We start from the raw sequence: 144,179 nt of genomic DNA, 5'->3' as shown, positions 1-144,179 counted from the left end.
AGCCAAACTTTATTTCAAAGTTCGATTTGTTGACCCCGAACAACGAACCTCATAGAAGTGAATGGAGACCAAACTTTGGAGCACATAAATGGCTGTCAAAAAGTCATAGAAAGGACTAAAGGACTGCAAAAGGCTCCAACGTGTGCATACAAGCTGTACAAGTGCCCTGCAAACAGGGAAATTACTTAAAATAACATAAAATACATTTAAAAAAAAATAATAGCAATCTTGAACCAAGAGGCGGAGGTCCAAGTGGAGTAGGAAGTTGAGGAGGTTGTGGACGTGGCAGTGTAGGTGGAAGAGGCGGAGGAAGAAGCCAACACTTTTTCAGTTTATTTTTATTTTTTGGTCAATTCTGTGTGTGACCTTTAACCATTTTTGATATTGTGGCGGGTATATTTCTCTACTCTGCCAATATAAGACAATAATCTTGAGTCAGAAGGTGGAGGTCCGAGTGGAGGAGGAGGCGGATGTGGAGGTGTAGGTGGAAGAGGCGGGGGAGGAAGTTTATTTATTTTTTCCATGTGTCCGTCAATTCTGTGTAAGGTTGCTAAGGTCCTCTGCGTGAGAGTTTGGTGCTTGTATGTCCTGGGTTAAAACTGGGTAAAAAAATGTAGTCTCAGTTATAGATCTCATACGTCCCCTATCTGGAGACTATACATTAAAAGAATCTTTCTCCTACTACAGTAAGACAGGTGCCAAAGGGGTGTCCTAAATTAAAAAAAAATTGTCACAGACACACTCCACATAAGAATTTCTTTCCTACAACAGTTAGATGGATGAAGTGAGTGTTCGTAACTTTTAAAACAAATTGACAAGCTTCACAGACACGCTACACAGAATAATTTCCTCTCCCACATTAGTTGGATTGGTTAAAAATGGGTCGTCTTATTACAAATGTTAAGTTTTTTTTTGGAGGGGGTGTTTGGTAACTGTCGACAACCAAACATTAGGAGATGGCGCTGCATTATAACAATGGTTGGGTGCGGCCAGTATACTTCTCTACGCAATTTAAGACATAATAATCTTGAGCCTGGAGGCAGAGTTCCCAGTGTAGGAGGAGGTGGACGTGGCTGTCACGGCCTTTGGTTTACGCAGTGACACTATTGCCACACTTGCTGTTACCCGCAGCAACGTGTTGCTGTGAGAGCATGAGGTGGCAGTGTCTCGGCCTTCTGTGTGATTGCCGTGACATGGTTGCCACGCATGCTGTTGCCGGTGGTAATTTAGAGGTAGGGACCCCAAAGTGGGAAATTGTATCTAGATAGTGGTGGACAAAGTGAAATTGCAGAGTCGAGAGACTCGAGGGGTGGTCTGATATTCTGCCCTGATAAGTTCATTCCGAATACACATCAGAACATATAATATATATTAAATAGGAGACAGATCCCGAACCCTGATCTCCCTGAGGAATTTTAAGCTAGTTCCCAAGAAATATATGTTTTTTAAAGAGTGAACAATAGAGATTATTTTTTATAACTACTAGTCAGAGAGGCTGCAAAAGTCACGCTAAGGTCCGAGTGACCATTAAACCTCATAGCTAGAGTTGAGCGGACACCTGGATGTTCGGGTTCGAGAAGTTCGGCCGAACTTCCCGGAAATGTCCGAACCCGATCCGAACTTAGTCCCGAACCCGAACCCTATTGAAGTCAATGGGGACCCGAACTTTATGGCACTGAAACGCTGTAAAACAGCCCAGGAAAAGGCTAGAGGGCTGCAAAAGGCAGCAACATTTAGGTAAATCCCCTGCAAACAAATGTGGATAGGGAAATGAATAAAAATAAAAATAAAATAAATAAAAATTAACCAATATCAATTGGAAAGAGGTCCCATAGCAGAGAATCTGGCTTCACGTCACCCACCACTGGAACAGTCCATTCTCAGATATTTAGGCCCCGGCACCCAGGCAGAGGAGAGAGGTCCCGTAACAGAGAATCTGTCTTCATGTCAGCAGAGAATCAGTCTGCATGTCATAGCAGAGAATCAGGCTTCACGTCAGCCACCTCTGCAAAAGTCCATTGTCATATATTTAGGCCCTGCACCCAGGCAGAGGAGAGAGGTCCCGTAACAGAGAATCTGTCTTCATGTCAGCAGAGAATCAGTCTGCATGTCATAGCAGAGAATCAGGCTTCACGTCAGCCACCACTGCAACAGTCCATCGTCATATATTTAGGCCCAGCACCCAGGCAGAGGAGAGAGGTCCCATAACAGAGAATCTGTCTTCATGTCAGCAGAGAATCAGTCTGCATGTCATAGCAGAGAATCAGGCTTCACGTCAGCCACCACTGCAACAGTCCATTGTCATATATTTAGGCCCAGCACCCAGGCAGAGGAGAGAGGTCCCGTAACAGAGAATCTGTCTTCATGTCAGCAGAGAATCAGTCTGCATGTCATAGCAGAGAATCAGGCTTCACGTCAGCCACCACTGCAACGGTCCATTGTCATATATTTAGGCCCAGCACCCAGGCAGAGTTGAGAGGTCCCGTAACAGAGAATCTGTCTTCATGTCAGCAGAGAATCAGTCTGCATGTCATAGCAGAGAATCAGGCTTCACGTCAGCCACCACTGCAACAGTCCATTGTCATATATTTAGGCCCAGCACCCAGGCAGAGGAGAGAGGTCCCGTAACAGGGAATCTGGCTTCATGTCAGCAGAGAATCAGTCTGCATGTCATAGCAGAGAATCAGGCTTCACGTCACCCAACATTGGAACAGTCCATTGGCATATATTTAGGCCCAGGCACCCAGGCAGAGGAGAGAGGTCCCATAACAGAGAATCTGTCTTCATTTCAGCAGAGAATCAGTCTGCATGTCATAGCAGAGAATCAGGCTTCACGTCAGCCACCACTGCAACAGTCCATTGTCATATATTTAGGCCCAGCACCCAGGCAGAGGAGAGAGGTCCCGTAACAGAGAATCTGTCTTCATGTCAGCAGAGAATCAGTCTGCATGTCATAGCAGAGAATCAGGCTTCACGTCAGCCACCACTGCAACAGTCCATTGTCATATATTTAGGCCCAGCACCCAGGCAGAGGAGAGAGATCCCGTAACAGAGAATCTGTCTTCATGTCAGCAGAGAATCAGTCTGCATGTCATAGCAGAGAATCAGGCTTCACGTCACCCAACATTGGAAAAGTCCATTGTCATATATTTAGGCCAAGCACCCAGGCAGAGGAGAGAGGTCCCGTAACAAGGAATCTGTCTTCATGTCAGCAGAGAATCAGTCTGCATGTCATAGCAGAGAATCAGGCTTCACGTCAGCCACCACTGCAACAGTCCATTGTCATATATTTAGGCCCAGCACCCAGGCAGAGGAGAGAGGTCCCGTAACAGAGAATCTGGCTTCATTTCAGCAGAGAATCAGTCTGCATGTCATAGCAGAGAATCAGGCTTCACGTCACCCAACATTGGAACAGTCCATTGGCATATATTTAGGCCCAGGCACCCAAGCAGAGGAGAGAGGTCCCGTAACAGAGAATCTGTCTTCATTTCAGCAGAGAATCAGTCTGCATGTCATAGCAGAGAATCAGGCTTCACGTCAGCCACCACTGCAACAGTCCATTGTCATATATTTAGGCCCAGCACCCAGGCAGAGGAGAGAGGTCCCGTAACAGAGAATCTGTCTTCATGTCAGCAGAGAATCAGTCTGCATGTCATAGCAGAGAATCAGGCTTCACGTCAGCCACCACTGCAACAGTCCATTGTCATATATTTAGGCCCAGCACCCAGGCAGAGGAGAGAGATCCCGTAACAGAGAATCTGTCTTCATGTCAGCAGAGAATCAGTCTGCATGTCATAGCAGAGAATCAGGCTTTACGTCACCCAACATTGGAAAAGTCCATTGTCATATATTTAGGCCAAGCACACAGGCAGAGGAGAGAGGTCCCGTAACAAGGAATCTGTCTTCATTTCAGCAGAGAATCAGTCTGCATGTCATAGCAGAGAATCAGGCTTCACGTCAGCCACCACTGCAACAGTCCATTGTCATATATTTAGGCCCAGCACCCAGGCAGAGGAGAGAGGTCCCGTAACAGAGAATCTGTCTTCATGTCAGCAGAGAATCAGTCTGCATGTCATAGCAGAGAATCAGGCTTCACGTCAGCCACCACTGCAACAGTCCATTGTCATATATTTAGGCCCAGCACCCAGGCAGAGGAGAGAGGTCCCGTAACAGAGAATCTGGATTCATGTCAGCAGAGAATCAGTCTGCATGTCATAGCAGAGAATCAGGCTTCACGTCAGCCACCACTGCAACAGTCCATTGTCATATATTTAGGCCCAGCACCCAGGCAGAGGAGAGAGGTCCCGTAACAGAGAATCTGGCTTCATGTCAGCAGAGAATCAGTCTGCATGTCATAGCAGAGAATCAGGCTTCACGTCAGCCACCACTGCAACAGTCCATCGTCATATATTTAGGCCCAGCACCCAGGCAGAGGAGAGAGATCCCGTAACAGAGAATCTGTCTTCATGTCAGCAGAGAATCAGTCTGCATGTCATAGCAGAGAATCAGGCTTCACGTCACCCAACATTGGAAAAGTCCATTGTCATATATTTAGGCCAAGCACCCAGGCAGAGGAGAGAGGTCCCGTAACAGAGAATCTGTCTTCATGTCAGCAGAGAATCAGTCTGCATGTCATAGCAGAGAATCAGGCTTCACGTCAGCCACCACTGCAACAGTCCATTGTCATATATTTAGGCCCAGCACCCAGGCAGAGGAGAGAGGTCCCGTAACAGAGAATCTGTCTTCATGTCAGCAGAGAATCAGTCTGCATGTCATAGCAGAGAATCAGGCTTCACGTCAGCCACCACTGCAACAGTCCATTGTCATATATTTAGGCCCAGCACCCAGGCAGAGGAGAGAGGTCCCGTAACAGAGAATCTGTCTTCATGTCAGCAGAGAATCAGTCTGCATGTCATAGCAGAGAATCAGGCTTCACGTCAGCCACCACTGCAACAGTCCATTGTCATATATTTAGGCCCAGCACCCAGGCAGAGTTGAGAGGTCCCGTAACAGAGAATCTGTCTTCATGTCAGCAGAGAATCAGTCTGCATGTCATAGCAGAGAATCAGGCTTCACGTCAGCCACCACTGCAACAGTCCATTGTCATATATTTTGGCCCAGCACCCAGGCAGAGGAGAGAGGTCCTGTAACAGAGAATCTGTCTTCATGTCAGCAGAGAATCAGTCTGCATGTCATAGCAGAGAATCAGGCTTCACGTCACCCAACATTGGAAAAGTCCATTGTCATATATTTAGGCCCAGCACCCAGGCAGAGGAGAGAGGTCCCGTAACAGAGAATCTGTCTTCATATCAGCAGAGAATCAGTCTGCATGTCATAGCAGAGAATCAGGCTTCACGTCAGCCACAACTGCAAAAGTCCATTGTCATATTTTTAGGCCCAGCACGCAGGCAGAGGAGAGAGATCCCGTAACAGAGAATCTGTCTTCATGTCAGCAGAGAATCAGTCTGCATGTCATAGCAGAGAATCAGGCTTCACGTCACCCAACATTGGAAAAGTCCATTGTCATATATTTAGGCCAAGCACCCAGGCAGAGGAGAGAGGTCCCGTAACAGAGAATCTGTCTTCATGTCAGCAGAGAATCAGTCTGCATGTCATAGCAGAGAATCAGGCTTCACGTCAGCCACCACTGCAACAGTCCATTGTCATATATTTAGGCCCAGCACCCAGGCAGAGGAGAGAGGTCCCGTAACAGAGAATCTGTCTTCATGTCAGCAGAGAATCAGTCTGCATGTCATAGCAGAGAATCAGGCTTCACGTCAGCCACCACTGCAACAGTCCATTGTCATATATTTAGGCCCAGCACCCAGGCAGAGGAGAGAGGTCCCGTAACAGAGAATCTGTCTTCATGTCAGCAGAGAATCAGTCTGCATGTCATAGCAGAGAATCAGGCTTCACGTCAGCCACCACTGCAACAGTCCATTGTCATATATTTAGGCCCAGCACCCAGGCAGAGGAGAGAGGTCCCTGTAACAGAGAATCTGTCTTCATGTCAGCAGAGAATCAGTCTGCATGTCATAGCAGAGAATCAGGCTTCACGTCAGCCAACATTGGAAAAGTCCATTGTCATATATTTAGGCCCAGCACCCAGGCAGAGGAGAGAGGTCCCGTAACAGAGAATCTGTCTTCATGTCAGCAGAGAATCAGTCTGCATGTCATAGCAGAGAATCAGGCTTCACGTCAGCCACAACTGCAAAAGTCCATTGTCATATATTTAGGCCCAGCACGCAGGCAGAGGAGAGAGGTCCCGTAACAGAGAATCTGGCTTCATGTCAGCAGAGAATCAGTCTGCATGTCATAGCAGAGAATCAGGCTTCACGTCAGCCTCCACTGCAACAGTCCATTGTCATATATTTAGGCCCAGCACCCAGGCAGAGGAGAGAGGTCCCGTAACAGAGAATCTGTCTTCATGTCAGCAGAGAATCAGTCTGCATGTCATAGCAGAGAATCAGGCTTCACGTCAGCCAACATTGGAACAGTCCATTGGCATATATTTAGGCCCAGGCACCCAGCAGAGGAGAGAGGTCCCGTAACAGAGAATCTGTCTTCATGTCAGCAGAGAATCAGTCTGCATGTCATAGCAGAGAATCAGGCTTCACGTCAGCCACCACTGCAACAGTCCATTGTCATATATTTAGGCCCAGCACCCAGGCAGAGGAGAGAGGTCCCGTAACAGAGAATCTGGATTCATGTCAGCAGAGAATCAGTCTGCATGTCATAGCAGAGAATCAGGCTTCACGTCAGCCACCACTGCAACAGTCCATTGTCATATATTTAGGCCCAGCACCCAGGCAGAGGAGAGAGGTCCCGTAACAGAGAATCTGGCTTCATGTCAGCAGAGAATCAGTCTGCATGTCATAGCAGAGAATCAGGCTTCACGTCAGCCTCCACTGCAACAGTCCATTGTCATATATTTAGGCCCAGCACCCAGGCAGAGGAGAGAGGTCCCGTAACAGAGAATCTGTCTTCATGTCAGCAGAGAATCAGTCTGCATGTCATAGCAGAGAATCAGGCTTCACGTCAGCCACCACTGCAACAGTCCATTGTCATATATTTAGGCCCAGCACCCAGGCAGAGGAGAGAGGTCCCGTAACAGAGAATCTGTCTTCATGTCAGCAGAGAATCAGTCTGCATGTCATAGCAGAGAATCAGGCTTCACGTCAGCCACCACTGCAACAGTCCATTGTCATATATTTAGGCCCAGCACCCAGGCAGAGGAGAGAGGTCCCGTAACAGAGAATCTGGCTTCATGTCAGCAGAGAATCAGTCTGCATGTCATAGCAGAGAATCAGGCTTCACGTCAGCCACCACTGCAACAGTCCATTGTCATATATTTAGGCCCAGCACCCAGGCAGAGGAGAGAGGTCCCGTAACAGAGAATCTGGCTTCATGTCAGCAGAGAATCAGTCTGCATGTCATAGCAGAGAATCAGGCTTCACGTCACCCAACATTGGAACAGTCCATTGGCATATATTTAGGCCCCGGCACCCAGACAGAGGAGATGTTCATTCAACTTTGGGTTGCCTCGCAATATAATGGTAAAATGAAAATAAAAAGAGGATTGAATGAGGAAGTGCCCTGGAGTACAATAATATATGGTTAAGGGGAGGTAGTTAATGTCTAATCTGCACAAGGGATGGACAGGTCCTGTGGGATCCATGCCTGGTTCATTTTTATGAACGTCAGCTTGTCCACATTGGCTGTAGACAGGCGGCTGCGTTTGTCTGTAATGACGCCCCCTGCCGTGCTGAATACACGTTCAGACAAAACGCTGGCCGCCGGGCAGGCCAGCACCTCCAAGGCATAAAAGGCTAGCTCTGGCCACGTGGACAATTTAGAGACCCAGAAGTTGAATGGGGCCGAACCATCAGTCAGTACGTGGAGGGGTGTGCACACGTACTGTTCCACCATGTTAGTGAAATGTTGCCTCCTGCTAACACGTTGCGTATCAGGTGGTGGTGCAGTTAGCTGTGGCGTGTTGACAAAACTTTTCCACATCTCTGCCATGCTAACCCTGCCCTCAGAGGAGCTGGCAGTGACACAGCTGCCTTGGCGACCTCTTGCTCCTCCTCTGCCTTGGCCTTGGGCTTCCACTTGTTCCCCTGTGACATTTGGGAATGCTCTCAGTAGCGCGTCTACCAACGTGCGCTTGTACTCGCGCATCTTCCTATCACGCTCCAGTGCAGGAAGTAAGGTGGGCACATTGTCTTTGTACCGTGGATCCAGCAGGGTGGCAACCCAGTAGTCCGCACACGTTAAAATGTGGGCAACTCTGCTGTCCTTGCGCAGGCACTGCAGCATGTAGTCGCTCATGTGTGCCAGGCTGCCCAGGGGTAAGGACAAGCTGTCCTCTGTGGGAGGCGTATCGTCATCAGTCCTGCCTTTCCCCCCAGCCACGCACCAGTGATGGGCACGCACCAGTGATGGGTGCCACCCCGCTGTGTTGGGTGCCACCATGCTTCATCCTCATCCTCCTCCACCTCCTCCTCATCCTCGTCCTCCTCGTCCTCCAGTAGTGGGCCCTGGCTGGCCACATTTGTACCTGGCCTCTGCTGTTGCAAAAAACCTCCCTCTGAGTCACTTCGAAGAGACTGGCCTGAAAGTGCTAAAAATGACTTCCTCCTCCTCCTCCTCCTCCTGGGCCACCTCCTCTTCCATCATCGCCCTAAGTGTTTTCTCAAGGAGACATAGAAGTGGTATTGTAACGCGTATAACGGCGTCATCGCCACTGGCCATGTTGGTGGAGTACTCGAAACAGCGCAACAGGGCACACAGGTCTCGCATGGAGGCCCAGTCATTGGTGGTGAAGTGGTGCTGTTCCGCAGTGCGACTGACCCGTGCGTGCTGCAGCTGAAACTCCACTATGGCCTGCTGCTGCTCGCACAGTCTGTCCAGCATGTGCAAGGTGGAGTTCCACCTGGTGGGCACGTCGCATATGAGGCGGTGAGCGGGAAGGCCGAAGTTACGCTGTAGCGCAGACAGGCGAGCAGCGGCAGGATGTGAACGCCGAAGCGCGAACAGACGGCCCGCACTTTATGCAGCAGCTCTGACATGTCGGGGTAGTTGTGAATGAACTTCTGCACCACCAAATTCAGCACATGCGCCAGGCAAGGGATGTGCGTCAAACCGGCTAGTCCCAGAGCTGCAACGAGATTTCGCCCCTTATCGCACACCACCAGGCCAGGCTTGAGGCTCACCTGCAGCAACCACTCGTCGGTCTGTTGTTCTATACCCCGCCACAACTTCTGTGCGGTGTGGGGCCTGTCCCCCAAACATATGAGTTTCAGAATGGCCTGCTGACGTTTACCCCGGGCTGTGCTGAAGTTGGTGGTGAAGGTGTGTGGCTGACTGGATGAGCAGGTGGAAGAAGAGGAGGAGGAAGCTGAGTAGGAGGAGGTGGCAACAGGAGGCAAAGAATGTTGCACTGCGATCCTTGGCGGCGGAAGGACGTGCGCCAAACAGCTCTCCGCCTGGGGCCCAGCTGCCACTACATTTACCCAGTGTGCAGTTAGGGAGATATAGCGTCCCTGGGAGTGCTTACTTGTCCACGTATCTGTGGTTAGGTGGACCTTGCTACAGATGGCGTTGCGCAGTGCACACTTGATTTTATCGGATACTTGGTTGTGCAGGGAAGGCACGGCTCTCTTGGAGAAGTAGTGCCGGCTGTGAACAACATACTGTGGGACAGCAAGCGACATGAGCTGTTTGAAGCTGTCTGTGTCCACCAGCCTAAATGACAGCATTTCATAGGCCAGTAGTTTAGAAATGCTGGCATTCAGGGCCAGGGATCGAGGGTGGCTAGGTGGGAATTTACGCTTTCTCTCAAATGTTTGTGAGATGGAGAGCTGAACGCTGCCGTGTGACATGGTTGAGATGCTTGGTGACGGAGGTGGTGGTGTTGGTGGTACATCCCCTGTTTGCTGGGCGGCAGGTGCCAACGTTCCTCCAGAGGCGGAGGAAGAGGCCGAGGCGGCAGCAGCAGAAGAGGCCGAGGCGGCAGCAGCAGAAGAGGTAGCAGGGGGAGCCTGAGTGACTTCCTTGTTTTTAAGGTGTTTACTCCACTGCAGTTCATGCTTTGCATGCAGGTGCCTGGTCATGCAGGTTGTGCTAAGGTTCAGAACGTTAATGCCTCGCTTCAGGCTCTGATGGCACAGCGTGCAAACCACTCGGGTCTTGTCGTCAGCACATTGTTTGAAGAAGTGCCATGCCAGGGAACTCCTTGAAGCTGCCTTTGGGGTGCTCGGTCCCAGATGACGGCGGTCAGTAGCAGGCGGAGTCTCTTGGCGGCGGGTGTTCTACTTTTGCCCACTGCTCCCTCTTTAGCTACGCTGTTGGCTCGGTCTCACCACTGCCTCTTCCTCCGAACTGTGAAAGTCAGTGGCACGACCTTCATTCCATGTGGGGTCTACGACCTCATCGTCCCCTGCATCGTCTTCCACCCAGTCTTGATCCCTGACCTCCTGTTCAGTCTGCACACTGCAGAAAGACGCAGCAGTTGGCACCTGTGTTTCGTCATCATCAGAGACGTGCTGAGGTGGTATTCCCATGTCCTCATCATCAGGAAACATAAGTGGTTGTGCGTCAGTGCATTCTATGTCTTCCACCGCTGGGGAAGGGCTAGGTGGATGCCCTTGGGAAACCCTGCCAGCAGAGTCTTCAAACAGCATAAGAGACTGCTGCATAACTTGAGGCTCAGACAGTTTCCCTGGTATGCATGGGGGTGATGTGACAGACTGATGGGCTTGGTTTTCAGGCGCCATCTGTGCGCTTTCTGCAGAAGACTGGGTGGGAGATAATGTGAACATGCTGGATCCACTGTCGGCCACCCAATTGACTAATGTCTGTACCTGTTCAGGCCTTACCATCCTTATATCGCTGTAAATTCTGGCGGCTACTGGGACCTGAGGTACTTGGTACACTAGGATGTGTGGATGTGTCAGAACGGCCACGTCCTCTCCCAGCACCAGAGGGTCCACTAACACCACCACGACAATGTCCACGTCCGCGTCCCTTACTAGATGTTTTCCTCATTGTTATCGTTCACCACAACAACAAAAATATTATTTGGCCCAATATATTGAATTCAAATTCAGGCCTTTTTTTACAGACACCTAACACTATCTGGCTATCTATTTAGGTACCGTATTACACTAATACATGCACAGCAGTAACCACAGATTTAGCTGAATATAAATTTGAGGCCTAGTATTTAGGCGCTGGGTGACAGGTATAGGTTTACTGACAGAATTAGACTTGGAAATGCACAGTAGTGTGTGTGTGAAGTTATTCAGAATGACCCTATGTGCACCTTGAATCTTATATACCCTTTTAGGGATAGATTTAAAATAGCTCTGATACAGCAGAAACCACTAAATTAGGAAATTGCTAAATTGGGAATTGTATTTCAACCCAGAGCAAGAACTGTGCTTTGACGGACACAAAATAACTTGCCCAGCCACAGAAATAACCACAGATTTAGCTGACTATAAATTTGAGGCCTAGTATTTAGGCGCTGGGTGACAGGTATAGGTTTACTGACAGAATTCGACTTGGAAATGCACAGTAGCGTGTGTGTGTGTGAAGTTATTCAGAATGACCCTATGTGCACCTTGAATCTTATATACCCTTTCAGGGATAGATTTAAAATAGCTCTGATACAGCAGAAACCACTAAATTAGGAAATTGCTAAATTGGGAATTGTATTTCAACCCAGAACAAAAACTGTGCTTTGACGGACACTAAATAACTTGACCAGCTACAACAGTACAGCAGTAACGACAGATTTAGCTGGATATAAATTTGAGGCCTAGTATTTAGGCGCTGGGTGACAGGTATAGGTTTACTGACAGAATTAGACTTGGAAATGCACAGTAGCGTGTGTGTGAAGTTATTCAGAATGACCCTATGTGCACCTTGAATATTATATACCCTTTTAGGGATAGATTTAAAATAGCTCTGATACAGCAGAAACCACTAAATTAGGAAATTGCTAAATTGGGAATTGTATTTCAACCCAGAACAAAAAATGTGCTTTGACGGACACTAAATAACTTGACCAGCCACAACAGTACAGCAGTAACGACAGATTTAGCTGGATATAAATTTGAGGCCTAGTATTTCGGCGCTGGGTGACAGGTATAGGTTTACTGACAGAATTAGACTGGGATATGGCCAAAAAATAACCACACTATTGATGGTTAAATGCACTTGGTGTGACAGCTTGACCAACCACACTATTGAGGGTTAAATTCACTTGGTGACAGGATCAGCTTGCCCCTGATGTAGTATATGGCCAAAAAATAACCAGACTATTGCTGGTTAAATGCACTTGGTGTGACAGCTTGACCCTGATGTAGGATTTAGCCAAAAAACAACCACACCATTGAGGGTTAAATGCACTTGGTGACAGGCTCAGCTTGCCCTTGATGTAGTATATGGCCAAAAAATAAACAGACTATTGCTGGTTAAATGCACTTGGTGTGACAGCTTCACCCTGATGTAGGATTTAGCCAAAAAACAACCACACCATTGAGGGTTAAATGCACTTGGTGACAGGCTCAGCTTGCCCCTGATGTAGTATATGGTCAGAAAATAACCAGACTATTGCTGGTTAAATGCACTTGGTGTGACAGCTTCACCCTGATGTAGGATTTAGCCAAAAAACAACCACACCATTGAGGGTTAAATGCACTTGGTGGCAGCTTGTGCTGGCACACCACAAGACACAAAATGGCCGCCGATCACCCCAAAAAAAAGTGACTGAAAAACGCTCTGGGCAGCCTAAAAACAGTGAGCAATTCAATAGCAGCAGTTCAATCATCCACAGCTGCAGATCGATCTCTGAATGAAGTCCTTTGGAGGAGTTAATCACTGCCTAATCTCGCCCTAACGTGGCAGCTGCAACCTCTCCCTATGCTGATTAGAGCAGAGTGACGGGCGGCGCTATGTGACTCCAGCTTAAATAGAGGCTGGGTCACATGGTGCTCTGGCCAATCACAGCCATGCCAATAGTAGGCATGGCTGTGACGGCCTCTTGGGGCAAGTAGTATGACGCTTGTTGATTGGCTGCTTTGCAGCCTTTCAAAAAGCGCCAAGAAAGCGACGAACACTGAACCTGAACCCATACTTTTACGAAAATGTCCGGGTTCGGGTCCGTGTCACAGACACCCCAAAATTCGGTACGAACCCGAACTATACAGTTCGGGTTCGCTCATCCCTACTCATAGCATATTAACTATAGTGTTGCAACCTCCTGAGGGATCCTTTGTTTGTTGACTGAATGAGGGAGAGGATTTGGGACGCTGTAGGAGGTGACCTGCTCCCTTTTTACTCCTTTTGTCCAGGCTGATCCCCTTTTACCCTTTGACACCGCATGGTGGGGGGTTTCCCCACACTCCCCACCGTGACAGTGGCGGTGCAGACAGAGAGGGGGACGTGGCAGTGCAGGCGGATGTGGTGGTGCAGGCAGAAGAGGTCAACACTAGTGTTTTAAGTTCGGCGTCTAAAGTTCGGGTTTAGGTTATCGAAGTATCCCGTTATGGATTCTGCTACCACGGACCATAACGGTATTTAGAATCCATAACGGGATACTTCAATAACCTAAACCCGAACTTTAGACGCCGAACTTAAAACACAAGTTCGCTCAACACTAGTCAACACCTTTTTTTTCATTTTGTCTTGTTTTTATATATTGTGGGGACTCGTTCTGGTAGACAGGATTAGCACTTTAGGCAAGTGACAAAACAAACAGTCATATTCAAACAAAAAGTCACCATGTGGCAATTCTGCCTCAAAGAGTCCTTGCTGATAGCAGCACCAACCTGTTTTCACGCCAAACAGGTAACAAGCCTTCAACCAGGAACAAGGCTCCCAGATCCCAACACAGAGACCTGCCTCTGACCCCAGTTACCTATTTAAGGACAATCAGGTGCTGCCAAAACCCGGACCGGCATTTAAAATTTGGTCCAGTATTTGACCTCATCTAGCTGTAAATCAGCCCAGCAGCACATGCTGGGAGGACAATATCTATTTTCACGTACCAAGCCTCTCACTGTGTCACATACTTCCCCTGTGTTCAACCCTGAGGGGGTGAACACACGTCAGACAGTGTATCCGGGACAGGGCATTTGCGTTTCCCTGTAGCCGGCCTGCCCTGTGTTCCACCTAAAATGTATAGTTTTGCAACGTTTTGGTGTCCGCCTGGCGGTGCGGAGCCAAACAAATCCGTCCTGACTTGCAATAGAAGTCAATGGGGATGGATCCGTTTACATTGACACAATATTGGAGCAATTGTAAATGGATCCGTCCCCCATTGACTTTCAATGTAAAGTCAGGATGGATCCGTTTGACTATGTGTATGCAGACGGATCCGTACTGAACGGATACCATCGTTTGCATTTATAGGTGCGGATCCGTCTGTGCAGATACCAGACGGATCCTGCACCTAACGCAGGTGTGAAAGTAGCCTAAGCTATATATGAAGTCAGAGAAGGGACTCCTAAGCCGCGGACTCACACTGAGTGATTCCCTCACTGTACAGCGATCTTCTGCATAAAAATAGAGGCTAAATTAGATTTAAATACAATGACTCGAGCATCTCACTCGAGCACAAGGTGTGTTCGTCCAAACTCCTCAAAGTGCCGAGCATAGCAATGCTCGAGCCGAACTGGTGTTTGGCTGAGCATGTTCGGTCAGCACTAGATGGTGGGTGAAAGAAGGAGTACTTGGAATCAGGCGGGTGGCAGAATCAGAATAGTGGCTGAGGCAGGTAGTCAGAAGAAACCGGTCTCTTTTGTCAAAGTGTTGGTGTGGGACCATGGATTATCTAGACTGATGCAGCCATCAGACATTGGTGGGTGGAAATCATGGCTGATCCACGCCTGATTCATCTAGACAAAGGTCAGTCTCTCCACATTTTGGGTGGACAGGCGAGTTCTTCTTGGAGTAACTATGGACCCCGCCGCACTAAACACCCGCTCTGATGCCACACTACTGGCCGGACAGGACAGCTTTTCCAGGACAAACTCTGCGAGTTGCAGCCACAAATCCAGTTTGGCTGCCCAGTAGTCCAGGGGATCTTTAATGTGGGGTGAAAGGGTGCTACCCAAGTATGCCACAACTTTCTGGTTCAGGTCCTGCTCCAGGTCTAGCTGCTGGTGAGTAGTTTCTTCACTAGGTGGTTGAAGAATGCTGATCATCAGCGACTATAGACTCAAGTTGCTGCTGATGGAGCTGGAACTGCTCCTACACCCGGCCCTGCCACAGCAGCCATGGCAGAGGAACGTGAGCGCAGAGGGCCCCCTGGTTAGACCTGCGAGAAGATGGGTGATGGTGCAGATAGGCAGCGGCCAACTCACAACATAGGATGTCTCTATAGTAGTTAAGTTGGTCCTCACTCTCAGCGGGTGTAAAAAAAAATCTCCCATTTTGGACCGGTAGCAAGGGTCCAACAAGGTCTAGAGCCAGAAGTCATCCTTCTGCCGAATGGTGACAATTTGGCTGTCACTGCATAAGCAAGTGAGCATGCATCGGGGCATGCCGAATGGTGACAATTTGGCTGTCACTGCATAAGCAAGTGAGCATGCATCGGGGCATTTGTGCAAGTGACTCGGAGGGACTCCCTGCCTCCATCTCCACTGCATACTGCCACTATGTGTCTGGGTCCTTGTCTTCCTCATTGCCCTGTAGCTCTTCTGGCTGCTCCTGCTCCTCCTCCTCTCCTGTCATGTGTGTAGAAAAACCACCCATTTCGCTACACATTGCTTGTGCTCCAATGTCCTCCTCCTCCTCCAGTTCAGCCCCCACAGGGGTTATGTGGCAGTGAGATCTAGGCGCCACATCTCCAGTCCCCTGACCAGACAGATTTACCAGCATCTGTTCTAGGAAATGAAGCAGTGGAATGAGGTTGTTCCTCCCATAGTCCTGGCGACTAACAAATAAAGTGGCCTGAGCAAACGGCAGGTGTCACGCATAAGCTGCATCGAAGTTATACAGGGGAGTACTCATACCAGCTCGGATCATCAAAAAATCGTTAATGGCCTTTCTCTGTTCGTTTAGTCGGTCCAACATATGGAGGGTGAAATTCCAACCGGTGGAAATGTTGCATATAAGCCTAGGTTGGGGGATGCCATTCTGCCTCTCAAGGAGGGTGTGCTTTGCAGTCTACGTAGCATACCAAACCACAGTGGAAAACACTTGAGGCTCACGGTGGGCCGATGGGTGCAATAGTTCATGTACTCACGGTTAGCAGATGCCTCCCAGGGCTGGCCTACAGTGGATGGGAAGACAGCATGAAAATCCTCCGGGCCACTCTCGGTTGCAGGGAACACCAGCCAGATGTTGGTTGAGGTGCCCTTGATGGTAATTGGTGTTAGGTGCTTTTGTGGCTGGGCCCCTGGTTTGTGACACCAGCACCGTAAGGTGCAAATGTTGAGAGAAGCAGTAGTAAAAAAGAGGAGTCGGTTGTTGTAAACCAGTTGAACATTTACTGCAAATCAATAGTCTCTGGACAGTTGGTACAGTTCATCAATGAAATGCTTTTTGTATAGCATAAGTAATAATAAGTTCCATTGTATTTCTATTATCAGGTAGTGGCAGTTGTCAATGGAGGGATTCTTCTAATGCTGATACTCTACATGCAAACTGAAGATTTACTTTAAGTTCCAACTCTAGCACTCTGGTACTGGATATGATATTTGCTTACTTAATATTTTGAGTTATCCAATAAGTGTCACAGTAGGTGAGGAAAGGGAAGCAAACCAAATACAACAAAAGCAACAAAACACCAGTCTAGGCCCCAAAGCTAGGGAACAGGGAAAGGTCACCCCCTGACTAAACCTGAGTCTTTCCCTGACTGCTGACAACATGAGCAAATCCTAAAGGTGGTAGTGCTCATGCACAGGAACCTAAGCCTAGCTGAAACTGTAACAAACCCTCATCTAGGGAGCTGGAGTTAAGACAACTGGTTTCTAGTGCTTGGTGCAGGAACCAGCATCTTCCTGAGGCCTAGCCAGAACACACAACATAAGGGAAGGAATAGGACTTAGCTTAAGACGGACGGGGGAGCAGGAGAACCACCAAACACCAGCTGAGAACTCCAGAAGCAAATATAAACCACAAGGGCTATAGTGAGAGGCGGGTATAAATAACATCACTAAGTAGCAAATGAGCAGAACCTGTGGGGACGTGGGATCCTGTCCAAAACCACAACAAAGAGAAACAGAACAATCTGTCAGATAGACTAACGTGAAGCAAGTCTGTCAGATCTCAGGCGTCTCACAGGGCAGGGCATGACAGTACCCCCCTCCTCTGCGGGTGACCTCTGGGCACCCAGGCCTAACCTTATCTGGGTCTGCCCTGTGAAAGGCCTTCACAAGGTGACTATAATTGACATTGGTAGCTGGAACCCACAGTCTTTCCTCAGGGCCATATCCCCTCCAATGCACAAGGTACTGAAGGGAGCCACGAAAGAACACGTGAGTTAAGTATTTTGGAGATCTGAAACTCCAGATTACCATCTATCAAGACAGGAAGAGGTGGCAAAGGAGATGGTTCAGCAGGTTCAACATACTTCTTCAACAAAGACTGTGAAACTGTCTTCCAGGCCTGCGGAAGTTCTAGACGAAACACAACCGGATTAACATGGGCCGAGATTTTGTAATGACTAAAAAAACTTGGGCCCAACTTCCAAGAAGGTACTTTCAACTTAATATTCTTAGTGGACAACCTCACCAAATCACCCACACATAGCTCAGGATCAGTCATCTTTTTCAAATTAGTTTCAATCTTCCGCCAGATAGAAGATAACGAAAAAGAGAATCTCTCCTATTCAGGTATACCAGAAGATTCAGTCCCAGAAAAAGTACCAAACTGAGGGTGAAAACCATATGCACCAAAAGATTTTAACTTATCAGTGGACTCCTGTTTACGGTTATTCAAGGAAAACTCAGCCAAGGACAAAAACGAAGACCACTCTTCCTGATTCTCGGTGAAAAAACACCTCGAATAAGTCTCCAGGTTCTGGTTAGTGCGCTCAGTTTGTCCATTCGACTGAAGATGGCATGCCAAAGAGAAAGACAACTGAATTCCCTAGACGAGAACAAAACGCCTTCCAAAACCTGGAAACAAATTGCGTCCCCCTATAAGACACCATATCAGAGAGAATGCTGTGTAATTTCCCAATGTTATCAACAAACACCTGAGTGAGAGTTTTAGCATTGGGCAGACCTGACAATGGTACAAAATGAGCCATTTTACTGAAACGGTCCACCAACACCAAAATCACAGTTTTCCCAAAGGAACTCCGTAAATCAGTGATGAAGTTAATGGACAAATGAGTCCTCGGATGAGACGGGATGGACAAAGGAAGAAGAGATCCTGAAGGACGAGTGTGAGCAACCTTAGCATGTGCACAGGTCTCACAAGCTGCTACATAGCCCTCCACACTTTTACATAGCCCTGGCCACCAGAATCTCCGGGAAATAAGATCCACAGTGGATCTACTCCCAGGGTATCCAGCAAGGACAGTATCATGATGTTCCTTAACCCCTTCCAGACCGCAATCTGTATATATACGTGATAGCTGCACATACCCCGTGCAGCTACCACGTATATAAACGTTCTGGATGCTCTTTAATCCAAGCGCTGCAAAGCGCTTGGATTAAAGTTTCTGCCCCTGCCCTGCTGCTGTCACGGACAGCATACAGTGCAGTAATGCCGGCAAGGGACCAATCAGAGTGGCCCCTTGCCGACAATCGATCCGATTGGTTAGTCTGTGCAGACTAACCAATCAGATCGCGGCAGTGAAAAAATGCCAGTTTCAGGCTCTGATCTGTGCTCTGCAGATCAGAGCCTGAAATCACAGTGTCCTCGTGCCCCCCCATCTGTGCCCCCTCCATCTGTGCCCCATCTTGTGTCCACAGACAGTGCCCCTCCTTGAGTCCGCCCACTCCATTCCTCCTGCTGGCCATGACACCCTCCCTTCCCCCCTTCCAGCGCTGCCCCCCCTCAGTCTGCCCCTCTGCTGTGTTTGATGGCGGCGGCTCCATTCCTGAGCCGCCGCCATCATCAGAGTGTCAGCTCTATACTGACACTCTGCTGTAAGTTCTGTAACCCCATAGATGCTGCGGTAGCGGCATCCATGGGGTTAATAGAGGGAGGGGGCTCCCTCTCTCCACCATCGGGGCTGCTGCGCTGCGATGGCAGCCCCGATGGTTGCCATGGCAACCGGACGCTTTGCAAAAGTGTCCGTTGTTGCCACCTACAGGGCATCTGATTGTATTGTACTTTGCAATGCAAGAGCATTGCAAAGTATAGTACAGCCATCAGCCCCACTGGATCTTCAAGATCCAAGAGGGACTTGATAAAAAAAAAAGTTAAAAAAAATGAAAGTAAAAATAAATAAATAAAAATGTAAAATTTAAAAAATAAATTGCCTTTTCCTATAAAAAAAATAAAAATAAAAAAACTACACATATTAGGTATCACCGCGTCCGTAACGACCGTCTCTATAAAGATATCACATGATAGACCCCGTCCGATAAACATCATAAAAAAATTTAAATTAAAACTGTGTAAAAAAAAGCAATTTTTGTCACCTTACATCACAAAAAGTGCAACAGCAAGCGATCAAAAAGGCGTATGACCCCCAAAATAGTACCAATCAAACCGTCACCTCGTCCCGCAAAAAATGATACCCTATTTAAGACAATTTCCCAAAAAATACAAAAGCTATGGCTCTCAGACTATAGAGACACTAAAACATCATTTTTTTGGTTTCAGAAATGCTATTATTGTGTAAAACTTGAATAAATAAGAAAAAGTATACATATTAGGTATTGCCACGTCCATAACGATCTTCTCTATAAAACTATCACATGACCTAACTCCTCAGATGAACGCTGTAAAAATAAATAAATGAAAACTGTTCCAAAACATAAAGTGTAATAATGAATGATCAAAAAATCTTATGTACCAAAAAGTAGTACCAATAAAAACCTCAACACTTTCTGCAAAAAACAAGCCCTGCACAAGACGATCGGCAAAAAAATAAAAAACATATGGCGTTCAGAAAACCAATCCAGCACAATCTGCCTTCCCAAAACATCTTCTGCGCCCTGCCGTGTGCCCGTACAGCAGTTTACGACCACATGTGGGGTGTTTATGTAAACAGCGGAATCAGGGTAATAAATATTGAGTTTTGTTTGGCTGTTAACCTTCAATGTGTTAAAGAAAAAAAATTATAAAATGGAAAATCTGCTCAAAAAGTGACATTTAGAAATTTAATCTCCATTTTCCTTTAATTCTTGTGAAACGCCTAAAAGGTTAACACAGTTAGTAAAATCAGTTTTGAGTAACTTGAGGGGTGTAGTTTTTACTATGGGGGTCATTTATGAGGGTTTCCACTATGTAAGCCCCACAAAGTGACTTCAGACCTGAACTGGTCCTTAAAAAGTGGGTTTTGGAAATTTTCTTAAAAATTGTAAGAATTGCTTCTAAACTTCTAAGCCTTCTATCGTCCTAAAAAAATAAAATGACATTTCCAAAATGATGCCAACATAAAGTAGACATATGGGAATGTTAAGTAATAAATATTTTATTAGGTATGACTTTCTGTTTTAGAAGCAGAGAAATTGAAATTTGGAAAATTGAGAATTTTTCGAAATTTTTGGTAAATTTGGGATTTTTTCATAAATAAAGGTGAAATATATTGACTCAAATATATGACTGTCATGATGTACAATGTGTCACGAGAAAACAATCTCAGAATGGCTTGGATAAGTAAAAGTGTTCCAAAGCTATTACCACATAAAGTGACACATGTCAGATTTGTAAATTTTTACCTGGACACTGGGGCATCAATGACCCTTGGTCATGAAAGGGTTAAACACCTTGTGTTGAAGTTCAGAAGGAATAAACAACTTCTCTGAAGGACAGGAATCAGGTGCCTCATCTTGAGCCCCCAACACTTCCGCCTCCAGTTCGCCATAAAGAGCGCATACCACCACCCCATCAGCCAAAATTGGAGTGGGATCCTCCGAATCCCCCCCCCCCAGGAAAGCTACGTGACAAACCACCCGCTTTGATGTTTTTGACACCAGGGCGATAAGTGACCACAAAATTAAATCTGGTAAAAAAAACAATGACCATCTGGCCAGCCTAAGGGTCGGACTCTTTGCTGATTGCAAGTAAGCCAGATTCTTATGGTCAGTAATTACCGTAATCGGATAAATCGCTCCTTCTATGGCCAGTAACTCTCTATTCCCAACATCATAATTTCTTTCGGCAGCAGAGTTTCTTTGAAAAAAAAAGCTAATTGGTTATTTCACTATCTATACATAGACACTTTATCAACAGTTTAAAACTTTATTTGCCACAACTGTTGATCAGCTGCTATTTATTGCCACTATTATTTCTAACTTATTATTACTGTTGGATATAGTTCCTTTGTCACCAATATGCCCATGCAGTCGCTACTAATGAAGAGCTACCTCACCACCATTGTCTAAAAAACTAATACTCATGCACTCTCCATCCCAACATGTTTCGCTGGGTGACCAGCGTCTTCAGGGGATAATAAAGGTATGAGTGTTGGGGGCAGAGACCACTTCTTACTAGTTTGAATTTGCGTCACGTGTTCACAACTACCAGTGAAATGCTGAAACGTCATATCTCTTTTATTTAGTGCCACGCCTCATCCTTTCTCATAGGTCCATATTTATCGATGCTGATTCAATCATCATCTCGCGACGAGACACTTGACCTCGCACATGCGCTCAGACTATTGGAAGCTGACTGATGCCACTCGGTTCAATTCCCGCGATATCTTAGGTATGTTCGCGCATGCACGCGGACTTAGAGATCTGTTAGGTTGTTCCATACCATCGCGATACATCATGTATGCGCACGCATGCGTGAGGACTTAGATGCTTCAGATCTCTAAGTCCGTGCACATGCGCAAACATACCTAAGATATCGCGGGAATTGAACCGAGTGTTCGTTTTTTGGACAGTGGTAGTGAGGGAGCTCTTAATTAGTAGCGACTGCATGGGCATATAGGTGACAAGGAACTATAGCCAACAGTAATAATAAGTTAGAAATAATAGTGGCAATAAATAGCAGCTGGTCAACAGTTGTGACAAATATATACAATGTGTTATGTATAGCCATGCAGTCGTGAATAGAACCATTGGTATAGACAAACACAGGCCATAAATAATGGTGGCAAAAAAACTGTAGTAGGTTATTATAGGTGATAAATGTGAATAATTAGACATAGCAGCCCGCACCACTGATAGTTTTAAACTGTAGATATAGTGTCTATGTATATATAATAAATGAAATGAAATAACTAATACAATTTTTTTATAAATAAAAGTAAAGTTTTAGCTAATAAAAACAGTACATGATCCAAAGACGTTGGACCATCAATTAGCTTGCTAGTAAAAGTAAACGTTGACATGTACTGTCAGGTCATTTGATATTTAGTTGGCCTTTGAAAAAAAGCACACGGGCACCATTTGCTAGGAGAGGGACCCTGTGACAAAACTGCTCCGACTTTCACTTCTGATGCGTCAACCTCCACAATGAAGGGTTGAGACACCTCAGTTGCATCAGAATGGGAGCGGAAGCAAAACATTACTTTATTGCAGAAAAAGCTTGTAATGCTTCTTCCGACCAGACTGAGAAGTCCACACCCTTCCTAGTCATATCAGTCAAAGGCTTGACAATAGTAGAATAATTCAGTATACATTTTCTGTAGTAATTATTAAAACCCAAAAAACGCATCAGAGCTTTCTGATTCTCTGGACGATCCGATTCCAGTACCGCACTGAACTTTTCAGGATCAATGCAAAAACCTGAGGCAGAAAGTAAGTAACCCAGAAACTGCAGCTCCTGAACAGTAAACACACATTTCTCCAATAATTGTCTTAAATGATCCCGATGAGTCTCCATATCGGGTGAGTAAATTAGTATGTCATTAAAGTAAATAACAACAAACCTCCCTACCAAATGATGAAAAATGTAATTAATAAAGACTGCCGGGGCATTATTCAAACTAAAGGGCAAGACCAGGTTCTCGAAGTGACCCTCCGGGTTATTGAAGGCAGTCTTCTATTCATCCCCTTCCCTGATTCTTATCAGATTATAAGCCCCTCTTGAATCCAACTTAGAAAACACTTTGGCTCCAACAATCTGATCAAATAAATCCAAGATCAAGGGAAGAAGATAAGGATCACGTACAGTAATGAGATTCAGTTCCCGGAAATCTAGACATGGTCTAAGGGTCCAGTCTTCTTTTTTATCAAAAAAGAAGCCAGCTGCCATAGGTGACTTAGATGGTCTAATATGACCTTTTGTCAAACTCTCAGCAATATACTCCTGCATAGCTACTCTTTCAGGTTGGGAAAGATTATATAGCCGAGATTTGGGTAATTTAGCCCCGGGAATAAGATTGATCAAACAATCATAATCTCAGTGAGGAGGCAACTCCTGATCTCCACACTCAGAGAAAACATCAGCAAAATCAGAAAGAAACAAAAGGTAACACCTTAGTGGATACCACAGAAATAGATGTGCCGAGACAGTTGTCCATACAAAAATCACTCCAATTACTGATTTGTCTAGTTTACCAATCAATGGTAGGATTGTGTTTGATCAACCATGGTAAACCCAGTACCAAAGGAGCAGGCAAACCTTTCAGTACAAAACAAGAAATGGACTCAACATGAGAATCACCCACCCTCAAATGAATATCCTGCAAAATATGAGTTAGATACTTTTGCGAGAGAGGAGCGGAATCAATAACAAATGCTGATATCCCTTTGCTTAATGCGCTTGTTATAAAACCATGACTCTAAACAAATTGTTAATAAACAAGGTTAACCCTTGCACCTCTGTCCACAAATACTTCAAACTTTATATTTTCAGAGTATATCACCACGATGGCAGTCAGGAGAAATCGGGTACTGCAGGTAGAATACAAATATACCTTTTCTGACTCCCCATTCACGCTACCAAGGGTAATTGAACTTGCCCTTTTTTTTTTCCACTTTGAAGCTTCCTTAAAGGATACACATTAATGAAATGTCCTTCTTTACCACAGAAGAAACAGAATCTTCTTTGACCATTACCAGGGAAAGAAGAGACCTGACCTAACTGCATTGGTTCATCCCCAGGCACTGGTTCAAGTGTCACTTTGCCCCGAGGGACAGGAGGAACAATTTCACCACATGATAGTGCATCCTGGTTGAGGGGAACCTTGCACCTCTCCCTCAAGCGTCTATCAACCAGTACGACTAGAGACATGGCCTCCTCCAAAGAATCGCGGTTTTCATTAAATGCAAGGGCGTCTTTTAGTCTCTCAGACAGCCCCTAACAGAACTGACTAAGAAGAGCTGGGTCATTCCACTCCGAGTCAGTCGCCCATCTTCTAAATTCAGCACAATATGACTCAGACGAACATTCTCCCTGACTCAAGCTAAGCAACTTAGATTCAGCCAGCGAGACCAGGTCAGGATCATCATAAATCAGGCCCAGGGCTCTGAAAAATTCATCCACCGATCGGAGGGGCTGAGAACTGATTGGCAGAGTAAAGGCCTAAGACTGAGCATCATCTTTTAGCAGAGAAATGACAACCCCCACTCTTTGATTTTCGTCCCCAGATTAGATCGGACGTAGACGAAAATACAATCTACAAGATTCCCTGAACCGAACAAAGTTATCACTTCCCCCAGAAAACCTATCTGGTTCAAGACTGACCTGATTCCCACCAGCGGCGCCAGACACCAGGGATCTCTGACACAGTGCAACCGAATTGGAGAGGTCAGCAACCTCAAAAGACAATCAGGGATCCACCAGTACATCAACAGCTTCCATTTTGCACAGAGCAAGAAAAAAATGACGGTATGGGCGGTTCATAATGTCATGGTATGTGAGGGAAGGGAAGCAAACCAAATACAACAAAAGCAACAAAACAGCAGGCTAGGCCCCAAAGCTAGGAAACAGGGAAAGGTCACCACTTGACAAATCCTGAGTCTTTCCCTGATTGCTGACAACATGAGCAAATCCTAAAGGTGGTAGTGCTCATGCGCAGGAAACTAAGCCTAGCAGAAACTGTAACAAACCCTCAGCTAGGGAGCTGGCGATACGACAACTGGTTCCTAGCGCTTGGTGCAGGAACCAGCGTCTTCCTGAGACCTAGCCAGAACACACAACAAAAGGGAAGGAATAGGACTTAGTTTAAGACAGACGGGGAGCAGGAGAACCACCAAACACCATCTGAGAACCCCAGAAGCAAATATAAACCACAAGGGCTATAGTAAGAGGCAGGTATAAATAACATCACTAAGTAGCAAATTAGCAGAACTTGTGGGGACGTGGGATCCTGTCCAAAACCACAACAAAGAGAAAGAACAATCTGTCAGATAGACTCACGTGAAGCAAGTCTGTCAGATCTTCTCAGGCCTCTTAATATATATATATTAAGATGTTTGAAGTGTCCCATTTACACACACATATGGGGGATGCTGCATTACCCCCTGCTAAAAGGTAAGTCGACCTCGAAGTTTGCAGAGAATGAAGCTGTGGATCTTTACGCCGTCATCTAAAATACACCAAGTACACGCCCCAAAAATACAAATATAGATACAAACATTGAAATGTACTATCATGACACTTCGATAACCTCCTGTAATAAAGGGTTATGCACAACAACACATTCTCGGGAATTTATCACATACATTTTACATATTTCACATTAAGATATTGCATATTATTGCACAAGATAGCAAAATGGAATAATGGGCGTTCTTTACTTGACAGGGGCTAAATGGGCGGTGATCTAACATTGGGGGCAATACAGTACATGACATAGTCCTGAGACAAAGTCCATCCCTGATTTGAGGTATAAATAATTTATAATCCAAAGGGTTAATTAAAGTGCAAAGTTTTTTCTAATTTAAGAAGTTGTGCGTTGCATAGGATTGCAGTGAGCCATACCGACAGATGAATTATATGTTAGGTCACAGTATGAGCATTAGGTGGGCCGAGGTAAATACAGTTCTGGTTACTCACGGTTATGTCATCCCTGGGCAGGCCTGCATAAGTAATGAGGAGAACGGCATAGGAATTCTCTGGGGCACACTCTGGTGTAAGGGACACAGGCCAGATGGTGGTTTGAGGTGCCCTTGATGGTATTTATTAATGTGCCTATAGCAAGGTCCCTTGTAGTCGTGACGCCAGTTTATTTTATGGTAGTACAACCATTTACTGTAGTGTTAACTGAGGAATTGTAGACTGAGACAAGGATGGTGCAATCAAGCTTATAACTTTTACTGAACGTTGCTCCTGGCAACGGTTACCTCGGAGTATAAAACAGTCTCTAGTACATCCAGATATGAAATACAGTCTCTTTAAGAGGGACAGTGGTAAAGCTGCAAGAGTTCCACTTCTTCCAGGTGTGATGTCTGTCTCTCTGGCTATTAATGATATAAGTTTTATGCTTACTGGTAGAGGACTTCTACGCTGGTCCCTGTTATCCCAGTGCAGGTTAGTGAGGCTGCTTAAGGCTGGTAAATCCTTCACTTTTAAATTCAAAGGTCCTTAGCTTTTCTGAAGCTAAACTTCTAGCTGATGTCCACTAACTCTTAGCAGAGTTCTGAGCATGATGTGTACCATTTCAGCCCAGGGCTGAAGAATGAAGACTGAAGACTGAAGACACACACACTGCCTAACTAGGCCTGATCTGGTGTATATATGAGATGTGTTGGCTCCCCTAGTGGTAAGCTCAGTGTAATGGAATCTAACACCCCTGTAGGCAGGGATTATGCATAAAGATGCACTGCAGCATAAAACAGGTTATATAAAGCATACAAAGCATAACACTACTACTTTGCAGTACCTACGTGGGTAGTGGGACACTGCATACTCCCCTTGTTCAACTCATGTCGACCTCGACACGAAGATGAAGGTCTCCTGAAAGATACAAAAGTAGAACAATCCTGCAGACATGAAGAACAGTACCATAACCCATAACAATACTTTTTCTTGAGACTGAAAAGCAATTGGTTAGGCACAAATGTAAATATCAGGCAAACATCAAGAATGGTAGTAAACAAATGAAAAGGGGCGTTGTTTCTTCCCTCTGGAAACTGATTAACAGGGGCGCTGACCTGACTCAGCGGAATAGTAATAAACCTGGATAGTCCCTTAATTGGGAAATAATAAACATGGATGCAAGTCAGGAGGCTCACAGGGCATGAGTCCGTTCCCTGAGCATAGGGGATGTAAAGATGATGGACAACACAGAGGCTCAGGTACGTTTGAGTCTTTCTCCGGGCACAGGCTTGAACGTTGCAACAACAAAACAAAGAAGACTGTAGAGAGTCCTTGGAGTAAAGCAAATTATCAGAGTCAAGAAGTTTCTTACCCAGCTAAATTGAAATCCACATTAAACTAGGATAGCTGGAAGCATTCTTCTCTGATTTTGAAGTAAGCACTCATTATAACAGGCAGGTGGTTGTCCCTTTGTAATCCAACTGGATCTGCAAAGTGGCTGTCCTTCTTCTGGCCTTGGCGCAAGGGGACTTGCTACATCTGGAGTTTCTTTCACTACTGAAACTTCTTCCTGAGGTGGTTCCTCTGGCTGACGTGACACTGTACTGACTGGAGCAGGCACAGCAATGTTTAACTATGGTGTAAGGAACCAATTTAGAGGATCCATTGCTGTCATAAGTTTTTCAATAGTCTGCATAGGCTCTACAGTCTTAAATGGTAATTCAGGCACTTGAATTGGAGGATGATGTTCCTCTGCAACAGTCTTGTCTGGAAGGATTCCTCCTGGAGTATATTTCTTGTTACACAGTTTCAAGCGATTACCATGTACTATTTGAGGTGATTTGTTTTTTCTGGTGATCTCATAGGTGTCAGTTGCTGAATTGGGGATAGCTGAAACAATGTAGGGGTCTCTTTCCCACTTACTGTCCAACTTGCTGGCGCAATGATTGTTCTTTAGCCACACATAATCACCAATTTCAAGAGGCTCTGCTTTGGAAGATTGGTCATAATCTTTTTGCTGCCTTTTGTGAGCATGTTCCATGCGGTGGTGAACAATTTCTTGTGCATCAGCTAGATTTCTTTGGTGCTCGCTCACCCAATCAGTTTTTGGCAATGGATTGATGGCATCAGGCACTTGTACGTCCAAAGTATGGTCAGCAGGTAGTTTACCTTGTCAGCCAAACATGAGGTAGTAAGGTGTATACCCAGTGGAACAGTTAATGGTATTATTATAGGTATACATAAATTAAAGCAGAAGAGTAGGCCAATCATTCCTGGTAGCAGGTGGCACAGCTCTAAGCATTTCTATTAAGGTCTGGTTCATCTTTTCACAAAGTCCATTACCTTGGGGATGGTAAGATGATTTTAAGATTTTCTGGCAATTGTGAAGTGAGCAAAGTTCTTTGAAAGTTGTGACTCAAAGGCAGATCCCTGATCTGTAAGAATTTTTCCTGGATATCCGTATGGTAACAGGCAGTTGTTTTAGCGGTCAAGTCCTTAACAGGTACAGCTACAAAGAATTTGGTGTAGTGGTCAATGATGATCATAGCGTATGTGTAGCCTGAGCGACTTTGTTTCAGCTTCACGTGGTCAATTGCAACGATCTCCAATGGTGTCTGGCTTACAATAGGATGTAAGGGTGCTCTTTGGTCATGCCTTTCACCTAGTCCAACTGCACTGGCGGAACACTGTCAACACCACTTCTTAATGTCTCCTCGCATTCCAATACAATAGAATCATCTACGAACGGTAGCTTCTGTCTTCTGCATGCTAAAGTGTCCTGATTTGTCATGGTACATCTCGAGAATGATGCTTGCATCCTGATGGGGTATTAGGATTTGGTATACCCTGTCATAGGTAACTGGATCCAGGCTTCTTCTCAATAGTAGGCCCTTCTGCAGAAAGAGTTGTTTCCGGTCCCTACAGCTTCAACAGTTCTGGGTCTGCATTTCTTCCACAGATTCTCTCAGGTGTTCTTCCACTGGTAAGGAAGTCATGTAGTTCTCAGATTACTCTACTTTATGACTGAAGTTTGATCCATCTCTCCTTTTCAATTTGAGATTCTGGATTGTTCTGTAGATGGGGATTTTAGACTCTTTAGTTTTTTTCTCGGAGTGGATGCCTTGTTGGGCGAAGTTTTTGTAGAAATCAGGCATCTCCATTTCTTCCCAGACATCTATGTGTGCAGTAGGATCTTCCTTGGTAGGCAGGCATCCGCAGTCTTGTTACACTTTTTCAACTTTTTTTTTGTGCCACTAATACACACCAAAAAGGGCTTTAGAACACATTACTGCACCTCTGAAGTGCAAATAATATATATATATTTTTTAGCCACTAATACACACCAAAAAGGCCTTTAGAGCATATAACTGCACAGCTGAAAGGCAAATAATATATATATTTTGACACTAATATATGCCAAAAAGGGCTTCCGAACATATATGTAACTGCACTGCTGATTGACTAATAGTTCCTTATTTTTTTCCACAAAAGGCTTTAGAACATAAAACTGCACCGCTGAACTGCAAATAATATATTTTTTTTTAACCACTAATACACGTCAAAAAGGTCTTAAGAACATATAACTGCACCATTGAACGGCAAAAATATATAAAGACTGCAATTTTCCCACCACCACGGCATATACTTTTTTTGGTGCCACTAATACACGCCAATAAGGGCTTTAGAACATATTACTGCACCGCTGAACTGCAAATATTAATTTTTCAGCCACTAATACACGCCAAAAATGCTTTAGAACATATAACTGCACCAGTGAGCCGCAAACATATATTTTTTGCCACTAATAAACGCCAAGAAGGGCTGTAATTTTCTCACTTCACTACAGAATAGCAAATACTTTTTTTTGTGCCCCTAATACACGCCAAAAAGGGCTTAAGAACATATAACTGTACCACTGAACGGCAAATAATGTATATTTTTTTGCCACTAATAAGCGGCAAAAAGGGCTTTAGAACATATAACTGCACCGCTGAAAGGCAAATAATATATATTTTTTGCCACTAATACAAGCCAAAAAGGGCTCTAGAACATATATGTAACTGCACTGCTGAATTACAAATAGGCCCTTTTTTCCATTTATACACACCACAAAAGGCTTTAGAACATTTAACTGCACCGCTGAACGGCAAATAATATGTATTTTTTTGCCACTAATACACGCCAAAAAGGACTTTAGAACATATAACTGCACCACTGAACGGCAAATAATATATTTTTTTTGCCACTTATACACTCCAAAAAGGTATTTAGAACATATAACTGCACCGCTGAACGGCAAATATATATTTTTTGCCACTAATAATTGGCAAAAAGGGCGGTAATTTTCTCACTTCACCACACTACCTCAAATACTTTTTTCTGTGCCACTAATACATGCCAAAAAGAGCTTTAGAACATATAACTGCACTGCTGAACGGCAAATAATTTATATTTTTTTGCCAGTAATACACGCCAAAAAGGGCTTAAGAAAATATAAGTGCACCGCTAAATGACAAATAGGTCCTTATTTTTTTCAACTTATGCATGCCACAAAAGGCTTTAGAACATATAACTATACCAAAAAATGGCAAATAATAAATATTTTTTTCCCACTAATACACATCAAAAACTGCTTCAGAACATATCACTGCACTGCTGAGTGGAAAATAGGCCCTTATTTTTTTCCACTTCTACATGCCACAAAAGGCTTTAGAACATACTGTATAACTGCACCTCTGAAAGGCAAATAATATATATTTTTTCGACACTAATACACGTCAAAAAGGCCTTTAGAACATATAAATGCACCGCTGAACGGAAAAAATATATTTTTGTGCCACTAATAAACGCCAAAAAGGGCTGTAATTTTTTTACTTTACCAAACAACGGCTAATTAGCCCCTTTTTCCCAGTAATGCAAGCCAAAAAATGCTTTAGAACATATAACTGCACCGCACAAGGGCAAATAGGACATACCTTAGAAATGTTTCCTTGTAATAAACCCTGTTAATGGTTTTATCAAACAGCACTTGGACTGGGGTGCCTAGGGCCCACCAGTGGAAATCATTCTAGGGGCCCACCCTAGAGCTTCCATAAACAGAAATATTACATTTTTTGGCCTTACAAACATGAATCTTTGCAGTTTAGTACACAATACAGTGTTCAAAACAGAATGGTATTATGCACTGCGCTATATCAAAGTGTTTATCATTAAGAAACTCATTGTAGTTGATAAATTTATCTGTTATTTACAGTTGGAAGTTTGGATAACACTCACACATGGAAATTCCTTATCCTTGATGAACCAGCCTTTCCCTCAGCCATCCTAAACAATATCCAAAGTTTGCCAGCATTTTCAAATGGAGAAGTGTACTGGAGTGAAAAGGCCACCATGCAACCATCCCTATAGGGTATTTCTCAAGTGTCTTGACCACTTGAGTAAGACCCTATAGAAGTCAATACGTGGTGGCAAATGGCGTACTCACTCCAGTAAATTTTCTCATTTGAAGATGCCGACAAACATTTGCTTTACTTTAGGCTGACAGTTATTTGTTTCTGTCTTTGCTATCATGGTGGTATCTAGGGATGAGCGAATTTCATATTTTGACATTTTTTGCGGTTTGTTTTGTGGTATTTAGTGAATTGCGTTATTAATTCTGTTACCACGGACCATAAAGCAATTCCTTTAGAGACATTCCGTTATTTAATCGGTCATAATAGAAGTCTATGGCCTGCATAATGGATCTGTCCCGTTTCTGTTAAACAGGAGAGGACTCCAGCATAACGGAAACAGTACAGATCCGTTATGCAGGCCATAGACTTCTATTGTGATGGATAAAAACTGAATACTTCTAAAGGTTTCCATTTTTCATTCCGTCTCGGCATTCCGTTATAAACGGAGCCTATAACAGAAAGCCAGAACGCAAATGCGAACCCACCCTTATTTGCTTGTACACCGTAGTTTCTGGTTTGGTATAGGTAATTGATGGTGCGGGCAGCGGGTGAGAATGCCAGACCTGTACCCGCATCATAATTTCAACATAAAATTAGAGCAAGTTGCAGAAAGGAAAACTACAACTCCCAGCAGGTCCTGAAGGTTTGCATCTGACAAGGCATGCTGGGAGTTGTACTTTCTAAGGGATAAGGCAATATAATGTGCAAAATAAGCAAATAAAGCCATATCAGCATGGCTTCATGAGGGATAGGTCATGTCAAACTAATTTAATCAGTTTCTATGAGGAGGTAAGTTCTAGACTTGACAGCGGCGAATCAATGGATGTCGTATATCTGGACTTTTCCAAAGCATTTGACACTGTACCACATAAAAGGTTAGTATATAAAATTAGAATGCTCAGACTGGGAGAAAATATCTGTATGTGGGTAAGTAACTGGCTCAGTGATAGAAAACAGAGGGTGGTTATTAATGGTACATACTCAGATTGGGTCACTGTCACTAGTGGGGTACCTAAGGGGTCAGTGCTGGATCATATCCTCTTCAATATATTTATTAATGATCTTGTAGAAGGCTTGCACAGTCAAATAATTTTTTGCAGATGACACTAAACTGTGTAAAGTAATTGACACGGAAGAGGACAATATACTGCTTCAGATGGATCTGGATAAATTGGAGGCTTGGGCGGAGTAGTGGCAGATGAGGATTAACACTGACAAATGTAAGGTTATGCACATGGGAAGGAATAATGTAAGTCATCTGTGCATACTAAATGGTAAACCACTGGGTAACACTGACATGGAAAAGGACCTAGGAATTTTAGTGAACAGCAAACTAAGCTGTAAAAACCAGTGTCAGGCAGGTGCTGCCAAGGCCAATAAGATAATGGTTTGCATCAAATGGTTTGCTGTGGTAGATTCCTGTGATGAGAACATAGTCCTACCACTTTACAAATCACTGGTCCGACCACACATGTAGTACTGTGTACAGTTCTCGTCTCCTGTGAACAAGGCAGACATAGCAGAGCTGGAGAGGGTCCAGAGAAGTGCAACTAAAGTAATAACTGGAATGAGGGAACTATAGTACCCTGAAAGATTATCAAAATTAGGGTTATTCACTTTAGAAAAAAGCCGACTGAGGCATCACAGGGTTGGCTCACTTTTTGTATGGTTGGCTGGATCGAATTCCAGTTTGCCAACTTCGACTCATCTTTAAATGTAACATGTGCCACATATACTGTAAGTCAGAAAAACAAGTAAAGTAGATCTATGGGGGATTTTGACATTTTGCTGTGTGAGTTTTCTGGCATAGAAAAGTTGAAAATTTTGGTACAGGTCTATTTTTGTGCCAAAAACTGTTCCTCCCTATCCGACACCCTTGTCAAATAAGTGGATGAGGCAGAGTGGGTTATGGGTCGCATATTTAACAATTTGCATGTAAATCTATACCAGCTCCTTCCTGGCATAGACTTTATTTTCTAGGGGACCACATCACATTATATGCCAGCACGATTTTCTCGCACCATTTTGATCTAGAACTAATTACGTTGCCAATTTTATATTTGGGGATCCTCTAGTACATGAAGTTCAGAAAAATAATACTGATGGCCCTGACAAATGAGTTGGATTAAAAACTAAGGGGTACATTTATTTATTTAATAAAGGCCTTAGATAAAGGTGCAGGCCTCGCCATAACTTCGGCGCATCCAGCTCTGGTATAAATGCAAGCCAGCTTCGAAGCAAGCATCACCTTCCCCCCACGACAATTTTAGACCCGGTGTGAGCGGGGAGAAGTCATATTGTGCCACAATCTGCGCCTGAAATTGGCCTAATTTAGGCATATTTTATCTTAGTAAATGACCCCCTAAATTTAGTTGTTTTATTGATCCAGAAAATGGCAAAATCACCTGTTTCTAATGCTTGAACCCCCAGGAGACCATCACAGAACATCCAGTGTAAAGAAGTTCTTAAAAATCCAATGACTTCCCAGAGTAATGCGGTATCAAGTGATGTTTAAGTCTAACCAACAACTGTATTGATCTGTTTTCAGTGTCCTAAAATAGATTCAGATAAGATGTATTATAAGAAGCTGGTGCCCTGATGTCTCCATATAAGAGAGGGGTATAGCAGAAGGTCCTGTTCGTCATCCCACCGGCAAAAGGTGAAGTTCGATACTGAAGACTCTGCTTTCAAACAAATTGCACTGAAAAGGAAGAAGGCTATTAAATCAAACATTGATTGCAGGTACATTTACTAAAGCTTTTAATGTCTTACCTTACTTAAATGCGTTATCTGCTAAGGCCTTAGGTTTAAAAACACTTAAATAAAATGCAAGCAATATAATACATGTTAAGAATTGCTTATTTCTATATTTTCCCATTAATGGACTCTAATTCCTGTCTGCACAGGCTAAATTGGTTATTCTGAAATTCACTGAAAAATTCAAAAAAGAAAATACATTTTCATCAATATTCAATATATACAGCATAGTAAAAATATGGGGGATTCAGCCCGCACAACCCCTAGCAGGTGCAGATTGCTATGGCGAAATACAGATACAAACGCAAAAACACAAAATGCAATTGCACTCTGCAACCAGCACTCTGCCCTGCCATTATGCTGGATGTTGAATAAGGCATTGGTGTACATAAGCCACTCACCTGGACTTTGTATGGCTGTCATGGCCCATAAAAGGTAGGAACTAGTGTTAGGGACCACTCATTAAGGCGACCTTGACATGGTGAGTGGCTTATTACGCTTTGGCCAAAATGTACACCAATGCCTTATTCAACATCCAGCATAAAGGCAGGGCAGAGTGCTGGTTGCAGAGTGTGATTGCATTTTGTGTTTTTGCATTTGTATCTGTATTTCGCCATAGCAATCTGCACCTGCTAGGGGTTGTGCGGGCTGAATCCCCCATATTTTTTCTTTGTAGTATATATTGGAGGCGTGGCGATCTCCAAGCAGTCATGCACACCTGACCAGTTAGTATGCCCTGGAGGCTGGTTTTAAAGTCAGTATAAAATTGAGTCTGCTTATATAGCACCTACCAGTAGCCATTAGGCTCCAGGAGAAGTATATAGTGGGCTCAGCATGCATGTTGGCACTTGCATCCCTGGATCCGATCAAAGCTGTAATGGCACCGGACGGGGTTAAAAGCAGAGTGTGCTTGGCGTGCATGCTGTACCTGCGCTCCCTGGACTTTGTGTGGCTGTCATGGCCCATAAAAGGTAGGAACTAGTGTTAGGGACCACTCATTAAGGCGACCTTGACGTGGTGAGTGGCTTATTACGCTTTGGCCAAAATGTACACCAATGCCTTATTCAACATCCAGCATAAAGGCAGGGCAGAGTGCTGGTTGCAGAGTGCCATTGCATTTTGTGTTTTCGCGTTTATATACAGAATAGTGTAATACAAAAATTCTATAAATATAGACCATAAATACACTTTAAAATATTGCCCCAAAATTTTCAGTCTTCTGCGCAAGCGCGGCCCAGCTGGGAGAAGACGCCAATCATGCCCAGCCGAATCCAGGAAGTGAACGTCGCGCTTGCTGTATGAAAACTGCTGATTGGAATACCCCTTTAATTTGATCCCATGAATACAGAAGTCAAGACCTCCACACAAAAAAACTTGTATAAAATAGTGGATAAGATGGAAATGTGGAGTGATCCAATATACAGTCATGTGAAAAAATTAGGACACCCTTTGAAAGCATGTGGTTTTTTTGTAACATTTTTAATAAAAGGTTATTTCATCTCCGTTTCAACAATACAGAGAGATTAAAGTAATCCAACTAAACAAAGAAAACTGAAGAAAAGTCTTTTCAAGATCTTCTGTAAATGTCATTCTACAAAAATGCCTATTCTAACTGAGGAAAAAGATAGGACACCCTCACATGTATTCCCTCTTAAATTGGCTCAGATCTCACACAGGTATATCACACCAGGTGCACATAATTAGTAGATCGTTACTCTGCATGTTGAATGAGGCTTGCCCTATTTAAACCTCAGACATTTAGTTTGGTGTGCTCCTGACTGTTGAAGTGAGAGTGAGCACCATGGTGAGAGCAAAAGAGCTGTCAGAGGACTTCAGAAAAAAGATTGTAGCAGCCTATGAGTCTGGGAAGGGATTTAAAAAGATCTCAAAAGATTTTGAAATCAGCCATTCCACTGTCCGGAAGATAGTCTACAAGTGGAGGGCTTTCAAAACAACTGCCAACATGCCCAGGACTGGTCGCCCCAGAAAGTTCACCCCAAGAGCAGACCGCAAGATGCTAAAAGAGGTCTCCTAAAACCCTTAAGTGTCATCTCGAGAACTACAGCAGGCTCTGGCTACTGTTGATGTAGAAGTACATGCCTCTACAATCAGAAAGAGACTGTACAAGTTTAACTTGCATGGGAGGTGTGCAAGGAGGAAACCTTTGCTTTCCAAGAGAAACATCGAGGCCAGACTGACATTTCCCATTGATAAAGTTGACAAAGACCAGGACTTCTGGAATAATGTTCTTTGGACAGATGAGTCCAAAATTGAATTATTTGGACACAACAGCAGAGGACATGTTTGGCGTAAACCTAACACAGCATTCCAAGAAAAGAACCTCATACCAACTGTGAAGCATGGAGGTGGAAGTGTCATGGTTTGGGGCTGCTTTGCTGCAGCAGGACCTGGTCAGCTCACCATCATAGAATCCACGATGAATTCTACTGTGTATCAGAAGGTGCTTGAAGAACATGTGAGACCATCAGTTAGAAAATTAAAGCTGAAGCGGAACTGGACCATGCAACATGACAATGACCCAAAACATACTAGTAAATCAACCAAAGATTGGCTGAAAAAGAAGAAATGGAGAGTCCTGGAATGGCCAAGTCAAAGTCCAGATTTGAATCCCATTGAGATGCTGTGGGGTGACTTGAAAAGGGCTGTACGTGCAAGAAACCCCTCAAACATCTCACAGCTGAAAAAGTTCTGCATTGAGGAGTGGGGTAAAATTTCCTCAGACCGATGTCGAAGACTGGTAGATGGCTACAAGAACCGTCTCACTGCAGTTATTTCAGCCAAAGGAGGTAACACTCGCTATTAGGGGCAAGGGTGTCCTATCTTTTTCCTCAGTTAGAATAGGCATTTTTGTAGAATGACATTTACAGAAGATCTTGAAAAGACTTTTCTTCAGTTTTCTTTGTTTAGTCGGATTACTTTAATCTCTCTGTATTGTTGAAACGGAGATGAAATAACCTTTTATTAAAAATGTTACAAAAAACCACATGCTTTCAAAGGGTGTCCTAATTTTTTCACATGACTGTATAATCAGAAGCTGAAGATGGTCTCAATGGGGAGAGGTGAATAATACACTGCCAGAAACTGCTGATAGCAACTTATTGCCCATGAAAACAGATGAATGGCTTGTTGAAATCCAATATGACAAATTCTTCTTCTGCCTCACATCCCCAGTTGGAGGAAACTCTGGACAATCCCCAAACCAAAGACATTAGACTGTTGGTCTGTCCTTCAAAATTGCCAGGTTCTGCCGATGATCCTTTAATGTGTATGGTCAGCGTTAAAGACACTCCAATATACTAATATGAAGAAGAAAAGTGGGATGAAAACTGAACAATTACTGAATAAAGTGGCCTAAATGGGAGGAAATGCTCAACCCCAAACACTGTAGCGTGTTTATAATCGGGGGAGCAATTCCTCCGCAAGTGATCCGTTGCTAACGGAAATCCCCAGCAAAAATGCATACAATTGAGGATGCCGGCAGTGCAATGAGCAGGACCGTTGTACGATGGCCTATGATGCAGTGGGTCAGGATATGTGTATATAAGTTTATAGTTTGCTTGTGATGCCAGTTGCAGCTTGCGCAGGTACTGTAGCAGGGCCCTTTAAGATGTTATAACTCACGTACCAGGTGAGGAATGGCAGAGGGGGATAATGTCTCTGTGTAGTGTCAACGGTGTCTCCTACCTTGGTATGGCTGGACTCCTGGATCCTGGCTCACTTGCAATAAAATGAATGTTGCTAATAGGAGTAACTGAGGAACTTTGGTAGCAGTAAATGAGATCCAGACTGCTAATATAATCCAACTTGTCTTTACTTAATAGCAGCAGAAATCCGTACAAGTTACAGCAATAGTCTTGGGTCCCAGCAGGTTTAGGCAATGTATGGCAGGGATCAATATCTCTTCTGCTTCTATACTATGTGCCTGGAGAATCTGGCAGGTATCTATCTTCTGCTCTGTCTGTCTTCTGCTTGTAATGGGCCTGACTAACTGAGGAGGAATTTGGCTTCTCCTGGACTCTGGATATGTACTCACAGCTTGGCTCACAGGGGAAGCTTCTTCCTGGAGGCTGGAGATTGCTGCTTTTCTTGTCCGCAGTCGAGGCTGCAGGGCTCGGACTAGGAAGCGTGATCTTTGGCCTCAGCTGAGGCAAGATCCTGTCTGGGGATCCCTGTTTCTGGGAGCTCCTACTAACACAGCCTACCCCAAGCGGGGGTAGCTGGTACACTAACTTAACTTCCTTCTCCTCTCCATGAGACAAGACATGGGACCAACCCACTTCTGCTCACAGAGGAGGGGGAGCTAAGACTGGAATGAACTATTCCAGTCTAGCAATACTAAACTGGCTATGGACTGGATCACACATTGCTGCCACCTGCTGGTGTACAGGAAAATTACAGCATAATATAAAACAGGCCTAGAAATACATTAAATGACATTAATGACAATATACTTATATAGACGGACAATAAAATTACACTTAACATGTTGTAGCAGGGAAAGAGAGTTTAGTAACATACTTCGGGATGTTACATTAGCGGACCACATGCACCACAAAAACATCCTACAAAAGATGAAATAATGTGTGGATGAAAATATAAGAATACATAAATCACTGAAAAAAGGTGCACCACAATAATATGCGACTGACCATACTGGCTAGACCCTCACGCTGATGTTAAAAGCTGAGAGTTTAGCCAATATATTCCAGTCAGGAACATATCGTAGCCCTGGGCACCCTGTCAAGGTATCTCAGTGTGGCGTGGGTCCTACCGCTAAACTACCTATCGTGTGTGAACACAGTCTGATAGGTGCTAAGGACCAACTCACAGCCAAGCTCCCACATACCTCCATAGTAATATCACTTATACAATGGGAGGGAGGAGAAGGCTGAGAGGCCCACCTATAACAAGCCATGTGACACAGGCTATTAGGACTCCAATGTGTTCCTGACTGGAATATATTGGGTAAAGTCTCAGCTTTTAACATCAGCGTGAGGGTCTAGCCAGTATGGTCAGTCACATATTATTGTGGTGCACTTTTTTTTATTGATTTATGAAAACTGAACAGACTTAAAGGAAACATTTTGTTGGTTACTTTCAATTTTCCATGTCACTATCTATATTTAAACAAAAAACATAAAATCCTGAGGTTTTTGCACTGACTAATAATAGGTGCCACTCCTTGGTCTGTAAAGATCACTTTACTGCAGTTATCTGCTTATCTATATACAGAGCATATATAATTATAGGCAGGATTAGAATGACAGACAAGACAGGGTTCACCATTGACAATACAGGTAGGCGATTGTCAAAGCTTATCTATTCTTACCCTGATCTCTGCACAGGTCACAGAGTATGCCTAGAAAATTCTCCCATAGAAGTCAGTGAGTTCCCCCTAGACCAGAGTCTAAGGATCATGGGGGTGCCGTAAAGAGATTTTCTTAATGCTTTCTAAATGCTGTTAAGAACAGCTCAGACAAGATGGCCTCCCCATAATCATGTTAAGGAAATAGAATTTTAAAAATCTTCAATCAGAACATAAAAAGAGATTAAAAAAAGGATATGGGTCGCTATCAGGATAGGTCATCAATATCAGTAAATACAGTGGAGAAAAAATATTTAATAGCTTTGTTTTCTTCTCATCATTCTCTGCTACTCCCCTCTCATCACTCTTTAAAAGACCGACACCTTTAGATTTATAATTTTACCATTTATATACTGTAATTAAAGAACATTTTAGGATTAGTTTTACTATCTTTGTCAATGAATCTCTCTGTCTTAAATTTGGGTGCTTTTATTTGTCTTTTACATATTCTATTTTTTTTTCCTTATAGTTTTTCAATGCTTCCTCACTACCCTCCTATTTTAATGATTTATTCTTGTCATTTATTGCTTCCTTTACATTTCTATTTATTCACATTGTTTCTTTTTCTTGTTTCACACTTTTATTCCCATACGGTATGTACATCTCACAATTAGGGTTTAGGATGGTTTTAAAAATATCCAATTGTGTGACTGCATTTGTATTTTTTAGGACAATGTTCCAGTTAGTGAGGCCAATGGCCTCTCTTAGCTTAGATACATTCATAACTGTGGTGAAGGCCATTTAAGGAAACAATATAAGTAATCTGGTTAAAAAAAAAAAAAAAAGAAAGGCAGTTTATGGGTTGATGGTTGAGGATGACTCAGGAGCCATGAGAAAATCCTTATTCCGTATTCTTATTTTGGAAAATTACTATCTTCTTCAGTTGTTCTGAGACCACCCAGAAAATACAGAACTGAACATCCAAATCAAAATCCCCTGCTCACATCTGGACTTACCATTCGCCAGGTTTACACAAATCAGATAGTTGGTACTTGACTACATTTCTGTCACCAGAGAGAGTGGTCTTAAAAAAAAAAAACGTTAAGGAGGGAATGTTTTTTGCATAAATGTTCTTTATGATGTGGCCAAGAGTTACAAAGAAGTATTCAATAAATTGTGTTGAGCTTCTTTTTCAGTAAGATTTTCTCTGTTGTATTTTATCTATAGCCAGGAGGCTATGTTCTACACGATGTGGAAGATAAATGTCTATTCTCTTATTCATGAAGTGTAAATATTTATAGTTATTGTCACAACTGATTCAGAATGTGTTAATCTAATGATGCACTGCTATATGTGCTAGGCTGAACTTCTTATTTAACTTTTGTATATATATATATATATATATATATATATATATATATATACAGTACAGACCAAAAGTTTGGACACATCTTCTCATTCAAAGAGTTTTCTTTATTTTCATGACTATGAAAATTGTAGATTTACACTGAAGGCATCAAAACTATGAATTAACACATGTGGAATTATATACATAACAAAAAAGTGTGAAACAACTGAAAATATGTCATATTCTAGGTTCTTCAAAGTAGCCACCTTTTGCTTTGATTACTGCTTTGAACACTCTTGGCATTCTCTTGATCAGCTTCAAGAGGTAGTTACCTGAAATGGTCTTCCAACAGTCTTGAAGAAGTTCCCAGAGATGCTTAGCACTTGTTGGCCCTTTTGCCTTCACTCTGCGGTCCAGCTCACCCCAAACCATCTCGATTGGGTTCAGGTCCATTGACTGTGGAGGCCAGGTCATCTGGCGCAGCACCCCATCACTCTCCTTCATGGTCAAATAGCCCTTACACAGCCTGGAGGTGTGTTTGGGGTCATTGTCCTGTTGAAAAATAAATGATGGTCCAACTAAACGCCAACCGGATGGAATAGCATGCCGCTGCAAGATGCTGTGGTAGCCATGCTGGTTCAGTATGCCTTCAATTTTGAATAAATCCCCAACAGTGTCACCAGCAAAGCACCCCCACACCATCACACCTCCTCTTCCATGCGTCACGGTGGGAACCAGGCATGTAGAGTCCATCCGTTCACATTTTCTGCGTTGCACAAAGACACAGTGGTTGGAACCAAAGATTTCAAATTTGGACTCATCAGACCAAAGCACAGATTTCCACTGGTCTAATGTCCATTCCTTGTGTTCTTTAGCCCAAACAAGTCTATTCTGCTTGTTGCCTGTCCTTAGCAGTGGTTTCCTAGCAGATATTCTACCATGAAGGCCTGATTCACACAGTCTCCTCTTAACAGTTGTTCTAGAGAAGTGTCTGCTGCTAGAACTCTGCGTGGCATTGACCTGGTCTCTAATCTGATCTGCTGTTAACCTGCGATTTCTGAGGCTGGTGACTCGGATGAACTTATCCTCCGCAGCAGAGGTGACTCTTGGTCTTCCTTTCCTGGGGCGGTCCGCATGTGAGACAGTTTCTTTGTAGCGCTTGAGGGTTTTTGTGACTACACTTGGGGACACTTTCAAAGTTTTCCCAATTTTTCGGACTGACTGACCTTCATTTCTTAAAGTAATGATGGCCACTCGTTTTTCTTTACTTAGCTGCTTTTTTCTTGCCATAATACAAATTCTAACAGTCTATTCAGTAGGACTATCAGCTGTGTATCCACCTGACTTCTCCACAACGCAACTGATGGTCCCAACCCCATTTATAAGGAAAGAAATACCACTTATTAAACCTGACAGGACACACCTGTGAAGTGGAAACCATTTCAGGTGACTACCTCTTTAAGCTCATCAAGAGAATGCCAAGATTGTGCAAAGCAGTAATCAAAGCAATAAGTGGCTACTTTGAAGAACCTAGAATATGACATATTTTCAGTTGTTTCACACTTTTTTGTTATGTATATAATTCCACATGTGTTAATTCATAGTTTTGATGCCTTCAGTGTGAATCTACAATTTTCATAGTCATAAAAATAAAGAAAACTCTTTGAATGAGAAGGTGTGTCCAAACTTTTGGTCTGTACGGTATATATATATAAAACCATATTTTTCAGACTATAAGACCCCCCCCAAAAAAAGTGACAGTGCGTCTTATAGTCCGAAAGCTAATGACCACTCCCATTATGGAAGCAGTCATCAGCATGTAGGGGGTGCTGGGAGCAGTGCAGGAGGCACTGCGCCTGCTCTACTCACCCTCACTGATCTTCTTCGGGGCACAGCTCTGCACTATGCCATGTCAGCATACAGCATCATGACGTTGTGCACATAGGAGCGCACTAATAATAATAATATTTTTTTTATATATCAACATATTCCACAGCGCTTTACAATTCAGGAGTTCATTTGCAAAAAGTCATAAATAACAGACAATTCAATAATTACAAAGAGAGGAATGAGGACCCTACTCGCAAGAGTTTGCAATCTATGACAAGATAGGGATGACACAAAAGGTAAAAGTGCTTGTTTTGTACAATGATCCAGCCATCTCAGTACAATAGGGGAGTAGATATAAAGTGACATGGGTGCGGTGGAGAGTTTGGTCAGGTTCAGGAAATGATGATAAATGGTCTATATATAAAGAGGGGTTAGATCAAGGCATGTGATAGGCCACTCTAAAAAGATGTGTATATTGTGATTTAACCTAATTTTTTGACATCAGGTTACAGTGCAGTGAGGGCCGGAAGAAGACCATGGAGCGGTGAGTGATGGCGTAATGGGGTCTGATTTGAGCAAGGCTCATTCATCGGGTAAACAGGATCCTTTAACATGTTAAAAAATCGTAGTTTGCTGGCGGCTGATCGCGGCATGTAATAGACGCTCCTCTGCCAGCAAACAATGAGGCAGTATAGGGACAAGTGATGCATTAGCGATCGCTTGTCTTTATACTGAGTAGGAGATCGCTGCATGTAATAGCAGCATGACAGGGGCATTATCCTGCTGAAAGCACTGCCTTTAGGGGTGTACTTAATCTGTACAGCGCTTAGGTAGGTGATGTGTCACAGTAAAATACAACTGAATACCGGGCTATCAGACCGGGCCACCATCTTCCATTGCTCGATGATCCAGTTCTGATTCTTAATTACTCATTGTAGATATTTTCAGCTGCAGACTGGGTCAGTGTGGGCACTCCGAGCAGCCTGTTTAGTATGTGACTACACAACGCCATGGATAGCAGGCTGCATTGCCCTGTGTGTGCTGTCACCTTCCTATAATAGCCAGCATTAAGATTTTCAGCAGTTTGTATGACAGTAGTGCAGTGTCCCACTCGGTATCAATAGTTTGGCCCTGTATGTTTATGGGTATTTGCAAAATGTCATTTTATGGTGTATATGTTGTGAGAAGGTACCTGGAATCATCGTGGATGGAAGGATGTATCACTTAGGTTCCTGGCTTCCGTTAAGTAAGAGCCTGTATTTTATGTGTCAGCAGCAGTTATTGCTAATTGACACCTTGATATTTAGCATGGCTGTCATAGGTGATCCGGCACGGATGGGAGTAGTCAAAGTGCTGGGTGTGTGACTACTCCCCATGTTCCAGGCCAGGTTTTGCCAGGCAAAAAAAACAGCCAGCACTGCCAGGTGTGGTGGATTTACCTCCCTCTGACAGTGGAGCTCAGGAGTCTGTGTGCTGTGAACAGAGGGCTGTGCTGGGATTTGAGGTTTGAGCCGGGCTGGAGGACTCAGGCCCCTCTAAAAGTGAACAGGTCGCCTATGGACTTGATGAGGCTGAACTGCTAACAGGGTGTGAATTAATACCCAGGAGAAAAGGTGACTTTTATTGTTTATGGACATTCCTTGTGTGTGAACAAACACAAAGGCACCTGCATTTTGTGATACAACTTATCTGCATTTTGTTATATACCAATGTGTGAATAAAAACCGCTGTTTGATCCAAGAACTGTGTACTTTTCCTCTATACTGCGTCCACTAGTCCTAACTACCAGAGCGAATCCCCACAATGTATAATGCTGTAATCCCTTCTAACAGCTTGCATGTAGTTACATCTAATCACTTCTAGGTGATGCTGGCACTATGGGCACTATAAATATTTTGTAAGAAGGTACAAGGAATCATCGTGGATGATAGGTACGTGTCACCGAGGTTGCTGGCCTTGGAGTAAGAGACTTTTTTTGTGTCAGCAGTAGTTGCTGTTTGACACCTTGGTACTAAGCATGGCTGTAATAGCTAATCTGGTACAGTTCTTACTTGGAGTAGTCAAAGGTCTGGGTGGGTGACTACTCCGCACATTCCAGCTGGGCTTTGCCAGGCATAAAACCAGCCAGCACTGCCAGGTGGAGAGGATTACCTCCGTCTGACAGTGGAGCTCAGGAGGTCCATGCGCTGGGATCTGGGGCCTTTGCTGGGCTGGAGAGCGGAGACCCATGTGTCAGGGAAACAGGCCGCCTAAAGCCTGTATTTGAACTTTCTGAGGCAGAACTGCCACCAAGGTATTTTTTGTTTCTTTAACTTGCCATTGGTTGTGAAGTAACACAAACACTGCAAAAGTGATGTTTTGTTTTTGGCATCATTTGTGAATAAACACAGAAGTTTTAATTACGAACTTGTATTTTGCCTCTGTACTACGCCCACTTATCCTAACTACCAGAGCGAATCCCCACAATTGGTGGAGGATGCGTGCATGAGCAGTGAGGCTGGCGTGAACGCCAAAATATTTTTTGGTTTTCATTTTTTGAGCACGGTGGTATATCATACATCAAACCAGCGGTATTACAACCCGTGTCCCATGACAAAATTGAGGCTGTTGCGAAGGCCCTCATGGAGGCTAATCTGCAGCAGCGAGAGACTAACCTGCAACAATGAGAGGCTAACAAGCAGCAGCGAGAGACCAACCAGTTGCTGCTACAACATGTGATGGCTTTACAGACAGCAGGAGCAACCACAAGTGTCCACGATGCCTGTAAGGCAGTCCGTGCGGCGATTCCTAAGATGACACCAGCAGACGACATTGAAACCTACCTGGCGATGTACGAGAAAGTGGCCACAAGGGAGAAGCTACCCCGAGACCGGTGGGCTGAGGTCGTCGCTCCGTTCCTGGCATCCAATTGCCAGCGGGTGTATTTCGACTTGCCTAACGATGAAGCGGCTGACTACCAAAAAGTGAAGGGTGAGATTTTGGCAAGACTGGGGGTGAATGTGTTGGCCTGGGCCCAGCGGGTACATCAGTGGGGGTTTAAGCTGGCTGAGCCCTCGAAACCCCAGTATTATCTCTTACTCCAACCTTTGCAAAAGTAGCTACAGCCTGAAGTGCTGAGTCCCATGGCTATGCTGGATAGACTATTGGATGATATGTTCTGGAGGGTTTTCCCACCCCCTCTCCAGCAATGGATCGGCCAGGTCTCTCCAGGTAATGCCCTTGAGATGGTCGACCTGGTGGAATCCTATGAAGCTACCCAGAATTTACAGGGGGGTTCTTTTGGGAGGGGGGCAGTCAAATCCCGTAAATGTCCACCCCAGACCCAGCAAATTGTGTCAACCAAACCCGCCGAAATGTACCTAGTCTGCTAGTGGTATCAGGAGCCTGGCCATGTACGAGCTGACTGTCCACATCAGGTGGAACCCATGGACACGAACTATGGCTTCTGTCAGTCATTATATGCCAGGAAGCTGTGTGCAGCGGGTACCCAAGAAACTCTAAATCACTTGTGCCAGGTGGAAGTGGGAGACACTCCAGCGGAGGCCCTGCTGGACTTAGGGAGTCTGGTGTCCCCAGTAAGGGCTCCTCTGGTAAGGTATCCGCTGAGTATACTGGCTGGAAAGTCATGTTCACGTGCATTCATGGTGACTTAAAAGACTATCCCTCTGCCCTGATGTCTCTAACCACTGGGGCTGGCAGGTGGACTCATGAAATGGCAGTTGCCACAAAATTACACTATGAACTTATAATAGGGAGAGACTTCCCTGGTTTCCAGGCACTCTGGCCTGCTACGAAAGTGACTGATACCCTTGAGACAGGGGTAACCCCAACAGAGTGGCCTTGCTCTGGGGAGTTGGCCAGAACCCTGGGAACCTGAGGCTGAATGGCCAGCGGTAGGGGCGACCACCACTTCGGTGGAAGAGGAGGAGACAACCCCACTGAGTGTAATGGTGGGAGACGTGGAGGACTTGCCGCCGGAGCCTTAGCTGGCAGACCTCAATATCTCCGGGGATAATTTTGGTACTGCACAACACTGGGACCCAACCCTATCCCGAGCCTGGGAAAATGTATTAATAGTAGATGGTGAACCACAACAAGCTGGGGCATAGTCACTGTTCCCCCGTTTTGTGGTTCAGCAGGATATGTTGTATTGAGTAAACCAGCTGCGGGGTGAACCCATTTAACAGTTGGTGGTGCCCCAGACTTATTGCAAACTCGTGTTAGAGTTAGCCCATCAACATCTGGGAATACAGAAAACACAGGACCGGATTCTACAGCAGTTTTTCTGGCCCAGTGTGTTTAGAAAGGTGGACGAATTCTGTAAGTCTTGCCCGACCTGCCAGGCAACTAGCACCTTTTCCGTAGTCCCTTGGTACCTCTCCCAATAATCGAGGTACCGTTTGAGTGTATCGCTATGGACCTCGTAGGCCCAGTACCAAAGTCCGCTAGAGGACACCAACACATCTTGGTCGTCCTAGACTACGCTACTCGGTACCCGGAGATAGTGCCACTGTGACATATATCACAAACTGATAGCTAAGGAGCTAATGGAAATGTTCTCCCGAGTGGGGCTACCTAAAGAGGTTCTGACTGAACAGGGGATCCCTTTTATATCCAAGGTGATGAGGGAACTCTCTAAGTTGCTGCACATGAAACAGCTACAGAAGTCGGTTTACCATCCGTAAACAGACGGTCTGGTAGAAAGGTTTAAACAAACATTAAAAAATATGTTGAAAAGAGTGGACCTCCCTGGACGCACTTCCACAATCCAGCATGACATTGTCACAGAACCTCGGGCCAAAGTCCGGTTAAAACCATACAGGGTAACCGAGGCTCGGCAACATCCATCTCGGAGGAAGTGCAGTTAATGCTGCAACTAGATGTCATTGAGGAGTCTGAAAGTGAGAGGGCCAGTCCTATAGTCTTAATACCCAAGCCAGACGGGACGTTATGCTTCTGTAACGATTTTCGGAAACGGAACAAGATTTCCAAATTCGATGCGTATCCCATGCCCCGGGTGTATGAGCTTATCAAAAGGTTAGGACAAGCCCGGTATTTTTCTGTTTTGGACCTCACTAAAGGGTACTGGCAGGTGCCCTTAACAGAGGCTGCCAATGAGAAAACTGCTTTAATCACACCTGAAGGGCTGTATCAGTACAAGGTGCTACCCTTTGGTCTGCATGGTGCCCCGCCACTTTCAACAGATTATGGACATTGTGCTGCTTCCACATCGTTGGTATGCTTCAGCTTACCTGGATGATATTGTCATCCACATTACTGACTGGGAATGTCACCTACCCAAAGTGCAGGCTGTAGTGGACTCCCTTCGGAAGGCGGGACTAACCGCTAACCCAAAAAAATGTGCGATAGGGTTAGAAGAGACTGGGGGTATGTCATTGGACGCAGAGTCATCAAACCCCAAGTGAACAAAATAGAGGCAATACGAAATTGGCCCCGACCTGTCACCACTAGGCAAGTAAAGTCATTTCTGGTAATGGTGGGCTATTACATGAGGTTTGTCCCCCACTTTGCTACAGTGGCTGCACCATTGCCAGGGCTCTTGAAGGGACACAAGTCAGTGATGGTTCGCTGGGATGATTGGGCGGAAGAGGCTTTCTCCGCTTTGAAGTCGGCCCTGTGTGGGTCCCCAGTTTTGGTGACGCCCGACTTTAAAAGGGAGTTTATAGTACAGACCAATGCCTCCCAAGTATGCCTCGGTGCTGTACTGTCTCAGGAAGTCAATAAAGAGGATCATCCCGTTGTCTTCCTCAGCCGTAAGCTCATTCCAGCCGAGACCCGGTATAGTATAGTGGAGAGAGAGTGTCTGGCTATCAAGTGGGCACTCCAGTCTCTCCGCTTTTATTTTTTGGGGAGAACATTCTGCCTAGTGACTGACCACTCCCTTATCAAGTGGATGAGCCAGGCCAAAGAGAGAAATGTCCGAGTCACCAGGTGGTTCCTGTCCTTACAAAACTTTAAGTTCTCCGTAGAACACAGGGCAGGCCGGTTGCAGGGAAAAGTGGATGCCCTGTCCCGAGTATACTGTATGGCAGAGGGTTGAACAGAGGGGGAAGGTATGTAAGAAGGTACAAGGAATCATCGTGTATGATAGGTATGTGTCACCGAGGTTCCTGACCTCGGTGGAGTAAGAGACGTTTTTTATGTGTCAGCAGCAGTTTATGTTTGACACCTTGGTATTTATCATGGCTGTAATAGCTGATCCGGGATGGCTCTTAGTAGTCAAAGTGATGGATGGGTGACTACTCCCCACTAGTGTTGAGCGAGGACCAAAGTGCTCATGTGCTCTGGCCGAACACATCAGTATGCTTGTGTGTTCTACCGAGCACAATGGAAGTCAATGGGAGAACCCCAGGCACCCTCTGTTCGGAAGAGAAGAGGGTGTCTGGTTAAAAAAAAAAAAAGTTAGAAATTGATGGAAACCCCATCAAAATGTTTTGGAAACAGCATTAAGAGGATAGCTGGATGCATCTTAGACTCCCATTTTTTACAACATACAATAACACAAAGGCTATATGCCATAAGCCAGGTATGTGCAAGCCATCAATCTATCCATGAAACAAATAATAGCCAGCATACCTTACAATGGCAGCCTTGTACACTATGAGATATTTCAAACCAGCTCTCATCTGACTGAGAACCAGTAAACCTCAAAGTTATTTTGCAGCTGTTGGATGGCTTTGGTGGACCTACACACCTAGATCAATATCATTAGGGCGACAACAAGTTTTCTGATTGTCCTCACATAATATTCAATAACCTTTCTATACAGTTTTGTCATGTAAAAACTAATTTGCATAAACAAGGGCTTATGGGAAAGACATGCAAATGAGCAGAATCTGCCTTGTTTTTCAGCTGTCATAAGACTATGAAAAAAAAAGCACACGTCCTGAACTTAGTTGTACAGGGAATCGTTGCCAAATACTTTAGGGTCCAGGACGTCTTGCAGCAGGCCAGGAAAATCTCTGCCCATTTTAGAAGATCTTACATGGCCATGGCTCGCCCTGCTGACGTTCAGCGGCGACACCACTTGCCCATCAGACGTCTGATTTGTGATTGCCCGATGCGCTGCAACTCCACCTTGTATATGCTTGATAGGCTTCTCCAGCAAGAACGTGCTGTTAACCTGTTCGAACTCTGCAGCAGGACAGGTTCTGGGGAGCTTGTTTTTTTTTCACCGCACCCGTGGCTGCTCATGCACGATGCATGCAGACTTCTGCTTCCATTTGATGAGATCACCAAACTGGTCAGTCGCAGCCAGGGTGCCATCAGTGACATCGTACCTTACGCCTTCTTTCTAGACTGTGCATTGCATGGTGTTATTGATCAAGCCGTCTAGGAGCAGGTGCAGAAAGATGAGGAAGTCGCAATGCTGAATGAATTCTCATAGGGGGCCACTCCATCTGAGAGAAGTCAGCAGGAGTCTGAAGAGGAGTCAAAGGAGGAAGGCGCCTGGGGGGAGGAGGAGGAGGAGGAGCAATAATAGCAGGCTTTAAACTTTTCTGGGATCCCTGTTGTTGTCCGTGGATGGGAGGAGACTGAGGACGACATTCTCCTGGGCGATGTGCAGGAGCCAGGCCGCTCCACCGCTTTCAATTTAGTGTAAATTGAGGCCTTCATGCTCCAGTGTTGGGACCCCTTATTAAAAGCATGAAAGGAAAGGACTAGTACTGGGTGGCAACGTACTTAGACCCCCGGTTCAAACACAAAATGGCGGACATGTTACCAGCATCACAGAGGGCTGGAAGAATGAGCATTTCCAGGTCTTGCTGCAAGAGATGCTGCATTCTGCTGTTGCGGGCGCTGGCAGAGGAATTTCCATCCACAGAGAAACAGTTGCGAGTACCAATCCTACACTGCCTGCAAGAAGAGGACGGTTCGAAGATGTGTTGGTCACTTCGGAAATGAGATCATGCTTGCAGCCAACCCATCTACAGCCACCCTCCGGATCCAGCCTAGGGGAACGCCTAGAACGACAGGTGTCCAACTACATTGGGTTAACTGCCAATGTGGACGCTCTGAGAAGCGAGGAACCACTGGCCTTCTGGGTGTGCAGGCTTGACCTTTGGCCTGTGCTGGCACAATCTGCAATAGAACTCATGGCTGGCCCCTCGTTGAGTGTCCTGTCCGAAGGGATGTTCAGCACAGCAGGGGGGATCGCCTAGCTCACGACAGTGTGAACTACCTCACATTTCTAAAAATGAATGAGGCATGGATCTCGGAGGAATTCAACACCTGTGCCAACCACATTTAATTTAATTTCCTCATAACAGCCCACAAATATTCCTCACCACCCAGAACTAAAAATGGTCCCTTTCTTAGGTAAATTCAGCAGCATAAAAGGCCTTTTCTGTCCAGTGAATGCCTAATGTTTGGGACCTTGGAGAAATTCAACATCTGTGACGACCACTAGTGTTGAGCGCGAATATTCGAATATCAATTTTTTTTTGTGAATATCGGCACTTCGCGAATTCGTGAATATTTTGAATATAGTGCTATAAATTCGATATTTCGAATATTATTATTTTTTTTTTATTGTTATATTTTTTTCTTTCCCACTTCCCTAAAGTAGTTCTTACCTGTCATTAGGATTCCTGGCTTCCTGGCTGCTCCAGTCAGTGCCCGTTGCCGCTTCTGCCGATATCCGTGCTCATGGAGCGTCCCCATCACCATGGGAATGTCTCCATACTAGAGTGTACTATCGGATTTGAGAATTACGTTGAAATCACAATTCGATTAATTCAAGGTATAATAATCGAATTGCGATTTCAACTTAGCACTGCTATATTACATATTCGTTAATTCTAGCCTAATATGGAATATAGCAGTGCTAAGTTGAAATCGCTATTTGATTATAATACTTGATAATTATTATAATTATTCTATTTATAAAAAAAAAGCAAAGTAATATAATCGCATAGCGAATTAAACTTAGCTGTCTCTATAGTCAACTTTCCTATTTGATTGCTAGAATTAGCGAAGTTGACGAATAAGTAGCTAAAACGAAGATGGAGAATACTTTGTTATCTTAGTTTTGAGGAATATGACGAATACATTCGTCATATTCGCTAATTCTACCAAGCCAACCATAGTAAACCAGGTCCAAGCTGAAATCGCAATTCGATTATTATAACTTGAATTAATCGAATAGCGATTTCAACTTAGCACTGCTATATTCCATATTCGTTAACTTCCTTAATTCTAGCAAGCTGACCCATTAGAAACACAGCTCTAAGTTGAAATCGCAATTCGATTATTATAACTTGAATTAATCGCATTGCGATTTCAACTTGGACCTGGTTTACTATGGTTGGCTTGGTAGAATTAGCGAATATGACGAATGTATTCGTCCTTTTTCTCAAAACGAAGATAACAAAAGTATTCTCCATCTTCGTTTTAGCTACCTATTCGTCAACTTCGCTAATTCTAGCAATCAAATAGGAAAGTTGACTATAGAGACAGCTAAGTTTAATTCGCTATGCGATTATATTACTTTGCTTTTTTTTATAAATAGAATAATTATAATAATTATCAAGTATTATAATTATTCTATTTATAAAAAAAAAAGCAAAGTAATATAATCGCATAGCGAATTAAACTTAGCTGTCTCTATAGTCAACTTTCCTATTTGATTGCTAGAATTAGCGAAGTTGCCGAATAGGTAGCTAAAACGAAGATGGAGAATACTTTGTTGTCTTCGTTTTGAGGAATATGATGAATATATTCGTCATATTCGTCATCTTCGCTAATTCTAGATATCAAACCAATAGGAAAGTAGCCTTAAGTTACAATCGCAATACGCGATTATTTAAATCGCATAATAATCGCGATAACCAGAAAAATGATGAATATTCGATTTCAACGAATATGAAACGAATATTCTAGCGAATTTCGTCGAAATCTAATATGGCACCTCCCGCTCATCACTAACGACCATGTGTTATCGAATTTCAATTATTATCATTTGGGGTTTTTCAAGAGGGGGGATTTCGTTAGCCATGTTTTTAATCAAATTTTTTATTTTTTATTCTTTTAAACATATGTACATATGACATCTATTTGTACTGGCCTGCAGTATAATTATTATGTAATGACCGTCTAATATACCTCCAGCCACATAATTAATTGTTCTTTTCTGTCTGGTGAATTCCTAATTTTTGGGGCCTGTACTACACTGGCCTGCAGTCAAATGTATATTGAATGGCCGTCTAATATACCTTCAGCCACATAATCACTTGGTCATTTATGTACGGTGAATGCATAATTTTTGGGACCTGTAATCTAACTGGCAAACAGTAAAATTGTTATACGGTGACCACCTAATTTACCTCCAGACAAATTATCAATTGTGCTTTTCTGTACGGTGAACAAATAATTTTTGGGGCCTGTAGTCCACTGGTCTGCAGTAAAATTGATATCCATTGACCGTCTAATATGCCTCCGGCCACATAATCACTTGATCATTTATGTACGTTGAAAGCATAATGTTTGGGGCCTGTACTACACTGGCCTGCAGTAAAATTGATATTGAATGACCTGTCCTTCTAATATACCTCCAGCCACATAATTACTTGTTCTTTTCTGTCCGATGAATGCCTAATGTTTGGGACCTCGGAGGAATTCAACACCTGTTGACGACGACTACGTGTTATCGAATTTCAATTATTATCATTTGGGGTTATTTCAATTATTATCATTTGGGGTTTTTTAAAGAGGGGGGATTTTGTTAGCCATGTTTTTAATACAATTTTATATTTTTTGTTCTTTTAAACATATGTATTAGACATCTATTTGCACTGGGCTGCAGTAAAATTTATATCCAATGACCGTCTAAAATACCTCCAGCCACATAATCACTTGATGTTTTCTGTGCGGTGAATGCCTAATTTTTGGGGCCTGTACTCCCGTGGCCTAAAATAAAATTTGTCTAGGCTCCAGCAGGCCATATTTTTGACAGTTTCCCTTTAAGACTCCTGTCTTAGTGAGTACATTGGATCAGGCTGCACAGTACTCATTGTTGATCCTTGTGACACATACATAGTATTGCAGGGAAGCAAAATCAAACATTGAACTATCATGACATCTGCAATCAGAAACATCACAGAAGTCAAATTCAAAGACCTGTATTGACTCTGTGGTTTTTACCCAGAAGACCCATGTGCCAATCGAGACATCTGAGGCCCAGTATGAACATTGGGCCGTATACGCTCCCACAAGACCCCCACCCCAACAGGAAGACCATAAAGGACATCATTCTCAGCAGGTCTTCAGGTGGGGGGCTGGAACCTTCTTACAGTGTGAAAAGTGTTTTCAGAATGTCTTCCCCTCGAGTTTCACAGACATAGGAGTAGTTAGCATAACCTGGAATGGGCCATCAAATATGGGCTCCAGAGTCTTTCTGACATGCCTTTTCACCAGAACCCAATCTCCTGGCTGAAGGGTATGACAGCTTTTTCTTCCCCCTAGGGGTATGTCTGACACTGGATAGGGCAATTGGAAGAGTCTCTGGCCATGGTTTACCAGTCTCTTGAGCCATTTTCATCATTTTTAGTTTCAATGTGCCATTCAGTCTTTCGACTTTGACACCACTTTGTGGTCTGTATGCGGTATGGAAGGCAAGGCGAGTCCCCAGTTCTCCTGGGCCACTTCAGCTGTGAAGGCAGTTCCTTGATCACTCTCTACCACTTCAGGTACCCCAAATCTGCAGACAATCTCATTTAACAGCTTCTTTACTGTTGTCTTCGCTGTCTGATTCTTCACGGGATAGGCTTCAGGCCATCCAGAGAACATGTGTAGTGTCCCACTAGGTAAATGTGGGCACTACACAAGGGTCAATTGGGCCACGTTGTTCTCCTACTCCTGAGGAACAGTGGCATTGTATTTTATGGTCCATTTTAATGTATATTGCTATGCTTTTATGTGTATTTTTCCCTGTTATGTGTGTATCAGGCCTATTAGGGTGTAGTTCCTCCTCCTAGACATTAGAGGGAGCAAAGGAACCCCTAATATAAATAGTCAGGTCCTGTTCAGGGAAAGGGTGTGTAGAGTCAGGAGTATGTGTAGAGACAGAAGGGAGTGTGCACTTTAGCCAGAGAGGAGCTGAAGGCCACCTCCTGACATGCAGTTAGATAGCCCAGGCTTCTAGTTGCCACCAAGGGAAGAAGTTACCTCCTGAGAAACCTGCAGTTCCCACAAAGTGCAGAGCAGAGCAGAAGTGCTTCCAGCTGAACCAGAGAGCTGAAAGGCAGAAGGATTTACTCAATGCAAGGAGATATATATATATATATATATATATATATACCTGAGGAAGTTTCCCTAACCAAGGATAAAGCCATCAATAGGGCATACGGGCCTTGTGATAAAGGTATCTTGCAAGAACATTGTGATAAAAGTATCTTGCAAGAACATTGTGCCTGCCATTTGTGAAAGCCTGCCTGTAACAACCTGATTGCATGTGGAACTGAACCCAGACTGTAAATAGTTGACTGTTTCCAGTAAAAGGAAGTTTTGGTTCACCACAACATCGTGTTCCTCAATTATTCCTATCATAAATCGGTGTGCCACCGTTACCGGCACTGGCGTCACAAATCTTAATGGGACCTTGCCCCCGGCACATTAAACACCTGCAACATCCAGGGCACCTCATGTACCATCAGGCCTGGTCTCTATACACTGAGAGTGCCCTAGAGGTCTCCTGTGCCAGCCTCTCCATCACTGCTGTACGCCTGCCCAGAGTCTTTCAAGAAACTGTGAGTAACCCAGAGCAACCCTTGTTTGCCTAATTAACCGTGACCTCACCATCGCAATACCCTGCAGGGCTGCGTACTGAACATGTCTATGACCATTAAAGAATACTGGAATCCCTGTGCAGGGGGCATCTATATGTGGTCATTCTAGATCCTTTGAAAGGGGTAGAGAGGCTTTAGTGAACACTTGACAGATACTTTTTCCATTTTTCCTGTGTTGCATCTGGCACAGACCATGCAGCTGCTTACATATCGGGCAGTGTACGTGGAGATGGCTGGAGCCAAGAAAATGGAGGATATGAGATTATTCATGGCTTCCTTCCTGAGATGAGTAGGGCCATGTGTCAAAGTCATAGTCAAAGGGTAAATACTTCAGGGTAGGCATATTAGATACCCAAGCTTCCATATGTAATCATTATCTGAGTCTGGTCCCGCTCCCTTCCTCCCACATGCAGAGCCTTCTTCATCTGATGCTTCATTCTGTCTGTTTATCAGGAACCATTTGTCTTCATAGACTCCTTTAGGAAGTCCTTCAGAAGTCTTCTCCACCTTTCTCGGGGCATGGACCTTTTCTTTGATAGGGTGGGACCCACGTGGCATCTGAGTCTTGTCTCCTATGACCTTTGACCGCTTTGACCGTGTCTGGGCTTCTATTGTCTTCACCTCCTCCCTTCTCCTCATTGCAGCTTCCTTTGCTGTTCTGTCAGCTCTGGCATTTCCTTTGGTCTCTGGAGTATCTGGTTTTAAGTGTGCCTTGACCTTAAGTATGGCCACCCGCTTAGGGAGTGTCAGGGCCTCCATTAGTGCTTGCACAGCTTCAGCATGTTTTACAGGAGTTCCACTTGCAGTGATGAAATTGCGGCTCCTCCAGATGGGGCCAAAATCATGAGCTACTCCAAAAGCATATCTGGAATCCGTGTATATGTTGGCAGTCTTCCCCTCAGCCATCTTGAAGGCCTCAGTGAGGGCTATCAGTTCAGCCTCCTGGGCAGACTTGTCCGGAGAAAGAGGAGAGGCTTGTAGCACATCATATAAGGAGGTAACCGCATATCCAGTATGATATCTGCCTTTATCATCTGCATATCTTGATCCATCCACAAACAGATTAAGATCAGGATTGTCCAGTATGGTTTCAGTCACATTCGGGAGAGGCTCAGTCTCTTGCTTAATCAACTCCAGGCAATTATGGCAATCTCCAGAATAAAAAGCATCATCAGAATAAACATCTACCTCCTCAACAATCCCCCCTTGAGGAGAAGGAAGGAGGGAAGCAGGGTTGAGGACATGACACCTAGAGATAGTCACATTGTCCGGAAGAAGAAGAGAACACTGCATACCAAGGTGTTTAGCAGCTGCATTGCACCAAATTTGCACCCATTGCAGAAATGTCATGGGAGGCCAAAATCTGCAAAGGGTGACCCAGGACAATATCAGAAGTCTTCTCCAGAAGAAGATGGCAGGCGTGAATGGCACGTATGCAGGAAGGGGTCCCCCGAGCAACTTGATCCAAGCGGGCTGAGTAGTAGCCCAGAGGCCTGTTTCTGGGTAAGGATGCCTATGGCATGTCCCTTACGTTCCATGACATACAGTCTGAAAGGGAGGCTGTAATTAGGCAGCCCTAAGGCATGAGAAGAAGAAGCCGCTGCCTTAAACTGATTAAAACAGAGTTTAGCGTCCTCTGTCAGATAGAATGGAGTGTGCGGTATGCAGTCATACAGTGGTTGCATGAGGATAGAAGCATCTATGATCCAAGGGCGGCAGTATGAGATGAGGCCTGCAACTGTTTTGAGGTAGTTGGTTCTTGGATCTGCAAGATAGCCTTTTTCCTCTCTTCTGTGAGGTGTTTTGCACCAGGACTAAGACAGTGTCCGAGAAACACTACTTTTGATTGACACCACTGGATTTTGTCTTTGGAAACCTTGCATCCCTGATCTGACAGGAAAAGGAGTACAGAAAGCGAGGCATCTGAACACACACAGGTGCCCCGTGCACAGACTAAGAGATCATACACATACTGGAGCAGGACAACATCATCATGAACTTGCTTTCAATCTACCAAGATAGAAGACATGGCTTTACTGAACTGGGATAGGCTATTTTGAGCTCCTTGCGGCATGACTGTCCAGGTATACAGTGATCCTGAATGGGTGAAGGCAAAATGGTATTGACATTCTGGGTGTAAAGGTATAAAGAAAAAGGCATTATCTAGGTCAATGACTGCAAAGGCCGCTGAATACAGTGGAACTGCAGAGAGCAGAGTGTGGGGGTGTGGTACAATGGGAGTTTCCAAGACTGTTGCTTCATTCACAGCACGAAGATCATGAATAGGGATGAGCGAACTCGAACTGTATAGTTCGGGTTCGTACCGAATTTTGGGGTGTCCGTGACACGGACCCGAACCCGGACATTTTCGTAAAAGTCCGGGTTCGGGTTCGGTGTTCGTCGCTTTCTTCGCGCTTTTGTGACGCTTTCTTGGCGCTTTTTGAAAGGCTGCAAAGCAGCCAATCAACAAGCGTCATACTACTTGCCCCAAGAGGCCATCACAGCCATGCCTACTATTGGCATGGCTGTGATTGGCCAGAGCACCATGTGACCCAGCCTCTATTTAAGCTGGAGTCACATAGCGCCGCCCGTCACTCTGCTCTGATTAGCGTAGGGAGAGGTTGCGGCTGCGACAGTAGGGCGAGATTAGGCAGATTAACTCCTCCAAAGGACTTGATTAACTGATCGATCTGCAGCTGTGGACCATTGAGCTGCTGATACTCAATTGCTCACTGTTTTTAGGCTGCACAGACCGTTTGTCAGTCTCATTTTTCTGGGGTGATCGGCGGCCATTTTGTGTCTTGTGGTGCGCCAGCACAAGCTGCGACCAAGTGCATTTAACCCTCAATGGTGTGGTTGTTTTTTGGCTAAAGCCTACATCAGGGTGAAGCTGTCACACCAAGTGCATTTAACCAGCAATAGTCTGTTCATTTTTTGGCCATATACAAAATCAGGGGCAAGCTGCGCCTGTCACCAAGTGCATTTAACCCTCAATGGTGTGGTTGTTTTTTGGCTAAAGCCTACATCAGGGTGAAGCTGTCACACCAAGTGCATTTAACCAGCAATAGTCTGTTCATTTTTTGGCCATATACAAAATCAGGGGCAAGCTGCGCCTGTCACCAAGTGCATTTAACCCTCAATGGTGTGGTTGTTTTTTGGCTAAAGCCTACATCAGGGTGAAGCTGTCACACCAAGTGCATTTAACCAGCAATAGTCTGTTCATTTTTTGGCCATATACAAAATCAGGGGCAAGCTGCGCCTGTCACCAAGTGCATTTAACCCTCAATGGTGTGGTTGTTTTTTGGCTAAAGCCTACATCAGGGTGAAGCTGTCACACCAAGTGCATTTAACCAGCAATAGTCTGTTCATTTTTTGGCCATATCCCAGTCTAATTCTGTCACTAAATCCATACCGGTCACCCAGCGCCTAAATACTAGGCCTCAAATTTATATCCAGCTAAATCTGTCCCTAGTGCTGTAGCTGGGCGAGTTATTTAGTGTCCGTTCAAGCACATTTCTTGTTCTGGGTTGAAATACAATTCCCAATTTAGCAATTTCATAATTTAGTGGTTCCTGCTATATCAGAGCTATTTGAAATCTATCCCAAAAAGGGTATATAATATTGAAGGTGCACATAGGGTCATTCAGAATAACTTCACACACACCCGCTACTGTGTATTTCCAAGTCTAATTCTGTCACTAAACCCATACCTGTCACCCAGCGCCTAAATACTAGGCCTCAAATTTAAATCCCTCTAAATCTCTCGTTACCGTTGTCCTGTTGTAGCTGGGAAAGTTATTTAGTGCCCGTCAAAGCACATTTTTTGTTCTGGGTTGAAGTACAATTCCCAATTTAGCAATTTCATAATTTAGTGGTTCCTGCTATATCAGAGCTATTTGAAATCTATCCCAAAAAGGGTATATAATATTGAAGGTGCACATAGGGTCATTCAGAATAACTTCACACACACCCGCTACTGTGTATTTCCAAGTCTAATTCTGTCACTAAACCCATACCTGTCACCCAGCGCCTAAATACTAGGCCTCAAATTTAAATCCCTCTAAATCTCTCGTTACCGTTGTCCTGTTGTAGCTGGGAAAGTTATTTAGTGCCCGTCAAAGCACATTTTTTGTTCTGGGTTGAAGTACAATTCCCAATTTAGCAATTTCATAATTTAGTGGTTCCTGCTATATCAGAGCTATTTGAAATCTATCCCTAAAAGGGTATATAATATTGAAGGTGCACATAGGGTCATTCAGAATAACTTCACACACACCCGCTACTGTGTATTTCCAAGTCTAATTCTGTCACTAAACCCATACCTGTCACCCAGCGCCTAAATACTAGGCCTCAAATTTAAATCCCTCTAAATCTCTCGTTACCGTTGTCCTGTTGTAGCTGGGAAAGTTATTTAGTGCCCGTCAAAGCACATTTTTTGTTCTGGGTTGAAGTACAATTCCCAATTTAGCAATTTCATAATTTAGTGGTTCCTGCTATATCAGAGCTATTTGAAATCTATCCCAAAAAGGGTATATAATATTGAAGGTGCACATAGGGTCATTCAGAATAACTTCACACACACCCGCTACTGTGTATTTCCAAGTCTAATTCTGTCACTAAACCCATACCTGTCACCCAGCGCCTAAATACTAGGCCTCAAATTTAAATCCCTCTAAATCTCTCGTTACCGTTGTCCTGTTGTAGCTGGGAAAGTTATTTAGTGCCCGTCAAAGCACATTTTTTGTTCTGGGTTGAAGTACAATTCCCAATTTAGCAATTTCATAATTTAGTGGTTCCTGCTATATCAGAGCTATTTGAAATCTATCCCAAAAAGGGTATATAATATTGAAGGTGCACATAGGGTCATTCAGAATAACTTCACACACACCCGCTACTGTGTATTTCCAAGTCTAATTCTGTCACTAAATCCATACCGGTGACCCAGCGCCTAAATACTAGGCCTCAAATTTAATTCCCTCTAAATCTCTCGTTACCCACCGCTGTACTGTTGTTGCTGGGCAAGATATTTAGTGTCCGTCAAAGCACATTTTTTGTTCTGGGTTGAAGTACAATTCCCAATTTAGCAATTTCATAATTTAGTGGTTTCTGCTATATCAGAGCTATTTGAAATCTATCCCTAAAAGGGTATATAATATTGAAGGTGCACATAGGGTCATTCAGAATAACTTCACACACACCCGCTACTGTGTATTTCCAAGTCTAATTCTGTCACTAAACCCATACCTGTCACCCAGCGCCTAAATACTAGGCCTCAAATTTAAATCCCTCTAAATCTCTCGTTACCGTTGTCCTGTTGTAGCTGGGAAAGTTATTTAGTGCCCGTCAAAGCACATTTTTTGTTCTGGGTTGAAGTACAATTCCCAATTTAGCAATTTCATAATTTAGTGGTTCCTGCTATATCAGAGCTATTTGAAATCTATCCCAAAAAGGGTATATAATATTGAAGGTGCACATAGGGTCATTCAGAATAACTTCACACACACCCGCTACTGTGTATTTCCAAGTCTAATTCTGTCACTAAACCCATACCTGTCACCCAGCGCCTAAATACTAGGCCTCAAATTTAAATCCCTCTAAATCTCTCGTTACCGTTGTCCTGTTGTAGCTGGGAAAGTTATTTAGTGCCCGTCAAAGCACATTTTTTGTTCTGGGTTGAAGTACAATTCCCAATTTAGCAATTTCATAATTTAGTGGTTCCTGCTATATCAGAGCTATTTGAAATCTATCCCAAAAAGGGTATATAATATTGAAGGTGCACATAGGGTCATTCAGAATAACTTCACACACACCCGCTACTGTGTATTTCCAAGTCTAATTCTGTCACTAAACCCATACCTGTCACCCAGCGCCTAAATACTAGGCCTCAAATTTAAATCCCTCTAAATCTCTCGTTACCGTTGTCCTGTTGTAGCTGGGAAAGTTATTTAGTGCCCGTCAAAGCACATTTTTTGTTCTGGGTTGAAGTACAATTCCCAATTTAGCAATTTCATAATTTAGTGGTTCCTGCTATATCAGAGCTATTTGAAATCTATCCCTAAAAGGGTATATAATATTGAAGGTGCACATAGGGTCATTCAGAATAACTTCACACACACCCGCTACTGTGTATTTCCAAGTCTAATTCTGTCACTAAACCCATACCTGTCACCCAGCGCCTAAATACTAGGCCTCAAATTTAAATCCCTCTAAATCTCTCGTTACCGTTGTCCTGTTGTAGCTGGGAAAGTTATTTAGTGCCCGTCAAAGCACATTTTTTGTTCTGGGTTGAAGTACAATTCCCAATTTAGCAATTTCATAATTTAGTGGTTCCTGCTATATCAGAGCTATTTGAAATCTATCCCAAAAAGGGTATATAATATTGAAGGTGCACATAGGGTCATTCAGAATAACTTCACACACACCCGCTACTGTGTATTTCCAAGTCTAATTCTGTCACTAAACCCATACCTGTCACCCAGCGCCTAAATACTAGGCCTCAAATTTAAATCCCTCTAAATCTCTCGTTACCGTTGTCCTGTTGTAGCTGGGAAAGTTATTTAGTGCCCGTCAAAGCACATTTTTTGTTCTGGGTTGAAGTACAATTCCCAATTTAGCAATTTCATAATTTAGTGGTTCCTGCTATATCAGAGCTATTTGAAATCTATCCCAAAAAGGGTATATAATATTGAAGGTGCACATAGGGTCATTCAGAATAACTTCACACACACCCGCTACTGTGTATTTCCAAGTCTAATTCTGTCACTAAACCCATACCTGTCACCCAGCGCCTAAATACTAGGCCTCAAATTTAATTCCCTCTAAATCTCTCGTTACCCACCGCTGTACTGTTGTTGCTGGGCAAGATATTTAGTGTCCGTCAAAGCACATTTTTTGTTCTGGGTTGAAGTACAATTCCCAATTTAGCAATTTCATAATTTAGTGGTTTCTGCTATATCAGAGCTATTTGAAATCTATCCATAAAAGGGTATATAATATTGAAGGTGCACATAGGGTCATTCAGAATAACTTCACACACACCCGCTACTGTGTATTTCCAAGTCTAATTCTGTCACTAAACCCATACCTGTCACCCAGCGCCTAAATACTAGGCCTCCAATTTAAATCCCTCTAAATCTCTCGTTACCGTTGTCCTGTTGTAGCTGGGAAAGTTATTTAGTGCCCGTCAAAGCACATTTTTTGTTCTGGGTTGAAGTACAATTCCCAATTTAGCAATTTCATAATTTAGTGGTTCCTGCTATATCAGAGCTATTTGAAATCTATCCCAAAAAGGGTATATAATATTCAAGGTGCACATTGGGTCATTCAGAATAACTTCACACACACGCTTCTGTGCATTTCCAAGTCTAATTCTGTCACTAAATCCATACCGGTCACCCAGCGCCTAAATACTAGGCCTCAAATTTATATCCCGCTGAATTTGAATACAATACATTGTGCCAAATAATATATTTGTTGTTGTGGTGAACCATAACAATGAGAAAAACATCTAGTAAGGGACGCGGACGTGGACATGGTCGTGGTGGTGTTAGTGGACCCTCTGGTGCTGGGAGAGGACGTGGCCGTTCTGCCACATCCACACGTCCTAGTGTACCAACTACCTCAGGTCCCAGTAGCCGCCAGAATTTACAGCGATATATGGTGGGGCCCAATGCCGTTCTAAGGATGGTAAGGCCTGAGCAGGTACAGGCATTAGTCAATTGGGTGGCCGACAGTGGATCCAGCACGTTCACATTATCTCCCACCCAGTCTTCTGCAGAAAGCGCACAGATGGCGCCTGAAAACCAACCCCATCAGTCTGTCACATCACCCCCATGCATACCAGGGAAACTGTCTCAGCCTCAAGTTATGCAGCAGTCTCTTATGCTGTTTGAAGACTCCGCTGGCAGGGTTTCCCAAGGGCATCCACCTAGCCCTTCCCCAGCGGTGAAAGACATAGAATGCACTGACGCACAACCACTTATGTTTCCTGATGATGAGGACATGGGAATACCACCTCAGCATGTCTCTGATGATGACGAAACACAGGTGCCAACTGCTGCGTCTTTCTGCAGTGTGCAGACTGAACAGGAGGTCAGGGATCAAGACTGGGTGGAAGACGATGCAGGGGACGATGAGGTCCTAGACCCCACATGGAATGAAGGTCGTGCCACTGACTTTCACAGTTCGGAGGAAGAGGCAGTGGTGAGACCGAGCCAACAGCGTAGCAAAAGAGGGAGCAGTGGGCAAAAGCAGAACACCCGCCGCCAAGAGACTCCGCCTGCTACTGACCGCCGCCATCTGGGACCGAGCACCCCAAAGGCAGCTTCAAGGAGTTCCCTGGCATGGCACTTCTTCAAACAATGTGCTGACGACAAGACCCGAGTGGTTTGCACGCTGTGCCATCAGAGCCTGAAGCGAGGCATTAACGTTCTGAACCTGAGCACAACCTGCATGACCAGGCACCTGCATGCAAAGCATGAACTGCAGTGGAGGAAACACCTTAAAACCAAGGAAGTCACTCAGGCTCCCCCTGCTACCTCTTCTGCTGCTGCCGCCTCGGCCTATTCTGCTGCTGCCGCCTCGGCCTCTTCCTCCGCCTCCGGAGGAACGTTGGCACCTGCCGCCCAGCAAACAGGGGATGTACCACCAACACCACCACCACCACCTCCGTCACCAAGCGTCTCAACCATGTCACACGCCAGCGTTCAGCTCTCCATCTCACAAACATTTGATAGAAAGCGTAAATTCCCACCTAGCCACCCTCGATCCCTGGCCCTGAATGCCAGCATTTCTAAACTACTGGCCTATGAAATGCTGTCATTTAGGCTGGTGGACACAGACAGCTTCAAACAGCTCATGTCGCTTGCTGTCCCACAGTATGTTGTTCCCAGCCGCCACTACTTCTCCAAGAGAGCCGTGCCTTCCCTGCACAACCAAGTATCCCATAAAATCAAGTGTGCACTGCGCAACGCCATCTGTAGCAAGGTCCACCTAACCACAGATACGTGGACCAGTAAGCACGGCCAGGGACGCTATATCTCCCTAACTGCACACTGGGTAAATGTAGTGGCAGCTGGGCCCCAGGCGGAGAGCTGTTTGGCGCACGTCCTGCCGCCGCCAAGGATCGCAGGGCAACATTCTTTGCCTCCTGTTGCCACCTCCTCCTTCTCGGCTTCCTCCTCCTCTTCTTCCACCTGCTCATCCAGTCAGCCACACACCTTCACCACCAACTTCAGCACAGCCCGGGGTAAACGTCAGCAGGCCATTCTGAAACTCATATGTTTGGGGGACAGGCCCCACACCGCACAGGAGTTGTGGCGGGGTATTGAACAACAGACCGACGAGTGGTTGCTGCCGGTGAGCCTCAAGCCCGGCCTGGTGGTGTGTGATAATGGGCGAAATCTCGTTGCAGCTCTGGGACTAGCCGGTTTGACGCACATCCCTTGCTTGGCGCATGTGCTGAATTTGGTGGTGCAGAAGTTCATTCACAACTACCCCGACATGTCAGAGCTGCTGCATAAAGTGCGGGCCGTCTGTTCGCGCTTCCGGCGTTCACATCCTGCCGCTGCTCGCCTGTCTGCGCTACAGCGTAACTTCGGCCTTCCCGCTCACCGCCTCATATGCGACGTGCCCACCAGGTGGAACTCCACCTTGCACATGCTGGACAGACTGTGCGAGCAGCAGCAGGCCATAGTGGAGTTTCAGCTGCAGCACGCACGGGTCAGTCGCACTACAGAACAGCACCACTTCACCACCAATGACTGGGCCTCCATGCGAGACCTGTGTGCCCTGTTGCGCTGTTTCGAGTACTCCACCAACATGGCCAGTGGCGATGACACCGTTATCAGCGTTACAATACCACTTCTATGTCTCCTTGAGAAAACACTTAGGGCGATGATGGAACAGGAGGTGGCCCAGGAGGAGGAGGAGGAGGATGAGGAAGAGGGGTCATTTTTAGCACTTTCAGGCCAGTCTCTTCGAAGTGACTCAGAGGGAGGTTTTTTGCAACAGCAGAGGCCAGGTACAAATGTGGCCAGCCAGGGCCCACTACTGGAGGACGAGGAGGACGAGGATGAGGAGGAGGTGGAGGAGGATGAGGATGAAGCATGGTCACAGCGGGGTGGCACCCAACGCAGCTCGGGTCCATCACTGGTGCGTGGCTGGGGGGAAAGGCAGGACGATGACGATACGCCTCCCACAGAGGACAGCTTGTCCTTATCCCTGGGCAGCCTGGCACACATGAGCGACTACATGCTGCAGTGCCTGCGCAACGACAGCAGAGTTGCCCACATTTTAACCTGTGCGGACTACTGGGTTGCCACCCTGCTGGATCCACGCTACAAAGACAATGTGCCCACCTTACTTCCTGCACTGGAGCGTGATAGGAAGATGCGCGAGTACAAGCGCACGTTGGTAGACGCGCTACTGAGAGCATTCCCAAATGTCACAGGGGAACAAGTGGAAGCCCAAGGCCAAGGCAGAGGAGGAGCAAGAGGTCGCCAAGGCAGCTGTGTCACGGCCAGCTCCTCTGAGGGCAGGGTTAGCATGGCAGAGATGTGGAAAACTTTTGTCAACACGCCACAGCTAACTGCACCACCACCTGATACGCAACGTGTTAGCAGGAGGCAACATTTCACTAACATGGTGGAACAGTACGTGTGCACACCCCTCCACGTACTGACTGATGGTTCGGCCCCATTCAACTTCTGGGTCTCTAAATTGTCCACGTGGCCAGAGCTAGCCTTTTATGCCTTGGAGGTGCTGGCCTGCCCGGCAGCCAGCGTTTTGTCTGAACGTGTATTCAGCACGGCAGGGGGCGTCATTACAGACAAACGCAGCCGCCTGTCTACAGCCAATGTGGACAAGCTGACGTTCATAAAAATGAACCAGGCATGGATCCCACAGGACCTGTCCGTCCCTTGTCCAGATTAGACATTAACTACCTCCCCATAACCATATATTATTGGACTCCAGGGCACTTCCTCATTCAATCCTATTTTTATTTTCATTTTACCATTATATTGCGATGCTACCCAAAGTTGAATGAACCTCTCCTCTGCCTGTGTGCTAGGCCTAAATATATGCCAATGGACTGTTGCAGTGGTGGCTGACATGAAGCCTGATTCTCTGCTATGACATGCAGACTAATTCTCTGCTGACATGAAGCCAGATTGTCTGTTACGGGACCTTTCTCCTCTGCCTGGGTTCTGGGCCTAAATTTATGAAAATTGACTCTTACAGTGGTGGGTGACGTGAAGCCTGATTCTCTGCTATGATATGAAGACTGATTCTCTGCTGTCATGAAGCCAGATTGTCTGTTACGGGACCTCTCTGCTCTGCCTGTGTGCTAGGCCTAAATATATGCCAATGGACTGTTGCAGTGGTGGGTGACGTGAAGCCTGATTCTCTGCTATGATATGAAGACTGATTCTCTGCTGACATGAAGCCAGATTGTCTGTTACGGGACCTCCCTCCTCTGCCTGGGTGCTGGGCCTAAATATATGCCAATGGACTGTTGCAGTGGTGGCTGACGTGAAGCCTCATTCTCTGCTATGACATGCAGACTAATTCTCTGCTGACATGAAGACAGATTCTCTGTTACGGGACCTCCCTCCTCTGCCTGGGTGCTGGGCCTAAATATATGCCAATGGACTGTTGCAGTGGTGGCTGACGTGAAGCCTCATTCTCTGCTATGATATGAAGACTGATTCTCTGCTGACATGAAGCCAGATTGTCTGTTACGGGACCTTTCTCCTCTGCCTGGGTTCTGGGCCTAAATTTATGAAAATTGACTCTTACAGTGGTGGGTGACGTGAAGCCTGATTCTCTGCTATGATATGAAGACTGATTCTCTGCTGACATGAAGCCAGATTGTCTGTTACGGGACCTTTCTCCTCTGCCTGGGTTCTGGGCCTAAATTTTGAAAATTGACTCTTACAGTGGTGGGTGACGTGAAGCCTGATTCTCTGCTATGATATGAAGACTGATTCTCTGCTGACATGAAGCCAGATTGTCTGTTACGGGACCTTTCTCCTCTGCCTGGGTTCTGGGCCTAAATTTATGAAAATTGACTCTTACAGTGGTGGGTGACGTGAAGCCTGATTCTCTGCTATGATATGAAGACTGATTCTCTGCTGACATGAAGCCAGATTGTCTGTTACGGGACCTTTCTCCTCTGCCTGGGTTCTGGGCCTAAATTTTTGAAAATTGACTCTTACAGTGGTGGGTGACGTGAAGCCTGATTCTCTGCTATGATATGAAGACTGATTCTCTGCTGACATGAAGCCAGATTGTCTGTTACGGGACCTTTCTCCTCTGCCTGGGTTCTGGGCCTAAATTTATGAAAATTGACTCTTACAGTGGTGGGTGACGTGAAGCCTGATTCTCTGCTATGATATGAAGACTGATTCTCTGCTGACATGAAGCCAGATTGTCTGTTACGGGACCTTTCTCCTCTGCCTGGGTTCTGGGCCTAAATTTTTGAAAATTGACTCTTACAGTGGTGGGTGACGTGAAGCCTGATTCTCTGCTATGACATGCAGACTAATTCTCTGCTGACATGAAGACAGATTCTCTGTTACGGGACCTCCCTCCTCTGCCTGGGTGCTGGGCCTAAATATATGCCAATGGACTGTTGCAGTGGTGGCTGACGTGAAGCCTCATTCTCTGCTATGACATGCAGACTAATTCTCTGCTGACATGAAGACAGATTCTCTGTTACGGGACCTCCCTCCTCTGCCTGGGTGCTGGGCCTAAATATATGCCAATGGACTGTTGCAGTGGTGGCTGACGTGAAGCCTCATTCTCTGCTATGACATGCAGACTAATTCTCTGCTGACATGAAGACAGATTCTCTGTTACGGGACCTCCCTCCTCTGCCTGGGTGCTGGGCCTAAATATATGCCAATGGACTGTTGCAGTGGTGGCTGACGTGAAGCCTCATTCTCTGCTATGACATGCAGACTAATTCTCTGCTGACATGAAGACAGATTCTCTGTTACGGGACCTCCCTCCTCTGCCTGGGTGCTGGGCCTAAATATATGCCAATGGACTGTTGCAGTGGTGGCTGACGTGAAGCCTCATTCTCTGCTATGACATGCAGACTGATTCTCTGCTGTCATGAAGCCAGATTGTCTGTTACGGGACCTCTCTGCTCTGCCTGTGTGCTAGGCCTAAATATATGCCAATGGACTGTTGCAGTGGTGGGTGACGTGAAGCCTGATTCTCTGCTATGATATGAAGACTGATTCTCTGCTGACATGAAGCCAGATTGTCTGTTACGGGACCTTTCTCCTCTGCCTGGGTTCTGGGCCTAAATTTATGAAAATTGACTCTTACAGTGGTGGGTGACGTGAAGCCTGATTCTCTGCTATGATATGAAGACTGATTCTCTGCTGACATGAAGCCAGATTCTCTGTTACGGGACCTCCCTCCTCTGCCTGGGTGCTGGGCCTAAATATATGCCAATGGACTGTTGCAGTGGTGGCTGACGTGAAGCCTCATTCTCTGCTATGACATGCAGACTAATTCTCTGCTGACATGAAGACAGATTCTCTGTTACGGGACCTCCCTCCTCTGCCTGGGTGCTGGGCCTAAATATATGCCAATGGACTGTTGCAGTGGTGGCTGACGTGAAGCCTCATTCTCTGCTATGACATGCAGACTAATTCTCTGCTGACATGAAGACAGATTCTGTGTTACGGGACCTCTCTCCTCTGCCTGTGTGTGTGCTGGGCCTAAATATATGCCAATGGACTGTTGCAGTGGTGGCTGACGTGAAGCCTCATTCTCTGCTATGACATGCAGACTGATTCTCTGCTGACATGAAGCCAGATTCTCTGTTACGGGACCTCTCTCCTCTGCCTGTGTGTGTGCTGGGCCTAAATATATGCCAATGGACTGTTGCAGTGGTGGCTGACGTGAAGCCTCATTCTCTGCTATGACATGCAGACTAATTCTCTGCTGACATGAAGACAGATTCTCTGTTACGGGACCTCCCTCCTCTGCCTGGGTGCTGGGCCTAAATATATGCCAATGGACTGTTGCAGTGGTGGCTGACGTGAAGCCTCATTCTCTGCTATGACATGCAGACTAATTCTCTGCTGACATGAAGACAGATTGTCTGTTACGGGACCTCTCTCCTCTGCCTGGGTGCCGGGGCCTAAATATCTGAGAATGGACTGTTCCAGTGGTGGGTGACGGGAAGCCAGATTCTCTGCTATGGAACCTCTCTCCAATTGATTTTGGTTAATTTTTATTTATTTAATTTTTATTTTAATTCATTTCCCTATCCACATTTGTTTGCAGGGGATTTACCTACATGTTGCTGCCTTTTGCAGCCCTCTAGCTCTTTCCTGGGCTGTTTTACAGCCTTTTTAGTGCCGAAAAGTTCGGGTCCCCATTGACTTCAATGGGGTTCGGGTTCGGGACGAAGTTCGGATCGGGTTCGGATCCCGAACCCGAACATTTCCGGGATGTTCGGCCGAACTTCTCGAACCCGAACATCCAGGTGTTCGCTCAACTCTAATCATGAACCATCCATCCTGTGTCAGGTTTTCCTTTTTTACCTTTCTTCCTCACTGGGAAAAGGGGCGTGTTACACGAAGAGGTGGTTGGAGTTATGGAAACATCTTTTAAGAAAGCCCGTAACTGTTGAGCAACAGCGTCCATCTGCTCTATAGACAGAGGATACTGTGGTTTGCGAGGGAGAAAAGCACCTGGTTTCAGGTGTTTTTATCACAGTCTGCACCCGAAGCCTGCCTACATCCTGTGGTCCTTTTGCCCACAACATCTCAGGTATGACAGATAAAACAGCAGCTGGAAGTAAACCTTCAGGTGGACAGTCTTCTAGGGACATAAGAGCAGCCAACATGTCTCCTCTGGCTGAAGGGGAGTGGAAAGGGTGACTGTACCATCGGGCTGAAACTGTATAATGGCTTTCATTATACAGGTCTCTTTTTCTCTCTCTCTATCTCCCCTCCCTTTCTGCACTCCACACTTCCCCTGTCTCTCCTCCTTCTACTTCTCCCGGCAGGTGCATGAAAGAAGGGGGGCTAACCTGAGTACTGACTGCTGGGTCTTGTGGAGTTTTTGTCTCTTCCTCCTCCTGCTGATCTTTTTGTAATTTCTGTCCCTGTGTCTCCACTCCCATCATGATGGGCACATTCAAGGGATTTAGGGGTGCAGTAGAACGGGCAACCTGACTGGATTCAGCACAGGATACAAGGGAGTTACTGGTTTCAGCATTGTCCCTGTAGTCTGTCTGGCTGAATCTTCACAGGGCTGCACTGTCTCGTCAAATGTTATCAACGGAGGGTCGGGGCAACTCAGAGTCGACTGTCTGTCACCCTGCGGTGGGGGCTGGACAGGGTAAGGACCATCTGAATAGTGGGGGTTGTGTCTACGGAGCGGAGCTGGGTCTTCACAGAGGCCCTCCCACTTCTGGAAGGGTGGGGTCCAGAGGCACCACAAGCAAGACACGTATCTCAGGCATCAGGATTCTGCTGCCCACAATGTGAGCACATCCATCCTGCTGGTCCCATCACCACTTGATGGGCGGTGCCTCTCAGAGTGCAAATTACCAGATACTACTTCACCGGCGCCATTATAGGGCGGCACCACTCCACTGTGTGGAGTATAGACATACGTTATCAGACCTGCATCCCATCTCTCTGATCCTCAGTTAGCAGCCAGGCGGTCTGCTGTTTGCTGCCAAGCTTAAGCAGCACTCAGTAAGCCTTCGTCACACAATTTTCCACCTCACTGTGCCAAAACTTTCCTCCACATAACAGAGTTTAACGCTCCGTTTTCATGACCACCAGCTATCTTCATCAGCTTTTTATAATGTTTGACATGCTTGCTCCCCTCTTCTCATGCTATCAGCTGAAAGTCTGTATACTCGCCCTCGGGCAGTGACTGCGACTGCCCCATGGATTTAGCACTTACAACCAGAAGCAGGCACCTTCTTTTCCTTTACGCTCCCAAGCAGGGTTCACCCCTGTGCAGGTTATTAACTGTGAATTGCCTGGCTACCACGTCTGGTGTGACAGTCCAGGACTAACCCTCCACCACTCCAGGCAGATAATTTATAGTCCACCCGGGACTCCCCAGGGCTACATCCTCCATCACTAGGATAATTTAGTGGCCCTTAATTTGAGTCCCACTTGGGCTACCTGGGGTCACACACTCCGCCACTAAGACAGATAAATCAGTAACCCCTAAATCAAGCCCTGTCACGAAGCACCCCAGGGCTACACCCTCTGTCTGAACTGGACATATAATTTAGTAGCCCCTAATGTGGCTCCGTCCCGCTGCCAGGGGAAATCTTCTGCTCTGCTTAACCATTAACTGTGAAGGTGCCTGACACATACCACACAGACAAGACACAAAACACAGAAGAGGAAACTCAAAAGAAGGATTCTAAGAACTCAGGATTTTACATCAACTGAAGTTGCTACTACATACTTAACTTCAATAGCAGAACAGATTACCAGAGAACAGTGGAGCATAGCAAGAGGCAGATGAGGTAACTAAAATTTTCTCACCTGGTCTCTGAGGCTGCAGTCCTCCTCCTACAGCGTGGTCTACCGTACTCTGGGAACCCCAAACTTTGGTTAGTGATGTTACTTCTCCAGAGCTCCACGTTGGGCGCCAACTGTGGAAGGTGCCCCTAATTCAAGGCCTATCACGTTTACTCTACTGCTCCAAATTAATAGTAACCCAAGGGTTTTAAGTGGACGGAAGAAGATAACTGTGACACAAACACTGGGGTCAAAGCAAATTCTCATAGAAACATAGAATGTGTCGGCAGATAAGAACCATTTGGCCCATCTAGTCTGCCCAATATACTAAATACTATGGATAGCCCCTGGCCCTATCGTATATGAAGGATGGCCTTATGCCTATCCCATGCATGCTTAAACTCCTCCACTGTATTTGCAGCTACCACTTCTACAGGAAGGCTATTCCATGCATCCATTACTCTCTCAGTAAAGTAATACTTCCTGATATACTTTTAAACCTTTGCCCCTCTAATTTAAAACTATGTCCTCTTGTAGCAGTTTTTCTTCTTTTAAATATTCTCTCCTCTTTTACCTTGTTGATTCCCTTTATGTATTTAAAAGTTTCTATCATAATCCCCTCTGTCTTGTCTTTCTTCCACGCTATACCGTCTTTCTTCCAAGAATTACAGCAGTTTATAAAGTCATCAGAGAGGCATTCCCCTGAGGCATGTGGCATCATTACATTGGCTAAAATATGAAAATATGAAAAGAGATAACACTTAGCATCTGCCCATTGTGCATTGTTTTGCTAAGTGTGGTATGTGAACTATGTAAATATCTAGCTGTAAGGACCATCTTGTAATGGATTTTTCACTAACAACAAAAAAGCATATATGACGTAGCAAGGAGGCATGTTCTCTACGGTAGAATGGAACCTTTGTTCTCTGGAGAGAATAAGGTGTCGTCTGAGAGCTAAAGTATGTGGGAGATTTCTTAGCTGAATCAAAGAATGTAGTCCACATCTCTATCAATATACCTGCTTCCACCAAATATTGATTGAGGATTGCAATATACCTGCTTCCACAAATAATGCTCTTCTCTAGGAACTTAGGCACAGGGTCATTTTGAAAATGACAGACAGAGGAATAGAGATGGCCTTGCGGTTCGCCCGGCGGTCGTTTCGCGGCGAACTTTGCGTGTTCGCGATTCGCCTAACATGCGAACATATGGAGAAATTCCTGCCTGCCATATTCTTTTACATTGTGAAGAACTTTGACCCATGACACATCCATCAGGTGGTACAGGACAGCCAATTGAGACATTTCAGCACATGGACATCATACCACCTACCTTATAAATAAACCTGATCTGGCCACCATTTTACATTCAGTGTTTTGCCAGTGTAGAGAGAGGTTGCTGTATGGAGCAGGGACAGGCTGTAAGGGACACCAAACGCTAGCTAATAGGGCCACAAAAGTCATTTTAAGGCCTAGTATAGGTGTGCTATCGATAGGTGTGATATACAGAGGGGTGCGATATACTTAAACTTTTATAATGAGTCAAAAACACATGGATCTATATAGTGATCACCTGGAAGTCAGGGGCCTAGGGGCTAGGGGCTTACTAGGGCCATTTTTATATAGGGTAAGGGTCCGGACGGGGCCGCTCTTATCAGGGCAGGCGGTCTGTGGTTAGGCTAACAGGGCCAGGATAGCACCCCCTGTAGGGCAATATCAGGGACAGTTCTTTGCCCACCCTGTCCTTCAATACCACATCATCATCTAGCCCAGGGATAGATGTTTTTTTTTGCTTTCCCTCCTGGATTCATCGATGGGCACTGGAACCCCCCCCCCCCCCCCCGGATTGTGGTAGGACATATGGTTTCTGATTTGGTGCCGCCGAGCACCTGATTTAGTGCCGCCAAGCACTTGTTATTGCCTACCACATTTATGCTTTTTGCTTAACTTTAATAAATTCATTTATTTTCATTTTGAAGAATATCTTTTCCGTTCAAACGTCCGCAAAATGGGTCCACATCCGTTCTGCAAACTTGCCGACCAATTAATTTTCAATGGGGCCGGAATGTGCTGTTCGCATCCGCATTTGCGGATCCGCACTTCCGCATCTGTGCTTCCGTTTCCGCAAAAAAATAGAACATGTCCTATTCTTGTCCGCAATAGCAGACAAGATTAGGCATTTTCTATTATAGTGACGGCAATGTGCGGGCCACAAATTGCGGAATGCACATTGCCGGTGTCCGTGTTTCGCGGATCCGCAAAACACTTACGGACGTGTGAATGGACCCTCATAGTAAAATTATTAAAGGTTACGTTTTATCTTCATGTATATTCTAATGGATTGCCTTCCTTGTACAATGTTATAATATACTTTCTATGTTAGAAAGTATATTATAATGCATTTATATTGTGCGGCAGTTGTGTGCGGTTCTGCAGGTATATAGAGGGACAAGCGTTATTAGAACAAATAATTTCTACTGGTGTGATATACCAGTCGTCCACCCCAAAAACTGATTGAAGCGGGGTGTTATATATCAATATACTTTCTTTATAGTGCATTTGGGTACTGTATGGTGCATTTGAGCATGCGCGTAGGCGAAAATGATATTGCCGATAATTCGCATTGAATTTTTTTTAATGGAGATCGCAAATTCGAATAATACATCTGGTATGTTACTGTCCATGTTGTGGGACTATTTGTGCAGTCTTCTAGTAATTATTTCTTGGCTGCAAATATGAGCTGAAGGTTTTTCAGGTTCGCCTGCCATTAAAATGACTGGGACCCACCGCGAACTTGCGGTTCGCGAACATTTAATCGCGTTCGCGAGATCGTGTTTGCGAACCGTCCTGGCAGATGTTCGTCCATCACTACAGAGGAATAGGCAGGCCATTCAGCAGGGGTGATAGGGGTCGGGCAGGTGCACCAGGCTGGAGCCTAAGTGGAAAGTTGGAGAAGGCGCGTGTGATTACTTCAAAGGGCGCACCAGAGTTGATTGAGTGGCTCACTCAGCCTTTCGCTTCTGCACCCTCCTCATCCTCTGTATCTGCACCCTCCTCACTCTCTGCTGTGTGCACCCCCAAATACACAGCCACCACCACCACCACCACCATAGCCCCTCCACTCAAGTCAGAGGAATTATTTTCCCATCCATTCCCAGACCTTACAGATGCGCAGTTATTCTTTACATCGGATAAAAATGAGGAAGTAGCAACGGCCGCAACCCTGCGGTCTGACGACAGTACCCAGATCAGCCCAAGGAGGAAGGTCCCTGCTGTTGCTGCCTACTCCGAGATCTCAAATGTCAGTGGTGGTGAAGGTGACGATGATGCCGTGTTGATGGACGTCACGTGGGTGCCCACAAGAGAGACGAGGAGGGGAGTTTAGAGGAAGAGACGGAGCAGCAGAGAGGGAGGAGAAGGAGGAGAAGCAGGCAGAGCTCGCAGGGCACAGGAGGCAAAAAGCAGACTGAAAATGTATCTGGAGCAAGCAATTCACCATGCACGGTCACCTTTTTTAGCGTATCAGATGCTGGCAATAGTGTTGCCGTCTGCAGCCTCTGCTGTCAACGCATAAGTCAGGTAACCACCCAATTATTACCGGACAGAAATAAATCACAAAAAAAAACAGACCCACAAATGGAGCCACAAATATCGCCCAAAAAATTAACCACAATCTTCACTAAGTTAAAACCGAAAAACTTTATTGATAATGTATAATAAATACATACATGATGATAAAAGGCAGCACAAAGGTGGAACACAAAGATGAGGAACAGGACCCAAGGGGGGGCCAAGAGGTCAGCACACCAAAAGGCAGGGAAAAGAATATAAGAAGAAAAACACCAAGGCACCTCAGGACAATAAGCCCCAAACAATACTGCAATGGAGGCTAATATGAGGATAAAAATACTTGGTGATTAGAAAAAATAAGCATACCCTGGATGGTGTGTCGATCTCTCAGCCACCTCCTGACCCAACGCCGTTTCGCCAGTAACCTGGCTTCTTACGGGGATATAAAACAATAGACGTGACCGCAACTTCAGAGACACATCATAGCCAACGCCCTTACCAGAAAGGAACAGACAATCTGCAGCCTAAGAGGACATGCTAAGGGAGGAGCAAATATGACACAGCTGTCATGCGGCAGATCACATGACCGCAGCGTCACAGACCTGACATGGCCAAGCCTCCCACATACCGTGTAAGGGCACCAAGGGCAGGGCAAGTTTGACACGGCGGTCACGCGACTGAGCGCATGATCGCAGCATCAGAAGCACATGATGGTCACCGCCTCTGCCAGAAACCGGTGATCAGTCGACAGCATACGAAGGGAGTATCAGGGGCGGAGCAAATCACATGACCGGGTGAGAATGTCACATCACATGATCAAAAGCCTTATTATGTAAAAGTGCAGTTATAAAATCAATGTAAACATGAGTATGAGAGAGCAATAACAATAAAGTGCCGGTGCACTAAATCAAGAGCGCTATTAGCGTAAAGTGCAATGTGCAATCACATATATATAAAGCTATTATATATTATCTATATCACAGAAACATAAGTCTAAGGATTTGGCAATACACAACATTTGCAAGTGATAAATATGTGCAAAAAATCAGGATTATTATCAAAATTCATGAAACATGAAAAAATAAATATGAAAAAAAGGAAAGGGGTGTGAAGAAAGGTGAAAGGGTGCACGGTGCAGTGAGGAGGACATGGAAATAGAAGGGAATAGTGATTACATATGATCAATCATGTATCAAAGAGCCATGTAAACCAGAAAAATTCATGAGCTGTCAAAGTTAATTTGTGGTCGCATAGCCAGAAAGGGTCACGATATTATTAAATCCAAGGCAGGTTTAAGCAGAAGAATTTCCACTGATATAGTCCACCGCTCCCAAGGTGTCACAGGTGATACTAAAATATAAATAAAAGAAACACAACAGGGGGATGAAAAAAGAAATAAAATTAAAAACAAGGGACCTGGGATGCGCAGAGGCACATCAAGAGAACTCAAATTATGTATAAACTCATCTATTACAGAAAAGGGGCAAAGGACATCTCGTCATTCAATCCCCTGGGTGTCATACAATCTAACTCATGGATCCAACGCACTTCTTTTTGTGCCAAAATCTTTTTCCAGTTACCGCCACGTAATGTGATACACACTCTATCAATGCCACGAATTCTGAATTGAGTGCTATCACAGTCGTGGAAAAGTTTAAAATGTTTGGGAATGGTTTTTAACAAGGTGATGTCATTTTCATCCTTGGCAGCTTCAATACCCAAAATGTGTTCACGTGTCCTCCTCTTTAGTTCTCTGGAAGTCAACCCAACATAGATACGTTGGCATGGGCACATCCCCAAGTATATCACACCAGGTGTATTACACATAATGGTATGTGTGATGGTATACTGTTTGCTATTCGTAAATGGGTTACCAAAGGTGGAGGCCCTATCAATGTTGGAGCATGCAACACACTTTTGAACACCCCCATTTGGGACCTTTTGAATCGGGGTTCAACTTTGCCCGATGGCCTGGATGATAGCTATTAAGATCTTTAAAAAAAATTGTGCGTCTGTACGTGGTGGACGGACGAGTAGGTAGTATTTTCACCAGGGTAGAATCTAGTTGTAAAATCTCCCAATGTTTTGCTAATGTGTTCCGAATTAATTTCCACTGTGGGTTATAAGAAGTAATGAACCGTACCTTGTCGGCTTGGTTACGTCGTTTGCGGCTATATACCAATAATGGATCTCTATGTGCCTGTTTAGCCTTTTGATGGCATTGTACAATATTCGCCTCTGAGTATCCACTATCAAAAAAACCTTTGGTGCAGATCATTAAGATGGCGTAGAAAATCAGTTGTATCCTTCACAATCGATGGAAGTTATTCCACGAGGGGCTGCAATATAAAGTCAATGAATTTGCAAGCTGGTTCACACAGATTGTCCTTCCCGGATACAATGGGACGTCCGGGAGGTCATGTCCGATTTTTATGAATTTTAGGGAGTAGATACATGCACTCCACTTTAGGATATTCAGGGACAAGGCTTTGGACTTGCTTTTTAGTGATGATACCATTGACCCCAGCACATTCCACGAGAGCACCCAGTTCTCATTTGTACTGTTCGCTAGGGTTAAAGGTCAATCGTTTATAGCAGGTGGGATCCCTGAGTCGCCTGTATACTTCCTTTTCATATGCATCTCTAGGCCCGACTACCACATTACCGCCTTTGTTGGCGGGTTTGAACACCAAATCCTTAATTTTTTGTAGTTCTTTGACAGCTTTTCTCTGTATAAAAGTCAGGTAGTTCAATCTAGCTGGATAAGTAGCCGAGATTTTATGAAGATCTCCAGTGACAAGCTGTACAAAGGCATGGACATTGGGATACAAATTTAATGCAGGAGACCTCGTTGACTTTGGTAGAAGAGAAGATGGAAACTTACCGCAAGGCCCATCTGCCTTTGGTTCCTGCTCCTCCATCAGTTCCTCCAAAATTGTGACTGCTTCCTTCTCTTGTGTCGTAGTAAGAAGTCTTTGCGACACCTCCTTGGTAAAAAACATCTTTTTAAAAATCAGCTATAGGCCTCATGCACACGACCGTTTTTTTTTAAGGTCCGCAAAAACGGGGTCCGTAGGTCCGTGATCCGTGACCGTTTTTTCGTCCGTGGGTCTTCCTTGATTTTTGGAAGATCCACGGACATGAAAAATGAAAGAAAAATCAAAGTCAAGCTTGCCATTGAAATGATAGGAAAAAACGGACACGGATCACGGACACGGATCACTGACGCGGATGACAGTCTTGTGTGCATCCGTGTTTTTTCACGGACCCATTGACTTGAATAGGTCCGTGAACCGTTGGCCGTGAAAAAAATAGGACAGGTCATATTTTTTTCACGGCCAGGAAACACGGATCACGGATGTGGCTGCCAAACGGTGCACTTTCCGATTTTTCCACGGACCCATTGAAAGTCAATGGGTCCGCGAAAAAAACTGAAAACGGCACAATGGCCACGGATGCACACAACGGTCGTGTGCATGAGGCCTTCGAGCGAAGAGATTGAGATCTTTTATTACTGTGAAGCAATCAAAATAATCAGATGGAACGAATGATAGACCAAGACTTAATACATCTAGTTGTGCTTTAGACAATTCTTTATCCGATAGATTAATTACCTTAGGGTTGGTGTCAAGTATTGGCTGCCTTTTATCATCATGTATGTATTTATTATACATTATCAATAAAGTTTTTCGATTTTTACTTAGTGAAGATTGTGGTTCAATTTTTTAGCGGCATAAGTCAGGTAAGCCTAACACTTACCTAGGGACGACACCCATTACCGAGCCCAGTAAGAGCAAAGCTGTCAGAACCCTCAAAGCCACACTCCCGGCGCTCAACGTCCTGCCTCTTCTCTTTCTCCCCTCTCCTCCCATTTGTCACCCACTCCACTTTCCACCGTGCCTTCGTCGTGTTCATCTGACACAAGGCAGGCTTCCGTGGCCCAAATGCTTGAGCGTAAAAAGTTGATGACGCCGGATAACCCTATTGCCCAACGGATGACCGCTGGCTTGTCGGAACTGCTAGCCCGCCAACTACTGCCATATAAACTCGTTGACTCGGAGGCCTTTAGAAAATTTGTGGCCATTGGCACACCTCAATGGAAGGTCCCCGGAAGGAAATATTTCTCCCAGAGAGATATATGGCCACGTTTAGCGGCAAGTGAATATATTTCTGGCACACAGTGTTAGTGCCAAGATACATCTGACCACAGACACGTGGTCTAGCAAACACAGGCAGGGAAGGTACATAACTTTTACTGCCCACTGGGTGAACCTTCTAACGGCCATCAAGCATGTAACCCCTGGCACGCGTTCGCGTTTGCAAACCGTCCCGGCCGATGTTTGTCCATTACTAATGACAATATATTAGAATGCCCTTTAATACTGAGGCACAGTAATTCTATGTATAAACTAACTGATTATCTGGGATTGTGGCAGCACTTCAACAAGATGCACACGGTGAATACACTTACCCTGCACTGTCCTGCAGTGTCTCTATGTTCTCCCTATTCTGTCCCTACATTCTTTAAAAACTCTCCCTACCATCTCCCTACCCACCACTATCCCTGTACTCTCCCTATTCAATACTCTACAATGAAAAGCTTTGAACACTGTCCCTAGCGCCTAAGCAGTTCTCATGTCTTTCCCTAAGTTCAGCTTACAGGGAAATGGCGGAGACTGGGCGGGATGAGACTTTTATAGGGTTGCGACATCATAGGGGATGGCTATCTGCGGATTGGCTGGCTGCATGGCATTATGGGTCATATCACATTCCCGGGATACTTTCTATCACTTTGTAACACATGCAGCAGCAATTTTAGAAAAAAAATATATTTTTCACCACGAAGCACAAAGAAATTCTGATTCAAGGCGAATCAATTTTTTTCCCAAACTTTAGATCGAATTTCCCTTTAGATGCTTTGAATCGCCTAATGCTACTGAACACCATCAAAGCCTTTTTGTGATGAATTAGAACGGAGACAGGCCCTCTCGTCCAACATCAGTGTCTGACTTCACAAATGCTCTGCTGCATGAATGAGCAAAAATTCCCACAGACACACTCTGAAACCTTGCAAAAAGCCTTCTCAAGAGTGGAAACTACTTTAGCTGCAAAGGGGGAATTAACTCTATATTAATGCCTCTGAATTTAAAATGGGATGTCATAAAAGGTTCAGTAGCTGTAATGTGTACCAATGCCTTTGTCCATACAGTGTATAGTGTGGTCTTTTTATACTGCCCTAACTTCTATTTATAAGGTGAGTCATGGCATCCCAATGAATCTTGATAGATCCCTCTGACTTGTAGGATCTGTTAGCTTTCTATGAGAGAAAACAAAGACAAAGATAAGTATTTTGCACCTGGAAAATACCTCTCCACTCAAGTGCCACCACTCTGGTGCTCCCTCCAGCGTACCTCTGTGTTGCTGTCCTTCATAATCATGTTGTGACGACTAGAGATGAGCAAATTTGATTCACTGGTTCACAGTTTTTTCGGGAAAAATTTTGTTCGATCTGAATTTATTTGCAGTGCTATTTCCTGGCTGCAGAGAGCCTTTATAGTGGCGTAGAACACTGTGCCTTGGAGTAACACGCATAGGGGGTCTGCTTTGGTATTGAAATAATACTGTGAGTCTGTGTGACATGCAGATGACAGGTGTTACACTTAGAATCACTGCACACTTCACTTATTTGGGCAGTCACGGGGCCAAAACTGACCACATAACTCAAGTATGAACTCAGCCTTACAGGTCGATGTTAGCGCCAAGAAGAATTGAGCTCCTTTTACACCGTTGCCAGCTGATTCCGCATAGATGTTATCAGAACCTGTTCTATTAAACGCTTATACAAGTAGATCCCCCCGACAAAGTGGAGAGGGTGTCAGCAGTAAATTTGTGTTGACGTCACTGATTAATTTGCCCTTCCTCTGATCCGTCAGAACAATAACCCACAAAAAACGGATTCTGTCTGTGGAGCATCCACCTTCACTCAGTCAGCATTTGCTCAATAATCCATCAGTATTGCTAATGCCCAAAAAAACAGGAGTGGATCCAAAACAGAGATGACACGTGAATGGAATATTTGCATTTCACCACAAATAACTGCAATAGTGAAATGCGTATATGTTTTTCTTTCTGTACTGAAATAGGCCACTAAACGCTTTCACCACAAATAACTGCAACAGTGAAGTGTGTATATATTTTTCTGTTTGTACTGAAATGCGTCACTAAATGCTTTTACCACATATACAGGGCCGTCTTTAATATTGATTGGACCCTGGGCAAGAATTTACTTGGGCCCCCTGGATCCCGCCTTCACACACCCTAGCATGCAATCACGCCCTCAACACACACAAAAAATAATAATCCATACACCTCGTAGAGTAAACCGCGGATCCGTAAAAAACGGAAGCCGTCTGTGTGCCTTCCGCAACTTGCATAACAGAACAGGTGGCCCCTTGTAGACATTCCTATTCTTGTCCGCAAAACGGACAAGAATAGGACATGTTCTATTTTTTTGGTGGGGCCACGGAACGGAGCAACGGATGCGGACCCAAACAACGGCCGTGTGCATCAGGCCTAAGCACATGCAGTCTCAGGAGTGGTCCACACCACACCCCTGCCTTGCAGCCTCACAGGAGTACAGGACCAGTATCTGTGGCTATCAGTATGGCATAATTGGGATGCACATCACACATAACATGACAGGTCTTTACCAGGCTGCAGGCCAGCAGACACATTATTATTGCCACATGTGTCACATGCCACTACTGACTGTACAGCCAGAGTTCAGACAGTTCACAGTTCCACTTCCTTCAGAAAAGCGAGCCTGGCGTGCACTCCAGCGACTTACAGATAGAGGCAGTGGCGTTGCTATGGCTGGTGTCACCCATTGCTCAGGGGGGCCCTCATGGTGTGGTGTGGACTGGTCATTTTTACTAAGGAATATAGTTTAACCGTTTATGTCCAAAAGAGAAAAAAAGAAGTCACTAAATGAGCTCCAATCAGATATCTGCACATAGACCAAGAGTCTTGGTCTATGTGCAGATATCTGATTGGAGCTGACTTCTGACTTTCTCTTTTGCACATAAATGGTTAAACTATATTCCTTAGTAAAAATGACCATTCCACACCACACCATGAGGGCCCCCCTGGGAAAAGATTAGTAAATGTGGCCGGTGGTGGCCCCAGGCCACAGTTCAGCAGCAGACAGAACCCAACCCCTTATGTCTCCTGGGGCCGTCTGTCTCTATAATAATCCCCCACTAATTTATGAATGGTCCTGGATCTGAGGTTAATTATTAATTCGGTGACCAGCCTGACCGGCCTAAATTTATAATGTAAAATTAAGTCAATGTATATGCGTGCTTTTTGCTTTAAAGCCTTTACCTACCGAGTCCTCCCCTCCTGGCGCGGCAGTGGCAGGTCTGGTCTGGCTGTGTAAGGTAAGGTGAGTGAGTCACTGGTGGTCTGGTCACGTGAGGCCCTGACTCACAACCCAATCCCTTTAGTTCCGGACCGGAGGCGGAGACTTAGTCCCTGCTGCTGGCTGCTCCGCCATGGCTCCACTCACCAGGCTGCTGTGAGTCACATCACACCCCTTTTTACCACGTGACGGCGGGGCGCCGACGTGCTTGCTAACTAAGCAGCGCAGCGCAGTTGTAAGTTGTTCTGAAGATTGCTGCGCTGCTGCATAGTGAATCGGAGTCGGGACTCGGAAAACAGAGCTCCCTTGGGCCCCCAGGAGCAACTGTGCCCGGGGCAGCTGCCCCTTTTTCCCCTATGGCAAAGACGGCCCTGCACATATAACTTCAGAAGTGAGCTGTGTATATATTTTTAATTTTGTAATGAAATACGCCACTAAACGCTTTTACCACATATAGCCGCAGACGTGAACAGGGAATATATTTTTCTTTTTTTAATGAAATACACCACTAAACGCTTTCAACACATATAGCTGCAGAAGTGAACTGCGTATATATTTTTCTTTTTGTACTGAAATACGCCATGAAACGCTTTCACCATCTATAACTGCTATAGTGAACTGCGTACTGTATATATTTTTCTTTTTCCACAGATATAAGCCACTAAAGGCTTTTCAACATAGCACTTGCACCCCAAGAACAAATTGCTGGTATAACAGAGCTGTCTAATTGCTAAATCGCTTTTCTAGCACTGTCCCTAGCGCCTTCTGACGTCTCTCCCTGCACTAAGATGCTGTGAAATGATTCCTCCCTCTCCTTTCCCAACACTTATAAATCGATTTTCAGGTTTTTTTGTCACAATTAGGTTTTTCCTAATGCTGTCCCTAGCACCTTCTCACGTCTGTCCCTGCACTCCGATCACTGGAAAATGTCTGAATCCAAGATGGCCACCGTATTTATAGGGCTGTGACATCATATGGCTGGCTGGCTGCATGCAGGGAATTATGGGTCATCCCGCTTTACCAGAGTTCCCTCATGTCCTCACACGTGTATCTGCCATTTTAGGAAAAATGGCAATTAGTTACCACAAAGTGCATGGAAATTCGCATTAGTTGCAAATCAAATTTTGCCTTAAATTTGGATTGAATTCCACTTCGTCAGCTTCGATTCGCTCATCTCTAGTGACTACCCATACATGATGACTACAGCAGACATTGATTGGCAGCAGTGCGAACATGAAGGTTATTGCAACATCATCACTTACAGGAGCAACAGAGACCACAATGAGCACTGGAGCAGTGGTGCTGCAGGGTCAACGAATTTTCCAGTTGGATTGGATAATATTTTATTATTTTATCACAATACTTGCTTTCTGATGGATTTTCATATGTCCCAGACAACCCCTCTAACAAATTTAAAGGAAAGTTAAGGATGGATATTAATGTATTTCTTCCTCTTTCTAGAGAGAGAAATGTGCACATGTGCATTTTGTAGCTGGACTCTGCCCTTACTAACTGATGAGGGATACAAACTGAAAATCATCTAATAGCATATAAAAAAATCAGCCTCTCTAGTGGCTGGGACCAAGGGAGTGCACATAGGCTAATGTGTTTTTCTATATTGTGCAAGCACAACCACGATCCTTGCCCCCTTCCTGTGTGCCTCCAACCCCCCCACCCCTCCTGTGAGCCCCCCATCCATGTATTGTACCCCTGATGCGGTCCCCCTTGCATGCATCCTGCCCCCAAATGTGCCCCCTCCTGCTGGCCATGCCCCCCCTTTACAGTGCTGCCCCTATATCTATGCCTCCTGCCCCTGATGCAGTCCCCCTGCTTTATTTGATCGACCCTGTCCGATAAACACAATAAAAAATAAAAATTAAAAACTGTGTCAAAAAAAGCCATTTTTGTCACCTTACACAGACAAACAGTGCAACACCGAGCGATAAAATAGGCGTATGTCCCACAAAATGGTACCAATAAAACCGTCACCTCATCCCGCAAAAAATGAGACCCTACTAAATCGCTCAAAAAATAAAAAAAAACTATAGCTCTCAGAACATGGAGACACTAAAACATCATTTTTTTATTTCAAATATGCCATTATTGTGTTAAAGTGAAATAAAAAGAAAAACTGTACATATTAGGTATTGGCACGTTCGTAACAACATCCTCAATAAAAATATCACATGACCTAACCCCTCAGGTGAACACCGTAAAAAATAAAAACTGTGCCAAAAAGCATTTTTTTTCACCTTACATCACAAAAAGTGCAACACCAAGCGACATATTAGTAGACATATTAGGTATCGCCACGTCCGTAACGATCTACTCTATAAAACTGTCACATGACCTAACCTCTCAGATGAACGCTGTAAAAATAAATTAATAAAAACTTTTCCAAAACAGACAATTTTTGGGTCATAAAGTGTAATAATGATCAAAAATCCTATGTACACAAAAATGGTACCAATAAAATCCAAAATTCTTTCTGCAAAAAATGAGCCTCTGCGCAAGACAATCGGCAAAAAAATAAAAAAATATGGCGTTCAGAAAATGGACACACAAAAACATAATTTCTTTTTCCAAAATGCTTTATTATTTAAAATTGAAACAAACAAACAAACAAAGTAAACATATTTGATATCATAGCGTCTGTAACAACCTGCTCTATAAAAAATAGCACATGATCTACCCTGTCAGATGAATCTTGTAAAATATTAAAAATAACAAAACGGTGCCAAAACAGCCATTTTTGGTTACCTTGCCTCACAAAAAACTTAATATAGAGCAATTAAAAATCATATGTACCCCAAAATAGTACTAATAAATCTGGCACCTTATCCCCCAGTTTCCAAAATAGGGTCACTTTTTGGGAGATTCTACTGTAGGGGTGCATCAGGAGGGCTTTGAATGGGACATGGCATCTAAAAACCAGTCCAGCAAAATCTGCCTTCCAAAAACCATGCGGCGCTCCTTTTCTTCTGCGCCCTGCCGTGTGCCCTTACATCAGTTTATGACCACATGTAGGGTGTTTCTGTAAACCGCAGAATCAGGGTAATAAATATTGAGTTTTGTTTGGCTGTTAACCCTCAATGTGTGAAAGAAAAAAAAATAATAAAATGGAAAATCTGCCAAAAAAGTGAAATTTAGAAATGTAATCTCCATTTTCCTTTAATTCTTGTTGAACACCTAAAGGGTTAACAAAGGTTGTAAAATCAGTTTTGAGTAACTTGAGGGGTGTAGTTTCTACAATGGGGTCGTTTATTGGGGTATCCACTATGTATGCCCCACAAAGTGACAAGATTTGAACTGGTCCTTAAAAAGTGGGTTTTAGAAATTGTCTTAAAAATTTTAAGAATTGCTTCTAAACTTCTAAGCCTTCTAATGTCCTAAAAAAAATAAAATTACATTTCCAAAATGATGCCAACATAAAGTAGACATATGGGGAATGTTAAGTTATAAATGTTTTATGAGGAATCACTTTCTTGAAATTTTGAAAATTACGAATTTTTCTAACTTTTTGGTAAATTTGGGATTTTTTCATAAATAAAGGTGAAATATATTGACTAAAATTTATGACTGTCATGAAGTAGAATGTGTCACGAGAAAACAATCTCAGAATGACTTGGATAAATAAAAGTGTTCAAAGCTATTACCACATAAAGTGACGCATGTCAGATTTATAAAATTTGACCTGGACACTGGGGCATCAATGACCCTTGGTCATGAAAGGGTTAAGTAATTAAAATGACCCTTCAAGAATTTTTTTTTACATTAACTGGGTAACAGAACACTTTTCATCTCTGTGGATCTGCAGATCCACTAATTCTCGGCTCCTTGTCCGCCATCCAAGATGACCACACCTCCTCTTAGACTGCCTGAAGCACTCTGTTCATCGATAGACCAGCATGGTTCCTGTTGCATTTGGATTACCCCTCAAGGGCAGCAGGAAGTTTCTTGGGCTACCAAATGCAGAGTACCGTATGTATCAAGCAGTCTGAGAAGCGGTGCAGCCATCTTTCATGGCAAAAGAGAAGCCCAGGATTTGGTGGATCTGTAGCTAATAAATTATGAAAAAAAAGTCACCAGGTAAGTGTTCTTTTCCCAGTCAATGTGAATTTTTATTCTTGAACCGGAGGGTCACTTTAACCTCTTTAACACAAATAAAGTACATTACATAACTAAAATTTAAAAAAAACAAGGAGTTCTGGTATCTTATATTAATTTTAGGTTGAAGATGCGTTTGAATATGCTCATCATAATTTCCATAAGCCAGCTTTGGAGTACAGGTGGTCAAATTAATCTTAACAAGAATATGAATTTGTCAATGAATATATTTAAAAAAACAGAACGCCTAAGCCAAAACACCATATGCGTGTTAGATGTAAATTCATTTATTGGATTTATTTGAAACAAGTTGTTATACTGTATTTGTTCATTTAAAGGCATATGGCATATAAAGGCATATGACTCTTGTCTTTTATTTTCTTCATTAAAGGGGTAATTCATAAAAATATATTTTTGACTTATCCTCAGGATAGGTCATCATTATCACATCAGTGGGGTTCGAAGTCCCGGGAAACCCTGGTGATTAGCTGTATCAGAAAGCCGCTGTGACTCGTTAATGAAGCAGGCCCCAACATCTTTTCAAGAACAGCAGCATACATTGTATAGTGGCAGTGCTTGGTATTGCAGCTCAGCCCCATTGACTTGAATGGGGCTGAGCAGCAACTAGGCCATGCAACTGATGTACGGTGATGTCACTGCCTTAGGAAGAAGCTGCGGCGCTCATGGCCTCTTTTAACAGCTGATCAGTGGGGGTCCTGAATGTTGCACCCCTGCAGGTCTAATACTGATGACCTATGCTGAGGATAAGTCATAAATATATTTTTCTGGATAACCCCTTTAAATATATAGAACAGCTCTACACTTTACATATTATGATATTAAATACATTCTTTGGGTTATATGGAGTCATACGGCTCTGAATTCATATATAAAACATGAAGTGATTTGCATGTAATTTATTTAAAGATGCATATTTCTTAATAAATTTGGCATACTTTTAATAATAGTCAGAAACTGAAATCTATGCCTCAAGTTGCACCAATATTTGCACTATGTTTTGACTTTCTTCTCAATAAATAAGTCTTATACTTGGAAACTAGATACACTTCCTGAAAACCACTCCCACTTTCTTTTATACTTTTAGTATTTTATTTATTTATTTATTATTTATTTATTATTAATATAAGTGCAAGGAAAAGTTGAAAATTTTTGTGGCAAAGTTGTTTGCACCATGATTTGTGCCATAAGCTACATTTCACTCCTAAGATTTTCATAAATTACTCTAGCTCCCATTTCTGCTGGGATGCTTCATATATTTTTTTTTCCAACCTACCTAATTTGCAGATTTGCAGTTTCCTCTTATCCTCATGCTTAAATTCCTGGTTTGTCATGTGTCTTCTGTCCCTTAATGCCTTAGAGCAGAGAGATGTGTCCTAGTGTAGTACCCCAGACCTGATGGTACTAAAAATTGTATATTGTTTTGCATTGTGTATTTAATTGTTTGCTTCTGGCTGTAGTTACCAGCAAGGAATGGATGGCAAACGTTGGCAGGAACTGGGCTAACCACATTGTTCCTCCCCTCTTGATACAAGTCTACTGGCCCTCCTTCCTGCAAAAAGGGGGAATTCCTGTCTGGACACAGAGAGGAGAGGAAGCACACTGTAGAGCTCCTGCTCCTGTTTCAGAATTTTTCAGAGAAAACTACTTCAGTTGTCCTCAAGTGCCTTGAGATTCCAGACAGCACTTCAGCATCTGCAGACACTGCTGTAAGGTAAGGGACTACAGCCAAGTCATCCATCATCAACCAACCACTAGGCCAGTATCACCTACCGTATTTTTCACCCTATAAGACGCACCGGCCCATAAGACGCACCTAGGTTTTTGAGGAGGAAAATAAGAAAAAAAAATATTTTGAACCAAAAGGTGTGCTTTTGGTGGGCTTTGAACTAATGGTAGCCTGTGAATGACACTATTATGGGGGTCTGTGGATGGCACTGTTATGGGGGTCTGTGGCTGGCACTGTTATGGGGGTCTGTGGCTGGCACTGTTATGGGGGTCTGTGGCTGGCACTGTTATGGGGGTCTGTGGCTGACACTGTTATGGGGGTCTGTGGCTGACACTGTTATGGAGGCGTCTGTGGATGGCACTGTTATGGGGGCATCTGTGGATGGCATGACACTGCTATGGGAGGGATCTGTGGATGACAGATAAATAGCATCTTATGCTATTTGACATCCACAGATCCCCCCCATAACAGTGTCAGCCACTGTGAATAACCCCCAATACAGGGGCTGGGGGTTGGCATCTACACTAGTTTTAAATGGCAGCGGGGGCTCAGTGCAGTCATTGTATTCCATTACACCGGGACGCACTCACTGTACTAATGGTATCTGTAACTGCAGGCAGGCAATGGTTAACTATACATATGTTCGATCCAGCACTGAGCAGCCTGTACTTACGATCATAGCAGGCTGGACGCTGGAGGCAGGAGGCTGGGCGGGCGGGCACTGGCAGCGTAACTTCCTACGTCACATGCCTGCGCTGCCTGCTTCATTCATAAAGTGGGCAGAGCAGGCACGTGACGTAGGAAGTTATGTTGCTAGTACCCGCCCGCCCAGCCTCCTGGTTCCAGCATCCAGCCTGCTATGATCGTAAGTACAGGCTGCTCAGTGCTGGATCGAACATATCTATAGTTAACCATTGCCTGCCTGCAGTTACAGATACCTTTAGTACAGTGACCGGGGCCCGATGCAATAGAATACAGTGACTACACCGGGCCCCGCTGCCATTATAAAACTAAAGGCCATCCCCAGCCCCTCCCACCCAAGATAAACATATATTCTTGTTTAGACAGGATCCCTTGTTTTAGACCCCTATTACAAATACTAGTTATTTCTCTGCTAAATGCATCCAAGAGGTCTCCCTTTAATTTCAGGTAGGTGGTCTTATCTGAGAGTTGTCTTAGACACTCACTATTGTAATGTTGAGTATCCAAGAAAACTATAGCGCCACCTTTATCTGCGGGCCGTATTGGAATATTGCCCCATTGTTGTATCTGTTTTATCGCTTGAATTTCCCTACATGACAGATTTCCTTTATATATCCTTTTATTTAAAAATTTTCGTAGATCATTTTCTACACATCTTTGAAACGTGGCCATTTCGTGGCTAATCTCGTTTCTTGGGAATTTCCTAGATTTATTTTTCAATTCAGTATGTTGAAACATTACATCTCCAGGTTCTAATGGGTCATTAGTAGGGAACTGTATAGTTCGGGTTCGTACCGAATTTTGGGGTGTCCGCGACACGGACCCGAACCTGAACATTTTCGTAAAAGTCCGGGTTCGGTGTTCGTCGCTTTCTTGGCGCTTTTTTAAAGGCCAATCAACAAGCGTCATACTACTTGCCCCAAGAGGCCATCACAGCCATGCCTACTATTGGCATGGCTGTGATTGGCCAGTGCAGCATGTGACCCAGCCTCTATTTAAGCTGGAATCACGTAGCACTGCACGTCACTCTGCTCTAAACAGTATAGGGAGAGGATGCAGCTGCTGCTGTTAGGGCGAAATTAGGCACTAGGCAGGGGTTTACTCATCAAAAACACTTAAGTCAGTGATCGATCTACAGCTGTGATTCATTGAACTGCTCCTATTCAATTGCTCACTGTTTTTAGGCTGCCCAGAGCGTTTTTTAGTCACTTTTTTCTGGGGTGATCGGCGGCCATTTTGTGTCTTGTGGTGCACCAGCACAAGCTGCCACCAAGTACATTTAACCATCAATAGTGTGGTTATTTTTTGGCTATATCCCACATCAGGGGCAAGCTGTCACCAAGTGCATTTAACTATCAATAGTGTGGCTATTTTTTGGCTATATCCTACATCAGGGGCGAGATGTCACCAAGTGCATTTAACCATCAATAGTGTGGTTATTTTTTGGCTATATCCCACATCAGGGGCAAGCTGTCACCAAGTACATTTAACCATCAATAGTGTGGTTACTTTTTGGCTATATCCCACATCAGGGGCAAGCTGTCACCAAGTGCATTTAACTATCAATAGTGTGGTTATTTTTTGGCTATATCCTACATCAGGGGCAAGCTGTCACCAAGTGCATTTAACCATCAATAGTGTGGTTATTTTTTGGCTATATCCTACATCAGGGGCTTGGCCGTGCTTGCTATTTTATTGAGGGTTGAAATACAATTGCCAAAATAGCTGTACCCTAAATCTGGTGTTTCAGCTGTGGCCAGCCAATTGTAATACTGTCTGCTGTCTGGCAAAGGATATATTTTTGTTCAGGGTTGAAATACAATTCCCAATTTAGCAATTTCCTAAATTAGTGTTTTCTACTGTATCAGACCTACTTTAAATCTATCCCTAAAAGGGTATATTAGATTCAAGGTGCAGATAGGGTCATTCTCAATAACTTCACACACACGCTGCTGTGCATTTCCAAGTCTAATTCTATCTGTAAACGTATACCTTTCACCCAGCGCCTACATAATAGGCCTCAAATTTACATCCATCTAAATCTGTGGTTATTGCTGTGGCTGGTCAAGTTATTTAGTGAACGTCAAAGCACAGTTTTTGTTCTGGGTTGAAATACAATTCCCAATTTAGCAATTTCCTAAATTAGTGTTTTCTGCTGTATCAGACCTACTTTAAATCTATCCCTAAAAGGGTACATAAGATTTACGGTGCAGATAGGGTCGTTCTCAATAACTTCACACACACGCTACTGTGCATTTCCAAGTCTAATTCTGACTGTAAACGTATACCTTTCACCCAGCGCCTAAATAATAGGCCTCAAATTTACATTAATCTAAATCTGTGGTTATTGCTGTGGCTGGTCAAGTTATTTAGTGTCCGTCAAAGCACAGTTTTTATTCTGGGTTGAAATACAATTCCCAATTTAGCAATTTCCTATATTAGTGTTTTCTATTGTATCAGACCTACTTTAAATCTATCCCTAAAAGGGTATATTAGATTCAAGGTGCAGATAGGGTCATTCTCAATAACTTCACACACACGCTACTGTGCATTTCCAAGTCTAATTCTGTCTGTAAACGTATACCTTTCACCCAGCGCCTAAATAATAGGCCTCAAATTTACATCCATCTAAATCTGTGGTTATTGCTGTGGCTGGTCAAGTTATTTAGTGTCCGTCAAAGCACAGTTTTTGTTCTGGGTTGAAATACAATTCCAAATTTAGCAATTTCCTAAATTAGTGGTTTCTGCTGTATCAGACCTACTTTAAATCTATCCCTAAAAGGGTATATTAGATTCAAGGTGCTGATAGGGTCATCCACAATAACTTCACACGCTACCGTGCATTTCCAATTCTAATTCTGTCCGTAAACGTATACCTGTCATCCAGCGTCTAAATACTAGGCCTCAAATTTATATTCAGCTAAATCTGTCGTTACTGCTGTGCCTTTATTAGTGCAATACGGTACCTAAATAGATAGCCAGATAGTGTTAGGTGTCTGTAAAAAAAGGCCTGAATTTGAATTCAATACATTGGGCCAAATAATATTTTTCTTATTGTGGTGAACGGTAACAATGAGGAAAACTTCTAGTAAGGGACGCGGACATGGTCGTGGTGGTGTTAGTGGACCCTCTGGTGCTGGGAGAGGACGTGGCCGTTCTGCCACAGCCACACGTCCTAGTGTAACAACTACCTCAGGTCCCAGTAGCCGTCAGAATTTACAGCGATATTTGTTAGGGCCCAATGCCGTTCTAAGGATGGTAAGGCCTGAGCAGGTACAGGCATTAGTCAATTGGGTGGCCGACAGTGGATCCAGCAAGTTCACATTAACTTCCACCCAGTCTTCTGCAGAAAGTGCACAGATGGCGCCTGAAAACCAAGCCCATCAGTCTGTCACATCACCCCCATGCATACCAGGGAAACTGTCTGAGCCTCAAGTTATGCAGCAGTCTCTTATGCTGTTTGAAGACTCTGCTGGCAGGGTTTCCCAAGGGCATCCACCTAGCCCTTCCCCAGCGGTGGAAGACATAGAATGTACTGACGCACAACCACTTATGTTTCCTGATGATGAGGACATGGGAATACCACCTCAGCACGTCTCTGATGATGACGAAACACAGGTGCCAACTGCTGCGTCTTTCTGCAGTGTGCAGACTGAACAGGAGGTCAGGGATCAAGACTGGGTGGAAGACGATGCAGGGGACGATGAGGTCGTAGACCCCACATGGAATGAAGGTCGTGCCACTGACTTTCACAGTTCGGAGGAAGAGGCAGTGGTGAGACCGAGCCAACAGCGTAGCTAAAGAGGGAGCAGTGGGCAAAAGTAGAACACCCGCTGCCAAGAGACTAAGCCTGCTACTGACCGCCGTCATCTGGGACCGAGCACCCCAAAGGCAGCTTCAAGGAGTTCCCTGGCATGGCACTTCTTCAAACAATGTGCTGACGACAAGACCCGAGTGGTTTGCACGCTGTGCCATCAGAGCCTGAAGCGAGGCATTAACGTTCTGAACCTTAGCACAACCTGCATGACCAGGCACCTGCATGCAAAGCATGAACTGCAGTGGAGTAAACACCTTAAAACCAAGGAAGTCACTCAGGCTCCCCTGCTACCTCTTCTGCTGCTGCCGCCTCGGCCTCTTCTGCTGCTAGCCGCCTCGGCCTCTTCCTCCGCCTCTGGAGGAACGTTGGCACCTGCCGCCCAGCAAACAGGGGATGTACCACCAACACCACCACCACCTTCGTCACCAAGCATCTCAACCATGTCACACGCAGCGTTCAGCTCTCCATCTCACAAACATTTGATAGAAAGCGTAAATTCCCACCTAGCCACCCTCGATCCCTGGCCCTGAATGCCAGCATTTCTAAACTACTGGCCTATGAAATGCTGTCATTTAGGCTGGTGGACACAGACAGCTTCAAACAGCTCATGTCGCTTGCTGTCCCACAGTATGTTGTTCCCAGCCGCCACTACTTCTCCAAGAGAGCCGTGCCTTCCCTGCACAACCAAGTATCCGATAAAATCAAGTGTGCACTGCGCAACGCCATCTGTGGCAAGGTCCACCTAACCACAGATACGTGGACCAGTAAGCACGGCCAGGGACGCTATATCTCCCTAACTGCACACTGGGTAAATGTAGTGGCGGCTGGGCCCCAGGCGGAGAGCTGTTTGGCGCACGTCCTTCCGCCGCCAAGGATCGCAGGGCAACATTCTTTGCCTCCTGTTGCCTCCTCCTCCTACTCGGCTTCCTCCTCCTCTTCTTCCACCTGCTCATCCAGTCAGCCACACACCTTCACCACCAACTTCAGCACAGCCCGGGGTAAACGTCAGCAGGCCATGCTGAAACTCATATGTTTGGGGGACAGGCCCCACACCGCACAGAAGTTGTGGCGGGGTATAGAACAACAGACCGACGAGTGGTTGCTGCCGGTGAGCCTTAAGCCCGGCCTGGTGGTGTGCGATAATGGGCGAAATCTCGTTGCAGCTCTTGGACTAGCCGGTTTGACGCACATCCCTTGCCTGGTGCATGTGCTGAATTTGGTGGTGCAGAAGTTCATTCACAACTACCCCGACATGTCAGAGCTGCTGCATAAAGTGCGGGCCGTCTGTTCGCGCTTCCGGCGTTCACATCCTGCCGCTGCTCGCATGTCTGCGCTACAGCGTAACTTCGGCCTTCCCGCTCACCGCCTCATATGCGACGTGCCCACCAGGTGGAACTCCACCTTGCACATGCTGGACAGACTGTGCGAGCAGCAGCAGGCCATAGTGGAGTTTCAGCTGCAGCACGCACGGGTCAGTCGCACTGCGGAACAGCACCACTTCACCACCAATGACTGGGCCTCCATGCGAGACCTGTGTGCCCTGTTGCGCTGTTTCGAGTAGTCCACCAACATGGCCAGTGGCGATGACGCCGTTATCAGCGTTACAATACCACTTCTATGTCTCCTTGAGAAAACAGTTAGGGCGATGATGGAAGAGGAGGTGGCCCAGGAGGAGGAGGAGGAGGAGGAAGAGGGGTCATTTTTAGCACTTTCAGGCCAGTCTCTTCGAAGTGACTCAGAGGGAGGTTTTTTGCAACAGCAGAGGCCAGGTACAAATGTGGCCAGCCAGGGCCCACTACTGGAGGACGAGGAGGACGAGGATGAGGAGGAGGTGGAGGAGGATGAGGATGAAGCATGTTCACAGCGGGGTGGCACCCAACGCAGCTCGGGCCCATCACTGGTGCGTGGCTGGGGGGAAACGCAGGACGATGAAGATACGCCTCCCACAGAGGACAGCTTGTCCTTACCTCTGGGCAGCCTGGCACACATGAGCGACTACATGCTGCAGTGCCTGCGGAACGACAGCAGAGTTGCCCACATTTTAACGTGTGCGGAATACTGGGTTTCCACCCTGCTGGATCCACGTACAAAGACAATGTGCCCACCTTACTTCCTGCACTGGAGCGTGATAGGAAGATGCGCGAGTACAAGCGCACGTTGGTAGACGCGCTACTGAGAGCATTCCCAAATGTCACAGGGGAACAAGTGGAAGCCCAAGGCGAAGGCAGTGGAGGAGCAAGAGGTCGCCAAGGCAGCTGTGTCACGGCCAGCTCCTCTGAGGGCAGGGTTAGCATGGCAGAGATGTGGAAAAGTTTTGTCAACACGCCACAGCTAACTGCACCACCACCTGATACGCAACGTGTTAGCAGGAGGCAACATTTCACTAACATGGTGGAACAGTACGTGTGCACACCCCTCCACGTACTGACTGATGGATTCGGCCCCATTCAACTTCTGGGTCTCTAAATTGTCCACGTGGCCAGAGCTAGCCTTTTATGCCTTGGAGGTGCTGGCCTGCCCGGCGGCCAGCGTTTTGTCTGAACGTGTATTCAGCACGGCAGGGGGCGTCATTACAGACAAACGCAGCCGCCTGTCTACAGCCAATGTGGACAAGCTGACGTTCATAAAAATGAACCAGGCATGGATCCCACAGGACCTGTCCATACCTTGTGCATATTAGACATTAACTACCTCCCCTTAACCATATAATTTTGTACTCCAGGGCACTTCCTCATTCAATCCTATTTTTATTTTCATTTTACCATTATATTGCGGGGCAACCCAAAGTTGAATAAACCTCTCCTCTGTCTGGGTGTCGGGGCCTAAATATATGACAATGGACTGTTATAGTGGTGGGTGACGTGAAGCATGATTCTCTGCTATGACTTGAAGCCTGATTCTCTGCTGACATGAAGCCTAAATCTCTGTTATGGGACCTCTCTCCTCTGCCTGGGTGCCGGGGCCTAAATATCTGACAATGGACTGTTCCAGTGTTGGGTGACGTGAAGCATGATTCTTTGCTATGACATGAAGACTTATTCTCTGCTGACATGAAGCCATATTCTCTGTTACGGGACCTTTCTCCTCTGCCTGGATGCCAGGGCCTAAATATCTGACAATGGACTGTTACAGTGGTGGGTGACGTGAAGCATGATTCTCTGCTATGACATGAAGACTGATTCTCTGCTAAAATGAAGCTTGAATCTCTGTTATGGGACCTCTCTCCTCTGCCTCGGTGCCGGGGCCTAAATATATGACAATGAACTGTTCCAGTGGTGGGTGACGTGAAGCATGATTCTCTGCTATGACATGAAGACTGATTCTCTGCTGACATGAAGCCTGAATCTCTGTTATGGGACCTCTCTCCTCTGCCTGGGTGCCAGGGCCTAAATATCTGACAATGGACTGTTCCAGTGGTGTGTGACGTGAAGCATGATTCTCTGCTATGACATGAATACTGATTCTCTGCTGACATGAAGCCTGAATCTTTGTTATGAGACCTCTCTCCTCTGCCTTGGTGCCAGGGCCTAAATATCTGACAATGGACTGTTCCAGTGTTGGGTGACATGAAGCCTGATTCTCTGCTATGACATGAAGACTGATTCTCTGCTGACATATAGCCTGAATCTCTGTTATGGGACCTCTCTCCTCTGCCTGGGTTCCTGGGCCTAAAAATCTGACAATGGACTGTTCCAGTGTTGGGTGACGTGAAGCATGATTCTCTGCTATGACATGAAGACTGATTCTCTGCTGACATGAAGCCATATTCTCTGTTACGGGACCTCTCTCCTCTGCCTGGATGCCAGGGCCTAAATATCTGACAATGGACTGTTACAGTGGTGGGTGACGTAAAGCATGATTCTCTGCTATGACATAAAGACTAATTCTCTGCTGACATGAAGCCAGATTCTCTGTTATGGGACCTCTCTCCTCTGCCTAGGTGCCAGGGCCTAAATATATGACAATGGACTGTTCCAGTGGTGGGTGACGTGAAGCCTGATTCTCTGTGTGAGGAATACGGATTAATATTTACTGTCAGCCATGTCCTCACACCCCCCATTTGCTGACAGACAGCAGAGGTAGGGAAATCCACAGGATTGTAATTTGATGCACCTCTTTGCATGATTCAGTGTACATGCAAAATAAGTTTCCACCCCCCCCCCCCAGCCACCTGAGTGTCAGTTGGCCAGGAAGACACCCCTCAGGGGGTCCAGGCTTCAAGGAGAAGGTCACACCTCTGTGCACCAGTTTGGAGCCACCTGAATCTGCAGAAAAAAACCCTGCTGTGGGTATCTGCTCTTCCCCAGAATCAATGAGACTTCCCAGACTTGTTGGCACCTACCGTTCATAAGGAATTATGAAATGCCTGGACATCGCAGGCGCAAACCAGATACATATTTGTGTCCCAGTGGCCACGAGGTACGTTCCCATGGTCTTTGTTTGCTAGTACACAGTCGGGGTATGGAGATACCCATATCTCCCCATAGAAACCACATAACGGTGCCAGGTTTGGGCTCTACTTGTAGCCGGAACCCAGCCAGGTCCATTAGTCCCAGAACCATCTCCCTGTGACCCTCTGGTCTGGAGCTATGAACCCTAAAGGGTTTTGTGGGTCATCTGCTGCCAGCCCAGAGGAGTGGGAGTGGACCCCCCCCTGAGGCAGGGAGGGGAGGGGCCGGCTGCAGGTTAAAAGTCTGGTGCCAGCAAGTAGGCGCGTCTTTCTCTGAAGAGGGGTCACATCCTACACATGTGTTTAGAGGGACCCAGGAAATAGCTGAGTTCATGGCCCTTCATGTGGACTGCAGCAAAAGAACATCTCAAAGGAACTTTCATCATGCTCGGTAACTGACTTTCACACTGCTTAACCCTGTTGTAACCATATAACCTGTATCTGTAACCTCAGACCACTGTATTTATTGTCTGTGTATATTGTGTTATATCTAGTGTGCTCTTACAGCGATTAAATCTATAATTTAATCTTGTGCTATCTTGTATCTCGATCACGAATCCCCACGTCCGTGTTTTGGCCTAGTTCTAAGCTACCGCGGGTTGGTTTCTGACCCTATATAATCCCGTTATCGGACCGGGCTTATATCAAACGAGAAACTGGTGGCAGTTACCCGAGCTGAGGGCGTGCTGTTTTCACTGCGGCAGTGAAAAGGTTCTCTCAGCTTGTTGCCTCTCTGTGCCTGCGTGGACAGGAGGTGTACGTGTAAACTATACCAACCTGACCTTACTTGCTCCTCTGGAGGGCGTAACTTCACGTTTTTGGTAAACCCTGTGATCATACCAGGTCTCGTGAGCTGACGTGGTTGACGTCAGCGGGCACGAGGGGTGGTATTCATCACACTCTGCTATGACATGAAGACTGATTCTCTGCTGACATGAAGCCATATTCTCTGTTATGGGACCTCTCTCCTCTGCCTGGGTGCCGGGGCCTAAATATATGACAATGGACTGTTACAGTGGTGGGTGATGTGAAGCCAGATTCTCTGCTATGGGACCTCTCTCCAATTGATATTGGTTAATTTTTATTTATTTTATTTTTATTTTAATTATTTCCCTATCCAGCATTTGTTTGCAGGGGATTTACCTACATGTTGCTGCCTTTTGCAGCCCTCTAGCCCCTTCCTGGGCTGTTTTACAGCCTTTTTAGTGCCGAAAAGTTCGGGTCCCCATTGACTTCAATGGGGTTCGGTTCGGGACGAAGTTCGGGTCGGGTTCGGATCCCGAACCCGAACTTTTCCGGGAAGTTTGGCCGAACTTCTCGAACCCGAACATCCAGGTGTTCGCTCAACTCTAGTTATTAGGTATTGGATTCTTTGGAAAATGTTTCTTTAGACACATTTTCCTGATACATTTTTGGACACCTATATATGTGTCAAGTTTCTTAATGTTCACTGTTGGCGCAAATTGTAGGCCTTTATTGTGTAGTATAACTTGAGCTTCAGTCAACACTACAGAACTTAGGTTGACTATAGAGCTTGAGTCTTGATCTAGTGATATTTTTTGTGGTCTACCCTTTTTTCTCTGTCCTCTCCTTGTCTTTTTAGATTGTGATTTGAGTGATTTTGGTGATATCTTCTTGAGTCTGACCGAGTGCGGTCCGGTATTAGGTGTGGTAGTAGTTAGTGAGGTGTTGGATATGGTGATATCTCCCCCTCTTGATTTAGATATGTGTTCTTTTGTCTTAAATTGTATGGGTGTGTCGGTGACGACCGGCATAGTGATCTAATTGTGGTGAGTGTGTTGATCTGTTTCTTATACGTGTCTTGTGGTGTGGGGGGGTCCGGTCTAAAAAAAGTTGAACAGATAAGGTCTCATATTTATTACTCACCGATACATTATATTTATTATCACTCGTTTGTTCTATCACGTTGAAGTGTCCAGACCGTTTATCAGTTTGTTTCTGTGGTAAATTATGATTTTTTTTATTTTTTTATTAATTCTGTCTAATTCTGTCTTGTCCAAACCTCTACATATTCTCTCCTGCCAGGAATCATATTCACTATTTTTTGGTAACTTATCTATCAGATGTTTCATTTGGTCTATTTCAATATTCAAATCTTCTAATATTTGTGATCTCCTGCTAATAATCAGATTGATCAATGCAACTGATTGTGTAAACAGTAATGCTTCCCATTTTTTATTAAAAGCCTCATTGCAGAGGTCTTGTGCAGGATTTTTTGACAGCATGAGGCTGTCACCGCCACTTCTGTGAGAAGGTCTGTTAGATGCTCTTCTTTACCTGCATTAAATTCTTTGTTTTGGTTTCACTTTGTCATCTCCTTTCCTTCTCCCAGCTGTCACCTATTTACACTAATTGTCTCCCTTTATATTCCCTCCCATACTGCCTCACTTTGTGGTTTATACTTCTTCTTGGATTGTGTTCACTGCTGGATGCTGCTTCTGCTGATTCCTCAGATAAGTCTGTTTCCTTTATTTGTGTTTCCTTGCTGGCTTGATTCTAGGTGACCCTGACTCTGTCCGTATTAAGTGCAGGGAGCCGGTGGTGGTGTCCCCTCACTATTATAGGGTTTTCAGGTGTCACATAGTATGAGGTACGTGGACATGCAATCGTCTACCATAAAGACCTTTGCATGGGCATAGCAGTCAGGGAGAGCTCTAGGGGTTTTATAGGGCTCACCCATATGCTCCTTAGTTTGGGATCAAGACAGTCGGATGTTTATTTATAAGTTCCAGCTTTCTGCAACACCATCCATGACAGAGGCCCTTTGGGATTTTTCTTTGTTCAATATATTGTTTTAAAGAACGTATCTCCCAAAACTGCCTCAGCTGTCTTTGTAATAATCCTTCTAATTTTCTAAAGGATTCTGACATAGACTTTATTAACGTCTGGCTACTAATAGCAATCTATGATCAAAAGATCGAAGCTTCACTGCGATTTTTAAGTCGCGATTAAAGAGTCTGTAGTATACGAAAGAAAAGGTAACAGCTCATCTCGCGATAATTGAAGTGATCTTACGGAGTTCCGATTTTATGATGTCAGTAAGCAATTAAAATACAGATATCGCAAAGTGGTCAGTCCTATGTCACAACACGGACAAATACTTGCGCTGCTGCTGGTCCCGGAATAGTGCGGTATGTTTCACACTGGCAAAGTTAGATCAATAGGTTTTGGAACCGCGCTGCTAGATCCTATGTGTTCCGGTTACAGGTGAATGATACAAGGGTGTCCACCCTCTCCTCAATGCCAAGGAATACGATCCTCCCAGATCTCCTCCTCTACAGGGTTTTAAGATGATACGAAGAATAGTGAAGCACCCTTGAGAATCTTATCTTTAAAAGGTTTTATTCTACTTACAACAGATCAGTAGACAAAAAGGCATAAAATACAAGTAGATCGTCACAATCCTGCCCGACCCGGGTTTCGCTGCCTCGCTTCTTCAGGGGCAAATGACTGAGCATGCTCACCATTGAGCCCTTTAAATAGCCCAGCTGTCTCATTATACAAGTGGGTGTGATTCCGATCAATATAATATACTTTCAATTTAAATCATATTTCATGACTTTAAAATCAACAATTCATTAGGTGCAATCACCTTTAAAATATAAACCAAATAAACACATATACAAGAGCAACTTCTTACTCCCTATTATCACATTGGACATCTTCGGATTTCCATTAGTATCCGCATTAAATATATATTCAGCCTTCTAGGGATCATTTTTCTAAACAGTTTTCTTATACTATAAAGGTATTCCAGCTCTAACTTTTAATCCTATCTTCCTCCTTCCATTCCCTTCTAAATTATTTGACAAATAATGACCGTCTATTCCCAGAAAGTTACGTAGATTTTCACCGCCCATTTACAAGGCGTTCGTTCATGCCTGGGGCGTCACTTATTTAGTCTCCGCCCATTCTTGGAGCGTCACTAAGGCGGACGTCACTCATTATGATAGCGTCATTACGGTGTTCTCAACCCCGCCTCCACCTCTAATGCTCTTACCACGAGTCGTCATAGACCAATGGGACAGCCAGAATCCTGACGTCATTCGAAGGTCCTTAGGAGGCCAGGTAGGGAACAATCAAATGGCGCTACCAGTAGCTTCAATTTACAATAAACAGGGTTTTAGGTCAAACTCAATGTTGAGGCCACTGGGTTGGAGGGTCCCTAGCTGGTAAATCCACTCCACCTCTTTTTTATTGATTTGCGCCAGCGAGTCCCCTCCACGCCAGTGTGGCCCAACAATTTCAACTCCCGCAAACTTTAACCCATTAGGGTTTGTTCCGTGTATTAATTTAAAGTGTGCTGATACACTATGGGTCATTAGGCCTTTTCTGATGTTCCGTAGGTGTTCTTGTATCCTAACTTTCAGCTTCCTAATTGTCCGTCCTAAGTACTGGAGTCCGCAAGGGCATTCCAGTACGTAGATAATGCCTTCATTTTCACACGAGAAATTACTATTTATGCGAAATTCGACCCCATTCTTTTTAGATATTATATGTTTAATGCTTATTTTACGTTCTTTGGAGTTCCGATTCTTGCAGCCTGCACAGAAACCACACCAGGTAAATTTCCCTTCTTTTTTCTTTTTTAAAATTGTTGGGGGTATCGCACTACGTACGAGTTTTTCTCTAATGTTGGTCGCTTTTTTAAAGATAAAGGATGGGTTCGCAGGTATTATTTTGCCTAATGTTGGATCGTTTTTTAACACCCCCCAGTTCTTTTTCACCATTTTTTTGATGTTGTCTGACATGGAGCAAAATTTGGTCACAAATGAAAATCTATAGTCCCTATCTTCCTTTTCCACTATTCCTTTTGCATGTTCCTTTTTCCTTTTTGTTTCCACCTCTACATTTTGTATACATGCATCTAGATTGGTCTCATCATATCCTCTCTCCACAAATCTGTTTTTTAGCACCCCACATTGTGTTCTATAGTCATTCACTTCTGTACCTTTCGGAATGTTCTTAAGCCACGGACCGTAGTGACAACTCTTCATATCAATATAAGAGTTCACATCTGTCTCTTTAAAATAGGAGCAGGTAAGAAACCGCCCCTTTTCTATCCGAATGCATAGGTCCAGAAAATGAATACTTGTATTGCTGATTTCTCCCACAAATCGTAGATTCCAATCATTTTGGTTCAAACCCGCGATGAAGGACTCAAGTCCCTCCTTCCCTCCTTCCCACACTAGGAGACAGTCATCAATATACCTTCTCCAGAAGGTCAGTTTTCCCCCTGGGATGTCCACTCCTAGTGTGGGAAGGATGAAGTTGTCCTCCCACGCCCCCATGAAGATATTAGCAAAACTGGTGGCGAATTTCGCCCCCATCGCCGTGCCAATACACTGTACGTAATATGAATCTTTGAACCAAAAATAATTGCAATCAAGACAGTAACTGAGGCATTCCAGAATGAAGTTACCTTGTTGGTTCCCCATTCTGACATCATTTTTAATCCTGTTCTTCACTGCATCCATTCCTAATTTCTTTGGAATCACTGTATATAAGGATGCCACATCAATTGTGGCCATCCATGTATTCACAGTGGGGGGATTTAGATCTTTAATAAGCTCCAATACAGACCCAGTGTCTTTCAGATGGGAAGGATTTTGCAATACATATCCTTGTAAGAAGAAATCAATGTACTCCGTGACCCTGCACGTCAGTGAATTGAGCCCCGAAATTATCGGTCTCCCCGGAGGATCTACTGGATTTTTGTGGACCTTGGGTAGATGGTATATTACTGGCACCAGTGGAAAAGGGATGGTGAGATAGTTAAATTCTTTTTTATTAAGTATTCCTTTTTCGAGGCCCCCTGTTAATATACCATCAAGAATTCGTTTATATTCCTCGGTAGGGTTGTTCTTCAATTTCCTATAAGTTACAGTGTCGGATATTAGTCTTACCATTTCGGCCTCATATTTCACTTTATTCATTATCACCACCCCTCCCCCTTTATCTGCCGGTTTCACAATTATATCCGGATTTTTCTCCAAATCTTTGAGAGCTTTTCTCTCTTTATAGGTGAGATTATATTTCACCTTCTCCATATTCATCTCTTCCAGTTCTTTTAGCAATCCAGTTTTAAATGCCTCTATGCATTCGTTATTAGCGTTTTTAGGAAAAAATTTCGATTTTTCTTTCATTTGTGTATGTAAAATATTTTCTTTATTCTCATCTGTGAACCACATGGTTCACACTTTGCGGTGCGGGGTTATTTATCCAATATTTAGCCATATTTAATTTCCGGATAAATTTGTCTATGTCTAGAAATGCCTCAAATTAATTAATTTTTTGGCTAGGTGCATATTTCAAGCCCTTATTTAGGACGTTCATTTCCTCTTCTGTTAAAATATGGCTACTCAAATTAAAAATTCCTTTTAAATCTCCTTGCTCCTTTTTGTTTTGGGGCTTATTCTTCCTTTTTCCCCGTCTTCCTCTGCCAGACCTCTTTTTTGTGGTGTCCTCATTATCTGTTCTCTTATTTCCCCTTCCCTCTGCACTCCTTTTATACCCTGGTGGGGAAAATTTTGTTCTCCTTGCTGTTTAGGATTGGGTCTACTACCCTCCCAATTATCCCTTTTTAATTCTTCTTCATGGTTGTTACCTCCATAGTAGGCCCCTTTGTTCAAAAGGCTGGCTTCATGATTATCATTATACTTATAGTTTCCTTGTGATCTCCATTTTGATTTTCCTTTATATCCCCCCCCCCCCCTTGGTATGGCTGTCTGTACGGTTGTCTGTATTGTTGTTGTCCCCTATATCCATTATTTTGTCCATAGTATCCACTAGATTGCCCACCTCTATATCCATAATTTTGACCCCAACCCTGTTGTCCTTTTTGATTGTATTGATAGGCCTGAGCTTGCTGGTATCTATTGCTGGACCAATTTCCAAACTGTGGTTCATATATATAATCATTCTCCCTATTAGGCTGATACGTGCGTTCTTGGTTTCCAGATTCGTAACCATAGTTGCACTGCGGTAAATATTCATTAATTTTTTGATTATACTCATTCTTAAAAACCTTTTGCCTCCCAATTCCATTTTCTGGTTTCCTAAAGCCTCCAGTGTAGTTCCCTTGGTTAGGATTATTATTACTGTTTTCACCCACATGTACCGTATTTGACATAGTCACCTCTACATTTTTTTGTTGTTTGTTTTTCCATTTATATACCATATCTGTTTTATAATCTTCACAGATTTTGGCATATTTCTTTTGTTTTTTGCTCCTTATTTCTTTCTCAGATTTTAACACAGATTCTTGACATTGTTTACTACATTTTTCATACAACTCCTTATTAACACTCTTCATTGGTTCAATTTCTTCTTGCAGTTCATCTATTGCATTATCAATCTTCATTAGTTTACTCTTACGTACCATGATGATAAACTGCATAACTTTCATTGAACATTCATTCATAATTTTTTCCCAACCCACCAGGTCTTTCTCCTCTTCAGTAATTAAAGGGAGTTGCCATCTCAGACCTTCAGGAACCTTGCCTTCCATAAGAAGCCGTTCTAGGGAGGCAATATCCCAGGTGGTTCTGATTTCTCTGGTAAACTCCCTTTCTAATTTTACAAACAATGTTCGCATGTTATCCGACCCTTGGTCAGTTTCATTAGGAGTATCACAAAAAACATCAAGATTACATTTGAAATTTGCTCTAAAATCAAAAATGTCCATGTTGCTAATGAGACTTGACAACCTACAATTACAAATAAAATACAGATATAGCAAAGTGGTCAGTCCTATGTCACAACACGGACAAATACTTGCGCTGCTGCTGGTCCCGGAATAGTGCGGTAGGTTTCACACTGGCAAAGTTAGATCAATAGGTTTTGGAACCGCGCTGCTGGACACTATGTGTTCCGGTTACAGGTGAATGATACAAGGGTGTCCACCCTCTCCTCAATGCCAAGGAATACGATCCTCCCAGATCTCCTCCTCTACAGCGACCAACATTAGAGAAAAACTCGTACGTAGTGCGATACCCCCAACAATTTTAAAAAAGAAAAAAGAAGGGAAATTTACCTGGTGTGGTTTCTGTGCAGGCTGCAAGAATCGGAACTCCAAAGAACGTAAAATAAGCATTAAACATATAATATCTAAAAAGAATGGGGTCGAATTTCGCATAAATAGTAATTGCTCGTGTGAAAATGAAGGCATTATCTACGTACTGGAATGCCCTTGCAGACTCCAGTACGTAGGACGGACAATTAGGAAGCTGAAAGTTAGGATACAAGAACACCTACGGAACATCAGAAAAGGCCTAATGACCCATAGTGTATCAGCACACTTTAAATTAATACACAGAAAAAACCCTAATGGGTTAAAGTTTGCGGGAGTTGAAATTGTTGGGCCACACTGGCGTGGAGGGGACTCGCTGGCGCAAATCAATAAAAAAGAGGTGGAGTGGATTTACCAGCTAGGGACCCTCCAACCCAGTGGCCTCAACATTGAGTTTGACCTAAAACCCTGTTTATTGTAAATTGAAGCTACTGGTAGCGCCATTTGATTGTTCCCTACCTGGCCTCCTAAGGACCTTCGAATGACGTCAGGATTCTGGCTGTCCCATTGGTCTATGACGACTCGTGGTAAGAGCATTAGAGGTGGAGGCGGGGTTGAGAACACCGTAATGACGCTATCATAATGAGTGACGTCCGCCTTAGTGACGCTCCAAGAATGGGCGGAGACTAAATAAGTGACGCCCCAGGCATGAACGAACGCCTTGTAAATGGGCGGTGAAAATCTACGTAACTTTCTGGGAATAGACGGTCATTATTTGTCAAATAATTTAGAAGGGAATGGAAGGAGGAAGATAGGATTAAAAGTTAGAGATGGAATACCTTTATAGTATAAGAAAACTGTTTAGAAAAATGATCCCTAGAAGGCTGAATATATATTTAATGCGGATACTAGTGGAAATCCGAAGATGTCCAATGTGATAATAGGGAGTAAGAAGTTGCTCTTGTATATGTGTTTATTTGGTTTATATTTTAAAGGTGATTGCACCTAATGAATTGTTGATTTTAAAGTCATGATATATGATTTAAATTGAAAGTATATTATATTGATCGGAATCACACCCACTTGTATAATGAGACAGCTGGGCTATTTAAAGGGCTCAATGGTGAGCATGCTCAGTCATTTGCCCCTGAAGAAGCGAGGCAGCGAAACCCGGGTCGGGCAGGATTGTGACGATCTACTTGTATTTTATGCCTTTTTGTCTACTGATCTGTTGTAAGTAGAATAAAACCTTTTAAAGATAAGATTCTCAAGGGTGCTTCACTATTCTTCGTATCATCTTAAAACCCTGTAGAGGAGGAGATCTGGGAGGATCGTATTCCTTGGCATTGAGGAGAGGGTGGACACCCTTGTATCATTCACCTGTAACCGGAACACATAGTGTCCAGTAAGCAATTAAACTCTGCCGTTGGCGTTTGATTGACTCGACACCGAGGTAAGCGCTCTTACATGTGGGACTCCACAGAGTTGCGCATCAAATAGTGAGAACTCTACTTATCATGCTATGAAACAGTTTGCTATGGATTTTGCCCAATAGGAATTATTAGCATAAGAACGGGACTTTATCCACTTGACACCCTAACAGATATACCTGCACCTTACAGACTTGGTACATGAGATAGTCCACCCATTATGTCATCCATCCCACTAATACGTGTATGTATGTTTTTATGTTTTAATAAATTGCACTATTTTACTTTATTGGTTCTAACCCTTATGTTCGAGTGCCGATCCAATTCAATTCAATTTTTCTGAGAGTGAGCCGTCCAATTACCATTTATTTACTTATCTCGCTTATCCACCCAGCTGTGGACTGAGCTCCTCATCTATATAACATGGACATCTGGAGTCACGCTAAGACCAAACGCAAGATAGCAGAGACATTCCTTTTCGATGGGGATCATATTGATGCTGACCTGATTGAAAGGGAAAAGTCTATGTCAGAATCCTTTAGAAAATAACATGGACATCTGGAGTCACTCTGAGACCAAACACAAGATAGCAGAGACATTCCTTTTCAATGGGGATCATATTGATGCTGACCTGATTGAAAGGGAAAAGTCTGTCAGAATCCTTTAGAAAATTAGAAGGATTATTATAAAGACAGCTGAGGCAGTTTTGGGAGATATGTTCTTTAAAACAATATATTGAACAAAGAAAAATCCCAAAGGGCCTCATGCTGTCAAAAAATCCTGCACAAGACCTCTGCAATGAGGCTTTTAATAAAGAATGGGAAACATTACTGTTTACACAATCAGTTGCATTCATCAATCTGATTATTATCAGGAGATCACAAATATTAGAAAATTTGAATATTGAAATAGACCAAACGAAACACCTGATAGATAAGTTACCAAAAACAATTTCTTAAAAATCAAATACCTAATGACCCATTTGAACCTGGAGATGTAATGTTTCAACATACTGAATTGAAAAATAAATCTAGGAAATTCCCAAGAAACGAGATTAGCCACGAAATGGCCACGTTTCGAAGATGTGTAGAAAATGATCTACAAAAAATAAGATAAAAGGATATATAGAGGAAATCTGTCATGTAGGGAAATTCAAGTGATAAAACAGATACAACAACAGGGCAATATTACAATACGGCCCGCAGATAAAGGTGGCACTATAGTTGTCTTGGATACTCAACATTACAATAGTGATTGTCTGAGACAACTCTCAGATAAGACCACCTACCTGAAATTAAAGGGAGAGCCCTTGGATGAATTTAGCAGAGAACGGAGTAGTCTCTGTGATAGGGGTCTAAAACAAGGGTAGCATTTTGGGAATGATATTTTATTTTTTGGGGATGTTACAAGGCTTAGAAGTTTAGAAGCAAATTTTGAAATTTTTCAGAAATCTTCAAAATCCCACTTTTTATGGACCAGTTCAGGTTTGCAGTCATATTGTGAGGCTTAGATAATAGAAACCTCCCAAAAATGACCCCATTCTAGAAACTACACCCCTCAAGGTATTCAAAACAGTTTTTTCAAACTTTATTAACCCTTTAGGTCTTCCACAAGAGTTAATGGCAGATGGAGAAACAATTTTGAAATTTCTATTTTTGGGAAAATTTTCCAATATAATCAATTTTTTCCAGGAGTAAAACAAGGGTTAACTGCCAAGCAAAACTCAAAATGGGTTGCCCTGATTCTGTAGTTTGCAGAAACACCCCATATGTGGTCGTAAACTACTGTTTGGCCAAACGGCAGGACATAGAAGGAGGGGAACACCATATGGGTTTTGGAAGGCAGATTTTGCAGGACTGGTTTTGTTTATACCATGTCCCATTTGAAGCCCCCTGTTGCACCCCTAGAATAAAAATTTCAAAAAAGTGACTCCATCTAAGAAAGTACACCCCTCAAGGTATTCAAAACTGGGTTTAAAAACTTTGTTAACCCTTTAGGTGTTCCACAAGAGTTAATGGCAGATGGAGAAACAATTTAGAAATTTCTATTTTTTGGAAAATTTTCCAATATAATCAATTTTTTCCAGGAGTAAAACAAGGGTTAACTGCCAAACAAAACTCAAAATAGGTTGCCCTGATTCTGTAGTTTGCAGAAACACCCCATATGTGGTCGTAAACTACTGTTTGGCCAAACGGCAGGACATAGAAGGAGGGGAACACCATATGGGTTTTGGAAGGCAGATTTTGCAGGACTGGTTTTGTTTATACCATGTCCCATTTGAAGCCCCCTGTTGCACCCCTAGAATAGAAATTTCAAAAAAGTGACTCCATCTAAGAAAGTACACCCCTCAAGGTATTTAAAACTGGGTTTACAAACTTTGTTAACCCTTTAGGTGTTCCACAAGAGTTAATGGCAGATGGAGAAACAATTTAGAAATTTCTATTTTTAGGAAAATTTTCCAATATAATCAATTTTTTCCAGGAGTAAAACAAGGGTTAACTGCCAAACAAAACTCAAAATGGGTTGCCCTGATTCTGTAGTTTGCAGAAACACCCCATATGTGGTCGTAAACTACTGTTTGGCCAAACGGCAGGACATAGAAGGAGGGGAACGTATATGGTTTTTGGAAGACAGATTTTGCTGGACTGGTTTATTTACACCATGTACCCTTTCAAGCCCCCTGATGCACCCCTAGAGTAGAAACTCCATAAAAGTGACCCCATCTAGGAAACTACGGGATAAGGTGGTTGTTGTTTTGGGACTATTTTAGGGGTAAATATGATTTTTGGTTGCTCTATATTACTCTTTTTTGAGGCAATGTAACAAAAAAATTAAATTCTAAAAATGTTTCTACATTCGCTATTTAGTTTTGTGGAACACCTAAAGGGTTAACATAGTTTGTAAAGTAACTTTTGAATACCTTGAGGGGTGTAGTTTCTTAGATGGGGTCACTTTTTTGGAGTTTCTAGTCTAGGCTACATCAGGGGGGCTTCTAATGGGACATGGTGTCAAAAAAAAACTGTCCATCAAAATCTGCCTTCCAGAAACCGTATGGAGTTCCCTTCGTTCTATGCCCTGCCGTGCGGCTATATAGCCATTTACGACCACATATGGGGTGTTTCTGCAAACTACAGAATCAGGGCCATAAATATTGAGTTTTGTTTGGCTGTTAACCCTTGCTTTATTACCGGCAAAAGGGATTCAAATTGAAATTTTGCCCAAAAATGGGTGTTTTGGCACCGTTTTTGTTTTATATTTTTAACACTGTTCATTCGAGGCGTTTGGTCAAATGTTATTTTTATAGCGACGACTTTTACGCACGCGACGATGCCCAATATGTATGGCTCTCAGACTTTGGAGACACTAAGCAGGCATCCTAAAAACTGCGGCCCTCCAGATGTTGTAAAACTACAATTCCCACCATGCCCTGCTGATGGCTGTAGGTTGTCTGGGCATGCTGGGAGTTATAGTTTTACAACATCTGGAGGGCCGCATTTTGAGGATGCCTGCTCTAAAACTAATATTTTTTGGGGGGAAAAAAATTGTTTCTGTGACTCCAAAGTCTAAGAGCCATAGTGTTTTATGTTCTCTAGTGGACTGTTGGGGATTATAAAAATTTAGTACTCCATGGAAGTGTGATACTCCCTGAAGCAATCGATAACGCAGAGGCCCGGATGATCGGGGCACGTGTCACATTGAGTGGTGGTGTCCTTCCGTATCCCCCTCTTGTGACACACTCTGCATCTTTTTTGGGTTCGTCCCTTCTTTCCAGTATGGGGGACCACACCTGGAAAGTGTTGGCCAGGGACGATCCGGGCGCCTCCAGTTCCCGAGGTACTCCGGCCTGCTCTTTCCCGGTCCAAAAAGATCAGGTCTTTGAGGACTGCCTCATAGAATTGGAGGAATGTCCCTGTGCTGCCAGCGCTTCGGTATAGTACAAAAGAGTTGTACATGGCAACCTGCACCAAGTAGACCACAACTTTTTTGCACCATGCCCGGGTTTTGCGCATGGCATTATATGGCGTGAGGACTTGATCAGAGAGATCAACTCCTCCCATATACCGATTGTAGTCGACGATACAATCGGGCTTGAGGACCGTTGCCGTGGTACCTCGCACAGAGACTGGGGTGGTGCTGTTACCGTGGATTGTGGACAGCATAAGGACATCCCTCTTGTCCTTATACCTGACCAGCAACAGGTTTCCACTGGTAAGTGCACGGGTCTCACCCCTGGGGATAGGTACCTGGAGGGGGTGGGCAGGGAGGCCGCGCTGATTTTTCCGCACGGTCCCACAAGCGAACGTGGATCTGGCGGCAAGAGACCTGAACAAGGGAATGCTGGTATAAAAGTTATCCACGTACAAGTGGTAACCAAATTTTGTATAGCTTCACGCCATACCTCGCCCGCTTTGTGGGAATGTATTGGCGGAAACTGAGTCTCCCCTTGAACGCAACGAGAGACTCATCAACCGCGACCTCCCTTCCAGGTACGTAGGCCTGTTCAAATTTGGTCCCAAAGTGATCGATGACCGGCCGTATCTTATACAGCCGGTCATAGTCAGGATCACCTCGGGGTGGACATGCTGCATTATCGGAATAATGCAGACATTTCCGGATGGCCTCAAACCGGGGACGTGTCATGGCCATACTGTACAGTGGGGTCTGGTATAGGACGTCCCCACTCCAGTATTGCCTGACACTGGGTTTTTGGACTAGACCCATATGCAGCACGAGGCCCCAAAATGTCCTCATTTCGGCTGCACTGACCGGCGTCCAGCCACCGGGTCTAGCCAAAAATGAGCCTGGGTTTTGAGCGACGAACTGTTGGGCGTACAGATTCGTCTGCTCCACCATCAAATTCACCAGTGGGTTACTGAAAAAAAAAAAAAAAAAAGTCTATTTCAGTAAACCCCACTGTGGGTATCTGGATTCCAGGATTGCCAGCGAAATCCGGAATCTCAGGCTCAAAGTCCACTGGGGGATACCAGCTAAGTTCATCGGCAGGGGGCTCCGGTGAACTTATTTGGTGGGCCGGGAAACCAGAACGAACCCCAGGGCGGCTCGTACTAGGGTGGGCCACAGGATCCCTAGCATGCGCGGCCCCTGGCTCCGCCTGGCGGCGTCTCCGCCACCTTGGTGGCTCATCGTCATCCGATGATGGTGAGGAGGATGCGGATGATAAAAGGAACGTGGGGTCATCCTCATCCTCACTGGGGCTCTCAGAGTCGGAGGCAATCTGGGCATATGCCTCCTCGGCCGAGAACACCCGGAGGGCCATGGGTGTGTGTGCGTGTAGGTGTGCGTGTGTGGAAACCTTTATTATATGTGCGTGTGTGTGGGGGCAACGGGTGTTCGCGTACTAAAAAAAGGAAAATAAAGGGGCAAGTGTTAGGAAAAAAAAAAAAAAAGTTCAAAGTTGCTGATCAGCGGTACAACGCTGATCAGCGGTGGGGCGGGCGATGCGCTAACAGTGTATGGACGCTAAAGTGCCGACCAGTCAGCGAACGCAGAAAAATAAAAAAAAAGTGGTGGTAAGGGGGCTAGTGGTGAGGGGGGGGGGGGCTGGGGGAGGGCTGGTGGGGGGATGGGTGGGGGGGGGGCTGGTTGTGGTGGGGGGCTGGTAGGGGGGGCAAGTGGCAGGGGGGGTCTGGGGTCTGATAGATGGATCAAAAAAGTTTTGTGTAAAAGTTCTTTTTTTTTTTTTTTCCTAACTAACTTTTCCCTTCTTTCCCTTCCTAATGGTGCCTCTCCCTCACTGACCCTAACCTACCTGGGTGGCGATGGGTGCAGGAGGGTGATGGATGCCGATTAGGGGGACACAGGAGCTGGTGCTGGACGATGCTGCACGGTCAGGGTGCTGGACAGGAAGAGGAGGGGAGAGAGGAGCGCAGGAAGTTTGAATCTCGCGCCTCTCTCCCCTGCACCAATCAGCACCCTGGACAGCAGTGTTCAGCACCAGGGCCAGCACCACCTCTCCAAATCCTCGGACTGCGATTGGTGGTGTAAAATTACGCCACCGATCGCAGTCTTTTTCTGGTTCATCGGGTCACAGGACACCCGAATGGACCGGAAACGCAGAAAACCGCAGGTCTGAATGGACCTGCGGTTTTCTGCGATCGTCTATACTGGGGGGTCAAATGACCCCCCCTGCGTTGTTACGGGATGCCGGCTGAATGATTTCAGCCAGCATCCCGTTCCGATTAACCCCCGCGGCGCCAGAATAGCAAATTAAAGCCATGACGTACCGGTACGTCATGGGTCCTTAAGGATTCGGGAATCATGCCGTACCGATACGTCATGGGTCCCTAAGGGGTTAATGTCAATCCAGATGGATTAATTTTCACATCAAATATCAATAAGGATCATACCGAATTCCTGGATATACTAATTATAATAGAGGGGAAAAAAATTGTGTGTAACACCTATCAGAAGTCAACAGCAAAAAACTGTTTCATCCTTTACACAAGCTGTCACCTCCCAAGGTGGTTGTTAAATATTCCGGTCGGCCAGTTTCGTCGTATCAAACGTAACTGTACCGACAATACCAAATTTGAGGAGGAAGCTATAAAGATGAAAGATCAATTTAAATGTAAGAGCTACCCTGAGAATATTTTAGATATTAGGGAAAGTGAGAAAGATGGAGAGGCACTCTTTCTTCACACCAATACCTGCATTGAGTGAAAAGAAACCAATAGAGGCAGAATTAAGAATCATTTTATTGTATAGTGCACAGTCAAAACAAATACGACATATTATCAACCAACATTGGCACTTTGTGTTAAAGGACAAGGTTATAGGACCCCTACTACAATTTTACTGTTGGCAGGGCTTTTTTTCTCAGAGAAAAGGTGGTGGAACTCACCCCTCCTCCCCTGGCCACGCCCCTACCAACCCCTAGGACCGCCCCCTAAAACGCCCCTTTAGAGAACAGGGATGCAAGTAAAATTGCCAGTGACGGTCGTGACAGCCAGGCTGCCAGTGCCCGTGGCCGTCGCCGCCCTAGTCCACACATGGGCAGTGCAGCCTGGCCTGGCCCTTCCTCCCCTGTTCCTGTTCCCCTAATTGGCCAATTCTATCTTTTTTTATTTAAAAATGAAATAAATGAAAAATTACCTTTTTCCTTTTGTTTCCTTTTCCTGCCTGGTGCCGCTCTGCCTCCTGACTCCTGCTCGTGCAGACACCCACGACACTAAACTGCCGCCCGCGCCTCCAGCAGCCGCCCTGGCTGCTGGGCGGGCTTGTCAGTGGAGCCAGAGGCGGGGGGTCCCGGCTCTGGGCCCGCAGACAGCAATGGAGTCGGCCTGGGGGTGGGGTTTGGGGCCACAGAATCGGCGTCTCCTCTCTCACTCTCTCCTCCGCTGTCAGTGGTGGGCGGGAGCTGGGCGGGAGCTGGGCAGGCCTGAGCCAGTGGAGAGCCGGAGGTGCCGGAGGCTGCAGGGACTGAGCAATCATGTAAACTGTAAGTAAGCAGCCTAAGCAGCCTAAGCAGCCTAATCAAGCTTCTTGTAGCTGTCTCTTTTTGCGGAATGGAATTGTGGACCCATACATTTCTATTGAGCCACACGACGTGTGGCCCCGATCCGGAATTGCGGACCCGGATCCACAATTCCGATCCTGAAAAAAATAGAACATGTCCTATTCTTGTCCCATTCTTAGTGCCGGCAATGTGCGGTCCGCAAAATGCAACGCACATTGCCGCTGTCCGTGTTTTGTGGATCCGCAAAACACACACGGATGTGTGAATGGACCCTAAATGTGAGGTAAATTAATTTCCAATGTAGTATTAATAACTAAACAATTACATAATAAACATATTGCATTGTCTACTTACCACCAGGACAATACGATGATCTGGTCTCTGGCTGTAGTCTGGCTCTTGGTCTGGCTCTGAGGACTCCCTTGTCACTCTCATTCTACCCCCCTCCCTTGGCCCTTCTCATTTCCCCCCCTCCCTTGTCACTCTCATTCTACCCCCCCTTGTCACTCTCATTCTACCCCCCTCCCTTGTTACTCTCATTTCCATTCCCCCCTCCCTTGTCACTCTCATTTCCATTCCCCACCCCTTGTCACTCTCATTTTCATCCCCCCCTTGTCACTCTCATTTACACCCCCCCTTGTCACTCTCATTTCCATCCCCCCCCCTTGTCACTCTAATTTCCCCCACTTGTCACTCTCATTTCCTCCACCCCCCTTGTCACTCTCATTTCCTCCACCCCCCTTGTCACTCTGATTTCCATTCCCCCCTTGTCACTCTCATTTCCATTCCCCCCCTTGTCACTCTCATTTCCTCCCTCCCTTGTCACTCTCATTTCCATCCCCCCCCCTTGTCACTCTCATTTCCTCCTCCCCCTTTGTCACTCTAATTTCCATTCCTCCCTCCCTTGTCACTCTCATTTCCATCCCCCCTCCCTTGTCACTCTCATTTCCATCCCCCCCCTTGTCACTCTCATTTCCACTCCCCCCCTTGTCACTCTCATTTCCATCCCCCCCTTGTCACTCATTTCCATTCCCCCCCCCCCCTTGTCACTCTCATTTCCATTCCTCCCCCCCGTTCCTCCTGTCTAGGGATGAGCGAACTCGAACTGTATTTTCGTAAAAGTCCGGGTTCGGGTTCGGTGTTCGTCGCTTTCTTGGCGCTTTTGTGACGCTTTCTTGGCGCTTTTTGAAAGGCTGCAAAGCAGCCAATCAACAAGCGTCATACTACTTGCCCCAAGAGGCCATCACAGCCATGCCTACTATTGGCATGGCTGTGATTGGCCAGAGCACCATGTGACCCAGCCTCTATTTAAGCTGGAGTCACATAGCGCCGCCCGTCACTAGCGCCGCCGCCCATTAGCGTAGGGAGAGGTTGCGGCTGCGACAGTAGGGCGAGATTAGGCAGATTAACTCCTCCAAAGTACTTGATTATTGATCGATCTGCAGCTGTGGATCATTGAGCTGCTGATACTCAATTGCTCACTGTTTTTAGGCTGCCCAGACCGTTTGTCAGTCACATTTTTCTGGGGTGATCGGCGGCTATTTTGTGTCTTGTGGTGCGCCAGCACAAGCTGCGACCAAGTGCATTTAACCCTCAATGGTGTGGTTGTTTTTTGGCTAAAGCCTACATCAGGGTGAAGCTGTCACACCGAGTGCATTTAACCAGCAATAGTCTGTTTATTTTTAGGCCATATACTACATCAGGGGCAAGCTGCGCCTGTCACCAAGTGCATTTAACCCTCAATGGTGTGGTTGTTTTTTGGCTAAAGCCTACATCAGGGTGAAGCTGTCACACCAAGTGCATTTAACCAGCAATAGTCTGTTCATTTTTTGGCCATATACTACATCAGGGGCAAGCTGCGCCCGTCACCAAGTGCATTTAACCCTCAGTAGTGTGGTTGGTCAAGCTGTGACACCAAGTGCATTTAACCAGCAATAGTCTGTTCATTTTTTGGCCATATACTACATCAGGGGCAAGCTGCGCCCGTCACCAAGTGCATTTAACCCTCAGTAGTGTGGTTGGTCAAGCTGTGACACCAAGTGCATTTAACCAGCAATAGTCTGTTCATTTTTTGGCCATATACTACATCAGGGGCAAGCTGCGCCCGTCACCAAGTGCATTTAACCCTCAGTAGTGTGGTTGGTCAAGCTATCACACCAAGTGCATTTAACCAGCAATAGTCTGTTCATTTTTTGGCCATATACTAAATCAGGGGCAAGCTGCGCCCGTCACCAAGTGCATTTAACCAGCAATAGTCTGTTCATTTTTTGGCCATATACTACATCAGGGGCAAGCTGCGCCCGTCACCAAGTGCATTTAACCCTCAGTAGTGTGGTTGGTCAAGCTGTGACACCAAGTGCATTTAACCAGCAATAGTCTGTTCATTTTTTGGCCATATACTACATCAGGGGCAAGCTGCGCCCGTCACCAAGTGCATTTAACCCTCAGTAGTGTGGTTGGTCAAGCTGTCACACCAAGTGCATTTAACCAGCAATAGTCTGTTCATTTTTTGGCCATATACTACATCAGGGGCAAGCTGCGCCTGTCACCAAGTGCATTTAACCCTCAATGGTGTGGTTGTTTTTTGGCTAAAGCCTACATCAGGGTGAAGCTGTCACACCAAGTGCATTTAACCAGCAATAGTCTGTTCATTTTTTGGCCATATACTACATCAGGGGCAAGCTGCGCCCGTCACCAAGTGCATTTAACCAGCAATAGTCTGTTCATTTTTTGGCCATATACTACATCAGGGGCAAGCTGCGCCCGTCACCAAGTGCATTTAACCCTCAGTAGTGTGGTTGGTCAAGCTATCACACCAAGTGCATTTAACCAGCAATAGTCTGTTCATTTTTTGGCCATATACTAAATCAGGGGCAAGCTGCGCCCGTCACCAAGTGCATTTAACCAGCAATAGTCGATTCATTTTTTGGCCATATACTACATCAGGGGCAAGCTGCGCCCGTCACCAAGTGCATTTAACCCTCAGTAGTGTGGTTGGTCAAGCTGTCACACCAAGTGCATTTAACCAGCAATAGTCTGTTCATTTTTTGGCCATATACTACATCAGGGGCAAGCTGCGACCGTCACCAAGTGCATTTAACCAGCAATAGTGTAGTTATTTTTTGGCCATATCCCAGTCTAATTCTGTCACTAAATCCATACCGGTCACCCAGCGCCTAAATACTAGGCCTCAAATTTATATCCCGCTAAATCTCTCGTTACCGCTGTCCTGTTGTGGCTGGGAAAGTTATTTAGTGTCCGTCAAAGCACATTTTTTGTTCTGGGTTGAAATACAATTCCCAATTTAGCAATTTCATAATTTAGTGGTTTCTGCTATATCAGAGCTATTTGAAATCTATCCCTAAAAGGGTATATAATATTCAAGGTGCACATAGGGTCATTCAGAATAACTTCACACACACGCTACTGTGCATTTCCAAGTCTAATTCTGTTAGTAAATCCATACCGGTCACCCAGCGCCTAAATACTAGGCCTCAAATTTATATCCCGCTAAATCTCTCGTTACCGCTGTCCTGTTGTGGCTGGGAAAGTTATTTAGTGTCCGTCAAAGCACATTTTTTGTTCTGGGTTGAAATACAATTCCCAATTTAGCAATTTCATAATTTAGTGGTTTCTGCTATATCAGAGCTATTTGAAATCTATCCCTAAAAGGGTATATAATATTCAAGGTGCACATAGGGTCATTCAGAATAACTTCACACACACGCTACTGTGCATTTCCAAGTCTAATTCTGTTAGTAAATCCATACCGGTCACTCAGCGCCTAAATACTAGGCCTCAAATTTATATCCTGCTAAATCTCTCGTTACCGCTGTCCTGTTGTGGCTGGGAAAGTTATTTAGTGTCCGTCAAAGCACATTTTTTGTTCTGGGTTGAAATACAATTCCCAATTTAGCAATTTCATAATTTAGTGGTTTCTGCTATATCAGAGCTATTTGAAATCTATCCCTAAAAGGGTATATAATATTCAAGGTGCACATAGGGTCATTCAGAATAACTTCACACACACGCTACTGTGCATTTCCAAGTCCAATTCTGTTAGTAAATCCATACCGGTCACCCAGCGCCTAAATACTAGGCCTCAAATTTATATCCCGCTAAATCTCTCGTTACCGCTGTCCTGTTGTGGCTGGGAAAGTTATTTAGTGTCCGTCAAAGCACATTTTTTGTTCTGGGTTGAAATACAATTCCCAATTTAGCAATTTCATAATTTAGTGGTTTCTGCTATATCAGAGCTATTTGAAATCTATCCCTAAAAGGGTATATAATATTCAAGGTGCACATAGGGTCATTCAGAATAACTTCACACACACGCTACTGTGCATTTCCAAGTCCAATTCTGTTAGTAAATCCATACCGGTCACCCAGCGCCTAAATACTAGGCCTCAAATTTATATCCCGCTGAATTTGAATACAATACATTGGGCCAAATAATATTTTTGTTGTTGTGGTGTACCATAACAATGAGGAAAACATCTAGTAAGGGACGCGGACGTGGACATGGTCGTGGTGATGTTAGTGGACCCTCTGGTGCTGGGAGAGGACGTGGCCGTTCTGCCACATCCACACGTCCTAGTGTACCAACTACCTCAGGTCCCAGTAGCCGCCAGAATTTACAGCGATATATGGTGGGGCCCAATGCCGTTCTAAGGATGGTAAGGCCTGAGCAGGTACAGGCATTAGTCAATTGGGTGGCCGACAGTGGATCCAGCACGTTCACATTATCTCCCACCCAGACTTCTGCAGAAAGCGCACAGATGGCGCCTGAAAACCAACCCCATCAGTCTGTCACATCACCCCCATGCATACCAGGGAAACTGTCTCAGCCTCAAGTTATGCAGCAGTCTCTTATGCTGTTTGAAGACTCCGCTGGCAGGGTTTCCCAAGGGCATCCACCTAGCCCTTCCCCAGCGGTGAAAGACATAGAATGCACTGACGCACAACCACTTATGTTTCCTGATGATGAGGACATGGGAATACCACCTCAGCATGTCTCTGATGATGACGAAACACAGGTGCCAACTGCTGCGTCTTTCTGCAGTGTGCAGACTGAACAGGAGGTCAGGGATCAAGACTGGGTGGAAGACGATGTAGGGGACGATGAGGTCCTAGACCACACATGGAATGAAGGTCGTGCCACTGACTTTCACAGTTCGGAGGAAGAGGCAGTGGTGAGACCGAGCCAACAGCATAGCAAAAGAGGGAGCAGTGGGCAAAAGCAGAACACCCGCCGCCAAGAGACTCCGCCTGCTACTGACCGCCGCTATCTGGGACCGAGCACCCCAAAGGCAGCTTCAAGGAGTTCCCTGGCATGGCACTTCTTCAAACAATGTGCTGACGACAAGACCCGAGTGGTTTGCACGCTGTGCCATCAGAGCCTGAAGCGAGGCATTAACGTTCTGAACCTGAGCACAACCTGCATGACCAGGCACCTGCATGCAAAGCATGAACTGCAGTGAAGTAAACACCTTAAAACCAAGGAAGTCACTCAGGCTCCCCCTGCTACCTCTTCTGCTGCTGCCGCCTCGGCCTCTTCTGCTGCTGCCGCCTCGGCCTCTTCCTCCGCCTCTGGAGGAACGTTGGCACCTGCCGCCCAGCAAACAGGGGATGTACCACCAACACCACCACCACCACCTCCGTCACCAAGCGTCTCAACCATGTCACACGGCAGCGTTCAGCTCTCCATCTCACAAACATTTGAGAGAAAGCGTAAATTTCCACCTAGCCACCCTCGATCCCTGGCCCTGAATGCCAGCATTTCTAAACTACTGGCCTATGAAATGCTGTCATTTAGGCTGGTGGACACAGACAGCTTCAAACAGCTCATGTCGCTTGCTGTCCCACAGTATGTTGTTTCCAGCCGCCACTACTTCTCCAAGAGAGCCGTGCCTTCCCTGCACAACCAAGTATCCGATAAAATCAAGTGTGCACTGCGCAACGCCATCTGTAGCAAGGTCCACCTAACCACAGATACGTGGACCAGTAAGCACGGCCAGGGACGCTATATCTCCCTAACTGCACACTGGGTAAATGTAGTGGCAGCTGGGCCCCAGGCGGAGAGCTGTTTGGCGCATGTCCTTCCGCCGCCAAGGATCGCAGGGCAACATTCTTTGCCTCCTGTTGCCACCTCCTCCTTCTCGGCTTCCTCCTCCTCTTCTTCCACCTGCTCATCCAGTCAGCCACACACCTTCACCACCAACTTCAGCACAGCCCGGGGTAAATGTCAGCAGGCCATTCTGAAACTCATATGTTTGGGGGACAGGCCCCACACCGCACAGGAGTTGTGGCGGGGTATAGAACAACAGACCGACGAGTGGTTGCTGCCGGTGAGCCTCAAGCCCGGCCTGGTGGTGTGTGATAATGGGCGAAATCTCGTTGCAGCTCTGGGACTAGCCAATTTGACGCACATCCCTTGCTTGGCGCATGTGCTGAATTTGGTGGTGCAGAAGTTCATACACAACTACCCCGACATGTCAGAGCTGCTGCATAAAGTGCGGGCCGTCTGTTCGCGCTTCCGGCGTTCACATCCTGCTGCTGCTCGCCTGTCTGCGCTACAGCGTAACTTCGGCCTTCCCGCTCACCGCCTCATATGCGACGTGCCCACCAGGTGGAACTCCACCTTGCACATGCTGGACAGACTGTGCGAGCAGCAGCAGGCCATAGTGGAGTTTCAGCTGCAGCACGCACGGGTCAGTCGCACTACAGAACAGCACCACTTCACCACCAATGACTGGGCCTCCATGCGAGACCTGTGTGCCCTGTTGCGCTGTTTCGAGTACTCCACCAACATGGCCAGTGGCGATGACGCCGTTATCAGCGTTACAATACCACTTCTATGTCTCCTTGAGAAAACACTTAGGGCGATGATGCAAGAGGAGGTGGCCCAGGAGGAGGAGGAGGAGGAGGAAGAGGGGTCATTTTTAGCACTTTCAGGCCAGTCTCTTCGAAGTGACTCAGAGGGAGGTTTTTGGCAACAGCAGAGGCCAGGTACAAATGTGGCCAGCCAGGGCCCACTACTGGAGGACGAGGAGGACGAGGATGAGGAGGAGGTGGAGGAGGATGAGGATGAAGCATGGTCACAGCGGGGTGGCACCCAACGCAGCTCGGGTCCATAACTGGTGCGTGGCTGGGGGGAAAGGCAGGACGATGACGATACGCCTCCCACAGAGGACAGCTTGTCCTTACCCCTGGGCAGCCTGGCACACATGAGCGACTACATGCTGCAGTGCCTGCGCAACGACAGCAGAGTTGCCCACATTTTAACCTGTGCGGACTACTGGGTTGCCACCCTGCTGGATCCACGCTACAAAGACAATGTGCACACCTTACTTCCTGCACTAGAGCGTGATAGGAAGATGCGCGAGTACAAGCGCACGTTGGTAGATGCGCTACTGAGAGCATTCCCAAATGTCACAGGGGAACAAGTGGAAGCCCAAGGCCAAGGCAGAGGAGGAGCAAGAGGTCGCCAAGGCAGCTGTGTCAATGCCAGCTCCTTTGAGGGCAGGGTTAGCATGGCAGAGATGTGGAAAACTTTTGTCAACACGCCACAGCTAACTGCACCACCACCTGATACGCAACGTGTTAGCAGGAGGCAACATTTCACTAACATGGTGGAACAGTACATGTGCACACCCCTCCACGTACTGACTGATGGTTCGGCCCCATTCAACTTCTGGGTCTCTAAATTGTCCACGTGGCCAGAGCTAGCCTTTTATGCCTTGGAGGTGCTGGCCTGCCCGGCGGCCAGCGTTTTGTCTGAACGTGTATTCAGCACGGCAGGGGGCGTCATTACAGACAAACGCAGCCGCCTGTCTACAGCCAATGTGGACAAGCTGACGTTCATAAAAATGAACCAGGCATGGATCCCACAGGATCTGTCCGTCCCTTGTCCAGATTAGACATTAACTACCTCCCCTTAATTATATATTATTGGACTCCAGGGCACTTCCTCATTCAATCCTATTTTTATTTTCATTTTACCATTATATTGCGAGGCTACCCAAAGTTGAATGAACCTCTCCTCTGTAAGGGTGCCGGGGCCTAAATATATGCCAATGGACTGTTCCAATGTTGGGTGACGTGAAGCCTGATTCTCTGCTATGACATGCAGAATGATTCTCTGCTGACATGAAGCCAGATCCTCTGTTACGGGACCTCTCTCCTCTGCCTGGGTGCTGGGCCTAAATTTATGAAAATGGACTCTTACAGTGGTGGGTGAGGTGAAGCCTGATTCTCTGCTATGATATGAAGACTGATTCTCTGCTGACATGAAGCCAGATTGTCTGTTACGGGACCTCTCTCCTCTGCTTGGGTGCTGGGCCTAAATATATGCCAATGGACTGTTGCAGTGGTGGCTGACGTGAAGCCTCATTCTCTGCTATGACATGCAGACTGATTCTCTGCTGACATGAAGTCAGATCCTCTGTTACGGGACCTCTCTCCTCTGCCTGGGTGCTGGGCCTAAATTTATGACAATGGACTGTTGCAGTGGTGGGTGACGTGAAGCCTGATTCTCTGCTATGACATGCAGACTGATTCTCTACTGACATGAAGCCAGATTGTCTGTTACGGGACCTCTCTCCTCTGCCTGTGTGCTGGGCCTAAATATATGCCAATGGACTGTTGCAGTGGTGGCTGACGTGAAGCCTCATTCTCTGCTACGACATGCAGACTAATTCTCTGCTGACATGAAGCCAGATTGTCTGTTACGGGACCTCTCTCCTCTGCCTGTGTTCTGGGCCTAAATATATGCCAATGGACTGTTGCAGTGGTGGGTGACGTGAAGCCTCATTCTCTGCTATGACATGCAGACTAATTCTCTGCTGACATGAAGCCAGATTGTCTGTTACGGGACCTCTCTCCTCTGCCTGGGTGCTGGGCCTAAACTTATGAAAATGGACTCTTACAGTGGTGGCTGACGTGAAGCCTGATTCTCTGCTATGACATGAAGACTGATTCTCTGCTGACATGAAGCCAGATCCTCTGTTACGGGACCTCTCACCTCTGCCTGGGTGCTGGGCCTAAACTTATGAAAATGGACTCTTACAGTGGTGGGTGACGTGAAGCCTCATTCTCTGCTCTGACATGCAGACTAATTCTCTGCTGACATGAAGCCAGATTGTCTGTTACGGGACCTCTCTCCTCTGCCTGGGTGCTGGGCCTAAATTTATGACAATGGACTGTTGCAGTGGTGGGTGACGTGAAGCCTGATTCTCTGCTATGACATGCAGACTGATTCTCTGCTGACATGAAGCCAGATTGTCTGTTACGGGACCTCTCTCCTCTGCCTGTGTGCTGGGCCTAAATATATGCCAATGGACTGTTGCAGTGGTGGCTGACGTGAAGCCTCATTCTCTGCTATGACATGCAGACTAATTCTCTGCTGACATGAAGCCAGATCCTCTGTTACGGGACCTCTCTCCTCTGCCTGGGTGCTGGGCCTAAATTTATGAAAATGGACTCTTACAGTGGTGGGTGACGTGAAGCCTGATTCTCTGCTATGACATGAAGACTGATTCTCTGCTGACATGAAGCCAGATTGTCTGTTACGGGACCTCTCTCCTCTGCCTGGGTGCTGGGCCTAAATTTATGACAATGGACTGTTGCAGTGGTGGGTGACGTGAAGCCTGATTCTCTGCTATGACATGCAGACTGATTCTCTGCTGACATGAAGCCAGATTGTCTGTTACGGGACCTCTCTCCTCTGCCTGTGTGCTGGGCCTAAATATATGCCAATGGACTGTTGCAGTGGTGGCTGACGTGAAGCCTCATTCTCTGCTATGACATGCAGACTAATTCTCTGCTGACATGAAGCCAGATCCTCTGTTACGGGACCTCTCTCCTCTGCCTGGGTGCTGGGCCTAAATTTATGAAAATGGACTCTTACAGTGGTGGGTGACGTGAAGCCTGATTCTCTGCTATGACATGAAGACTGATTCTCTGCTGACATGAAGCCAGATTGTCTGTTACGGGACCTCTCTCCTCTGCCTGGGTGCTGGGCCTAAATATATGCCAATGGACTGTTCCAATGTTGGGTGACGTGAAGCCTGATTCTCTGCTATGACATGCAGACTAATTCTCTGCTGACATGAAGCCAGATTCTCTGTTACGGGACCTCTCTCCTCTGCCTGGGTTCCGGGGCCTAAATATCTGAGAATGGACTGTTCCAGTGGTGGGTGACGGGAAGCCAGATTCTCTGCTATGGGACCTCTCTCCAATTGATTTTGGTTAATTTTTATTTATTTAATTTTAATTTTTATTCATTTCCCTATCCACATTTGTTTGCAGGGGATTTACCTACATGTTGCTGCCTTTTGCAGCCCTCTAGCCCTTTCCTGGGCTGTTTTACAGCCTTTTTAGTGCCGAAAAGTTCGGGTCCCCATTGACTTCAATAGGGTTCGGGTTCGGGACGAAGTTCGGATCGGGTTCGGATCCCGAACCCGAACATTTTCGGGAAGTTCGGCCAAACTTCTCGAACCCGAACATCCAGGTGTTCGCTCAACTCTACTCCTGTCACCTATAGTGTAGCGTGGCCGAGCTCTGTTCGGTCTACGGTACAGGAGCATTTGCTTCCTGTACCCGGCTGGACTGAAAGGCTGCGCAGCACTGAGCCGGCGGCCGGAGATTCTTTAGAGCGGCAAGCGCTCATCCGCTCAGGAGGCACGGCATGAGGGGCGCCGCCGGCCGATCTTATATAACCAACTTTTTTTTTTTGTTACACCACACCGCAACGGGCGTCCAATAGGTGGCGGAACGCCGTTCCGGGGCGTTCCGCCAGAAAAAAAGGCCTGACTGTTGGCCAGTTAGATTACAGGCCCCAAACATTATGCATTTAACGTACATAAATATTCAAGTGATTATGTGGCCAGGGGTATATTAAACGGTCAATGGATATCAATTTTACTGCAGGCCAGTGGACTACAGGCCCCAAAAATTATTCATTCACCGTAAAGAAAAGCACAATGGATAATGTGGCTGGAGGTACATTAGGCGGTCACCGTATAACAATTTTACTGTTTGCCAGTTAGATTACAAGCTGCAAAAATTATGCATTCACCCTACATAAATGATCAAGTGATTATGTGGCTGGAGGTATGTTAGACGGCCATTCAATATCAATTTTACTGCAGGCCAGTGGACTACAGGCCCCAAACATTATTAAATCACCATACAGAAAAGCACAATTAATAATTTGGCTAGAGGTATATTAGATAGTTATTAGATATCAATTTTACTGCAGGTCAGTACAAATAAAGGTCAAATACATATGTTTAAAAGAACAAAAAATATAAAATTGGATTAAAAACATTGCTAATGAAATCCCCCCTCTTGAAAAACACCCAAAAGATAATAGTTGAAATTCGATAACACATGGTTCTCACCGTTGTTGAATTCTTCCGAGGTCCCAAACATTAGGCATTCACTGGACAGAAAAGACCTTTTATGCAGCTGTATTTACCTAAGACAGGGACCATTATTTGTTTTGGGTGGTGGCGGATATTTGTGGGCTGTCATGAAGAAATTCAATTAAAAGTGGTCATTACAGGTGTTGAATTCCTCCGCGATCCATGCCTCATTCACTTTTATAAATGTGAGGTAGTCCACACTGTTGTGAGTTAGGCGAGTGCGCTTATCGTTTACGATCCCCCTGCTGCGCTGAACGTCATTTTGGACAGGACACTCAAAGAGGGGCAAGCCAAGAGTTCCATGGCAAATAGTGCCAGCTCTGGCCACAGGTCAAGCCTGCACACCCAGTATTCCTCGCTTCTCAGAGCATCCACATCGGCCGTTAACCCGATGTAGTCAGACAGCTGTCGGTCTAGGCGTTCCCTGAGGCTGGATCCCGAGGGTAGGTTGGCTGCAAGAATGATCTCATATCCGAAATGACCAACACATCTTCAAACCGCCCTCTTCTTGCAGGCGCTGTAGGATTGGTACTCGCACCTGTTTCTCTGTGGGTGGAAATTCCTCTGCCAGCGCCTGCAACAGCAGAATGCAGCATCTCTAGCAGCAAGGCCTGGAAATGCTGCATTCTGACAGCCCTCTGTGATGCTGGTAACATGTCCGCCATTTTGTGTTTGTAACGGAGGTCTAAGTACGTTGCCACCCAGTACTGGTCCTTGCCCTTTATGCTTTTTATACGGGGGTCCCTCTTTAAACACTGGAGCATGAAGGCCCCCATTTGCACTAAAATGGAAGCGGTGGAGCGCCCTGGCTCCTGCTCATCGCCCAGGAGAATGTCATCCTCGGTCACCTCCCCCCAGCCACTGACAACACCAGGGATTCCTGAAAAGTTTAAATTCCCCCTCAAACTCTGCTCTTCTTGCTCCTCCTCCTTTTCCCCCCAGCCACCTTCCTCCTGCTGACTTGTCTCATATGGAATAGCCCCCCCTGGGAATTCATTCAGCATTGTGACTTCCTCATCTTCCAGCTTCTGCTCCTCGACGGCTTGATCAATGACACGATGCAATACACGCTCCAGAAAGAAGGCATAAGTTATGATGTCACTGATGGTGCCCTGGCTGTGAGTGACCAGTTTGGTGACATCAAATGTCTGCATAAGTCTGCATGCATCGCGCATGAGCAGCCACTGACGTGGTGAAAAGACAAAAAGCTTCCCCGAACCTGTCCTGCTGCAGAGTTCGTACAGGTAGTCGTTAACAGCAAGTTGCTGCTGGAGCAGTCTATCAAGCATTTACAAGGACCCCGGGGTATTTGGTAACGAATCGCTGCACGACTAAGTTTAGAACGTGTGCCATGCACAGCAGATGTGTCATTTTGCCCTGTTTCAGCGCACTCAGCAGATTGGCTCCGTTGTTGCACACCACTTTACCAACTGTCAAATTAAGCAGGGTTAGCCACTGATCGGCCTGTGACTGCAGAGCTTAAAGCAGTGCAAGACCAGTGTGGCTCTTGGCTTCCAGGCACAACAGCCACAGCATGGCAGAGTCTCACCTGGCACGTCGAATAGGTTCTGGGGAGCTTGGGGGGTGCAGCGGAATATGCGGTAGCAGTTGAAAATGAGGAGTCAGCCGAGAAGGAGACGGAGGATGAAGTAGGAGGAGGAGAAGAAGAGGCAGGCCTGCATGCAATCCGTGGCGGTAACACCAAATCCACATGGGTGCCACAGGTTACATGCTTGACTGACGTCATAAGGTTCACCCAGTGGGCAGTAAAAGTTATGTACCTTCCCTGCCCGTGTTTGCTAGACCACGTGTCTGTGGTCAGATGTATCTTGGCACCGACACTGTGTGCCAGAGATACATTCACTTGCCGCTGAACGTGACCATATACGTAGCTCTGGGATGCCCTTCTGTGAGAAATATTTCCTTCAGGGGACCTTAAATTACAGTGGGTTAATCAAGCTTCTTGTAGCTGTCTCTTTTTCGGAACGGAATTGTGGACCCATACATTTCTATGGGGCCACACGACGTGTGGCCCCGATCCGGAATTGCGGACCCGGATCCACAATTCCGATCCTGAAAAAAATAGAACATGTCCTATTCTTGTCCCATTCTTAGTGCCGGCAATGTGCGGTCCGCAAAATGCAACGCACATTGCCGCTGTCCGTGTTTTGTGGATCCGCAAAACACACACGGATGTGTGAATGGACCCTAAATGTGAGGTAAATTAATTTCCAATGTAGTATTAATAACTAAACAATGGGTGCCACAGGTTAGATGCTTGACGGACGTCATAAGGTTCACCCATTGGGCAGTAAAAGTTATGTACCTTCCCTGCCCGTGTTTGCTAGACCACGTGTCTGTGGTCAGATGTATCTTGGCACCGACACTGTGTGCCAGAGATACATTCACTTGCCGCTGAACGTGACCATATACGTAGCTCTGGGATGCCCTTCTGTGAGAAATATTTCCTTCAGGGGACCTTAAATTACAGTGGGCCAATGGTCACAAATTTTCTAAAGGCCTTCGAGTCCATCAATTTATATGGCAGTAGTTGGCAGTCTAGCAGTTCCGACAAGCCAGCAGTCAGCCGTTGGGCAAGAGGATTTTTCAGCATCATCATTTTTTTTACGCTCGAACATTTGGGCCACGGAAGCATGCCCTGTGCCAAATGAACGCGACAATGGCACAGTGGAAGGTGGAGTGGAGGAAAAATGAGAGGAGAAGGATAAGGAGAAGAGGCAGGATGAGGAGGACCAGGAGTGTGGCTTTGTTGGGTCCTGATGGTGTTGCTTCCAATGGGCTTAGGGATTGGAGGCCAGGTGCCTTCTTAAGGCATCGTCCCTAGGTGAGTGCTGGGCTTACCACGACTTATGCGTTAACAGATTAGGCTGCAGATGGCAACATGATTATCAGCAGCTGAAAAGGTTAAAAAAAGCCCACACTGCGGAGCCATGTGCCGGCATCCTGGGAGCGCAAGATGTGACTGTGCATGGTGGATGGCTCGCTCCAGATACATTTGCAGTCTGATTTTTGCCTCCTGTGCACTGCGAGTTCTACCTGATTCTTCTCCTTCTCCTCCCTATCTGCTGCTCCGTCTCTCCCTCTGAACTCCTCTTCCTCTTCTCCTCTCTCCCTCCCCTCCTCTTCCTCTCTTGTGGGCACCCACGTGACTTCCTTCGACACGTCATCATCGTCACCTTCACCACCACTAACATTAGAGATCTCAGAGTAGGCAGCAACAGCGGGGACCACCCTCCTCGGGCTGATCTGGGTACTCTCGTCAGACTGCTGGGTGGCAGCCGTTGCTACCTCCTCTTCCGAGGCCAAGAATGGCTGTGCATCAGTATGGTCTTGGAATTGATGGGAAAATAATTCCTCTGACTCTAGGGGGGGGCGATGGTGGTGGTGGGATGGTCTAAGGAGGGTGCAAATACAGAGAATGAGGGGGATGCAGAAGCGGAAGGCTGAGTGAGCCACCCAACCAACTCTGGTGCGTCCTTTGACATAATCGCACGCACCTTCTCCAACTTCTCACTTAGGCTCCGGCCTGGTGCAACAGCCTGACCCCTACCACCCCTGCAGAATGGCCTGCCTCTTCCTCTGCCTGTCATTTTCAAAATGACCCTGTCACAAAGTCCCTATAGAAGAGCATTATTTGTGGAAGCAGGTATACAGTTGCAAGAAAAAGTATGTGAACCTTTTGGAATTATATGGATTTCTGCACAAATTGGTCATAAAATGTGATATGATCTTCATCTAAGTCACAACAATAGACAATCACAGTCTGCTTAAACTAATAACACACAAAGAATTAAAAGTTACCATGTTTTTATTGAACACACTATGTAAACATTTACAGTGCAGGTGGAAAAAGTATGTGAACTCCTAGACTAATGACATCTCCAAGAGCTAATTGGAGTGAGGTGTCAGCCAACTGGAGTCCAATCAGTGAGATGAGATTATAGGTGTTGGCTACAGCTGCCCTGCCCTATAAAAAACGCACACCAGTTCTGGGATTGCTTTTCAAAAGAAGCATTGCCTGATGTTAATGATGCCTCACACAAAAGAGCTCTCAGAAGACCTACGATTAAGAATTGTTGACTTGCATAAAGCTGGAAAGGGTTATAAAAGTATCTCCAAAAGCCTTGCTGTTCATCAGTCCACGGTAAGACAAATTGTCTATAAATGGAGAAAGTTCAGCACTGCTGCTACTCTCCCTAGGAGTGGCCGTCCTGTAAGAATGACTGCAAGAGCACAGCGCAGACTGCTCAATGAGGTGAAGAAGAATCAGCTAAAGACTTAGCAGGTCTCTGGCATATGCTAAAATCCCTGTTAGCAAATCTACGATACGTAAAACACTAAACAAGAATGTATTTCATGGGAGGATACCACAGAGGAAGCCACTGCTGTCCAAAAAAAACATTGCTGCACGTTTACAGTTTGCACAAGAGCACCTGGATGTTCCACAGCTGTACAGGAAAAATATTTTGTAGACAGATGAAACCAAAGTTGAGTTGTTTGGAAGAAACACACAACACTATGTGTGGAGAAAAAAAGGCACAGCACACCAACATCAAAACCTCATCCCAACTGTGAAGTATGGTGGTGGGGGCATCATGGTTTGGGGCTGCTTTGCTGCGTCAGATCCTGGACGGATTTCTATCAGGGCCTGGACAGATTTCACCTTCCCGACCCTACCACCCCTAAGGAATGGCCTGCCTCTTCCTCTGCCTGTCATTTTCAAAATGACCTGTGACAAAGTTTATGTTTACATGGTGTGTTCAATAAAAACATGGTAACATTTAATTCTTTGTGTGTTATTGGTTTAAGCAGACTGTGATTGTCTATTGTTGTGACTTAGATGAAGATCAGATCACATTTGATGACCAATTTGTGCAGAAATACATATCATTCCAAAGGGTTCACATACATAGAACCCCTTAATCAGTTTTTTTTTTGTGTGGGGGGGGGGGGGGCAACTGGTATATCACAACAGTTGCAATTGGTTGTTCCAATGATGTTTGTGCCTCTGTATAGCTACGGTATCTCAGCAGAACCGCACACAAATGCTGCACAATACAAATGCACTATAATAGAAATTTTATTCTAGGTATATCCCACCCCTTCCTCAATCAGATTTTTTTTGGGGCAACTGGTAGATTACGCCAGTTGCAATTAGTTGTTCCAATGGCGTTTGTCCCTCTGTATAGCTGCAGTATCGCAGCAGAACCGCACACAACTGCTGCACAATACAAATGCACTATAATATACTTTCTATGTTAGAAAGTATATTATAGATACAGTACAGACCAAAAGTTTGGACACACCTTCTCATTCAAAGAGTTTTCCTTATTTTCGTGACTATGAAAATTGTAGATTCACACTGAAGGCATCAAAACTATGAATTAGCACATGTGGAATTATATACATAACAGAAAAGTGTGAAACAACTGAAAATATGTCATATTCTAGGTTCTTCAAAGTAGCCACCTTTTGCTTTGATTACTGCTTTGCACACTCTTGGCATTCTCTTGATGAGCTTTAAGAGGTAGTCACCTGAAATGGTCTTCCAACAGTCTTGAAGGAGTTCCCAGAGATGCTTAGCACTTGTTGGCCCTTTTGCCATCACTCTGCGGTCCAGCTTACCCCAAACCATCTCAATTGGGTTCAGGTCCGGTGACTGTGGAGGCCAGGTCATCTGGCGCAGCATCCAATCACTCTCCTTCATGGTCAAATAGCCCTTACACAGCCTTGAGGTGTGTTTGGGGTCATTGTCCTGTTGAAAAATAAATGATGGTCCAACTAAACGCAAACCGGATGGAATAGCATGCCGCTGCAAGATGCTGCGGTAGCCATGCTTGTTCAGTATGCCTTTAACAATGTCATCAGCAAAGCACCCCCACACCATCACACCTCCTCCTCCATGCGTCACGGTGGGAACCAGGCATGTAGAGTCCATCCGTTAAAATTTTCTGCATCGCACAAAGACACGGTGGTTGGAATCAAAGATCTCAAATTTGGACTCATCAGACCAAAGCACAGATTTCCACTGGTCTAATGTCCATTCCTTGTGTTCTTTAGCCCAAACAAGTCTCTTCGGCTTGTTGCCTGTCCTTAGCAGTGGTTTCCTAGCAGATATTCTACCATGAAGGCTTGATTCACACAGTCTCCTCTTAACAGTTGTTCTAGAGATGTGTTTGCTGCTAGAACTCTGTGTGGCATTGACCTGGTCTCTAATCTGAGCTGCTGTTAACCTGCGATTTGTGAGGCTGGTGATCCAGATGAACTTATCCTCCGCAGCAGAGGTGACTCTTGGTCTTCCTTTCCTGGGGCGGTCCGCATGTGAGCCAGTTTCTTTGTAGAGCTTGATGGTTTTTGTGACTGCACTTGGGGACACTTTCAAAGTTTTCTCAATTTTTCAGACTGACTGACCTTCATTTCTTAAAGTAATAATGGCCACTCGTTTTTCTTTACTTAGCTGCTTTTTTCTTGCCATAATACAAATTCTAACAGTCTATTCAGTAGGACTATCAGCTGTGTATCCACCTGACTTCTCCACAATGCAACTGATGGTCCCATCATAGTTTTGATGCCTTCAGTGTGAATCTACAGTTTTCATAGTCATGAAAATAAAGAAAACTCTTTGAATGAGAAGGTGTGTCCAAACTTTTGGTCTGTACTGTATAATATAAACCCATTAGTATGTCACAGCTATCAATAGCACACCTATACCAGTCCTTAAAAGGACTTTTGTGGCCCTATTCGCTAGCGTTTAGTGTCTCTATACTCTATACTCTCAGTCTGTCCCTGCTCCACACAGCAACCTTTCCCTACACTGGCAAAAGACTGAATGTAAAATGACGGCCAGATCGGGTTTATTTATAGGGTAGGGTGGTATCGGTGTGCTGAAACGTCTCAATTGGCTGTCCTGTCCCACCTGATGGATGTGTCATGGGTCAAAGTTTGGCGCTATGCAAAAAAATATGGCGCGTGCAAATATCGGCATATGTTCGCATGTTCAGCGAAACGCAAACTAGCAAATTTCGCTGCGAAATGACCGCCGGACGAACCGCAAGGCTATCTCTACTTGTCTGTACTTTGTGTTGAGTTGACTGGCCTCACCAAGTCATTGTTATACTCCAGCGCACTTTATATTTTCTTTCTCTTTCTATTTCCCAATGTTTTGGGGCCTTCCCAAATTTATAAAAAAAAAAATTAATAAATAAATAACAAAAGGAAAAAAAGGAAAAAATAAAACAAAAACAGTGTTAGCTACAATATTTTGCTCATGTACTTGGCATAATAGGGGCATCGTGTGGCCTACAACACTGCATTTGCGGCATACCATGGGCTTTCCACACACATATTTGTGTACCAGGCTCTACCTCATCGTGATACCTGTGTTTTGTCATGCCATCACTCCCAATTTTATTTTTTTAAGTTATACATTACACGCCCCCGAAAAATGATAGCATTAAAAAAATAAAACCTGTCCTGCTAAAGATAAGACCTTGTATGGCTATGATGAAAAAAGAAAAATGTTATGCTTTCAAAATGCAGAGATGAAAAAAACATGTTGCATCTTTATGTACCAAACTAGGCCGTGTCCTTAACAGGTTAATATATGCATATTGAGGCTGAAAACAAATATACAAAGCCATTTAACAACTTTACTTAAAAGCCGCTTCTCATGATCCTCCGCACCGTTGTCAAGCAATTAACAAATCACAAACAACTTTCTACCACATTTAAGGGAGGTCGGGTTCATTCACTTTCTTCTACACATGGGAATTGATGTTGTTGACGTCTTTGTTTATTTCAGTCTTCCGCTCTCATTATAAAATGACATTGCCTCATGATTGTCACCCCCTGACTCCCTGCTTTAATAAAAATGTTTCTGAACTCTCTTAGAACAGGGTGGCCGGTGCCTGCGAGCATGATGCCTTAATGATAGGGAGATCAATTATTTTACTTAACCCTGCCCTTAATGACTGGCTGCAATTTATACAACATAAGGAGCTAAAGGCCAAGTAGTTAACATTGCATCGCATTTGTATCCTCGTGTAAGTGCTAATCTCTACCACAATGCACTTTAGAAAGAAAATTATCATATACCAGCAACATTGACAGGGTTTAAAAAATTTTATTTTTTACCCCAGAGTTACAGTATATATGCAGAATGTGCAGCTTGCTTGAATTATTTATCACCTTAAAGTACAACAAAGGGTCTAATGTAAAACATAAAAAGACAATGAAAAGATTTTTGATCAGAACGTGAAGCATTTTCTGATTTTGATGTATTAACTGCTATGCAGAACTGGTATACAAAAAATAACTGCTATGACATACGGATATATTATTATAAATCATTTCATCCTAAAAATGAAAAAAAAAAAAAAAAACTTATTATTCTGTATAACACTTTTATGAGGTCTTCCCATCCAGGTTTTTGCTGGCATTTTTCTTTACATATGCATTTATGGTGGCGTTTTGTTTTGGCCACGCATTTTTTCATACATTTCTTGGTAAAAATGTCAGATGTTAGCCGAAAGTCTGTAGGATATATGAAGTGCAAGTAATTTTTTTTATGCTGGCATTTTTGATAATTAGGTGGCATTTTTTTTGTTTTACTGGCTTCATCATGCTGGAACTTTTGGATTTTTTTTTAACTGTTTTCACATCACCTCTTTTATTAGAAAAAAAATTCTGTACAGATTACAGACCTGAATCATCAACGGTTTCTACACTTTTTCCCCCAACATGCACAACGAGTAGTAGAAAATAGGCAGAGCTTTGTGGGAAAGGCCTTCTTGCCACCAAAATTTTGGTAGAATTTTGGCATAAAAATCTGTCTCAACTGTTGTTGTTTTGCGGCCCGTTTTTTCATGGATCCATTGTTCCGTATCTGAGGTTTTTTTTTTCTCTGTCTTAAGTCCTCTTCCGTTTCGTTATTCCACAAAACATATCCATATGGTTTCCGTATGCGATCAGTTTTTCGCGAGATTGGAAAAGGAAACAGTAACTTATTAATCACCAAACACATGAGCAATATGGGCTAGGCATAGAATTTTTACAGTATGGATGTGCAAAATACGGATGACAATTTGCGGTCCACAGCACGGGCATGGGATTCAGACGTTCGTGTGAATGAGCCCTAATTCAGACAAACGTTTCTATCCCTGCACCACATTTATCACACAGCTTGCACCACTGTGATATATCTGGTGCTGGTCTAGACAGCCTGTCTAAGCTTACACTATCTTTCAGTCTAATAAATCTGTGACATCATTTGCAAAAAGTGCCCAACAAAAAACACACCACAAAATTGGCAAAAATTGCAGGTGGCCCAAAAAAAAAAAAGAAAACTTTTTTGGGCCATATTTTTTAACGGTTAAAAAAAGACCAATACACATCTGTAGGCACCTGTCCGCTGGATCAACCTTGTAAAATCAGACATACTGCCTGAAAGGGTTGATCCTGCCATCTAAAATTATATCTATCTTGTGGAAATTCATTCTGCCATTCCTGGAAAAAAAACTGGTTACTGGTGTCTTTATGATCAAATATCGCTCCTGTGAATAAACCAGCAATATGTACTATCTTTCTAAGTTATAGCTTTTTATTATGGGTTAACTGAGGTATCAAAAACAAACTAGAAGTCTCTCCTGAGCCTGTGACATCTGTATCCAAGGCTGACCACTTACCTCCAGGCTATAGCCTTAGAATACTGAGAAGAGTGGTTTTCTATACATAGAAGCTAATACATATTACTGGTGTTTTTATAATCATATATTGTACCTGTAAATAAACCAATAATATGTATTAGCTTTCTAAGAGTAAAAAAAGCTATATTCTCAACCTGGTAAGATTATAGTAAGTAGTGTATATGATATGTACGTGCTAGGACACAACTTTGTCCTCAGCATGCTGATGCCTAGCTCTGTCAATCAAGGAAAGGTTGGCAGTATGCAGAGCACAGACGTGTTACAAAAGCATTGTTCCAAGTTTTCAGCCCCATCCCCTGATGCTATAAAGTACTAATTTACTTATTATTTATTTAACCCCTTCCCGACACATGACGTAATAGTACGTCATGGCAGCAAGTGACTTGCCGCATTTTGAGGTACTATTACGCCATTGTGATCGGGCGAGCAATAGAGCGGTACGCTGATCACTGCCGCAAATAAAAAAAAGAGAAAAAAATGCCTTTTTCCCCTGATTTATTAATAAAAAATAGAAAAAACACATATTAGGTATTACTAAATCCTTAAGAACTAGCTCTATAAATATATCACATGATCCACCCCGTACGATAAACACCATAAAAACGACAACAAACAAAACTGTGTCCAAAAAATATTTTGGTCAACTTACATAACAAAAAGTGCAACACCAAGTGATCAAAAAGGCATACAGTACAGACCAAAAGTTTGGACACACCTTCTCATTCAAGCATGTGATATTTTTATACAGCTGGTTGTTACGGACGCGGAGATAATGTGTATACTTTTTTTTCTTTATTTCACTTTAACACAATAATAGCATTTTTGGTGACAGTTTTATTGGTATCATTTTGTGGGACATATACAGTACAGACCAAAAGTTTGGACACACCTTCTCATTCAAAGAGTTTTCTTTATTTTTGTGACTATAAAAATTGTAGATTCACACTGAAGGCATCAAAACTATGAATTAACACACGTGGAATTATATACATAACAAAAAAGTGTGAAACAACTGAAAATATGTCATATTCTAGGTTCTTCAAAGTAGCCACCTTTTGCTTTGATTACTGCTTTGCACACTCTTGGCATTCTCTTGATGAGCTTTAAGAGGTAGTCACCTGAAATTGTTTTTACTTCATAGGTGTGCCCTGTCAGGTTTAATAAGTGGGATTTCTTGCATTATAAATGGGGTTGGGACCATCAGTTGTGTTGTGGAGAAGTCAGGTGGATACACACCTGATAGTCCTACTGAATAGACTGTAAGAATTTGTATTATGGCAAGAAAAAAGCAGCTAAGTAAAGAAAAACGAGTGGCCATCATTACTTTAAGAAATGAAGGTCAGTCAGTCCGAAAAATTGGGAAAACTTTGAAAGTGTCCCCAAGTGCAGTCACAAAAACCATCAAGCGCTACAAAGAAACTTAAATAAATAAGAAAAAGTATACAAGGGTACTTTCACACTTCCGTCGCCGGAACTGCCTGCCGGATCCGTTGATCTGTATGCAATGGATGTGGTTCTGTCTCACAAATGCATTGCAATACCAGATCCGTCTCTCCGGTGTCATCCAGAAAAAAACTGATCCGGTATTTATTTATTTTACATTTTTAAAGGTCTGCATATGCGCAGACCAGAAGATGGGATCCGTCAGTGCGGCAACTTTAATGCCGACACACTTACATTCCAATTATTATGGCAAGTGTTCAGGATTTTGGGCCGGAGACAAAAATGCAGCATGCTGTGGTTTTTTCTTTGTCCAAATACCGTAAAAGGACTGAACTGAAGACATCCTGATGCATCCTGAATGGATTGCCTTCCTTTCAGAATGCATTAGGATAAAACTGATAAGTTTTTTACGGTATTGAGCCCCTAGGACGGAACTCAATACCGGAAAACTTTGACGCAAGTGTGAAAGTACTCTTAGGTAATTCCACGTCTGTAAAGATCTGCTCTATAAAAATGTCACATGATCTGATCCCTCAGGGGAACGCTGTAAAAATAAATAAATAAAAACTGTGCCAAAACAACCCATTTTTTGGTCACCTTGCCCCATAAAGTGCAATAATGAATGATTAAAAAATCATATGTACCCAAAAATGGTACCAATAAAAGTGTCAACTCTTCCTGCAAAAAATGAATCCCTGGACAAGATGATAGGCAGAAAAATAAAAAAATATTGCGTTCAGAAAATGGAGACGCAAAAATATAATTGAGTTTTTTCAAAAATGCTTTATTATCTAAAACTGAAACAAACAACGAAAGCAGATATATCTGATATCATTGTGTCCGTAATCTTCTCTATAAAAATAGCACATGATCTACCGTGTCAGATGAATGCTGCAAAAAAAAAAAACAAAAAAAAAAACGGTGCCATTTTTTGGTTACCTTGCCTCACAAAAAACGTAATATAGGGCAATTAAAAATCATATTTACCCCAAAATAGTACCAATAATACTGGCACCTTATCCCCTAGTTTCCAAAATAGGGTAACTTTTTGGGATTTTCTACTGTAAGGGTGCATCAAACAATGGGAAACAGCCGACACTCCTCTCTTGCGTCGTGGTGCTCGCGTCTAGGGTATGAAAAGACCCGCTTCAATATTCAGAAAAAAAAACGGCACTCACTGTTTGACCATTTGGTTGGCTTTATTCAAAGCATAGATACAGCATTACTCAGAGCAACACGTGTTTCGGCTCAACAGTGAGCCTTTGTCAAGCATAATGAAACTGAGTTACAAAGGAATTTAAGTAGAGCGCCATGACCGGCGTTCAGACATGGTGACGTCACGTTGCCATAGTAACAATATGTATACAAAGTGAAAAAATTAAAAAAATTATTACAACTGAAGACATATTTCGATCGATCAATCACTTAGGTCAGTGATCGCAATAATGAATGAATACTCTTGTAGTATGTTAGATAAAAGGAAACAGAAAAAAGGGGACAAGAAAAAAAGGTAAGATGGCAAGCATGTGGTGCAAACATACACAGAAGCCAATTAGACTGAAAAAAAAATAATAAATACCCTGAGATATCTCCATCTCTTACAGGCTAAACTTAATTTAAGGAATTTTCCATATTTCAATTTTGCATTATTTTCATTGTTTTCAATTTTCATTTTTTCTGTGACTAAAAAGAGGGGACAAAATAAATCAAAAAGATAATACACAACAGTAAGCAATATTAATACCTCATAGAAAGGAACTCAATTCATACTCTGGATTGAGACCTTTTGGTTTCAGAGTCTGCAGGGTGTGGATCCAAAAGCTTTCACGTTTTTTAAGCATTAATAACCTGTTGCCACCTCTACGTGGTTGCTGAATCTGTTCAATAATTTGGAATCTTAGTTGTGATATATTATGAGAACATCTGTCAAAATGAAAGGGGATAGGCAATAGCAAATTTTTCTTCCGTATACTGGACTTGTGATTACTGAACCTATCTTTCATTCTGACAGATGTCTCCCCAATGTACACTAAACCACAGGGGCATTTCAACAGGTACACTACATAATTGCTGTCACAAGTAAAAAATCCTTTAACAGGGAATTTTTTTCCTGTGTGCGGATGGGAAAAAGTTTCACCTTTAATCACTGCTGAGCAGTGAACACACTGCAGACACGGGAAAGTGCCCTTTTTCGGAGTGGAAAGAAAGAGTTGACGTGGCATCTTACTGCCACCTATATCCGCTTTAACAATTGTATCTCTGATATTTTTGGTTCTTTTATAGCAAATCATTGGTACATCTCTGAATTCAACAACATCAGGGTAGGCTGCACGCACAATCCCCCAATGTTTATTGATCACATGCCGAAATTTGTTAACCCACGGGTGATACTTAACAATAAACAGTAATCGTCTATTGTCACTGCAAGTTCTTTTTTTGTGTGCCTCACCACTACATTTCTTAATTTCACAATCCAACAGAGTTCTCGGATAGCCCCTGGAGGAGAATTTATCTGCCATCTCTTTTAATCTCGTTTTTCTCAATGTTTCATCTGACACAATTCTTTCAACACGCCTAAACTGTGAGAGAGGCAGAGATTTTTTTACTGATGGTGAATGATTGCTAGAGTAATGAAGCAGACTATTTTTGTCCGGTTTTTTTATATGTAAATCAGTCTGTATTGAATTGTCAGGGCCTTTTATTACCCAAGTGTCCAAGAAGTTCATCTTATTTAAATCACTTTGAACCGTGAATGATAATACAGGCCATACGTTATTCAAATGTTTAGTAAATAGGTCCAATGACTCGATGCCGCCCCGCCATACGCAAAAAATATCGTCTATAAATCGACGCCAAAAAATGCTAAATTGCGTATATAGTGCATTATTGTATACAAAATGTTTTTCAAACCAGGCCATATAGCTATTTGCGTATGGCGGTGCGGCATGCGAGCCCATCGCGGTCCCCCGTTTCTGCTTGAAGAATGTGTCCTGGAACAAAAAATAGTTCTCCTCTAGAACTAATTGTAATAATTGAAGAATTTTTTTTCTTGTGCACTGTAATTTGAAAGTTCCAGGACCCATTCCACAGCAGTAAGGCCTTTCACATGTTCTATAGATGTATACAAACTGCATACATCGTAAGTAACAAAAAGGTCTCCTGTCTCTAAATGTACATTTCTAATCTCGGACAAAAAGTGAGTAGTATCCAAAAGAATAGAGGGAGTTTTCTTTATCAGAGGAGTCAAAACTTTTTCAAGAAGCATCGTAGGTGCAGACAATATCGAATCATTGGAGGCTACAATTGGCCGACCAGGGGGAGGTGTCAAATATTTGTGGATTTTTGGCAACGTGTATAATACAGGGGTTACCGGATATTGATTGATTAATAATTGACACAATTTGTCATCTATTAGCCCTTTATCTTTATGTATACTCACAATTTCAGACAATTTGCGTTTGATGTCAAAAACCGGATCCCTGTCTAATGGATGATATGTATCACGGTCCGATAATTGTGTTAAAATTTCAGAAACATAATATTCCTTATCTAGCATTACCAACGAACCCCCTTTGTCTGCAGGTTTAAAGATAACAGATTTGTCATCCAATATGGTGCGTAATGCATGCCTTTCTTCCTTGGATAAGGAAGAAAGGCATCAGGGTAAGGGTGCATCAGGGGGGCTTCAAATGGGACATGGCATCTAAAAACCAGTCAAGCAAAATCTGCCTTCCAAAAACCATATGGCGCTCCTTTTTTCTGCATCCTGCCGTGTGACCTTACATCAGTTTACGACCACATGTGGGGTGTTTCTGTAAACCACAGAATCAGGGTAATAAATATAGAGTTTTGTTTGGCTTTTAACTCTTGATGTGTTAAAAAAAATGGATTAAAATGGAAAATCAGCCAAAAAAGTGAAATTTTTAAATTTCATCTCCATTTTCCTTTAATTCTTGTGGAAAACCTAAAGGGTTAACAAAGTTTGTAAAATCAGTTTTGAGTAACTTGAGGGGTGTAGTTTCTACAATGGGGTCATTTATGGGGGGTTTCCACTATGTAAGCCCCACAAAGTGACTTTAGACATGAACCAGTCCTTAAAAAGTGGGTTTTGGAAATTTTCTTAAAAATTGCTTCTAAAATTCTAAGCCTTTTAACGTCCTAAAAAAAAATAAAAAAAATAACATTTACAAAATGATGCCAACATAAAGTAGACATATGGGGAATGTTAAGTAATAAATATTTTATGAGATATCACTTTCTGTTTTAAAAGCAGAGAAATTGAAATTTTAAAAATTGCAAATTCTTCTAAATGCTTGGTAAATTTTGGATTTTTTCATAAATAAAGGTGAAATATATTGACTCAAATTTATGACTATTATGAAGTACAGTGCAATGTGTCACGAGAAAATAGATAAGTAAATGTTCAAGAATAAAGGATAAAGTCTCTATTGAAAATACTTGTCCTCTCTAGCGCTGCAAATCCAAAAGACAATGTGGGAAAAAGTCCGCTATGTAGGTAAATGTAGAAGAGGATTGCGCTGCAGGAAAGGAATCTTCTTGTAAACGTGAGTTCCCTTTTGAAAGTCTTAAACCAATGGGATCACAGACCAACTTTACAAACCTTCACTGGTATGGAAATCTGTGGTATAGAAAAAACGCACTATGGTGTAGCGAGTTCAAACATCTGACGCACCATGTGAACAGGATATACTCACAAGATTCCAGATAGGTAAGTGCACGTAGAGATCTAAAAGATGTTTCCTATAGGGCTCTGCTAAGAGGAGACAACTATAGTGTAATATGCAAAGACACGGTGCACGCTTGCAAGCCAATTATACTCACAGAACTTCACTGGAAAAATGCATGCAAAATCCTGGCAAAAACTTCACAGGCAGCTGGGCAGATCGAGCAGACGGAGGTCCAGGAGCGTCGGTATAGGAAATCGATCAGCAGATTGAATACTCCTACACCTGGATGGTATCGGACCGCAGCTTTCAAAAAGATCTCAGTAGAGGAATCGCAGATGTAATACGCACCAAAGGGTCAGATGAAAATATATTTAATATTTGATAAAAAACAAAAAGTTACAGCTAAAACTGTTTTAAAATATCTCTGTGAAGCCCGACCCGGGTTTCGCAATGCTGCTTCGTCTGGGGCATTGATAGGTAACAAGATACCGCTGGGTTTTAAATTAGCAGGAAAACCTCCCCCATCCCACGTCATGAACATCCAAAAAACTGGGCATGGAACAGACATAAATAAACAGACTAAAATTGAACAAAAAATGCAGCAGAAACACAGAACCTAATAGACTGGCGAAAAATAAACATTAAAATAAACATTAAAATAAGCGAGCATTAACGTCGCACTCAATATTTAACCCTTGCGGTTGGATGGTGCCCAAAAGGAACATCCATTCCACCTCTTTTTTATTTATTAAGGCAATAAAGTCCCCTCCTCGAGTGGGGGTGTGTACTAATTCTAATCCAAAAAGACCGCAGACCCTTGGGATTTTTATTGTGGTAAATCTTAAAATGTAATGAGACACTATGGGTCTCAAGACCCTTTTTAATATTACGGATGTGCTCCTGCACCTGAGTTTTAAGACTCCGTGTGGTCCTGCCGACATATTGGAGCCCACAAGGGCATTCCAACAGATAGATTACACCTACATTATTGCAGGAAAAACGGCCTCTAATTTTCAAAATAGTATCTTTTGTTTTTTTAGTTGAAATAGTGTCTACAGATCTTGCTCGATCTTTTAGGTTGCGGTTTTTGCATGGTAAGCAAAAACCGCACCATGTGAACCTGCCTTTATTGGTACTAATGGGGTTTTTGCTAGTGGCAAGACTGGCACTACGAACTAATTTGTTGGTAAGATTGTCCGCTCTTTTAAATACTACAGGAGGCCTTGCTGGCAAGTCTTTTTTCAGAATAGGGTCATTTTGAAGGATATGCCAATTTTTTGGAATCATATTTTTAATACAGCCCATTTTGCTATTATATTGGGTCAAAAATGTGTATTTAAAATCCTTAGTGGATTCTTTTCTATTCTTAATTGTCTGTTGTTTAGTATTGGTGCGTCTTTGTTCTATTTCATCCTTACAATTATCTAAAAATTCTTTTTCGTATCCTTTTTCCAGAAACCTATTTTTGACCATCTGTCCCTGTTCTCTATAGTCCTCCACCTTACTAAAGTTTTTTGAGATGCGTTGGAATTGGCTTTTAGGGATATTTTTAAGCCATGATGGATGATGGCAACTTTTAAGCTCGATGTACGTATTGACATCCACGCTTTTGAAGAAAGTCTTAGTCTTAAATCTGCCCTCTTCAATAAAGATGGTCAAATCAAGGAAATCTACAGCAGTAGCATTAATACTGCTGGTGAATTTTAAATTAAAATTATTGACGTTAATGCCTGCTATAAAGGCATCTAGACCCTCCCTCTCACCAGACCAAATGAGAAGGCAATCGTCTATATACCTTCGCCACACTAATAGCTGCCCCCCTTCTTGATCTTTTTTGAGGATTTTATCAATATTCTCCCTCTCCCATATAGTCATAAAAAGGTTGGCGAGGCTTGGGGCGAATTTCGCCCCCATCGCCACGCCTGAGTGCTGCAGATAAAAATTATCTTTATAAAGAAAATAATTATGAGTGAGACAGAAAACGACACACTCCAAAATAAAACTTTTTTGTTCTGACCCCATCTCTAAATCTT

Source organism: Bufo gargarizans, chromosome 3, assembly GCF_014858855.1.
Source record: "Bufo gargarizans isolate SCDJY-AF-19 chromosome 3, ASM1485885v1, whole genome shotgun sequence".
Classification (NCBI taxonomy): Eukaryota; Metazoa; Chordata; class Amphibia; order Anura; family Bufonidae; genus Bufo; species Bufo gargarizans.
The sequence above is the reverse complement of the archived record's forward strand: the minus strand, read 5'-3'. Positions refer to the sequence as shown.